General features: G+C 30.6%; 4 protein-coding genes and 1 long non-coding RNA gene across 6 annotated transcripts; all 5 read right to left on the bottom strand.

Moving 5' to 3' along the window:
• Window positions 1-1,046: 1,046 nt before the first annotated feature.
• On the bottom strand, window positions 1,047-41,700 carry CalpC (calpain C). The gene is made up of 11 exons (XM_088187723.1): window positions 41,381-41,700; window positions 31,966-32,113; window positions 16,591-16,660; window positions 6,180-6,432; window positions 5,677-5,860; window positions 3,629-3,703; window positions 3,180-3,519; window positions 2,244-2,803; window positions 1,651-1,915; window positions 1,513-1,571; window positions 1,047-1,199 (listed from the first exon to the last, which is right to left on the bottom strand). Exons 2-11 carry the CDS (start codon window positions 32,101-32,103, stop codon window positions 1,173-1,175), a joined length of 1,971 nt encoding a protein of 656 aa, XP_088043849.1. The 5' UTR covers window positions 32,104-32,113; window positions 41,381-41,700; the 3' UTR covers window positions 1,047-1,172.
• A 2,457-nt stretch (window positions 41,701-44,157) lies between these two features.
• On the bottom strand, window positions 44,158-50,469 carry LOC148234490 (luciferin 4-monooxygenase-like). Its single transcript, XM_088188405.1, has 11 exons — window positions 50,398-50,469; window positions 50,097-50,304; window positions 47,446-47,641; window positions 47,252-47,377; window positions 47,030-47,183; window positions 45,451-45,591; window positions 45,248-45,382; window positions 45,097-45,177; window positions 44,792-44,938; window positions 44,357-44,522; window positions 44,158-44,285 (listed from the first exon to the last, which is right to left on the bottom strand). Exons 1-11 carry the CDS (start codon window positions 50,467-50,469, stop codon window positions 44,158-44,160), a joined length of 1,554 nt encoding a protein of 517 aa, XP_088044531.1.
• Window positions 50,470-51,810: 1,341 nt separating this feature from the next.
• Window positions 51,811-53,586, bottom strand: LOC148234489 (uncharacterized). 2 transcript variants are annotated; one of them, XR_015810153.1, is made up of 2 exons: window positions 53,226-53,586; window positions 51,811-53,160 (listed from the first exon to the last, which is right to left on the bottom strand). It is a non-coding gene; the product is annotated as an uncharacterized LOC148234489 (long non-coding RNA). The 2 variants fall into 2 exon arrangements; XR_015810154.1 differs by having other exon boundaries at window positions 53,252-53,586.
• Window positions 53,587-55,657: 2,071 nt separating this feature from the next.
• LOC148234488 (luciferin 4-monooxygenase-like) lies at window positions 55,658-62,002 on the bottom strand. Its single transcript, XM_088188308.1, has 11 exons — window positions 61,869-62,002; window positions 61,545-61,752; window positions 59,557-59,752; window positions 59,364-59,489; window positions 59,142-59,295; window positions 57,772-57,912; window positions 57,569-57,703; window positions 57,418-57,498; window positions 57,129-57,275; window positions 56,106-56,271; window positions 55,658-56,034 (listed from the first exon to the last, which is right to left on the bottom strand). The coding sequence occupies exons 1-11, from the start codon at window positions 61,938-61,940 to the stop codon at window positions 55,907-55,909; spliced, it is 1,554 nt and encodes a 517-aa protein (XP_088044434.1). The 5' UTR covers window positions 61,941-62,002; the 3' UTR covers window positions 55,658-55,906.
• Window positions 62,003-70,403: 8,401 nt separating this feature from the next.
• fry (microtubule binding protein furry) lies at window positions 70,404-100,781 on the bottom strand. The gene is made up of 47 exons (XM_088187291.1): window positions 100,698-100,781; window positions 95,839-95,888; window positions 95,669-95,758; window positions 95,140-95,534; window positions 94,867-95,066; window positions 94,585-94,800; window positions 94,396-94,519; window positions 93,225-93,446; window positions 92,918-93,152; window positions 92,032-92,837; window positions 91,017-91,228; window positions 90,753-90,949; window positions 90,112-90,313; window positions 89,870-90,046; window positions 87,002-87,166; window positions 85,818-85,988; window positions 85,597-85,746; window positions 85,370-85,533; window positions 85,006-85,283; window positions 84,787-84,941; window positions 83,887-84,050; window positions 83,692-83,814; window positions 83,393-83,622; window positions 83,190-83,324; window positions 81,925-82,344; window positions 80,560-80,741; window positions 79,617-79,733; window positions 79,362-79,531; window positions 79,215-79,289; window positions 78,494-78,790; window positions 78,208-78,374; window positions 77,762-78,011; window positions 77,574-77,687; window positions 77,410-77,510; window positions 77,136-77,351; window positions 76,878-77,075; window positions 76,006-76,314; window positions 75,439-75,939; window positions 74,278-74,352; window positions 73,108-73,290; window positions 72,804-73,028; window positions 72,439-72,744; window positions 72,133-72,369; window positions 71,916-72,056; window positions 71,642-71,853; window positions 71,412-71,542; window positions 70,404-71,032 (listed from the first exon to the last, which is right to left on the bottom strand). The coding sequence occupies exons 3-47, from the start codon at window positions 95,748-95,750 to the stop codon at window positions 70,908-70,910; spliced, it is 9,555 nt and encodes a 3,184-aa protein (XP_088043417.1). The 5' UTR covers window positions 95,751-95,758; window positions 95,839-95,888; window positions 100,698-100,781; the 3' UTR covers window positions 70,404-70,907.
• Between the last annotated feature and the right edge of the window lie 4,891 nt (window positions 100,782-105,672).

Raw genomic sequence — 105,672 nt, 5'->3', positions numbered from 1 at the left:
CTTTTTTTTGTATTAAAATATAATATAAGGCTATTTTAATCGTAGTCACCAACACACGAGTGATTTCGCATTTTTTTTATATTTTCCGGTATGAAGATGAATGTTCTTAAATTGTTGGTATTTTATATATGATTATTATAAACAATAAATTTATTGCATAGAAATTGACTGAAAGATTAAAGTGAAACATATTGATTTATAGTTGTCCTGATAAATCGCTAATGGTTATGTACCTATGTGAGATATAATGATTTAATTATAAAGATTAAAAGATAGATGGCAAAAAAATATTTTATTGTGATCATCTTTTGGTTCTGAGTGATGCTAAATCGAGTGAGGTTTCTATTTTTATATATTTATATGATTTATTAATTTCTTTATATATATATATATGATTTATTATTATTTTTCAAAACTTTGTACAATATATATTATGAGTTGAGCATGTAACGAAAAGAGAAAAAATCTCTTATATTTATATAATATTATAATATTTAATTATTACAAATTATTTATATGATTTTAACATTTGTATACAATTTTACAAAGAATATAAAAAAAACATACAGTAATGATACATACAATTTTTATAATGATACCATTTATATACATATAGATATTATATAGGTACGTGAGCGCAACTTAATATAAATATTATTAAAATATTTATATAAATAATGTTCTTAAAATTCATATATGTATATAGAAAGTTTTCAAGTAAATATTTGATATATTTTATAATTTAATAAAATAAAATATTTTTGCTGCTGTAATAGTACATATATATAAAACTATTGTGACGAGGTCGATTTGGTTATCAAAAAACGTTCAATAAATTAACCTATGTTTATATTATTTAGTGTTCTAAGATATTAAAATCTACTTAATGTATGTACATATTTACATGTAGCAAATAAATTTATGGAATTTCATCTAAGCTAAATATATATATATATATATAATAATGAATGAATTTCATTGATCCAAAAACATAAATAAAACTAAAGCACCAGTAATGTCTAAAGTAAATAATAAAACTTCAAAAATAAATATTGAACATACAACTAAGATTTATTTGACTTAGAAAAATGTCGAGTATAATCAAAAATTCGTTTCGTTGATTTGTACTAGTTTTTTTATGAATTTATTTATTTAACTTCTTGAAACCATATTTAACACATTAACGCCGATTTCAGCCACTGAAACATAAATATTATAAGCATTAGAATTTTTCAATTTATGTTGAAATGTAGACTTAGATTCAATAGTATAATACTTCTCATATTATTTGTCTTCAAAACAGATATTAATTTAAATTTAAATTTAATAAGAAAAGACTTTTAATTTAATTTACAATAATTTACAACAGACTTATTTGCTGTAAAAGTTTTCAAAAATAATTAACTGTATCTTGTTGACAGAATAACTTTACAGCGAATAGATTATATTTTGACTTCAAAAGTATAAGAGAGTTTAAATAATAAATATACAGATGAAATACTCAATACTTACATCTGAAAGACTCAGTTTTATCGTTCCATTTTGTAGAGAATCCTTCGCTTCAAATAAAGCTGAAAATAATATAAGTATTAATTAAATTCGATAAGTCTTTGGTTATACGCCACACATAATTAATAAACACAAACTTACCAAATGCTAGATGAAGGTGCAAAATTGCTGATACAAAATCACCAAACCTAAGCGTTCCATCTTTTCGCATGTATTTCAATATCAGTGTTGATAATACATCATTGTTTATCTGATAACCAAGTTCCAGTATAGCGTCTCTTAACCTTTCGGCTTTCAATATTCCAGTCTTCTCCTTCGTGTGATTTTTGAAGGCAGTCTGCCAGTGCTTCAAACTGCACATCAGATCTTTGAAGTCGACAAACTTCAATCTGCCGCTTCCTGTGCTCTATATTTATATAAAAAAATACTTAAGGAAAAATATTAATTGATTAGATTACAATCTCATATTTTCCGTCGTCGAACGACGACGATAGTTGTCACGTATAAACAAAAACGACTCTTCATAACTCTCACACATTCGTTGTGAATACATTTAAATTTATTATCTATGTATTTAATATATAATCATTGACTGCTTATATTTAAAGTATAGTTTATGTTATAATAAAATTATAGTTCTGATTATATAAGATAAAACTTTCATCAGCATTGAAAAAATCGTTCAATTTGTTATGCTACATTATACAGAGTTACATATTTTTATAAAAGGATACGTCAAGAGCTAGCACAACTTGTCTGCACACTTCCATGGAAGCACAGCTCTTTATATAGTCATTTGGCAAACACGCATCGAGCAACTCTTGCAGCTCGAATGCGTTCACCGTCTTGTGCTCATCTGCCAATTGCAAGAATACAGCTTCATACTGCACAAAACTCATGGCGTCCACTTGAGACGGAGCCTTAATCACAGCCGATTTAAGAATGGCTGGGGCGATGTCCAAGAACTTGAATTTGATAGACTTGGTCGTGAAGACTCTCAGTGTGAACCCAGACTCGTCACCGGGCTCAAAACTGGTCGGCAGTATCACATAGTCTCCTTGTTCAAACTGACACCTATGGCTCACTTGCCTACTGTTCGTATACTGCGAGTTCACTAACGATTTATTCTTCTTAAAGAAACCTTTTTGGATTGTTTCCGTACAAGTTTTCGTCAACGAGTAAGCGCTAAACCCTATGACTTTTGGCTCCATTATGCTGTGCTGGTTCAGGGATATAACTATCTCTTCCGTGTCTTGGATCACAACATGAATTTGTGGATTCATGTGGAACGTATCTGAAAAGTCAAATAAAATCAATTAGATATATTAATGATTATGAGATAGCGAGTTATTTGAATAGCACTATTGTGCCCATAGCCCGACCTCCTACCTAGGCTATCGTGAGCGAAAGCCGCGGTTGAGTTAATAACGCGACACTATTATTTCTACTCAATATAGAGATACTGATGTTTAGAGTTAGGGATAGAAACGCTCAGTTGAGTTCTACTTTTTCCAAAACAAAATCAACATATATTGAATAGACTCAAATTATCATTTATAATAAAGCTAATTTATGTTCATAAAATTATAATTAAACAAATGTTTTGTAGAAGTATGTGTGCAGTTAATATATATGTATATAAATGACACTAGAGCGTATCGAGTACAAACCAGGATTGTTCCGACAACCGCCAGCTGAAACACCCTTCCTCCATGCTCCTTGATGTATCTTCATCTGCCAAGTGCTCTTGTTCTGCAGCGACGGTTCGTCTTTACTCGTCTCTTTATCCAAGTGCACAACTTCTAAATGTGTAAACGTTTTTATGAAATCAGAGTATGATATCCAAAAATCTCCGTCTTCCATTGTCTTGCACAGCCTGTTCCGCTCCTCTTGAGATACTTCATCCCAATCGTTCGAGTCGCACCCCCATGACCCTACATACTCAGTCCCAGATCCAATGGGATTTCTTAATTTAACTAATTGAACTAAATCACCGTTAAACGTTTCCACCTGAAAATCATAAAATGATTGATTAAATATTATATAGATAATTTTCAAAGTCAAGTAAGCAAAATGTATTGAGATCTAAATAGCTTAAGAATTGCTATCCAATATATACCTTTTCCATTGCGTATAGTCGATAGTTGCAGCTAATTTGTATACCATTTGCTAATTTTTCTGCTTGTGTTCGAACCTAAAAAATTGAAAATTGTTAAGATATGATTAAGGATTGAAACTCAGTTATTGAAACACTGTTTAAATATTCATATATCTTTGGTAGAACAATGGCCAATCAATTTTTGTAAGGATGGACTAGGATTGCTGCAACATACAAACTTTTATAAGAGTTGCGATTTTTCTTTAGATTTATATTTCTTATGTTTTGAAAAGATGAACCTGAATTTTTCTTATCAAATAGACCTCATAATAATTCTTAAAAACGAATTCATGTCAATTTTTTGCAAAATGGTAGCAAATTTAATAAAACATAAACCTACATAAAAATATACTTAATAAAAAATATTTAGGAGCTAAACCTGCATCAAAATAAATTTAAAAAAAATAGTTTAATAAAATGTAATTATTGAAATAAAATTTAAAAAAATTAAAAAAACTTAAAAAAAAAACTAATTTAATTTTTTTTTAAATTAAATCGAAATATTATTAAAAAAAAATTTTGTTGCTATTATGAATTATTATATATAAGAAATTGTTCGACAAACAAGTTTATCGAACCGCCATGCAAACTTTTATAAATGTACAGTTTTTAATTCAATCTACATATTTTTTGCAAAAAAATTATTGGCCCATGATGTCTGCAACATCATGGTTTGGCAGTAATGTCAATAAAAAATAAAATTGCCCATGTTCTCAATATTGATGTTTTGCAAACAAATTTCGCTAAAGTAAAAGCCAGACGAATAATTTTACCAAAAGATAAGCTTTTGTAATTTTTATTTTTTTTTAGTTACAAATTCACAATTTTTTGTTATTTCTACTTTTTTTTGTATTGCATTGTGTGTTTTTATTGTGTATTGTTTTTTGTATTAGAATATTGTTTTAGTTCGTTATTTTTTTAGCCGCCGTAATTTCAGCGGACGACAAAAGTTGGCCCGTCCAAAGTCATTTTTTAATATTTATATTTCATTAAATGAAATGCATTTTTCTTGCTTTTGACGTGAATTTTTGCCTTCTGAGAAGTGATAATTGTTTTTGCACTCTTTTATTGACCGAATAAAGTTAATCTAAACCGAATTTTGCCCAATATGAGAGCGCAAAAAACAATTCTCACTTCTCAGAAGCCAAAAATTCACGTCAAAAGCAATAAAATTGTGTCGGTGCCATCGCAGTGGGAACGCTCGTTGCCGAGCGTTCCCACTGCGACGGCACCGACACAATTTTATTGCTTTTGACGTGAATTTTTGACTTCTGAGAAGTGATAATTGTTTTTGCGCTCTCCTATTGATCAAAATTCGGTTTGAATATACTTTGATCAGTCCTCTTATATTATAAATCTGTATTAATATCGGTAAGAATAGCTATCATATTTTTAAGGCATAGTATAATGTCAAAATGCAGACAAACTATGGAGCAATATGTGAGATGCGATGTCTATCTTTACTTCTTCTTTCGCTTATTTTCCCTGAGAGTTGAGTTGAATTAGTTTGTATTTTGACACTTGACCTAATGAATGTACAAAAACTATAATTAGTTTTAGAACTTTCATTAGATTAGGTTTGGGTTTGAACAGCAAATGGACGTTCCGCAACTGTCAAATTGAGATTCATAGACATTTTATTGCAGCATATTAGCACATATCATTTAAATTATATTTTCGCTAGTAGAAATATATATCTACTAGGTAAAATGTAAAATGTATGTATTTATTACTACGTATAGAAAAGTTGAAATCATATCATTTGACTAGCACCTGCCAGATAAATTATATTTTCACTAATAAAAATATATATCTACCGGTGAAAATGTATTCCGATATGATTTCACTGAAATGACATATTTTCGGTATAGATTTTTTTTAAGAATACCTCATTAAATGACATATTTTTTTCTGGACAAATTCAAGGAGTGGCAAGTGCCTCCAATTACGTCTCTGGCGCCTTGCACACAGATGCAAAAATCCACGAGCCGGCTCTGATTATGACTCACCGATTGGTTCGCACTGTGGACAGTACACGTAATTATGCTGGTCATCTCCAGCAGCTTATTTAACAGCTTTCCACTTGTTGTCGAGTCATGTTTCACGGCTATGCTTTCAGTGATGCCACCAGTTAAATCGGCCAATCCGTCGAGTAGAGTTCCATACTTGAGTGCTTCGTATGATCCGTGCAATCTGTCAAGAATCACAAAAAAATATTATTAAAATACTATACAGTTGCAGCTTATTTATTTTATTTAAATTAAATAACAGGAAGGTCATTTAGATGTATCTAGTTCATTTTCATTAGTGCAGTGATTTTTAGATATTTTTTACAGTAGCTTTTAATAGCTATCAGCATGAAAGACAAGTGGTTAAGTCTCTGACTATTGACTTGAAAGACCTGGGTTTGAATCAGATATAGGACTTTTCATTGATTATTTTCTAATGAAATTGCGTATCTAAATTAAATATTTGTATAGGGTTTTCATGGGTGATATTGGTATATAATTACTTTGCATAAGCTTTTTCCAAAAGTCCCGGCCAGAACTGGTCCGAATGTGCCGAGTGCAAAAAAGCCAACTTTCCAGAGACAGTTGGTAGTCGATCGTCCACCAAAACTTCCACCCATTCTCCACACCACCAGAGCCGGAACCTAAACACTCCCGCGTGTTTGTCTCCGAAGCCTTGGTCTGCAGGAACCACCCTGTAGAATAGTCCTTTGCTGAGATACAAGATCCCCAGACAGGACACAAACCAGCGGTCTCCTGAAATACACGAAAAAGAAAACGAAATAACTGTAACCTCATTATTTATAAGTATGTACATGAGTTGAAAACAATAATTTCTTTAAAAATAACATATATGGTTAAAAATCGCGCAATATTTACATATCTTAGAAAAATGGCACTTTCCGAAAAGAGCTTAAAATCGCTTAGCTAATTTATTTAGACAAAAATTGTATTAAAGCAACTGAAAAGTCAATGGTGCATATAAAAAAATATATTTTAAACAGAAATTTATCTTTGAAGCTTATTATATGTAAGTAATAACATTTTGTGTCATAGCAAAATATATTGCAATACAAATAAATGTTTTTATCAAACATAATTATTTATGTCTAATGTATAGTATGTTCTAAAGTCAACAAACGGAATTATGGCAGTCAAATTGCTTAAATAAATCTATCTATCCCAATATTCCACAATTCAAATATTTTTTACAAGGAGTTCTATTAAAACTCAACTTAAAATCTATATAATCACCCCACATATTTATTTTACGACAAATTAATTTGCACTTCAAATTTCCAATGATGTTACACTCAAGGAATAAAATGAGAGAGACAATTGATAATATTCGTCATGCTGATGACACGACAATATTTGATGAGACCGTTGAAAAATGCAAAGAAATAGAAAATTTACAATAAAAATAAAGCAAATATAATTGCCATAAAAAAATAAAAGACTAAATATTAAAAAATGTGTTTAGCTTGAGATAAAAAATAATGCATAAAGTTTATAAAATCATTATTTGGGGACCAGTGCGGAATGCTAAAATTATTAAGAAATATTTTAGTATAACATTGGTTTCAAGAAATACTTTCAATGTTATTTTTTCTGCAACCATTATGCAGAAAACTTCTGTTGTTGTTGAAAAACCACTTTTTAATGGGCCTGCTTTGGCTCCCGATTTCAATTTGAAGGGTTGTAAAGTCACTATGGCTTAGGGTTTTTAATCAAATATTATATTATTCGAATTATATGAATATTCAAATAATTTATCTAATACTCGTTTATATTATCTCGAATTTTATTTAAAAATATCTTAAGTCTTAAAGAATTAGACAATTTGTATACTTGAGTTTTTTCTCTCAATATACACGAGTGACTAGTGCTGCTCCAAAATCTGCCTTTATTTTGTCGTACGCTTCCCAAAAAAAAAAAAATATTAAACGCCTTCGAAAAAACCTTTGTGAATAGAAATATTATCGGCTGTATCTACTATGACCGAAATTCACAGAATTCGTTCTTTGAACGAAACAAAATGTCCGAAAGGCCCACGCTTTATTATCGTTTAACGCTTATCTCAAAAATAGGCGTGCGTCTCAATTTTTTGTGTGCGTCTTAAAGATTTTATTTTAGTGAAATTAATACTTTAATTGCGTTTAATTTATTTCTAGTGATTTATATTATATGTAAATCCACAAAAAAAACGATAATATACATATATCCAATTCGATAAAATTATGTATATAATAATAAATTATGCATTACTGTGTATAAGTATTACGTTCGCCTGTTTCTATGTCAATTTTTTTTGTGGGTGAAAAATTAATAATAAAATTTTAACAAATATATAGCAATGAAACCACAAATAATGGACATGTCGCACTTTGGTTTTATACGACGCTTCTATCTTTATTATACCTACATGATTCAAAACGCCAGTAATTATTAAAAAGACTTATTGATTGTATTAATGTACTTTTAATAATCTAAGATACATATTAAAAATCTGCAGTCGTATTATATTAATAAATTAATAAAAAAATATATGTTTAACCATTTGAGCGGTATCGCCGTACATGTACGGTGGTCGATCTTTCACTGTTTTAAAGTACCTCAGATAGTTAAATATAAAAATATTAAATAAAAAAGATATTATTTTTTAATTTGATTTACTGTAAATTATTTTTATTAAAAATAATATTAATAAATTCAAGGGTATGCAATAAATAAATATAAAATAATTTAAAAAAAATATTGAGTGCCTCTGAATTGATATGAAAAAATCTATAAAAGTTGAATAATATGTAAAATAAATTAATGATCTTTAACCCTTTGAATAGTGTGTTAATTTATACAAATGGGTGTGAATTAATTTCACTTAATATTTTATATTGCATTTATAGAAAACTATAAAAAATATTGGTTCTCAACGTTTTATTGCTATGATTTATTTAAATTATGTTAATAATTTATTTTAACACTTTTCTATTATTAAATTTCGTTAATTTATTTTACATATTTTTTCAAATATTATTAGGCTTTTGTGGATTATTTTATATCAATTCAGAGGCTCTCAATATTTTTTATTAAAATATTATAAAATTTTATTTGTTGTGCTCATTTTTTCGTATTTTTTCTATTAAAAAACATTGATAGTGTTGTCTATTAAATTCATTTACTTAAATATTTTCTTAATATTATTTCTTCGATTTTATATGGTAATATATGACTATCTGGGGTAATTTAAAACAGAAATATCGACCGCCGTACAGGTACGGCGACACAGCTAAAAAGGTTAATAATAGAAAAATATTAAAATAAATCGCTCTCATATGTATAATAGCAAATTAATAAATGTATTTAAATTAACTAACTACTCAAAAGGTTAAGAAACCAGGAAAATGGATATATTAGGTAATCCCGGAATTAATGTCGTTTTTTATTAAAACTCAAACTTATTTTTTTTTTAAATTATTTAATATTTTTTTAATACAAAGTAATTTCTTGTGTTATCTACGACTCTTTGCCATCTTGTTACTAAATCTAAAATTCCTTTCTCATAAAAGGCTTTTGGTTTAGATTCGAAGAACTCCGAAAGACCCGATTTCAGTTTTTGTCGAATTGTCGATTTTTTTGTTCCCTAATTGCGTTTCTAAAAAGCGAAATAAGTGAAAGTTGATCGGTACCAAGTCCAGAGAATAGGGTGGATGCAATAAAACATCCCAGCTAAGGTCCTGGATTTTTTTACGGGTAATATCGGCAACATGCGGCTGAGCGTTATCATGTTGAAGAATGACATTACTTTTATTCACAAGAGCAGGTCTAATTTTTTGTAACGTCGTATTTAATTTGTCCATCTGTTCACAATAGAGGGCTGCAGTAACAGTTTGCCCTTGTTTTAAAACATCATAATAAATTACACCTTTCGAATCTCACCACACACACAATAATGCTTTCCGAGGATGTAGTCCTGGTTTTGGTGTTGGAATTAGGGTTTGACCTCGATTTAACCATTGTTTCTATTTTTTTATATCATGATAAAGAACCCATTTTTCGTCTCTGGTGATAAGGTCATGGAGAAACGGGGTGAAATGTTGCTTTTCTTGCAGTATTTTGCATGTGTTGAGGCGTTGAGCTTTGTTGCGTCGGTGAGCGCGTGAGGAACCGAGATACCTTATTTTTTAACTTTTCGCAGTTTCTCAAGATAACGATGGATGTTCGACCGTGATGTGCCGACTTTCTTCGATAATTCATTAATGGTCATAATCGGATTTGCTTCGATTTCCGCCTTTAGAGCTGGACTATCCACTAGACTGGGCCGTCCACTTCGAAGATCGTCCTTCAAATCGAGATTGCTCGTTGGAAATTTTTTGAACCCACTTTGGCACTTTCTTTTGTCCAGTATATCATCGTAAATGTCATAAATGCATTCTGTTGCTTCTGTCGCAGTTTTTTTTGAATGAAACGAAAACAGCATAAAGCTTCTTAAATGTGTTTCCGAAGGACACGTCTCTGCCATTGTTTGTAAATGGGGTAGAAAAGATTTTTTTTGTTTAAAAGAAAGGCAAAGGATCACAGAGAAGAAGAAAAATTACAACGCACGTCTTCACTGGTCATCGGACCCAAAAATACTAAGCCAAAGCTGCCTATTAAAAAAACGACATTAATTCCGGGATTACCTAATATGTTATTTTGATTATAGACGTCACACTTCGACGGCCTTAAGTGTACAAACAATGAAATCAAGTATTAATAAAATCTTGCAATATTCTCTACTGTTATTTTTAACGGCAGTTGCTATACACACTTTCTTTTCTGACAAGTCCGCTATCAAAGATAATGATTTGAAAGATCAGAACAGAGGGAATTAATTTATATATTTTGTCCATAGATATTACAAATTAGTGCATTGGTGTGAATATTTATTACTACACTGGCTAACCATCTTTAAAACAACTTCTTAACCAATCACTCGTTTCGTAGCGACTGTTAACCTTGAGCCGCATTAATTTCGCATTTCTCTGTCGACAATCGATTATTCGGTCGTCTTTAAAAGCGGTCGAGAGACACGAGACGTGCCTCAGAACTAGTTTCCGTGGAGAAAGTTGCTCTCGTGCCTTATTCAATCATCGCTCAGCCTGCATGGTCAAGCACAATTTCCTTTGACACGGTTACAATTCGCTGATTCCACGTGGATATATACATATAATCCACTTTTGAACGATGCGAAAATATTGGCAAACATCATAGATCCAGACAAAAGTTGCTATCGAATGCTCTGGAAGCCGTTTCGAAATCTTTCAAGTCCACTTTCTAAAAAAATATCACCGGATTCCTAATATGAAAGCAACATTAAAACGATGGAAACCAAATATGAATAAAAATATTTCTATCATTATTATATTTTGGCGTTTACTTTGAAATATTTTTTAAGATTCATAGAAGTCTCACGTCTGCTCTATTTTTTTTAAATTTGAAGTTTGGCACAATTATTTAAAATATATTGCATTTTAGCAAAATTAACTAGGAATAATTTCAAAGAAATAAAAAAATATATTTTTATAGAATTCATGCAACTTTAATCAAATAAAATTAAATTAATAAATAATACATATTTTTATTTAACATGCTACTTATTTTTCTTATTCGTTATTTTAAAATTTAATAATAAATATTTAAAGTGTATTTATTATATTTTTCTAATTGTACACAAAAAATGAGTTATTTCTTACTCATGCGAAATTACGTTAATAAATAAATTAATGAACTTCAATAACAGTTACAAAACAAAAAAAATAATAAACAAATTACTTGCCGCGTCACGCGTGCCCTAGCAAAAACGGCAGTGTTGTCAACCGAATGAATTTTTTCTATCCTTGTATCCTTACTTTAAAAATATACCAGGCACATTGATATATTTTATTATGTATTTTTATGATCTTGATTGATTTTTGGCCATGAAAAAAATAGTTTAAGGTTATCAACAAATTTCTAGTCTCAAAAAATACGATATTTAAATTGTGCACTTATTAACATAAGTCGAATAGTTCCACAACACATGTGGCGAAATCTGCTCTATAAAATCGAGGAACTTGTCTGGAAGATTTTATCTTATTTACCTTATTCTCCAGACCTTCCAACTACCATTTATTTCGATTGATGCAACACTATCTAGATAAGAAAAAATTATATCAAAGGAACAGTTCATACTAATGGAATTGAGGTTATGTATTTATAAGAAAATTATATTTTAAATAATTTAAATTAAAATAATTTATTTTTGGATTACCTAATATACATGGGCTTATTTAAATGTCACTCTTTCATAGTATTAGTTAGCAACAGAAGCTACATAATTATTTTTATACGGAAATATGATATGACGCGTCTTTGATTTTAACACATAAAAATTAGCATAATGTTATAAATAGAGGAGAATTCTTTGTTCTAAGAACATAATCATATTAAAAAACACTGTCGCAGCTAGCTAATAGATAATAAAGGCTTATTTAAAATATCTTAAACCTTCCTCGAACCTACCGCAATAAATCTGGATACTGAGATGTATCCGTATATATTTTAATAATACAGTTTCACATCAACAGACTATGGTGAGCTTCTTTAAGATCGGTCATTTTATTGCACTACTAAAACATGACTATAAAATATCAAATTATATTGTAGAGAAGTAATTAATTATTTAATAAATATGCTTATATTGCAGCTATATGTGAATATATTCGTTTATTTTTAAACTGCATTTTATGTAAAAAATATGTTAAATCTGCAAATGTCAGCGTTCGTATCACACAAAATAAATTCACAATGATACAAGAGTGGAAGAGAAGAAAGTGGGCGTACAAGTCGCCGAAACAACTTTCGATAAGTAAAATGTAAACACGACACCCATACGTATATATATATCCCTAGAAATGACATCACCGTTGTGGTATTCGCTGCTAAACCACGACCAGATAATAAAAGAGACTGAGCCGGTTTAGTTATTTTCAGTAGTAATTTCCTATTGTTCAGCCTCTCTCATTCGAGATTATGCTACACGAATCAGAATTATTAAATTTGCATGTGTGTTACTAAAACACTGCACTGATTCAAATGTGTATCTCAAAATTAAAATATCATAATAAAAAAATAAAATAATATATAACGGTTAGACAAATGACTTGGAACAGAAAATTCTTATAAAAGCATTGCATTTATTTATAACCCATATAAAATTTTTCATTAATTAAAGCTGCTCATTTTTTACTGTATATATTATTAACATTAATAATATATACAATTATAAATTCAGACGCGTATTATCTCTTCTCAGAAGTCAAGAATTCACGTCTAAAGCAATAAAATCGTGTCGTGTGGAACGCTTGGTAACGAGCGTTAATTAAATGCTCTCCAAAATCTGATTTTGCTACTTTGGCGATAATTTCCAGATCCGACGTCATCATTAAAGTAAGAAGCAAATATATTTTTAATGGACTGTAGGATATTTTATACTAAAGGTAATAATTTTTTCCGAACATATATTTTTTATAGTGACATTGTTATTTAGGTAGTAATAAAGGGTTCAGAAAAGTTATGTATCCATCGAGTTTTTCTGTCTTAATCATGATAATAATAAACGAATATATTATTCAATTTTTTTATATATATATATATATATATTAACAGCTTACTACCATGAATTTTTTTGCCGAACTTTGCTTAGTGGCAAGCAGAATAATGGCAAACAATTATATTTTTTAGTAAATTTCCTATAACTTGTAAACTAATTAATATATTTTATTGAAATTTAATCTGTAGCTTCCTTATGATTTTTCGCATAAATAAATTGAGACAAACCTTTTCAAAATTTCTCTATTAGAGTATTCGGAAATTCCATACAGATAAAAAAATGTATTTTATAATCGAAGGAATGTATATATTTAATCTCATCTAAACTAAAGAAAAACGTATTGCGAAAATTGCTCTTCTCTCAGTGATCTTTTGTGATTGTGATTTTTATTAAAAAAATATTTTCAATCACCCCAAAATGGACGAAAGATATGAACCTTTTTGAAAAAATATATGAAAGGTTTTGATGGCGCCGATCAATAATATTTTGAAAAACAATTGAATAAATAAAATATGTTGTTTTTTATTTATTTCAATGCGTATTGTTTTATTCGTTCAGTGTCTATCAAAATTTGAATCGTAACAGCAAAATTCAAAGATTTTCTTTTGAGTAAGGCTATGCAGAATTCAGTGGAATAAATCGATTCTAAAGACAGAAAGGCTTTTGCATAACCTTAAAAATCATCTGCCAATAAAAATAAAAAGTGTTTGTTCTGCACATGGATAAGAAAAGATACAGCATACATGTGCGGAAGTTGTGAAATTCCTCTTCATATTGACGAGTGTTTTTATACGTATCAAAAAATATTAAAATAGATAAAAAAGTGTAAATAAAAAAAATAAATACAAATAGTGATACAGTGTGGTTTAAAAGTGTAGTGATAAAAATAAATGTGTCCGTGACAGTTGTAAGCAGAAAAAGGACGCCGAAAAATTTGGTGAGTGCAAATTATATTATATTATAAACGGATATTTTTTATAAATCGTTGATACAAAAATTTATTGAAGCATTTAAACATGCATATTATTAAATTATAAATAGCTGGTTTGTAAATATTGCAACCATTTTCAATTTACACAAAATAATAGAAATGAAAAATATTTTTCATTTTCCATTCATGATTTAATTCCTCAGAGATTCTTTTAAGTGCAATAATATTATATTTTTATTAAAATAATACGGCGATAATTTATCTGAATTGTAGCTTTTTCCCCCCTGGTTTTTTAATCTGTGAATCATTACGGTTAGTGAGGAAATTTAAAAATAACAAACACCTTGTAAAATGTTCGTAAATTAATGGATGATATTTTTTTAAAGTTCTTTGATTACTGTGTTATCTAATTTATCTACATATACTGTAACGATTTTACCTCTTAATTTTGCAATAACATACAGAATCTTAGGTTTAAAAAACTTGATGTACTATTAACCGGGATGTTTCGATTTCTTTTGATTGGATTGGTTTTATGTTTACTTAGCCAAACAGTTTTGATCTTGAAATTTATTTATGTTCAAGGAGTGTAACATAAAATATTATATTTTATATGAAATAAATATTTATGATTCATATATTTCATAAAAACATATAATATAGTGGATTACTTCGGTCGAGTTCGGTCTAAAATCTCTCGGAAGTTGTCCGAAGTTACTGAGACCGGGAGATAAAGTGGGGGTAATTTAGTCGACTTGGCCAGCTTCGAGCGCTTCCGAACATTGTCGGCAAACGGACCGAAGTCGGAGCTGCTCTTTCAAGCGCGAGCGGTGAGATACTTCCCCTTTCGCTCTCTCGCGTGTTAAGTGACGAGAGTGAGAGAGATAATGATAAAGTTTTTCGCAAACTGAGATAGAACGAGTAACTCAATTCAATTTCAGTATACGCGTAGGTGTCCTATGATTAACACGCACGTCGAGCGCTGCATCGTGGTCACGTGGTCAAGTTATAATACAACATGCTTATCGGGGACTACAACAGATTCTTTGAATATTTTAGGGCACCATAGGGGATTAATTATATTTTTGATAGTATATTCTTCCAACAGATATCGTTATTATATTTTTTTCATATAAAATTAAATAATTAGTGGTACTTGATTTTGGTAAAAAAATCGTTTCAAATATCCTTATGTATTTTCCTAGATTGGTTTATATAAATGTCACACCATAACGAATTCTTATTTAGAATCGCTGGCAACAAATTCTAGGATAGTCACAGATGTGGTGTTTGTATTCTGAAGTATCATTTTTATGCCTTATGGCATTTTGCAAAAGCCGACAAAGATTTTGCGTAAATTGAATATTTACGACCGAAAAGTTTTCACTGATTTTGTATTGGTGAGTGCCCACACAAACTTTTATGATCATCAGTAGCGTAATTTTATTATTATGACAATTTAAAAATTGCGATTGTTTTGCACATTTTTGGATCGCGCGCAAATATGCCAGCTGTAATTGACAGCAGCCGCCGTGCGAACGTCATTCACGCCCGCCGTTCGGACGGCATATGAAATTTGTGGCAATGTGTCCACTACTCGGAAGTCGGCGACCTCGGCCGACTTCAGTTGAACTATGTATGTAATTATAAAAATATTTTTTTGGTGTTGCATATAAATGTGAATTAAAAACGTCACAATAATGTACATAATGATCTATGATTTTTTAAATATATCTCTCCTAGCAAATCAATATATATTTGCGTTAATCGTTTCATTGTATTTATTAAAATAGTATGCTTTAAATGATTACTCAAAAAGAGTACGACAAATACAATAGAGGTTTGCGCTATAATATAGATCCCTGATTTTGGCATATATAGATGTCGTAAATATGCAAAGAAATGTGCAGATATTAATACTATGGCCTGAAAAAAAAACATAAAGCAATAAATCTATAATTTTTCGGTTATGGTTATAATAAATAAAATATTATTTTCTTATAGAAAATATTTACACGTTATCTTTTAAAAAAATATTCTGAAAATCTTGAAATATGTTATTATCATGTTACCACATTTTACAGTTGTTCAGCGACTTACTTATAACGCTATATAAATGCAATAATGTAACAATACCGCAAACGATATTTATAAAATGTACAAAATAGTGAATAGAACATAAGCAATATGAAAAATAACGTTAATGCAACTGCGATTGCAACGCTTTGCTTTTAGAAGTACATACATATTTTATTATAGTGTACACATTTATTTTAATTATTAAAGCACAATAATTAAATTCACTAATATCTATAAAGAGCGATTAGCAATAGTTAACATTAATTATTACCCATTTTTCCTGTCGTCACGTCGAATTGTGATGAAGTGTCGCTTACGAACAGTGGTCTGTTGCATAATTCCTGAAAATAAAATAAAATATAAATTAATGGATTAAATATTTAATTCATCAAAAACTTAACACTTCTTTACTCCAACTATTCTGATATCTTCTTCTTGTGATATCATGTTCGATACAACCAAGAACCCCTTTCGGGGTTCATCAAAACATATTTTTACGTTCAATTTTTTCATGATAAAGTATATGAAGAAGCTCACATTTATGACCTCGAATCATGTGTTCATGGTACTCCATCTTCTTTATTTGATGGTTAAAAAAGGAGTTCTTAATTGCATCCTATCAGTAAGAGGAATTTTAATCCATGGAATTTTCTGTATACGCATACGAAGCCACGTTTCAAACGCTTCCAGTCTATTTATACTGGTTAATATTTATTATTGCGAGTTCTTAAAATATTAAAAATATACAATAAGTATAAATAAAAAAGAAAGTGACATAGAATGTGATCGTAAAAATTAACATATCCTAACTTTCATCAACTAATGACGATCTTATACTTGTACATATTTTACGCGTTCATGTTCTACATTTTTAAGAGTAATATTTCTTAAGAATTTATGAACATTTTATAAATTAAAACTGCCAGCGAAATTTTCCTCAAAATACTTTTATATTCATGAATATATTTAGTTCATGATAATTATAGGCAAATTAACGTATGGTTTTCAAATAGTTAGTTTGTAGTAGATAGAACCTTAATTCCACAATACTTGTGGATTAAAAAATAATTATATCCACATCCCATTACTCAAAATTTAACATAGAATAAGTAATAAAGAACTTTGCGCTTCATATGGATTACTTTTTTAAATGATATTTTAATATTAATAAATTTGGATCACATCCTCCGTTCTCAAAATAATATATGAACGACTTATGTTCAAAATCTATGTGAAACTCTGTGCTTTTTAAATTCTATCATGACTGAGAGATTCATGATTATTATTATTATATATTTATTTGTGAAAAAAATATTGAATTAAAATTTTTTGCTGATCTTATTGTGAAATTGTTTTAATGATAAATGTCAGCTTATCAAGTATGAAAATACATTTTCAAATCAATATAATATGTCTGTTAGAGTACAGCAGTCGTATAACGTGGGTCCAATGCTGTTTCTTTTGCTCATTAATTATTTTAATATATAATTAAAAACGATAAGCTACATATAAATATATATATATAAATCAGTTAAGCAGATTTTAGCAGCAATAAACCGTTTGGTAAAAATTATTAGGCATATGATTATTTTGAATAAAAAAATATTAAAAACAGTTACCCGTGACTGATTACAGTATTATTTTAAAAAATGATGGATTTCTTTCCGGTACCACTAATAGTATACACATGTAAATAGACATTATACATACACTCTCACGTTCTTTTAGTACACAATGCAATGAGATTGCTGTGAAGTTCGCATTAAATAGGTCATCAGAGTTGCCAACTAATTGGAATAACGGTAATCTGCTCGCCATTTCATACTGATCAATCTTTGTTTCATGTGTATTATATTATTATATTGTAATATATTTACACATTACACAAATTGTATGATTAAAAAAAACGCAGAGAATCTATCTATTTACTTCGCAATTACCTCAATGTTAGTTAATTAAATAAAATGCTAGCTTCGGTACTTCACTGTCGTGAGGTACCGAAGCTAGCGAGTGTGTGAATACCGGACTCTCAACTTTTTGGGTTTTAAATATTATTTTTGCTTCGATCTTATTTTTTTATTATATTTTTAAATTTAATGGTTGCAATTAGACGTTATAAGCATTGTGTAACTGTGCGACTTACAATATATGCGGTTGATCTTAGTGCATTTTTTACTGTAACCGCGTTACTGCGTTAATCTGCACACTACATAGACGAATATTTAGGATTTATAATGATAGGCAAAATGCTTCAATCTATAAAAAACTACTTACCATTTTTAATTCATTTCATAACACAGCTAAATATTTTATATTGTCCTAGACCCTAATTTTGTCGCTTTATTTTAAGTTTTATTTGCCAGTTAAAATGACAAACATAGAAATGAAATACGTTAACTATCTTTTCATTGTTTTTAATGAATAAATCATCGGCGATCAATTGTAGAATCGGTGAATTTTCCATTCGGCAAATTTACTGGTTAATGTACTTAAGCAAATGAAAATGCAAGGTGTTTAAAGCCTCTAATTTTTCACTGTACTTTATGGAATACATCTCAATATGTCATGTGTTACTGAATCAGTTGTATTAGCGTTGAGCTTTATTTGCTCTTGTGAATCTTTACGTACTCAGTTCCATGATATATTTTTATTTCAAATTAAAGCCGAATATTTAGTATTGCGCACTCTTTATGATGCTCTGATCCACAGCATACTAAAAACTAGCTCTATTATTTGGCGTAATGAGTCAATGTAATGAATTGAAGCTGGAAATTTGCAGCGTAAATTCCTTCGATATTTACACTTGCAGGTTACGTTTCTTTGTCAAGTCGCAGAAGTGTTTATATAATTAAACACTTATGGAAATTGCTCAAAGGCATCATAGACAATCTTTCTGTGGTTATAGTGCTCTGTCGCGTCCTCTGTTCTTGCCTGCAAAGTCTAGAACTGGAGCACTTGCCAACTCTACTCTGGCAAAAGCCGTTCGTCTGCTTAATACTGTGAATAGAGATATTGAATTTGGTCATTTGGTTTTCGTGTTTTTACTTATATGTGTGTGTGCGTATATGAATTTGTATGCATGTAAAATTGTAATATATTTTATACTTTTGGCAATCGTGGCGCATTATGTTAACCTGTCAGATCACGGTGATCATAATTTTAGTAAATAAATAAAACTTGACTCACTCTACCATATAGCAGTTCGATGGCTTAGTAATAGTGAAAAATTTTAACTCAGAGGTGTGATTGAAATTTTTTAACCGTAAAATCCGCCTTTGGCCATTATTATCGATTAATAAAATTACAAGGGAAAATATTGGTAATATATAGAGCTTATTTTAATTTTGGCTGTGTGGTCACACACTTTATTTTACAAATAAATATATTTCACAGTCACAAATGTAATTCAAAAATTTTTCACATTGTTAATATAATTCGAAGCAAATTAATATGCATACGGTCTAGCATTGCAAATTCAAGAATTAGAGTAATTTAAAGTGTAATAGATGTGCAGAGTATAATATTTATTATACTAGATTATGTACAAAGGTGTTAATTTGTATAATCATTTACAAAGAGAGGTCTGGGAATTAAAATACCTGGCAATTTACTTTGTAAGTGTACAAACAACACCTTTCTACAGACAATTTAAAGTTATTATATATAAATATAATTTAAAGTAAAAGGGATTTAATTTATATATTCGATACTAATTAATTAGTTTAAAAAATCTATTCTTGAAGCTTTCTACTATCCAAATCTGTTTCTTGCAAACTTAGTAAGTAAATTAAAGGTCAAATACAAGGGCGTTTCATCGTATGGTAATATTTACGTTCCACTCGAGGCGCTTCCGACTTCGTGTGTGCTCTCCGTTAAAAAACGAAATTCCTGATTCGGTGATGTTGAACTAGAACCGGTATTAAATAACTGGCGTGTAATGAACGTGCTAAATTTTTGGAACGATCTAGAAACAAGATTCGATCTCAAGCCACATTTAGAATCTATCATCGTATGATAACGATGAACCGATTTTGCTCCACTGTATCACATGGAACTTTAACAGAGCAAATACATATTCGGATTTATATCTATATCGTGCATTGAAATTCACAAATTAAAGCGCATCAAAAATAACATTAAAACAGTTAAATCTAACACGATTTAGGTAATTTATAGTGTATGAAATGGTATTTTAGCGTGAAATTGGCTAACAGTACTCCATTTAGTTGAGTATAAGAATCTAAGGTCACAAATAGATTTACTTTTTATTGTATTTTTTATAACAAAGCTGACTTGACAAGTTTCCCCAATTCGTCATGACGGCCATTATGCAATTAACCTTTTCGCTGCGACGCTTGTTTGGCACGAGTGTTTCTTAAGTGCAGCTGATACTTACAGCTAGTCGAATTGTTTTTATAAACTTTAAACTAAATTTATCTAATTTTATTAAAAAAACATGCGATTTTATTGATCAAAAATCAGGGGTCAAAATCCTTTGGCCCTTCTGAAAAAAATCACAGCAAAAATATATTTATAAAAAACGACATCAAATAATGAATCTGAACTGAATTAGTTTGAGATGTATGTACTGATGTATTTCAGGTATAAGTTCCTTTAGCCCATTTATATATACAAAAAATAAAAGGAGCGGAACATTGCCTTCAAAAGCATCCATTTTCTAGGAAGTACTCATAGGGACAGATTATATTTTTTTGACGTGGCTCTGTTGTGTTAAGATTCTACTTTATTGCTTTTTGAACCTTAAAAAATATTAAATATGGGAGGAAATATTCAATGAATGTAAATTAGTAGCAATAAATTTAGGAATTTAATTTGAAAATTCAGATCGAATACCAAAACAGTAGAAAGGTTTAAAAAATGTTTAACTGACGTCCCTGATTCTAAACCAGTAATTCATATGTTATCCCTAAAAAAATCTATCTAAATAACCGCAAAAATATTTTGTTTAAATATGGCATTATAGTAAAGTCATATTGAAATACATTTTCACCGACAGATATATATTTTTACTAGTGAAAATATAATTTATCTGGCAGGTGCTTGTAAAATTATATGATTTCAACTTTATATTATGTAGTACTAAATCTATACATGAACATTCTTATTATTATCTATTTACATGCAATGTATAAATGTTACATTGAATGTGTATTTTTTGGTAAAGTTATATTTTCCAAATACAATTTCTCCAGTAGATATATATGTCTATTAGCGAAAGTATAATTCAACTGATAGGCGCTAGTGAACATATAATCTGCTCTAAAATGTCTAAACAAATAAAACGTCTGTTTGTGTTAAAGCCCAAACCTAATGTAATTTCTAAAACTAATTACAGTCTTAGAACTTACATAAGGTCAAGTCAAAAATATTTCTCTCAGGTTTTTTTTTCTCTGTTTTAAAAATATGATAGCTATCCTTACCGATATTACTACGAATTTCTAATATGGAAGTATTGGTTAAAGTATGTTCAAACCGAATTTTGGTCAAGGAGAGTGAAAAAACATTTATCACTTCGCAAAACTCAAAAAGTCACGGCAATAGCAATAACATAAATATACATTTTTTTCTCACAACACTTTTATTTATATATAATTATTGAAATTAACATATTACTAACATTAAACACCATTGCTTAGTAAAGCATATTTCGTAGACTATTTCGGTAAAAATATGTCTGAATGCAGATCAAAAAGTCCGAATAGAAAAAGGAATTTCGTATATGCAATATCTGCTTTTGTTTTCACTTCGCCAGCCATTCCTATCTTAACAAAGGGCGCGGTTATATCTCTGTTATATAACAGAACTGATAAGTATCGTTAGATTTGTCCGAAATTAAGCAAATGTATTTATTGGGGACCCGACAAAGCCGCGCCGGACAATCCCACGCAATACAACCCCAACATTGCCGCGACGATAAAGCCGCGCCGACATTACCGCGCAAATCAAAATTATAAAATTGAATAAAATGAAAGAAAATGATTTTTTTAATTCTAATTATTTTGTTTTGTGGACAGCTCTATCACTAGTGATTCGCTTTTTGAACAGTTAGTCATAGATTGGATGATGCTGGACAGTTTCAAAATATACCGAAATGAAAATAAATCAATACAATATCATTAAAAAAAGGTTAGGTTGTTTGGTTTAAGAGAAAGTCGGCGCGAGCGGTAGCGAGACGCCTCCCTTTTCCTATATATATTTGTAATTATTAATAAATAAAAACCATGTTATAAAATGAATTTTGTTTTGACTTTGCGCGGCTATGCCGGCGCGGGATTGTCCTGCGTGGCTTTGTCGGGGTGCCGTATTTATTTTATGTTGACACCACGCGCATTTAAAAAATATCGATCATCTTAAATTAATTTTTAAAAATTTTCGTTGAAATTACAGCAGGTAATTTTTTACTATAAGTGAAAATATTACTCTACTCTGATATCTTAAAATAAAGCCATAGTAATAATTCTATCTATTAATTTAATTTATAAAACTACAATGAGTATTATTTTATTTCGTTTTTGTAGTTCTAAGTCATTGAGATATCGTTTTTAAGAAATAAGATGTACGTATTAAAAAAAATATTATCGGTACTACTTATATCATATTTCATTTTGTAATACCGGTATTACTGAAGGTCAATTTTTGCAATCCCTAGTCACGGTGGTCTTAATTTTAATAAAAAAATAAGTAAATCATGATTATAATTTAATCATTTTTAAAGCCCGAATAACATTTATAATATTTTATTAAAAAATTATCTAAAATAAATGTAGCATTGAAATTAATACAAACAAATTATATTAGTTTTATAGCAAAAAAAATATTATATATCACTCACAAAATACTGAGAAAATAAATTGCAACATCAGATAATAATTCTGTGTAAATAATAAATTTACTACTAGTAAATATTAGATTTAAAGAAAATATTTTTATGTTTATTAAATAAATATTGGTATAGTTAATTTAACTTTCTTTGTTTTAGATAATATTAGAAAGGTTAAGAAAAAAATATATTTGCTGACCACTCGATAATTTTTTGTGTCATTTATAAGTACAGTCCAAAAAAATTATGCCATTGATCTTATGCTTAAAAAAAATACAATTAAAAATGCATCTCTATGCTTCACAAATTATCAATGCATGAGCATTCTTCGTTCCAGCATTATAATATTATGGCATTCTCTTCACGTTCAACGTAAAAATAAAATAAAAATATCAATTAAACCAAACCAGTCGCCAAAATTCATCGCTCTAAAAATGCAAAGCTTAGAAACCGTTCCTCAATAATATTTAAATTAGCTGTTTTTCTACGGCGTCAGTCCGAAACGTGCCTTACCGGTTCCGAGCGGTACCAGTGTGTAAATTTTCTCGCTAAGCGGCGGCGATAAGTGGCCGTGGCCTTGAAAAGAAATTCACTTGTTCGTTTTCACACACTTTCACTGCTTGTTTTATGGTCGGTTGGTACACGGAGCAATTATTCTCGTTAGGTGATGTACCGTGACCGTATCAAAATCGAAGCATATAACCGAGACTACATACAACTGTATGGTTTCGTCCAACTCCAACAAATAATGGTCATTTGTCGTTTATATTTAGGGCCATTGATCGTTTATGCTCAAGCTTACATATTGCAAATGTACCAAACGAAAAAACAACATGTGATTGACGAAACCTAATACAAACATGTGACTCGGAACAATAAATTTGTATACATATGGTTCAAAACAATACGCATTGTATACGAGATTGACGCAACTTTACATTCGCCGTACGTCATTCAAAATTTGGATCATACTTCTTATATCATTGCTATGATGGCAATTTCAGATTATATATTGATACACAAAGTCAAGGGGCCTGATACATTTAAAAAAATAGCGAAAAAAATAATTTCAAGTGAACTAAAAAAAAATATATATATTTCACGAATCACGTCAGTGATACTTATATTTAATTCACTCTATAATGTATGTTTTATTCGTAATATTCGACATAAATAATCACTGCATCTTTACTTTTCTGGATCTCTAAGATTAATTCCATTATCTCAACATGCAAGATTTATTATTTTTTTTAGCAATTTCTAATGCAACTATAAACAATATAATGCTTGCACTAATGCTAAATTAGATCAACTCTCAGACTCTCAGATTAATATCAATTCTTACCAATAAATCTGTCGCTTTTAATGAATAGTATAATTATATATATATCTTGGAAAATAAATAAAAGGTTTATTAAAAAATCTAGTGATACAGTTAAAAGCGACGTGAAATTTAATTGAATTGTTTTATTTACATTACTAAGGCGACAATTAAATATCATAAATACCAAAATAATAAGATCTGATTTATTGTGAACCATTTTAAATTAGATGTAATAGTCTTTATCACAAGATAAAGTAACATGACATTAACTACCCTATAATTACTATTAAAATCATCATTGCAGCTTTTATTTTTCATGCATTTAAATCTGGTAAGCATTGTTATAAATTATACTAAAAAGTCAGTTTATTTCTATCTAATCTATTCCTTAATTAATAATAAACATGAAATAGTATAGTTTAAAATCGAAGATATCTAAAAAGCTTTTATAGAGAAACTTCTACCGATTATAGAAACTTTTCAAGCAAGTTTAACTGCTTGCAGATTATAGATAGCTTTTCTTGCCACGATAAAACTTTTTACTAAAATTGCATTATTCATTGCTGCTTCAGTTTAAAGCTGCACAGTGCAATAACGACACTTCTGCTCTCAATCGACAAGATTTTACAACCGCATGGACATTCTACACCAGAGGTGTCAAACTTTTTGTATTTTCTGAGCATCTTTCTGAGCAATTTTATAATAATTTGCAACGACATTCATTCACATTAATCATTAAATCACTCATCAGAAATTAATTAATACAACTACACTTATAAATTATTATTTTTTATATTTAATATTTCAGTTAATCTCTCCGTAATCAATTTATTGGGATGTTTTTAATGTATTTCTGTCTTGTAATTTCCACTTTTTCGTTGACAATTTTTATTTTAAAATCTTTGTGAATAAAAAAGTTTGGGGCATATCGTGTAGGATTTGATATTACTGAATTATTTCTATTATATGTTAGAGATGCTTGTTGATCCCCAGAGTTAAATACCATACATCTAAATTGGTTTAAAGATGGATTTGTACACAAAAAGCTTATTCTTTATTGATATTTGGGAGGCTTAGCCCATTTAGTCCTAGTTTTCTTGTTAAGTTTTCTCTCGAGGTGCATTCCTAAATACTTTGCATTATCCAATACTAGATTTATTGAGCTATTTAATCGGAAGAGATGACATGTTTCTGTTTTAATGGTAAACTTAACATGGACATACTTTGTTTGCCTTTATTCTCTAAAGACGCAGCGATTCTTGTATTGTATTTAGGTTTTCATTGAGATAAATAGACACTATGCAATAAGAAATGTGCTGTCAGCAAACATTAAGTACAGTATTGACCTTAGTACACAACTCTGAGGTACTCCAGATTTTATTGGACAGACTTAAATGATAGTTTCTTAAGTTTTCTTGTCACTAAATGCGCTTAAAAATAAAAATCTTTCAACCCAAGATATCTTAAAATAAAAAGTATTATTGTTTACACAGTGTTGAAAAGTGAATAAGGTTATTTTTATTAGCTTAACGTAAGAGACACATATTCAGTTTATTTATTTCAATCATTTTAAAATTACCTACATTACTAAAGTAAATTATAAATGTCTTCATCGATAGTGAATCATAAAATTAGTGGTGATTTAATTCAATAATGACTTTTATAATATTGTTATTATGCAAAAATGAGCTCATATATAGCATCTTTACATATAAGTTTCATTGTTCCTATCTTATTTCCATTTATAACAAAAATCCGTCAGTGATTATTTAATATATTTCAACTGCTAGCTTTAGTGCAAATTTAGAAAATAGTTCCAACAGTATTTTTTTTGTTTAGTTCATTAAAACAATAATCGGTCAGCGCAGAATTACCATCAAATTTTTTGACCATATTTTTTTTTAGTTTCTGATATTCTCATACATACATCCGAAGGGTTTCAATTCTTTCCAATGAAAAATATCTAATAATATATGAATCTCAAGGAAAGTATTATTTCTCGTCTGCAGATTGCAATAAAGTCTATATAGAACAATAAAATAGACATTAAAAAAAAATGCGGTCAAAAAGTTTGATGCCGATTATGACACTTTCCCTTGAACTTATTTCAGCACTCTTTAGCGTCGTCGTGATTGATTTGATCTTGTTTTTTTTTTTTAATTAATTTTCTGCTTTAGTGAAATGTTGACAGAGCTGATCATCAATGTCTTGCAAAATGTCTAGTCGTCTTAAATTGTTTGATGCCTTCATCACTAATCATTATGCCAACAAATCTCGGTAAAAGCTCGGTAGCAAAACGTGATTTTTTTCTTCTTTGCCAAAAGCTGGGCAATCTAGTAACTAACGACTTGAGCTTTCTCGGGCATCGAGTAAATTTCTTTAGCAGTTTTGATTGAAATTTTAATTTATTTTTTAGCATTTTTTTGAATTTTTAATTTATTTTTTAGCATTCAAAGTATTCTTTTGGTTTGTTGCGGATTTTGCGAATTATTTGTTATCAAATAACATGGAAGTTTACTGTGAACCATTGCTATAAAACCATATTGGTTGTCTTTTTCATTATATTTTTGATTTTCTGCTTCTTTTAACTAGTGAAGGGTGATGTTCAAATTATTCAGTTTTGGGTTCCGAAAAGTTTCGCGAATCACGATCACGTCATCTTCAGCAAAAAAAATATAATCCATGTGCTCGAAAATTTCTTTGTTGTGAAATGTGTCGTGATGTAGCCGACGTGCGTTATAATGTAATTTCTAGTTAGCAATTGTTACAGTGTTATTTTGCAGAAATCGGCGTCGCTCTTTAGCGGTGCATTAAAGCGTTAACTTCCCAGGTGACACAGTTAAAGTTAATCGCCGGTTTGTGCGATTATATATGAATTCACAACACGTGTCGGAGCCGACGTGTGCCTGTGATAACAATGAGCCAGAGACTTCCGCGAGCCGCAAGAAAAATAACAGTAAACAGACCAAGAAGAGTAGAACTGCTGCTACTGTCGAGGATCTAACGGCACCGAATGCCGCATCGTTCGCTCCGACTACCTTCTATCGTTGCAAAAGTATATAATGATATAATGGTAATGGTCCAGATTATAAAACTCGTTGAACGGAATCTAAAAATATGCCTGCTCCTGGTGTCATCGACACTATGATTCTCAAACAATGTACTACCTCTCGCCTCACTGTAGGGTATTTGCCCGATCTGGGCGGCCAAAATTATTTCTCAAGTTGAATCCATAAGTGCTCTTAGTCAAATATATAATTTTATAAGTTTAAAAAAATACATTATAGCAATGCAATTTTATTTTAATAAGTATTTAAAGTATTTCTTAAATTGTAGGCCCGAGGAAGAGGAATTCCGTTTTGAACGGTCGTGCGAATTTCGCCGCGTCAAGTGTTAAAAATAAAAAATAAATTGTATATGTCTCAAAGTTTGATATTTGCTGTTTTTTTAACAAGAAAAAGTATTTGGCTAGTATTTTATCATACTCGGTATCGTTTTCATTTTTAAATATGTGTATATTTGGCGATTCTAAACAAATTTTTATTTTATTTTATTAGTACGCGATCCACAATTTGAGGTTTACTGATTTTACCATAGTGATCATGTTATTAAAAAATAACAATCATTATAAAACTGTATTTTAAATTTGACGTTAACACGTCACCTAATTAAAAAGTTATAATAGTTTAAAACGTTTAAGTCCTAACTTTCGCGACTAAGCCCCGTCCCATTTTTAAGAATAATGGTATGTAATGTGTTAAAAACCGCAAAAATCCGCAGCCAATTTTACATGTATCATAAAGATAAAGACCTAAGCTTTATATTGTATATAAAATCTACATTAAAAAGTAGTGGGAAATATAACTAATGAGCTCAAAATTAGAAAAAAAAATATAAAAAAGTACTAAAAATGGTACTTATTCAAAACAATATTGCGTGTTTAATATGACAGCAACTGCAATAAAGAGCTATGAAACGTAAAAACACTTACCTGCCCTTATCATAATCAATGGTTTGGATTTTTAACTGTACTCAAATGAAATAATAATAATTGTCCAATGTACGAGTATGCAATCGACGCCGAGAAAACGATGCGAGCACTCGAAGGGATGACTGACTTCCGACCGATCGTGGGGGCGCTAGCGTTATGCAAGGAGTGGGGGAATTGTTGATTATTATGCGCAAAATTATCAGATGTACAGAGCAACTCTTTTTTTTTCACCTGCGCTTAAATTTTCATAATCGACTTTTGGCAGCCCAGATCGAGCAAATACCCCACCGTGCGCTTGTAGCTCGCACAAACGTTAAGGTTTCGGTCTTCTGTATCAAAATCTTTGAATGGTTATTTATTTATTAGTAGATAACGAAAACATTTAATTTTGTCTTAAATTAAAAATGTTAGATTTATATTTTACATTATTTAAGTAAATTATATATTTGCTTCCAATATATAAAAAATATTTTTTATTAAAATAATTTCAATATCTGTAATGCTACAGAAATTTTATAATTTTTACTATGTTACTCTTAGAGGTTTATATAATATAATAATATTGCGTTAAAGTAAAAGTCCAATTTTATTTTGCCGCATTCCTTGTAAGAAAACTTCAGTGCACTTTTACGACTTACAACTACACAATTGTTATTTAATTATTGTTGAAATGAATTACGAGACTCGCACAAAACAATTCAATTTTACATTGCAATTAAGTTGGAGTTTACAACACAGCTATCGATTGGAGAGTGCCATAAAATTGACAGTGGTACAGCATTGTATTTTGAAATGATGCATACTAAATATATTTACGATTTAAGAGCAATTTACATCAAGGCAAAAGCAATTTCAAAGATTGCCTTTCCATTCAAACATTAAAAAAGCTTCTTAAACTTTCGCCACTTTAATTTTATGCATTTCAAATCAAAATATAAGGGCAATTCATAAATGATTTTATCAGTACATATATATATTTAACGATATGCAGGTGACTGCTTTTATTTATGTATTATTACTTTTCGTTTTCTGCAAATGCTGAGAATGGAACTGAATAATTTAATTTAATTTTATAACTTTGTATTTGTAATAAAAGTATCGTACCGTATTTTTAAACATAATCCCAAAACATGTATTTAGTGAAGTTTGTGATAAGTTTTCAACTTCATTTTTCTTTAAAACGTTCAATCAATTATTCTCATTTTATTTATTCTCAGTTAATAAACTTTATTTTATAATTGCGTTATGTAACCAACTACGTTCCAGTAAGTTCAGTTGCTCTCCCAGATATTTTTTTGAACAGAAGTTTTTACCCCAGTTATCAATTGAATAAAAAGTTAATTCAAAGTACTATATAAGGTTTCTTACCAATTTTCAATGGACTTTTTTATAATGGTTAATTTAAAGCAATGGACCTCTTCTGTTATAAAAAATACAAAGCAAACAATACGAAATAAAGTTAGCAAAATTTGAAAGGAATATTGTATCATGTAATTTTTTTACTTGTTTAATGTGAATTATGCTGTCATGATTTAGAAGTCATTTTTTAGTTTCTGAAAATCCTATTAAATTATCTTAAATAAAATTAAAATTATAGCACGCTTTAAAGTGATCTAAAAACTATTTTTCTTAAATACCTCTAAATTGGAAAAAAAATAGTACGTTCTCATATTTACAGTGTATGTAAATTTATTTTTTAGAAAAATCATATTGGTATACATTTTCACCGGATTCATCTAACATTTAATTCTACAAAAAACGTCAATTATAAATCATGCACAACGCGAAATTTAATTTAAAAAAATAGTTGTAGGGCGACACGTCACTTGCAATAGGCAAAAATTTTCGAAACATACGTGTACCATATCATCTGCACAGTAAAAAAATAAAGTTTGACTGAAATTGACTTTTAAATAATTTTTTTGTAAAAATATAGATTCACTGAAAAATACATAAATAAAATGTCTATATGCTGTTCAAACCCAAGCCTGATCTAAACGAATAAACCAAATCGAAATAAGCTGTAGTTTTTCAACATTCGTTTGGGGTTAAACAGCATTCGCAAATTTAATATTATAAATATTTTACATCAGTTCATTTATTTAGATTTTTCTAATTAATATTACGATTTTCCGGCGGACCTTATTCGAATATGATTTACCTGAAACTTGTCAAATTGTATTTCTAATAGTAAAAATATAATTTCATTGCATTTCTTACATTTAGCATAAATACTAATAAAATCGAGCATGGATAAAAAAATTTTAGACCCCACACCAAAATTTGTGATTAAATTTCGAGGATGCTCGGTTTCGTTATATGGAGCGCGTGTTACTTAAAATAATTTATAGGTGGCTTGCATTCTGTACGATATACTTTTTAAATATGGCTTCATTATCTGGAAGTCAAGTAAAGCGAAGTATATATTGTCCTTATATATGATACAATTTATTACATTTTTGGCGTAGCATCTACTCGATTAAGCACTTTTTAAATTTTCTAAGGGGTGGTGTCGACAATCTTGCTTTATGGATGTTATATATTATTTAATTATGAATCTATGATATGATATTTTTATGCAATTATGAAGCGAATTTTATTTCGTAGCGTAAATTAAAAAAATACTTATTTTACAAATTAATTTCAATATTAGTTGAACCGCGCGGCGTGAAATTTCGCAAACCAATTTAGGCCAGAAGACATATTCTCCTCTCTTACTTCATTGCTTTCATAGTTATTTAATTTCATTTAAAAATAGGAGCAAATTTTAAAATAATATAGACTTAAAATAGTAGGAAATGGATCATAAATAATTCCAAATTACGATCTCCTTTTTTTATAAAATATTATTGCAACATCATAATAATATAAATAACCGTGGTTTACTGTACGAAAATAAGAGTGTGTCAATAATGGCTTACATGTTTAATAATATTTTTTGTCGACGTTCCGTGTTAATTAAGAAATTTAATCCACAAACGCGGAATGCATGACGTTTATATCCAATCAAAGCGTCCCAGTTAATTTTAACTATCCGCTTAACTGACTAACGCTCTATAAAAACGTGAGATTGAGGTTCTTAATTATTATGTAATACAAATATTTGACAAATAAAATATAACCTAAAACATTGATTTTAGGGACAAATTGAATCGGGAATATTTAATTAGACTGTGACTGATACCGCATGTTACTGAACGAATAAATCGCATGACTTAGTTCAATATTAAGATTCACCATAAACGCACACATACATATAATAAGCTTGTCACATCGATTCCCCTTCATCATACCTTTAGTATCCCCAAACATTTTTTTAGTTATTCTAGAATTAGGACTGCAAATAGTTGAGGATATTTTTAATACTAATTTAAGACAAAAGGTACAATTACCTATTAAATATTTTTTGTATCTGACACGGTTGTTTACAAAAAAATGATGATTAAAAAAATAATTATCTAAGCCTAAAAATAAATATATTTATGCATACCTTTGGCCTCTTCCAGACGAACTGGAATGGTGGCGTTTGGTGGTAGAAGACAGATGACTGGGTAGCCGGAAAATCTGGATCTTCCCATGGTTCGCAGCGCTTCAAGCAGGAGCGCTGTATGCGCTCGTAGTCAGTCATGGCTCATGACCTGAACAATAAAAATAAATACAATAATTTCATATTTTAACATATAAATACCTTTAAAATTCAATTTTATTTGTAACATTAAGTAATGTTTTTAAAATATACGAGCTACTCTTATTACAACCAAACACTCCAATTCATTCAATCAGTGATGCAGCTGATGTTTCATCTTATTTACATTTAGTTAATTATAATTTGAAATTCGAGTGTAATTTTTTAATTTAAAATGACGCAAGAATAGCAAGTTTTGCAGACGATACAACTATCACGGCATCAGAGCATAAAGCCGAAAGTAACAGCAAAGAGATTACAATATCATTTAATCAAGATACAAGCATAGTTCTGGAGATGGTGGATCAAAGCCAATTATAACAAATCACTTTATGTTATCTTCAAGCTAAGCAAAAACACTTTTTCCGGTCTTCTTTAATGGTAAAGCAATCCCAATATCAAGCTGTGAAAAATATTTAGAGATTGAACTTGAAAGATGTTTGACTTAGAGAACTCATATTTGGAACAAAAATGCGCAACAGCTTCGTAAATTGTATTGCTTAACAGAAATTAGAAAATAAAATACTATGGAGTCCCTCAGACCAACATAGCTCAGATCTGAGGAGTTATTCGGATATTTTTAAACCAGATTCAAGAATGCTACAAACTTAAGTGTCATATTTAATAACTTATAACTAATAAAAATATCATCAAAGTGAAACGCTCATAACAAATTTGATTTATTGTAGACGTTGTGTACGCATAGAGAAAACCTTCACTTGCTTCGAAAAGAGATTTAGAGATTTATAGTGGAAGTTTCTCTAGCCAAAATGTTTCTACTGAGATCGTAGGAATAATTTGATGGCAAACAGGATTGAAAAAAGGATACAATATGACACTTTTCGACACAAAAGAACAGACGATCGAAGGAAGCACGTGTCCAAAGAAATCTAAATCAATTTGTAGAGATCGTATGCATTTAAATGATTTAAATCATCTGTATAGAAAATAATACTTGTAACTGCAGTATTATTGTCATTATTAAATAACGTAAAGAACAGATTGGACACTTGAGGAACACCCAAAGGGAAATACACTCTTTCGACAATCGACCGCCATCGCTTAAACCGAGTTAAATCATCCGATTTTTTTATTAAAAACTTATGAGAAACTTTGTCTAAATAAAAAAATCTATATATACGACATCTACTTGAATTTTTGCACTGAAATATTTTGTCAATGTTTTTGTTGAAAATAAAATATGTCACCTTTTTATTTTTTTGAATATTATTTCGCTATAAAAAATTAAATTTAAATTAAAAATATCGTTTTAAAATAATACTACAATAAATGTATATAAATCATCACACTATTTCTAAAAAACAAATTTATAGTGAATATTAAAAAAATGTATTATCAAAATGTAGGGTTCTCAATAATGTATTCCAATATTCGTTAGATTTTCGACTCGAATGATATTTTTTAAAATCTCTACAAAAGTTGAGAATCAAATGAAGCATATCTAAACCGAATTTTGACCAATAGGAGAGCGCAAAAAACAATTATCCCTTCTCAGAAGTCAAAAATCCACGTCAAAAGCAATAAAATCGTGCCGTCGCCGTCGCAGTGGGAACGCTCGTTACCGAGCGTTCCCACTGCGACGACACCGACACGATTTTATTACTTTTGACGTGAATTTTTGCCTTCTGAGAAGGGATAATTGTTTTTTGCACTCTCCTATTGACCAAAATTCGGTTTGAATACATTTTGATCAGCCCTCTTATATTAGAAGTCCATAATAATCGGCAAGGACAGCTAACATATAATATCTATGACACAATTAGCGATATGCTACGTCCGTCTATACTTCTTCTTCTGATTATTTACCCCTGTGAAATTGGTTTAATTTGTATTTTGGACTTCAACACTATAATTAGTTTTAGAACGTTTATTAGGTTTGGTTTGCGTGTGAACCTCAAATAGACGTTTCGCAACTTTCGATTATTCTCTCAATATATCTGAGTGACTAGTGCCGCTACAAAATCCATCGTATTTATGCGCTTTTATTTTGTTTCAAAATGCAAGACATGAGACACTTCTTCTCAACAAAAAAAATACTTTAAGTACAACATTTGTGAATAGAATATTTATCGGCCGTATCTACTATGACCGAAATTCGCAGAATTCGTTCGTTAAATAAAGCAAAATGTTGGAAAGGCTCGCCTTTTATTATCGTTTAACGCTTGTGCTTAGCTTTTTGCTTGGCTTTTTGACGTCCTTAAGCAAAAATTATGTAAAATAATAAATTTAGAATTTAACTTTTGCCCTCTTCATTGCTCAGTAATTTGCAAGGAATTATGTTAGGCATATTTTATAAGATTCTGAAAGCTTAAAAAATAGAAACATATAATTATTTTTTAATTAAATAATACTTTACAGGCAGTTAATAGTTTTTTTTGTGCTAATTGACTAAATAAATTAGTATAGATAAAAACCAAGAAAAAACTACGAATATATTCGAACTTTATTAAATATTCGAATAGTTAAAAACTACGAATAGTTGAAGACTAGTATGATAAAAAAACATACGTGAAAACTATATAAAAATAGTAATAGTTTAGGAACTAATCTGTCAATAATCGTAAAAAAACATATACCTAATATATTTTAACAAGGTTTACTAATTAACTAGCAACATTAACTGTATTTAAAATATTTTTGTTCTTTTTTCTTGTAGTAAATAGCTATGGGAAAGACATGAAATAGTTATCAAATCACTCATTGTCAAAAAATAGAGAGTGAAATAAAGCAAAAAATAAAATAAAAAAATTATAGATAGTACAGAAATATATCTCAGATTGGCAAAAAAATAATTTTAATTTCTTTATAATGATGACATATATTAATATTTTTGATCGGTGATTATTGCGCAAAAATAATTGCTCACAGCAAAAATTCTGATCTAAGATTATCTTTATACACATATATGTATATTTAATAATAGTCAATATATAAAAAAAAACAAATATGATTTTAATTTAAAAATATTTTACAATTACATTAGTAATTTACATTTATATGATACACTTATATTTCTTATCATAACACAATTTTTTTTATAAAAATATAAAGCAGTTGGAATTAAAAGCAAAATGTATTTGACAATCAAATAATTACCTATGTATTATATATACATATGTTCAGAATTTTCGTCTGCAATATTTGTTTTCGCAATAATCTGGTCACCGAATGTTTTAGTTAAAATCTGAGTATATTATTAATTGAACTGATTTTATTAAATGACAGTATTCATACTATATATGATAAAATTCTATCGCAAAAATAGATCTTTATAAGATATCGAGTGCATTGAATTGTATTTTTTATTTTTTTCACCTACTATTGATAGATGTAACAAATAAGGACAATTATCAATCTGATATAAAAATGTTAAATTGCACAAATATCACAATAAGCATATTTTTTTTATGGAAGGGTTGCTCACATTATTTTAAGAAACCAATTTTTATGCACCAAAACATATAACTTGAAAACAATTAATCAAATTATTTTTACAGTAATCATAAATATGGGAATAATTTATGTTCCTAATAAAAAATCTTTTTAGTTACGAGCTTTCATTCCAAAATTTATTTTTTGGTAAAATATTTTATTTCCTATAATGTTAATTTTTTAGGTATTTCAATTACAATTTATGTTCAATATCAGATCCCTATAAATATTTAAGAACATGAAACTTTAAGGTGATTGTTTCAAAAAGTAACACACTTTTTTTTTTTTAATAGTTAGTTAAATAAATGTATAACGTACACTTTAAAGAATTATCATAATTTTACTTGTATTATATTACATATAATTATTGTTAATTTTAAAAATACTTTTGAAGTGCAAGGGTTAAAAATGTGCATATGTGCATTCTGTATTTATGTTATTTATGTATTTAAATTAAAGTAAGATCACTAAGATCTAGTAAGATATCTCAATGCATCACGATAGTTAAAAATAGTTAAAAAATCATACAATATTAAAATTTAATAATATTAAATAATTTATTAAATAAAACAATATGCAGTGCTTTAAGTAGTGAGCTATTTATACGCATTTTTTAATTTGGGAGTGATGTAATTTCCATAAGTATTTTTGTTGTTATTTATTTAGTATTATTTATATTGCATTTATAGTAAATAATATAAAAAATGAGTCTTTCTCAATGAGTAACTGCATTGATTTATTTTATTACTATATTGTGTTTTAATAATTTTTTATTAATAAATTTCGTTAATTAATGGTACATATATTTTATATATTATTCGACTTTTCTGGATTTTTATATCAAATCAGAGGCTCTCAATATTTTTTTATAAAATTTAAAAAAAATTTTAATGTTTATTTATTTTGCACTTGGTTTTATTTTCTATAGAAATAAAAAATATTATGTAAATATAACGTAATAATAACTTATGAGCAACTGTCGAACGCCTTCTCAAAATCCATATATAACAACATCTACTTGAATTCTTGCTCCTAAATATTTTGCCCCATTTTATTTTTTTGAATACATTTTCGCCATACAAAAAATAAATTTAAATCAAAATTAACGTTGTAAAATAATACTACAATAAATGTATTAACCATTACACTCTTTCTAAAATGCAAAAGCCAAATAAATATACATTTTAATTTTTTTATACAATATTATTGCATCTTCTTATCTTATGTTTATGAGATACATACACATGTAACAAAAAAGGGAGGCGTTACATTATATTTGCTCAATTTCGATTTCGATTCGCTCAGCACATATTTGGACATTCGAGAAGTTGGATAATCTGTGTTGGCGAAACGCGTGGGCTTCTTCAGAAATTTTACCGAGGTCGTTGTCGTTCTTAGCTAACCTTAACATTTATGTTATAAATACATATATACCTGAATCCACATATGCAATAAACCTTTTAAGTGCTAAGAGCAAGAGTCCTTAAAATACAAATATACTTCAATACACCAAAACAAATATGCAAGGTTCTTAAAAATAAAAACGATGTTTTTTATTCATTCGCTAATACTCTTATTTGGTTTGGCTTTTTACTAAATTTATTACGAACTTATAAAAATGACGTTAATTAAATTTAAGGAATGGATAAATTATGTGCTTTATAAGGAACATATTAAACAACAATCCATTTTAATTGCAAAATATTACGTATAATAATTAATAACTTAAAAAATAACAATCGTTAAAATCAAGAAACTCGATTTTAGGATTATTAATTAAAAAAAAATAAAGGTGCTATTCAAATAAAGCTTCAACTAAAATTATTGCAAAATATTCTATTTACTTACGTAATTAAAATTGCGGATTATTTTACGTAAATTATTCTTAATGATTTGCTTATGTAAATCAAATGTTAAATGTGTATAAGAGCTACCATAATATGTTTTTATAAAATATTCAAGGATGGTATTTTTATGTGTATAATCTAATAATGATAAAACGTCTGTTCGCACAGATTGTAGAATCGCATAAACTAAATATAATTTTTGCAAAGTGGTAGATAGAGGCAAAATAATAATAATATGAATTTAGAATAAAGTTTATAATTTTATAAAATATAATTAAGATATCAATAACAACTTATACTTGTAACTTATAAACTGTGATAATTTATTAGATTAAGTTGTGTATGATACATTTATGTTGGAGCGAAGCCGTTCCAAGGGGAGGTGAAGGAGAGGGAGGTAAATCCTATATTTTTTGGAAAAATGAAACGAAAATTTCCGAATCAATGTGTATATGAAGCTTTTGATGAATATTGCAATTTAAATAAAGCTGAGAAATTTCGTAATACATACACAGACGCTGTTGACACAATAATCAAGCAACTAAAGTGGAAATTCGAAAGACTTTAGAAAGTGTCACAATATTTTAGATTTCATAATGGTTCTAATACAATATCGCTAGATAAATCTGAATTGAGTATCTTACAATTAAATATTACATACGAATTTTTAAGTGGGATTGTTAGTGCAAAAAAATGTTCCGTCCTTTATATGAGAATTTTCAAAAGATGAACCATTTAAAAATCCATCAATTAATTTAACATATATAGAGGAAGCATATGCAATTTTATAAGTATACCAGTAACCGCCATTTTAATTGAAAAATTATTCAATAAACATAAACTAACTCATATCAGACTAAAGAATTTGGGTATACTTTTGAAAATTTAAATCGGAAAATTCATATTCAAATTCAGTTTCTTACTTTATATTATTCTATATTTTTATACATAAAACACAACATTTATCAGTACTATTTTTAAGGTTTTGCCCTGGGCGCAACTTTTTCTTCGCGCGGTTTGTATTTGAGTTTTAGTGATCTCATATATGCAAGGTATTGCTTTTTTTGTATTTGTGAATGGCAGTGTTTTTTTTAGTTAATTTTTACTATTTATTTTACATAACTTTTGTAAATATTTTGTTGTTAAAATAATACTTGACATAAGACGTATAAAAGCGTTTATTTAAGTTAAGATAATATATGTTTTTTCTATAAATTAAATCAGGAGTTTCTTGTATATTTGTACAGAAGAGTCTAATTTTTCCGTGTGTATATTTTATATCTGTAATACTAGTTTTTATATGATTCAGTTTTAGAGTCATTGATTTTAATTTTCCTTTTATAGATGACCTTAAAAATACTATTTGTAAAAAAGTCTAGAAAATCAATGATGTAAATTAGAAATATAAAAATACTTCAAAGAATGCCAGCGGGTATTAGCCTCATTGTAGATTTAGCCTTTCGTGTTTATAAAATAACTCTATTCCTTTTATTAGATTTAGTTTTGCCCTCAAATTATTACAGAATTCATTTTTGGTCAACTGTTAAGGTTGCTAGTTTCGATATTTCACAGTATATTGTACCAAAAATTGATTGCATTCGAAGCTTTTGGATTCGCTACGCTTCATCGCCATGGCAACGTATTAGGTTTTTCTAAGATGGTAAAAAATCGGCACAGATCAACAGCCTCCGATTTGGTCCAGACCGCGATCGATTCAACAGCCAATTATTATTGACTATATAGTAGTCACGTTCGCTGAGTGGCCAGATTGAGAACGACAGTAATTATTATAAAATTTCAATCATCTTATATAAATGAGTTACTGTTTTATAACTTAAAGGTTTACTTTTTAAGACTTGTAATTATTGATAATATAGTTAACAAAAATATTTGTTTATTCAATTGTAAAATGATAATTACATAAGCATTGATTTTATTATCTATTCTGATTTTGATTGACATTATATGATATTTTTAATCACTGCTGAAAACACAAAATTAATTTAGTGATTGAATTATTGCGCAAATAAAAATGCGCACACAGCGAAATTTCTAAATATACATCATTTAATTGTCACTTATACTTTATTTTTAATTCCAACTGCTTTATATTTTTCTTTATTTTAAAGTAAAAATTTGTGTAATTTTAGGAAATGAAAGAAATTAAAATCATATTGCCATATTTGATATAAACAGACATTATTCTTTTATATATATTGACGTATTCTTAAATATACATATATGTGTATATTGATTATCTATGATAAATGTAATTTTCGTTTGCGCAATAATCACTGAATCATTAAAACTGTAATTTTTTGAATTGTAATTTTTTGTTGAATATAAATTTTAATATTTATTCAAACATACATCAAAACTGGATAAGTATATATAAACAAAACATTTAATAAGAATTACGGGATCATACAGTCGTATTATTTGCGGAGCATCATTACGCACACGAAAATATTATACAGCGAAAATTATGAATATATATATTGTCAAATATATTTTATTTTAATTCCAACTGCTTTACATTATTCTTATGCATTAAAATTACAGGAAACGTAAGTGTATCATATCAATTTAAATTACTAATATATCTGTGAATTATTTTTAAAACAGGATTTAAATTTAAAATCATATTGACATGTGATAAAAACAGACATTATTTTTTTATATATATTGCCGTATATTGCATATTGATCAGAATTTTTGCTGTGCGCAATTTTTGTTTGCGTAATAATCGTCGAACCAAAATATTAATATATTAGTCATCATCATCACTAAACTCGAATTATTTTTTGATAATTTGAGATATTTTTCTGGATTATATTTTTTTTTATTTATATATTTCAGTATCTGTCTTTTGACAGTGCGTAATTTTATAACTATCTTCCGCATGGTTATTTAGAACAAGGAAAAGAGTTTTTGATTCTTTAATTCTTATTGATTTTTAATATAATTTTAAAGTGATGTATTCTTAGATATACATAGATAATTAATATGTGCATATTGATCATCTATAATCAGAATTTTCGTTTGTGCAATAATCACCGAACCATTAAAACGCTATATAATAAAAATAAAAGTGCAAAAAAAATCACGGATCTTTTATGAATTATATTTTCAGTAAATCTGTATATTATTTTTTAAGTAGTATACGATTATAAGTTGCATTTGAGAGCTTAAAAATTGAATGGTAGAGCAATTAGAAGGGTACTCTCACTCTTATAATGGAGCCATTTTAGTTCTTTAACGCGTAGTTCAAGTGTCTTTTCAACTGCTGCTTTGATTCTGCTCAAAACAGTTAAGCATAAAAAATGAAAATTAAATCTAGCAGTGAAGATGTGAATGCAAATCGCATTTATGTGTGTGTTTGTTAGATGTTCGGACATCTAGTAGGGAGTGACTGACTATGGGTATTGTAAACGGTATTGGATATCTCAAATTTAACCCTTATTTCTTAATATTATAAAGTTGAAAATTATTCCATGGTTGGCTCACGGTCACGATTTTTTAGGTGACGAAACCACAAGAAGAAAATTATGCGATGAGAAATGGCAAAATGGCGGTGAATGATGGCATATAGCCTTCAAATGGGCCCACGGGTTCGACGACTCTCAATGACATCATGGTGACAAATAGACGTTTTATATTCACAATATCACTTTAATAAAATATATTTACGTGGTATTAAATCGGTCTAGACGTGTCAGTATATATCTATATATATATTTTAAAAAATCAGGATCATTAATATTAATATTTGTTTGAGTATCGTAAATTGTATGTTTTAATGTCACCCGAAAGCGTAAAAAATATGGTGTATTATTTTAATTATTTTTAAAAGTTTTATCGCTTTTGCAAAATTAAATAAAATAAAAAAATATGTTGCACAAATAAATTTAATTACTTACCAAAATACTATGATTTTTTCTCAATTCAGAACTGTGGAATTTTCCACATGTTATTTTTGCACGCCGCAACTAAAGACTTTTCACAAAATTTTGCACAGTGGCGCGAAACTGCGTCGCGACCTTGACTTGAAATTTTCTTCCAAATAAGTAAAATGGCACCAGCGGTTCGGCGCTAGACGGCGAAGTCGGCCATGGTGTTGTTTTTTTCTTTGCCCCTTTCTTTAGCTTTCACCGTAGGGAATGCGTTGCTAGGAGGGGCTGTCGCGCGCGAGCTGCACGCGCAGCGCCTGCCGCGGCGGGGCGAAGACTGACACCGAATCGCTGGATTCGGTTTTACCGCTACAAGAACGTTGCCCTGTCAAAGCGGTTACTGTTACTTGCGCCTCCGCCGAAGCGGGCCGTGTCTTTCGGGACGTCGCACACTGGGCGATTTACTCGCTTCGCGTGTGACTATTGTTTTTAGCCGTGTTAATTGAACATATAGTACATCCACATTCACGATTAGGAAGTAAGAGTACTACGGATATTACCACCCGCTCCATATGATCGAGCATAGCCCCTTACCTACCGGCCCATTAGCGACTCACAGCTACAACATCCTGTAAGCTTCCGGGAATTTCAAAAAAATAACCCGGGATTTAATTTTTTTATTTTTTTAAAATAATATTTGCATAGTTGAAAACAACCCAAGCCCGGTTTATTACATACAAGCGAGGATCAGCAAAATGACTCGGTTGTCCTTGTTATGTCGCGTCGCACGGTGGGGTATTTGCTCGATCTGGGCGACAAAAATTTGATTATAAAAATTGAAGAGCAGGTAAAAAAAAAGTTGCTCTGTAAAGCTGATAATTTTGCGCAAAATAATCAACAATTTCCCCACTCCTTGCATAACGCTAGCGCCCCCACGATCGGTCGGAAGTCAGTCATCCCTTCGAGTGCACGCATCGATTGCATACGCGTATATTATTTTATTTGAGTACAGTTAAAAATCCAAACTATTGATTGTGATAAAGCAGGTAAGTGTCTCTACCTTTCATAGCTCTTTGTTGCAGTTTCTGTCATATTAAACACACAATATTGTTTTGAATAAGTACCATTTTTAGTACTTTTTCCTATTTTTTTTTTTCCAATTTTGAGTTCATTAGTTATATTTTCCGCCACTTTTTAATGTAGATTTTATATACAATTTAAAGCTTAGGTCTTTCTCTTTATGATACATGTAAAATTGGCTGCGGATTTTTGCGGTTTTTAATACATTGCATACCATTATTCTTAAAAATGGGACGGGGCTTAGTCGCGAAAGTTAGGACCTAAACGTTTTAAACTATTATAACTTTTTAATTAGGTGACGTGTTAACGTCAAATTTAAAATACAGTTTTATAATGATTGTTATTTTTTTATAATATGATCACGGTGGTAAAATCAGTAAACCTCAAATTGTGGGTCGCGTACTAATAAAATAAAATAAAAATTTGTTTAGAATCACCAAATTTTCACATATTTAAAAATGAAAACGATACCGAGTATGATAAAATACTAGCCAAATACTTTTTCTTGTTAAAAACACAGCAAATATCAAACTTTGTGACATATACAATTTATTTTTTATTTTTAACACTTGACGCGGCGAAATTCGCACGACTGTTCAACACGGAATTCCTCTTCCTCGGGCCTACAATTTAATAAATACTAATTAAAATAAAATTGCATGAATTATTTCATGAAAAAAAAAAGGTTTTTTTTTTAAAAAAAAACTTTTTTTTTTTAATTTTTTTTTTCTATAATGTATTTTTTAACACTTATAATTTTATATATTTGACTAAGAGCACTTATGGAATCAACTAAAGTGAAATAATTTTGGCCGCCCAGATCAGACAAATACCCCACAGTGCGTCGGCAGAGAAAGAAAAATTTACCGATCAATGTAAAATATTGTGTAGGAAACAGATAATGATTTATCATTAGACTATGTCGTGTTTGCAATAAAATCTTATTAAAATGTTATTTGGAAAATACCACTTAAACGAAAAAATAAATATTTTGAAGTATTTACTCTCGATACTTTTCGGAATGTAAATACAAATACGATTCACGTGTTATTTGAATTTATTTGCTGAAAGTATCAGCTTGTCTTTTGACTTCAGCCAAATACGTTATTCTCATACTTACTGTTTCCGTCGCTTTAAATTCTGAACTGCGGATTTCTGATTTGTATATTTCGAACTAAAATTACAAAGGTTACTATTTATTTACCTTACTAACATTTTTCGTTTACAGTACGTAACTAAAATCGTGCCGTCGCTGTTTATATACTATATGTTTAATATAAGACATAAAAATTATATTTTAAAGTTTTAAATTTATACAAACATTGTTTAGTCAGTTTAATGTAAAGAACCACAAATGTTAAGGACGTGATATTTTTTTGTGAGAATGATGGTTTTTCAAAAATTTTTCCTTAATGGAGCTTGAAAAGTGGACATTGACATTTTTTCATATAAGGTCTACAATTTAAATTAAAAGTCAATCCATATTCAAAATAATTGCAGCAAAACTTTCAAAAATATTATGTGAATGGCCCTGATATGTCATCGAATCGGTTGTAAAATTTGAAGGTAAAATCAGTTCTATTACCAACAATTTAAAGAAAGCCTTCGGTACTACACTACTAAATTTATTAAAATAAAATAATAACATACATATTATATTATTTGCTAATTTAAATATGTAAAATTAAATAACATTTGCATAATTACAAAATTAAGTTAAAATATGATTAATTATTAAATTTCGTCTTGGCCAATTCCCTCATTTTATTTCGGCTGATTTTTCCGGAATGAGTTTTCTCCAAGTTGTCCACGAAGAAAATTCCACCCTTCAATTGATAATAAGGTGCCAGATTTTCTGTAAAATAAAGTATTTCAAGCTACACTCGTGGTCATGAAACTAAATTATATTTTATGAAACTTAGTTACCTTTTATTAAATTGTGTATTTCATCTTCACAAATTTTAGAACCCTCTTTCTTTACTATGAAAGCCACCGGCAAACAACCATCGTCTTTATCTTCGACGCTCACGATCACACAGTCTTTCACCCCTGGATAAGTATTGATCAAATTTTCCATTACCACTGGAGCAATCTAAGAAACAGTATAATTTTAATGTCAATATTCCACACATTTTTCACGAGAACTAGGTTATGATAATCATGCAATTCGAATATATTTTTACTGTGAAATTAATCTTTTAACAAAATTTATTTAATTTGTTTTATGTTATAAAAAACATTCTGATCAGTCGTACTTTAGTGTATTTAAAAATTTACCATGTTTCATTTCAAGATTACCTAATACAAAAAAATGTTTCTTCTTTTCACACACAGATGAAATTGATTTTATTTAATACTCACACTAAATGCTCTGACTTTAAATATGTCCTTAATCCTATCTACTATGTACAGATAGCCATCTTCGTCAATTTTTCCCATATCTCCAGTTTTTAACCATCCATCTTCGCTTAGGACTTCTTTAGTAGCTTCCGGATTGTTGTAATATCCCTGAACAATAAATTTATATTTACTCGTATATAGATCTTTAAGATATGGTTATAAACAACTACATATTCGTTAAATATGCTTAATACTTATGAGTGTGAGTCAAAAATAAAAATAAACTCATATCAAAACATCACATTTCATTGCTAAAGTCACTCTACCTTCGTCATACACGGTGATTTAAGGTACAGCTCGCCCACTTTATTGGCTGTCAATGTTTCTTTGGTGAATCGGTCGACAATCTAAAACAAATTTATAATTCAGCACCGTTTAAAGACTATGGAGCGTATGTATTTAAATATATAATCTTACTTTAGCTTGAATGTGTGGTATTATTCTACCACAAGATCCAGCTCTGACTGTTTCGTCACTCAAGGTATAAGTCACAGGACCTCCGACTTCAGTCATACCAAAAGAATTTACAACTTTACCATTGGGGCAGCATTTCTGTAAAAGCATTTGAAATAAGCATAATGAATTCAATATTATATTCGTTAAATAAGAAGATACAATACCTGCATCTGTTTAATGTCTTCATTGTCAACGGTAGCACCAGTCAACATGATCTGTTTTAGAGAGGATAAATCAGCATTTTCAATTCCTGGATGTTGTATTATCATTCGCATGGTCGATGGAGGCATGATGCACATGTCAATCTGCAGAATGCAATTTAATAATTTTACTAATATTCTTACTTTTTTATATTTATTAATTTCGGCGTTTAGTATCATATTTTTTTTATTGATATCAATATTAATTTTATTATCAGAGATGGCATGTGTTAATAAAACATACTAAAGGGTCTTCCCAAAAAAACATATTAAAAAAACTCGTTGGTCCAGACGAATAGACTCACTTAAACTGTTAAAATGCCAACAAATAACTGAAGCAATAGAAAGTTTTTTAATTATAGATAACCAATCAATCGAAACCGCAACAATTGCGGAAAATAAATCGGAAGCACAAATCTTACTCAAGAGCATTTTAAATTTTATGTTTGCTTGTTCTGTAATTATTTGTTAAGATATATATAGCAATACAATGAGAAAAAATAAATTTAGATAAAGCTATATCTCATATTTCCTCCTCAATTAAATTTCTTACTGATTATAGAAGTGATTTAAAGTTTAAAAATATTTTGCTAGAGACCGAAAAGATTGCAAAAAATTTTTATCTCGAACTCGAACATTAAAACTAATATTTCCTTATGAAAACATGATGATATTATTTTAAAATATTTTTTTAAACATTTTAGACAACGCCATCGCTACTTTAAAAAATGGTTTTGATTTATTACAAAACACCATAGCAATTTTCACATGCTGTGGGGAATTAAATGTTTCATAAGCAATATTTCACAAATTCTATTATTAAAATTTATTCTTTCTTTAAAGCTTGTTCTATTGTATTTTTTATGATCAAGTGCATCTGTGGTAATGCCTCCTCAATTGCACGTTAGCCTCGGTTATGTAAAGACAAACCCAAAATCATAGAGAGATCTAATCAAATGTCGAACATATTAAAATAAAAAATAATAGCGTATCTCAAAGAAAATGTGACCTGAACCCAATTGAAAATTTATAGGCAATTATAAAACAACAATTAAAAAAAAACGATTTAATGTGTCAAAAATTATAGTATTTTTTGCCATTCGATTTAATGTGTCAACAATATACATACTTCTGGGAATAACAAAAAAAATTGTTTACACTTTTTTAATACTCAAATACTCAAATTTTGTAATAAAAAAGACACTCGGATAAGAAACCTTTCCGAATGTGTTCGTGCCAGTTATTTAAAAATATGTATACTTTCTCGGAAGATTGAAAGTATTTGAATGACTATTAAATGTTTGCGATTTTCTATTACTCTAACCGGCCGGCGGTTTTATCTTTGCGTTGGTGATCTAAGGACCTGCTTTGATAAGAATAAATTACGCATATGTAGAATGCAAAACGATTTAGGGTTATTTTTATTTTTTATTTTTTTAAAAAATGTCATTAATCAGCAACATAAATAAATTGCGATTTGACTTTCTATTAAAGCACCTTTATTAATATAATCTATAATGGCTACAATATTATATCAACTCACTTTATACTTTTCTACCACGTCGATAAAGTGCTCAGGGGTGAATGGTCTAGGGTTGATCTTTTTGTTAGGTGCCATTAGATTGAGCACTGTCATTAGCAATCCAGATATCCAATACAGAGAGGAGAAATGCATCATGTTATAATTAATGTAAGATCTGAAATACAAACAAACATAGAAGCAACATGCAAATTAAATATGTTTAAATTTTAAAAATACTCTTACCCACAAATTCCCTTCATGTTTATTGCACAAGTTGCGTGAGTATGAATAACGCCTTTTGGTAAACCTGTAGAACCACTAGAGTACAGTATGTAAGCAATCGTTTCCGTAGGATCTATTTCTGTCACTCTAAAATATTTTATTAGTAAACATTGCTTTGCTATTTTTTAAATTAAATTTATTTGCAAAAAACTCACTTAAAATCTTCTGTAGTATAATCATTGTCGTAGAATTCTTTCACGGAAAGGAATCTGGAATCACCAGAATCACCGAACGTCACTATTTTAGTATCGAAGCCCATTTTGTTCGACAGCTCCAAGAGCAACTCTGCCTTTTCTATTTCACAGAAGATCATCTTTGGTTTAGTGAAATGAAGTAGATTTTCAAATTCCACTAGAAAAAATATGTTCTTTATTGCAAAACAGCTCAATTAGTAACTTTGTTTATAGACAACTACATGTTTTATGTAACAATCATGTAGAGATCACCGTTAGTTGTCAACAAAGTAATGATTCATGTAGCTTAAAGTCATTTGACCAAACAATAATACGTCCACGACAAAAGATCAAGCAAACTTATGCTACATATTGCAATATTATATTTTTTTTTAAGAGAGAGCGTACAATAAATTTTTAATATTAATGTAATGGAAATATGCATATTGTTTTTTCACGCGTTTCACTTCGCCAGCCATCCCTATCATAAAAAGGGGACAGCAGGCCGCATTGAGCGATTTTGTCACCACTTTGATGAAAGACAAGATTACAGTGGAACAAGCGTGACGAAACTTATGCTAAAGTGATTGAATACGTATCTATGGATAAGTATTTCGAATAATTTATAAGGAGCTGACAGTGACTGTTGTGAAATTCCAAAGATCAAGAAATGATCTTGATAATTAGATTAAAAATACATTTTGATAGAACAATGAAACTCACTATAAATATTTTTATTGTTAAGCTACTGTGCTAATTATAGTAAAATTTGATTAAATAAATATTTCGATTCAAAAACCTTAATAGATACATATTATCTAGTTAGGTTAATTTAAGTAGTGTAGCTCAGGTTAACTCAATGTCTGCTTCTGAAGAATTTATATTCAGCAAAATTATGTTGTTAATGAAATGGACTGACCCATTTTTAAGATTGATAACTATACTCCGCGTTTATTGATAACTTGATAATCTCTCAATATAACAGAAATTTACCTAAAATCCTTATCTCACGGTCAATTTGATGTAAAAATATTAGAAAAAACAAAGCTATCAATGAAATCTATATATTTATTATCTAGATAATAATGAACACGTGCTCATATTAGTTCATAAATTTTATAGCATTGATAAAGAAAAAATAAACTATTTTAGTTCTTGCGCAGAAAAACGTGGTAGAAAATATCATATAACGTATGCAATTTTTAATAGATTTAGAATCTCCAATGTATGCAATAATTAAATCTTATCAAATAAGCCAAACTAACGAAAATTTAAAAATACACAAATTATATAGCTCAAGAGAGATATAATCTGATTGAAAATTAAACATTATCTCTATTATAACAATACTTATTAATCAGACGATCCTTCTTTATTGTTTATTGTATACTATCGTTAAGAGTTAATATGGTGATAAATTGTTTTTATCGTTTTTCCTAATCAATATTATTAACAATATCCGGTAAAAGCATTGAACATATATATTCGAATTTATGTTTTACAATAACTATGTATATATATATATATATATATATATTCATAAATATAGGATAATAAATTGCGATTGTCTTATTTTTGTTGAAAACACAACATATATCCATTTAAGTGGCGTTAATTGTGATTGGCATATTTTTAATTAAAATAAATTAGATACAACCAGAGTCTATCATGGAAGGGGAGCTAGAGGAGCAATTGCCCCGGGACTTAATAATTCAATATATTGAGAAAAAAATATAAAAGATGAAATTCGATCAAAATTATTTATACCATATCACGAATATTCTCTTTCCATAAAACATAATTATTTTTATGTTTTATGTAAAAAAATATTTTAAAGAACTTTAACTGATAAAAAATAAAAGAAAGAAAAATGTTATTGGATTAATTTAATTTTATCCAATATTGGCAAAGCATGTCTTAAAATTTCGAGCAGCACAAAAAGACAATATTTTTCAAAAATAATACAAAATAGTTTGCTCATTTTTTTTATTAAACGGGTCAACCTAGACTTCTACTAAATTTGTTACAGATACTAAAATTAAATTTTAAAAATTGTTTCAAAAATTAAATTTAAAAAATAAAAAAATTATTTTAATAAAAAAATAATTTTCCTAAAAATTATATATTTAAAATTTAAAAAAAAATTAAATTACGATTTTATTAAAAATTAAATTTAAAAAAATATTAAAAAAGACAAAGTGTAGCCATTTTTTTAATAATAACGGAGCCAATATGGCATGAAAGTATAAGAGTGGGTAATCAGTTATATGTATGTGTGTGTGTAATTTTAGCATAATGAAATAACGATTGAGTAAATATGTTAAAATTAAATATAAATAGCAGACATAACATATCATACATATTTAAATCTTATATGTCAATCTAAAAACACGTATTTTACTGCTGTTTAAAATATGAAAATGACATCTCAAACCTCAAATTGTTAATAATTTAGTGATATGCATGAATTCTATTAAAACTATGTTTGTTTATAATGATGTTTTTTTCGCAATAGAACTATTACAAATAATCGCTCTGTATTTTAATGTAAAAGTATAATATAATCCAAAAAAATATTTGAGAACCTAAAGCATGCAAATAAGTATACATATATCGAATAGCTTTAAACTCACGTTTCAACATGTTCATATCCAATCCATTAACAGCGAAGCCTTTATAGAATGAAGCAGCTAGAGGCAGACAAGTATAGTTTCGGATGTAAGCGCATACTGCTACAACATCACCCTTTTTCAATCCCAAATTTGTCATGTGTTTGGCCATTTTAATGGATCTGGTCCAGATGGTTCTTCTAGTCACCGTTTCTCCAGTCAAATCATCGATCTAAGATATTATTTTATAAAAAGACATATAAAATTAAAAATATTTAAAAAAAATCGCCATTGCAAATCAGTTAAAAATATTTATTATATTTACCTGACATATTTCATCTGGATTAGTTTGCAAATTATCGAAAACTAATTGCCCTATATGACTTGAGCTCGCCATTTTTATGGATCAAATAATAAGTTAATAAACCAGCGATTACCCGACAGCCAGAAAAAATCTGTTAGGAGCGTTCACCAATGTTGCGTTTATATACCATAGTGGGATTTTTTTTTGAATATCAATTGAGATAATCAGTATAAGTTTATCGATATATTATTTTGATTGTTTTAATGCGTTAGATTGTAGATTCGCATAAACTAAATATAGTATTTGAAAAGTGATAGATAGAGGCGAAATAATATGGAAAATTCAAAATTGTTAACTAATCTATAAATTCAGACCAAAGTTTACAATATTATTAAATATAAACTTAATACTAAACTAAATATATATAATATTCGATGACTCTGAAATTGGTGTGAAAATTGTTTTAAATTTTAATAATAACAGATCTTCAAAGAGTTTTTTGTCAACTTTTCCTATATAAATAATTCATCTAATTGCTGTGAGCCTTTTTTTAAATAAGCTCACAACCAATGGGGTTTATAATAATGCAAACCTATTTTTAAAATATTTTTCATAAATATAACTAAATTTTAAATTAAAACAATCATTATATTTTAATGGTTTAAAACCAAACCAATCAGTAAATAGCAATAAAGATGCAAGAATAAAAAAAAAATTTATAACCCAGAATTCATACACTCACTAGCTGCGGTACCTCATGCTAGTGAGGTACTGACAATATGCTTAAAGTTGAATTTTTGTGACAGTATAGAATTCTTGAACATCCTGTATATGTTCGTTAGAAAAATCCAATGTGTCAATTTTTTGCAAAATGGCGACAAGTATAAAAATTTAAACACTCGTAACTCAGTAGGTTTAAATTTTAACGAAAAAATCGCTGTACATGAAACGTTTAAAAGCCTAAACTACATCCAAATAAAATATTAAAAAAATAGTTTTTTGCTTCAAAACAAGCGATGTATAAGTTCGATCGGACCCCATACGAGCCATTTTGAGATTTTCAGAAGAGTTAACGCTCTTAACTGCTTGGTTTTAAAGATTAAAAATTAAATTTTTAGTATCGTATAGAACCCCCTATACGTTTCGTATGAAAAAAATATATAATTTTTTTTTAAAATGGCGGCCAATGTAAAAATTTAAAGTGTCATAACTTTGCAAAATGAAATCCTACTGAAAAATGTCGTATGCAAAAAGTGTTTAGAAACTTAATTTGCATTTAAAAACAATTTTTAATTATTTTTTTTTAATAAAAACCGAGTCTTACGACATACCGTCTTTTTCCGAAAATAAGACACTGTCTTACTTTCTTTTTTGGTCCAAAATACGCGCTAGGGCTTATTTTCGGGGGAGGGCAAAAATAAAAGTATATTTATATATTTTTATTTAATATTTATTTATTTTACACAGAATACAGAAATTTAAATTTATTTAATTACAGTCATGTCATCTTCTTCTGGAACATCGTCATAAATGATCAAATTCTGAATTCTGTTCTGATTTTCTTCCAAATTCATTTCCTGTTAAATCATTGGTCCGAATCTCTCATGTCTTGCAATATAGCTATCGTTAAATGAATACTTCTTGTCTAAGTAGCCTGTTCGTAGTGCATTGGAAACACAAACAATTTTGTCCCATGAATTTTTTACCCAATTCACAACTTCTTGTAAGCCTGGTTTTACAAAATTACCTCGATGATTTCTCACCATTCTGTTTTCAATATATTCATTGATTTCCATCCTCAAATGATCCTTGAATGGCTTGTTTATTGCAATGTCAAGTGTCTGGAGGTAAGCAGTCATTCCTGCCGGAATCATTATTTGATCAATCTTCCTCTCAGCAAGAAAGTTTTTCATGTCTTTAGCGCGGTGAGTACTGGCTGAATCCCAAACTAGTAAACCTCTATTTTGACCCCTCAACAGTGGTGGCAGCATATAATCAACCCACTTTCTTATAACTGCTTGGGTGCACCAGGCTTTTTCACTTTCAATGACATAAATTCCTGAAATGCGTTTAATCTGGTCTTTTTTACCTTTAGTGATTAAAAATGGCGATACTTTCTTGCCATCTAGACGAATCGCCAAAATACAGGTAACACGTGCACTATCGTAACCGGTAGAAGGAACGTAAATTGACGAGAAAGCCTTGTGGTGAACCGTCGTTTGAACTCCTTGGCCTAGGAATACCGCGGTCTCATCCATAGTAAGCATGTTGGAGAGTTGGTATTTCGAAAAATCGATGCCATCAACAAAAAGCTTAAGCGCAAGTGCACGTTTAACAACTTCATTGTCTTCCAGCTTGAACATTGTTGTTGATCTCCTTAGAGACAGTTCATGTCGTTGAAGGAAGTTGTCCATCCAGTGTGACGATGCTTTAAATTCTTCTGTGGATATATTAAATTCAATTGCTGTTTCAAGAGCAAACTTTTGAATATCAGCCCTGCGCACAACCAAAGCCATTGCTCTCTGTCGGCAATCCATTCCCAGATGCATTCTTCCAACTCAGAAAATAACGGCTGCCGACCTGATCCAACTCTGCGTTTTTTCTCATTTCCTTGGCGCACCAGTTGACACAGGTTATCGTAGTCTGCACGCCATTTGCGAACCATACAGAGATCCAGCATCTTCTCTTTACAGAAGGTTACAAGATTTACACCCCTGGACCTTTCTTCCACGATTCCCTTTTTGTACTCGACGGAATAGCTCTTTCGTTTTGTACTCATTTTAACTGAGGATAAAAATTATTCACTTTATAAAAAATAAAATTACGTATGAGGAAATAATCAGACTTACAAGACTGAAATGAACAAGTGTTATACCTGCACTGTCGCACAATGCATACTGCTGCCTTAGTTGTATTTTTAAGATAAATTCCTAGAATTAATTTTGACAGGTGCTGGTGCATTGCTTAAAATGAACTGTAGAGGTAAACAATGAATTTCTCGGAATATTTTGTTTCAAACATTTCTCTGAAATACGAGTAGGTATTAGGGCAGCTAAACATACTTAATAAATCAACAGCATTTTTTAACGATTTTTTTTTTCACATTATTTTAACTAGGGCTTATTTTCGGGGGAGGGCTTATATTCCAAAAACTCCTGAAAATCACGCTAGGGCTTATTTTCGGAGGATGTCTTATTTTCGGAAAAAGACGGTATTGACCGAGACCCAGAACGAGCTTTTATGCGACTCGGCATATAGTTAACGCTCGTATTTGGTTCCTATTAAAGATATAGACTTAAATTTTTGATACGAAATAGAGCTTTCGAATATACTTACGATGCCGATTAAAAAAAATTAAAATTAAAAAAAAAGTTTTTTTTTCCAAAACACGTTTAGTGTTATGAGTCGATCGACCCACCATACATACGCTCATAAGACTTGCAATATAGTTAAGGTCAGTGTGAGCTTATTTATACATATTTAACTGCATTAAATTAAATATGTGCGTAGATATTTTATGTTTGTATTTGAGTTTAAGTTTAGTTAGGTCGTATTCCCTGATTCTTGATATTGATGAACTAAAAAAAAAAATTTTCTTAGTATTTTTCAGTAAGATAAAAGCAATGTTCTTTAATTGTAGGAATTTAATATCTGGTATGTAGTTTCAAATTTGGTATAAAACAGTATATTATGTATTAAAATTAGTATGACTCGCTTTGCTTCACACTGACAAGCGTAATTTTGAACAGGTCTTAATAATTGTTTTTTCTTTAAAATATTGTTTCAGAGACACAATTGCGTCAAGCCCTTTTAACCGGAGTTCAGTTATATGTTTGTTGAATTAAAATGTGGAATTCTAGTATAAATCTATAGTTAGTTTCATTTAAAAAAAAAACACTTTCAAGTTTATCTCGTATTTGACAACATAAAAAAATATAGTTACATTTCTAATTTCTCAAAATTTGTTTCAAAAATGTATTATTTAGCGAAAAAACATAGCTCCAATTCTTCATGTTTGACTGTAAAATGTGGATAATATAATAAGGTGCTCTGTATTTTAAAAGTTTATAGATTAAACCGTCATGCCATTCTGTATCAAATGCCTTTTCTATATCTAACAATAAAAGACCAGAACTTTTTTATATTAAAATTGGCGGATATGTGCTCTGTCAAACTGTTAAATTGATACATAGTCGAATGATGTTCTTGAAAATAAAATTGTTCATGATTGAGTTTGCTATTAAGAGATTCATTTAACTATGATAATTCAATCTTAGCAAGTTATTTCCTGTTATTTTCCGATAGTAAATTGATATGTTATCTAATTTGCCAAGTATTTTATCTGATGTATTTTCACCGTTTTCCAGATAATTCGGAAATATACAAGAGATAAGCATGAATTACATGATTTAAGTACTTAAAACTTTTAAAAAGAAGGTTCTTATTAAATGTATTATCAAATTTATCTATTCCTGGAGCCTTTCTATTTGATAATTGTTTAACAATGCTGAGAGAGTTGTAGATAAATATGGTTAAAAAATAATGTACTTAAACTAAATGTATGTTTATTAATTATAAAAATATGTTAGATATTAATATCAAAATAGTATAGATAACTATATTATAGAGATAGTTGATAATATAAAATATTTAGGAGTTATTATAAATAAAAAATTTAATTTTAGTTATATATTAAAAAAAAAAATGGAAAAATATGTATAAAAAATAGTGATATATTGCACCATTTTAATTATTGTGCAACATAATTAGATATGTTTAATAAATTAGATAAACAAATGTTTTAAAAACTACAAAATAGGGCAATGAGAGTATTCTTAAATAAAAAGAGATTTACTAGATGTAGAAGTATGATTGATACATTGGAATGGTTAAATGTTCAAGAAATAATGAAGATTAATGTTTTAGTATTTATATATAAGTTAGAAAATAATATGTTATCAGAGTATTATAAGTTTTTAATAAGAAATAAAGATGTATTATACATAGAATTAATACTAAAAATAAAAAAAAATTAAGGACAGTTAGGTGTAAGAAAATAATTATGTACGGAGGTGTGATTTCGTGTAATAATATTACGCAAAAATAAAACTGTAACCGGTTTCCTAAGTGGAATAAAAAAACACATTCGTTTATTAAGAAATAAATTACATAAAGCCTATTTTTATTTTCTGTTCATGTTATATATTATATGTATATTTAATTAAAATTTGTTTGATGTAAATTTGGCTATTAAGCTAAATAAATTAATAAATATTATTGGTTGCAATGGTATAACCTGGTTAAGTTACGAAGGTCTTTCTGTGGTGACTTAATGTGTGATTTAAAATAATCTATGGGATAATTTCAAAATAAAATATAATATATAGTATATCGTTTATAATTATTTAAAAATGTTTTAATATTCAACAACACTAAATAATAATAAAATACAATGTCATAATTGTGTAACAAAAAATGAGTAAATTCATTAAAATTAAAATTAAAAATAAAATAACATTTATATAAATAATTATTTTTCAAATTTTGTCTTGGCCAATTGTCTCATTTTATTTCTGCTGACTTTTCCGGAGGGAGTTTTCTCGAAGTTATCCACGAAGATAATTCCACCCTTCAGTTCGTAATAAGATGCCAGATTATCTGTAAAATAAAATATTTAATGCTATACTCTAAGTCACGAAACCGAATTTTTTTATATGAAGCTTGGTTACCTTTTATGAAATTGTGTATCTCATCTTCACAAATTTTAGAATCCTCTTGCCTTACTATATAAGCCATTGCCAAACAACCCTCGTCTTTATCTTCGACGCTCACGACCACACAGTCTTTCACCCCTGGATAAGTATTTACCAAATTTTCCAAAACCACTGGAGCAATCTAAAAACGACATAATTTTAATAACACTTCTCACATTCAAAACAGATTTTTTTTTAAATATGTGTGTAACACAACCAAATCATTCAATTTGTTAAAAAAAATAGCTTCTTTTTGTAGTACAAAAAAAAAAAATATTTAATACATTGTATAAAGTTAAAAATTGTCATGTAATTAAATATTAAGTCATTCCAAATTGACGATTTTTTAATTTAAATCAGTTGTGCCAAGTGAACAATTTATACAAAATTGGATGTTGTATAAATTTATTTTAAAAAATTGCCAACTACAGTCACTGAAAACATTTGTGAAGTGGTAGATAATTCATAAGATATCCATAAATATCAATTCGGTTTAGATGCACATTATTCGATTTTTACTTGTAATATTGTTATAAAAAGTCTTAGTATAAATGATTTTATTGCTTTTGACCTGAACTTGAAACTCACTATATGGCAACACTGAGCAGCAAAAAATAAAACACGACTAATTATCATATAAAAATGAGGAGTAGATATTTTTAATCATTTTTAATGCCTAATTTAAATATTTCGCATAAAATATGATTTCAGAAAATATGTCGCAACGGTGGCTAATTTTTGTATTTATTTGTTAAAAATACATAAAATGCGATTTTTGTAATGAGGTCCGGAATCATTGTTTTCCAGGGCCCCGGGTTCGCTCTCAAAGAAAATTATATTTTAGAAAAAAAAAATTTTAAATCATCAAAATAAAAATACACATTTTTAAGTGATTTTAATGTTTCATTACAAACGACATTTATTTCGGAATAACCTACTATAAGAAACTTCTTTTCACATTCTTACGGCCAATCCCACGTGTTTTTATTTAATACTCACACTGAATCCTCTGACTTTGAACATGTCCTTAATCCTATCTACTATGTACAGATAGCCATCTTCGTCAAATTTGCCCAAATCTCCAGTTATTATCCATCCATCTTCGTTTAAGACTTCTCTGGTAGCTTCAGGATTGTTGTAGTAACCCTGAACAATAAATTTATATTTACTCGAATAGATCTTTAAGATGTGGTTATAAAAAACTACATATTCGTTAAATATTTTTAATATTTATGGGTGTGAGTCAGATTGATAAGAACATCACATTTCATTGCTAAAGTCACTCTACCTTCATTATACATGGTGATTTAATATATAGCTCGCCCACTTTATTGGCTGGCAATGTTTCTTTGGTGGTTCGATCGACAACCTAAAGCAAATTTATAACTCAGCACCGTTTAAATTCCATGAAACGTATGTATGTAAATATATAATCTTACTTTAGCTTGAATGTATGGTAATACTCTACCACAAGATCCGACTCTGAGTGTTTCGTCATTCAAGGTATAAGTCACAGGACCTCCGACTTCGGTCATACCAAAAGAATTTATAACTTTACCATTGGGGCAGTATTTCTGTAAAAGCATTTGAAATAAGATTAATGAATTCAATATGATATTTGTTAAGTAAGAAGATATAATACCTGCATCTGTTTAATGTCTTCAAAGTCAATGGTAGAACCAGTCAACATGAACTGTTTTACAGAGGATAAATCAGCCTTTTCAATTCCCGGATGTTGAATTATCATTCGCATACTCGATGGTGGAAAGACGCATATGTTACCCTGAAACATGCCATTATTTGTATTCATACTTTTAGTATTCATTAATTATGTTATTTATATCTTAATTTCGTATTAAAATTCGTAGATTAAAAATAAAATATTTAAGGAATTTTTTGACACGTGAAACGGCTCACTCGTCCCAATATATTGTTGACAGAAATAATCTAGTTTGAGTCAAAACATTAACGGAATTATCAACTCTTGCGGATTATAAAATTAAAAGAAAAATTTGCTCTTTTTATATTTGCAAAAATTAAGGGTAAATATTTTTTAATACTTCTTAAGCGATAATAAATATTAATGTATTAAAATTGCATTGGAATAGTTAAAAAACAAATTGCTAGCGGTGCTAACCATCAACCGATGGATAACGATCATAAATATCTGATGATATATCAAGTTTAATGTAGAAAAACACCCGTCAGCATGTCTAGAAAACAAAATTTTAATAAAAAATTTTTTGAAACACATTTCACACAATTTTTATTTTAACCATTTAAACTGATTATTTTTTTAAAACAAGTTAATGAATTATTTACAATTATTTTTTAAATTAATAAAAATTATTGTACTAGCTTCATTTATTAGTAAACCAAGTATTTTATATTTCATTTTAAAATAAGATATAACAGATGACTCATTAAAAAGTCGCTGGCGTTTAAAGAGTTAAAAAAAACCTTGCATTATTTTTCAATCAAAAAATTTCTTATTGATTTATTATTATTTAATATTGCATTTATAGTAAATACAATAATAATAAAAACATCAGTGATTCTGTTAGTTGTATTGCTTTGATCTATTTTACTACTTTTTTGTATTAGTATGTTTTAACAAAATATTTTAACACTTTTCTATTTTTAAATTTTGTTAATTTATGTTACGTATTTATTATATTTCGTTCTGCTTCTGTGGATTGTTTTTATATCAATACAGAGGCTTTCAATTTTTTTGTAAAATTAATATAAAATATTTTTTTATGTTAATTTATTTCGTACTCTTATAAATTAATTTGTAATATTTTATAGAAAAATTTAAATTATAAATAAATATTATATAATTACAATATTTTTTATTTCTTCAGTTACATATGTAAATATATAACTAACTGGGGTACCTCAAAACAGTGAAAGATCGACCGCCGTACATGTACGGCGATACAGTTAATTTGTGATTTGTCTTTTTTGGCATATTTCGAACTTAAAGCAGATGGCTAAATTATATTAACTCACTTTATACTTTTCTACCATGTCAATAAAGTGCTGAGGGGTGAACGGTCTTGCATTGATCTTTTTGGTAGGTGCTATTAGATTGAACACTGTCATTACAATTCCTGAAATCCAATACAGAGAGGAGAACTGCAGCAGTGTATGGTTGTTGTAAGTTCTGGAATACATACGATCGTAGAAGCGATATGCAAATAAATTTTGTTTAAATATTAAATATACTCTTACCCACGAATAGCCTTCATGTGCATTGCAGACGTCGCGTGAGTATGAATGACGCCTTTTGGTAAACCTGTGGAACCGCTGGAGCAGAGTATGTAAGCAATCGTTGTCGTAGGATCTATATCTGTTACTCTAAAATATTATGATCAGTCAAAACATACGAGCAATTTATTTTTGTTAAATTATATACAAAACTTACTTAAAATCTTCTGTAGTGTAATCATTATCGTAGAATTCTTGCACGGCAAGGAATCTGGAATCGCCAGAATCACCGAACGTCACTATTTTAGTCTCGAAATCTAATTTTTTCGATAGCTCAAGGAACAGCTCTGCCTTTTCAATTTCACTGAAGATCATCTTTGGCTTAGTGTAATGAAGTAGATTTTCAAATTCCACTAGGAAAAAATATTTTATTCATTAAAAAACAGCTCAATTGTTATATTTTATATGCAGACATATTTTGTGCATGTTTTAAAGTCAATTATCGCAGTGAACGCCATGGCTTCCAATTTTTTCATACATACAAGTCATAAATGTCGCACGAACATACGATTGTGTGATGTTTATGTTTCTACAATTACATGTATGATATAAAATTTAAAAAATGTAATTAAAAACATTTCAAAATTATTGAAATATTTTTTTTATATAGTGATACAAATTATTTAAAAAAAAAAAACATTTTAGATCCTCATGAAATTTACCATCATATATATATATTTGACAAAAAATAGTATATATGTAATATCACAGTAACTGGTTGTCAACTTATACATTATGATGGTATTAGTCCAGCGTGCGTGTGATTTGGATAAAAGTGGAAGGTGTGACGTTCACTGAATTATCGTAAATTCTCTGAACCCAAGTTAATTATCATAGCTTAGGTTAACCCATAATGAAGTAAGATACACCGAAACGTTATAAAACGCATTAAATTTTGTGAATAAAAAATAGTCTAACCGCTCATTTAAAATCGTGAACTTTATTCCCCATTTAATGGTGACTGCATAAGCTCTCAACGTAACAGGAGCTTACCTGAAAGTCAAATGCTTATCTTACGGGCAATTTAATTTAAAATAACAGTATCTGCAAGCAGATAAAATTTATTAATGTCGAAAACTATTATTGAAACGAAAACTATTATTGAAAACTAGTTATTTTAATGTTTAGGTTAGATCATAATACTTTTTTTGCTATGTAAATTAGCGTGCTATTTTTAATATTAGTATTTAGTAATTAAATCTGATCAAAAATAAGCGACAGCGTCAAAATAGTAAATTATTAATATGTAATATCTGATGATATTGAATTCATAAGATATAGATTAAAAATTACATAATCAACGTAGTAGCTCATGAAAAATAAAATCTGATTGAAAATCGTGATTATCTTTATTATAAAAATACTTATTTATCAGACCATCCTTCGTTATTGTTTATTGTACACCATTAAATTACGCACGAGTTAATGAAGTGGTAAATGATAAGAGATTATGAGTATAGAAAAATATTTTCAAAGACTAATTGTTACGTTTGAGATTTTTATGATTGTGATTATGAAATTTTTATCGACTTCCTTATCAAGATAATTAACAACTTCAATATCCGGTAAACAAAACAACTAAAGCTTTGAACACAGATATCAATTAAATTTCAATTTAAGTTCATGCAAAAATAATACGCAAATTTGCTAATGGAAAAACGCAAATCTCAAAATATTAGTTGAGCCGGGCCTCACATTTTCTCTGAAAGGCACAGTATACAAACTCGAAAAAAATATATAGATATATACATATGTACATACGTCAGAACTTTTTAATTATCTATGTGAAAAATCAATATTTTATATTACAAATGTGTATTAAATTTATACATTTAGATACATTTTTTTGCAATTTTAACAAAATGTAAAAATGCGATTGAATCAATAAAATAAAATATAATATAAATAGCTAACATTTAATATATCACATGTTAGATGCTGTTTAAAATATAAATATAAAATCTTAAATCCCAAATTGTTAATTGATAATAATATAATGATATGCATGACTTGTATTAAAATTATATTTTCTCGCAATAGAACTCGCATAAAAATCGCTCAGTATTTTAACGTAAAAGTATAATATAATCGCAAAAAATAATTGAGAACCTAAAGCATGCAAATTAGTATATATGTTAAACTCACTTTTCGACATCTTCATATCCAATCCGTTAACAATGAAGCCTTTATAGAATGAAGCAGCTACAGGTAGACAAGTATCGTTTTGATTGTAAGCGCATACTGTTACAACATCATCCTTTTTCAGCCCCAACTTGGTCATATGTTTGGCCATTTTAATGGATCTGGACCATACTGATTTTCGCGTCTCTGTTTCTCCAGTCGAGCCATCGATCTAAAATATTTTTTTAGAAAAATGCATTCAAAATTGGACATATTTTGAAAAAAATCGCCATAGCAGCATATAGAAAATATCATCGCAAATCAATAAAAAATATTTAATAAATTTACCTGACATATTTCTTCCGGATCAGTTTGCAAATGATCGAAAACTAATTGCCCTATATGACTTGAACTTGCCATTTTTTTTTAAAGAAATAAAATAGTGAATAAATATACTAGCGTTCACTCGACAACTGGAGAAAATCTGTTTGAGCGTACACCAATTCTGAATTTATATATCAAAATGAGATAAGTCTTTGAGTATCAATTGAGATAATCAGTATAAATGTATTGGTGTATGGTTTTAATTTATTTTTAAGCATCATTATCACAATAATTACAAGCAAATATTTGAATGAGTAATTTAAAAAAAAATATAACGGATCAATTTTGAATATTCTTTCATCTGCCGTGTGGTGTGATTTTATAAACAAGTAAGATACATTTGTTATTATGCATACTGATTATATCAGGTTTTAGTATCGGGCGGCAGTGTTGAATGCCGAAGAGTTCAAGTCAATAAAAAAATCAACTAATTGCATGTAAAATATTATTTAATTAAAAAACAATTATTGGTTAAAAAATATATTTTAACTATCACTTAATTTCATAATCATTGAACTTTCTGAATTTATTAAATATTTTGTCAAAAAAATTGAGATAATTTAAAAATATTTAATTTGAATTTTGTATTTACATATAAATTAAATAACAATCGATCAAATTATCGTCTTGAAACAATAAGTATAAAAACGTAACGCGAACATCAAAAATATTTGCAACGCACACCTGTTTTTGAGATAAGCATTAAACGATAATAAATAGTGGGCCTATTCAACATTTTGTTTCAATAACGAATTCTGCAAATTTCGGTCATAGTAGAAACGCCTGTAAACATTCTATTCACAAATATTTTTCAAAGCTTTTTCAAATCACCAATATTATGATCAGCTGCAATTGAGTTAATTTAGAAAAAAAATCAAACATTTTAATACATAATTTTATCATAATTTTTGTACATACAATAGCTAATTATGATTGGGACAAATTTGGTATTGTATTTAATTTGAGTTTGGTATTTTCATATAAATTAACTAACTAATATGAATCTAGCCGCGATCGAATTTTTGAACTGATTGAAATAAAATCATTACGTCTTGAAACAATAAATATTAAAACGTAGCACAAACTTTGCGACGCACACCTATTTTTGAGATAAACGATAATAAATAGTGGTCCTATTCAACATTTTTATTTCATTTAATGAACGAATTCTACGAATTTCGGTCATAGTAGATACCCCAATAAACTTTTTATTCAAAAATATTTTTTGAAAGAGTAATTTTTTCCGCCAAGAAGAAGCATCTAATATTTTCTAATTTCGAAACAAAATAAAAGCGAACAAAGTAGGTATATTGATAGAAAAAAACGACTACCTGTTTGCTCACGTATACAAATTGTTTCATTCTAAGATTTTTTTCAATTTTCATTCGAGATAGTATATACGAATATTCGATAAATTAATAAAATGTTCATATAATTTACCAGGAATTTTGGAGCACAATATATAACACATTTCATCAACAATTACAAAATCAGCCTCGCTATTCTACTAAAACGTATTTTTTATATGCTTCCCAAATTGTGCATAATAAACAACAGACCAGTCGCAGTGTTGTCAGCTCCTTCTAAATAAGTATCCATAGATACGTTCTCTTCTGATGACGTCTGCACTAGCCAAGTCGTCTATGGCTGTCGCCATCCGGCTCCTTAATACCCTAACACTGCACATTGATCTATTTAATCTCGGCTACGGGAAGCTGGTCCGGTTCGTATAATTTAATTTTATTATTTTATATTTATTTGTTTTTTCTTCTTTGTTTATTTTTTACCATCGTAACCAAATGAATCTTCTAGGTTATAATGGTCTTAATTTAATTTAAATAAATAATTATTGTTCATGTAGGACCCCTAAAATTCATATATAAAAACTTATTCTTTACCCAGATCTTTTTAATGTACATTATTAGCCATTATAATAAGGCACCCCAATAAATGTGTTATATCTTAAAAAAATCTAAGGTTGCTTAAAGTGTTGCAACTCTTTTTGGCATACTGTCAATTAATGACTTGCGGATGGACTGCTCCTTAGATCTTAGATCTGGTGACTGTGTATGTCATTCTAAAATTGTCAAATCCTTTGAGGCAAAATTAATATTTTCCAGTTGGAATCAATTAAAGTGGATTACAACATTGAAATATAAATATCACTTGACTACACTCGCAAGTGTACATGTTACCTAACTCTGCTGCTGCCACGCAACCCCAGAACATAACGCTTCCGCCACAATATTTGACTTTGGGTACTACGCAATCAGTAAGATATTTTTCTCCTGCTCTTCGACACACGTGGGGCTACAAAATTTTTTAAATAAATTAAGTTTTCGCATTTTTAAAATGTTTCTATAATATTAAAAAAAAATAAAAAATATGCAACTGAATATAAAGGTCACTTAAGCGAGACTGGATAATTTAACCTGCAATATTTTTTTAAAACTCAAGTGAGCAATTAAAAACGACAAATTCCTCCGTATAGTTTTTAAAAATACGGCTAAAACAATCTGCTAAAATATTTAGGTCAGACTATGCACTTGTAAAGAGTCGCACATCATTTTATGGGGTGCCCCATTATTGTGGCCAAGGCTGTATGTATGTAATAAGCTCTTTTTGTACTATACATATGTCAACATTTTAATCGTAAATATTCAATAATGATATTATGATTATTGGTAGACAAAAATAAAACCGCATACGTTAATAATATGCAAAAATCAGCTGTTCCACGTAAATCTTTTTTTTATCATGAGATTTTAACAAAATGAATCTTAGTATAAATCAATCATAAATATACATTAAAAAATATTTTATCGTATATATTTTTAATCAAAATGCTCAGTGGGAAAAAAAATGATATTGACTAAAATTCAGAGCTTATTGGGAACAAAACTAAAACGAGGACGAATAATTATTTTTATTATATATTTGACATTGAAATTTAGCTATCTTTATCTAAGTATAATCTAAAATTGTAAAATATCTATTATAATAATAGCGGCAAAGACCTTTTGAGGTCAGCTTATCGACTATAATTTTTTTTAATTACTCACATCGATTTCAATTAAATTAAGCACAACTGTTACAATTATAAATGTAAATATTACGCAATTATTAAATATGTTGATTTATATCAATCATTACACATTAATTTCATAATTTATACTTACATTTAAATTGTCTGATTTTGAAACTATTTAAATATTTCCATATTCTCTCTTTATTCCAGTAGATAAAATTTACATTTTTATTATTGATTATAATACATATTTAAATTATTATCTTAAATTAATTTTAGCAATACAAAAAATTCGTATTTAAAATTGAATCATAATAATATTGCGAGATAAATTAACATATTATCTTATGTTGATGCCATATTTTTGGAAAACCCTCAGGCTTAATATACTAGTCACAAAAATACCTAAAATCGGTGATCTCTTTTTTCTGTAGATAATATTTGCATTTTTATTATTGATTATTATACATATTAAAATTTTTATCTCATATATATTTTTGCAATTAAAAATTACTAAGTCGTATTAAAAATTAAATCATAATAATATTGGAAAATAAATGAACGGCTTATCTTATGTTTATGCTATGATTTTGGAAAACCCTCGTGTTTAATAGACTAAAGTCACAAAAATACCTAAAACCGATGCTATCAGTGATAAGTATCACAATAGTACAGATTAATTGTTGGTAATGATAATTAAATAAACCCGATACATCTTGTCGCGTCGTCAATAGCGCGACACTATCGCAAAATCTATGTTTTGCTAATTGTCAGATACCAATTCAATACAGTAGAGCTAAACGACAGTGTATATCTAGCAACATCTAAAAAATGCTAATAATTTAAATTATTACTTTGAATGCCTTGAAACTTGTTTATAACATTGCAACAAGTTTTTTTATTGTAAGAAACATTATGTAATATTGGTGATTTAGTTTTTTTGTAGCACTTTTTCGGTTCTAAAATATTTAGTAATTGTATTTTTACTCTATAATACATGTACTTATTAAGTACATAATGCGCTGAACTAAAGCAGAATCACTGATGCTAGAGTACAGCTATGAATAAAAAATAAAAAAAATTTTCAATGTAGAGTGAAAAACACTCTACATTGTAGTAAATATTTATATAAAAAAAAACGTATTTATTTTTTTATTTAGCTTTATAGCTAATTTTTACATCAACAAATTTAACTAAAAATATAAAAGAAAAGACTTAATATTGTAATTTATTTCTTAATGCACGTAGGTGTTTTTCTATTCCATCTATGAAACCCGTTATAGTTTTATTTTTATTGTTTAATAAGAAATAAAAACGTATATAAATTTAATACTAGAAATAAAGACAATTTAATGATAGTTGGGTATAATAAAATGAGTACGGCCAAGGGAATAATGTACGAAGGTATGAATTTGCATAATAATATTCTTAGGACAATCCGCAAAAATAAAAATGTAGCTGGTTTTCATAATGGAATTAAGAAGCATCTTCGTGCATTAGGAAATAAATTATAAAATAAAGTTTTTTTTTTTTTATTTATGTTTATATTTTGTATTATTATATGTATGTTTAGTTTAAAAGTTAGCTATATCAGCTAAATAAATTAATAAAATAATATAAAAATATTTACTAAAATATTATTGTATAATTACAAAAAATATTTTATATTAATGGTATAAAGAAATATTAAGAGCCTCTGAATCGATATAAAAAAAATCCACAAATGCCAAATAATATACAAAAAAATGTGCCAAAAAAATTAACAAAATTTAATAATAGAAAATTGTTAAAATAAATTAAAAAAAGTAGTAAAATAAATCAAAGCAAGAATCGTTGTTTTTTATATAATTTACTATAAATGCAACATAAATTAATAATAAATAAGTAACAAAAAAAAAACATTTGGAAAAACAAATTAAGGAAGTATATTACAATGGTGGTTTTTATACCGGTAGACGCATTGTCTATTCCATATTTTATGCACAAAATGGTAGTTTTTTTCTGTTTAATTAGTGTGTTAATGAAAGACTGTTTAGTTACGCATTGTGTTATTTAAAATTATCATTGATGTTATTTCTTTTTGTCACGTTCAAAAGTATCATTTTAATGATCTTGGTGTTAACTGCGCAGCTGGACTGACTCCCTACCAAACTACAATATAGTTTGTAACCGCACCTAATAAATTTACGCTACAAATTCTTATAGTTTAATTAATTAATTGATTACCTAAGCAAATGCATGTTTAGTGATATTCAAGAAACAAAAACACAAATAGGTATAGTCCCGTCAATTAAAGTCATAATATTTAGTAGTACATGTGATTTGTTATTTTGTCGCAAAACTCGGGAAATACCAAAATAGATTAACTCATTTGAAAAACCAATCGAGATTTGAGATTTCAAATCAAATAATATAATTAATCTCAGTATTGATATTAATAATCGCGCACTACTACAAAAATATATGTACATATACATATATATAATAATAAAAAATCTGTATTTATTTATTTTTAAATTATGAAATTCTCTTGATTGACGTACTTTACAAAATATAAAATCAATTTTTAATTAACAATACTGATTATAATGATTCTCATAAAAATAATCTGACATTCAAAATTATGACGATGGAGAATTTAAGAGATTACATCTAGTTTGAAATCTAAGTTTGACGATGATTTAACAAAAACTTTAGAAATAGTTTATTAAATACATGTATGTATAAGAGAAAGATTTATTATAACACTTAATTAAATCTAGTGTCTGATGTACCATAGAATTCGACGATTTATTAATTACTTAGTCATTGATTACCAATGAGATATAAAACTGATGCAGAATTTCAGATATGTCGCTTAATGCTTCACTTTGATTAAAGTTGTATTTTGCTGCACTTCATATATTATATATAATAAACCAATTTTTTTTCTTCATAATACTCCAATGTTAGGTTAATGTTAGATCGGAATAGTGCAGTCCGTAACGTCTCAGACTTATAGCGCTGAGGTTGCGGGTTCGAGCCCCGGCAGTACTACACTAGAATTTTATTTATAAAAATATGCTATTATTAAAACTGGCGTCAGCAAAATTTATCTATTAATTATTAATTATATTACACATAATAATTAATAATATAGATGTCAAAGACTCTCAGATTTTTTTGTAGGTATTCATTATGACTGATTATAATTCATTAAGAGAAGCAAACGATATATTTATAAATTAACAAACTCTTCTTTAGATTCATGAAGCAGAACGATTTTAGAATTACCTACTCTTGAAGAAATTTTCGATAAAAAAAATATGTTTTAACCCAGTGGTGAGCAAACCATAAGATCTCCTCAACGTCGAACCTAAAAAATCAAAAATGTTTCTCCTTTTCTGAGGTGGCAAAATTAAAAGAAATTTATTCGAAAAAAGTACCAATAAAATAATGACATGAAAATAAATGAATTTATTAATTTATGTGACGGTAGTCCGAGTGAGCAGGAGACAGCTCCAATAGCCGCTAGTTTCATTGGAGGGGGAAGGGGTGAGGGGGAGAATTCCCTCCCTTGAATTTGGCCAGAAAAATGAATGGCATTTAATAATATGTAAATATTAAAAATAACGATTAACTTTTGCCCCCCTGGAAAAATCTGAAATAACGTCCCTGACCAGATGAGTGCCAAGCTTCACGGCGTAAATCACGTACTCTCTCGTTATAAGTGTCCAGAGCATAACTCACCCAATACATACTCGTACATAAAATAAATCATGATTTTTTTGCAAGTGCATATCTCACATTAAATACGTATAGTTTTCTTAAAAGTATTTCACAATAAATATATTTATATATACCCACATGCATAAAAAAACATTGTTTCGGTAAATTATGTGCTTTATTCAGACCTCTAAATAAGTCAGAAGCATTAGCGCAACTCTCACAAATAATTTCACTTCAACTTCATTGAAAATTTACAAAATGTACTAAAACTAAACTAGTTTTCGCACCACTGCTTTAATCAATAGCGTTAAATTTATTGCAAAAATATATTAAGAGTAGAACATATATTTTCACAAAAAAAAATGTACTGGTACAATAACAAACGACATCTAACGGATAATGTGCAAACAACTATTATAGGAATTGCTTAAAGTGCTTAATACTAGATGAGACTTATTTTTTTATTTAAGTAAGAGTAAGATACGCCAGATTCGCATGCCTTGTTTGTTTGCTAACGCCATTTTATAGCAAGGCATACAGACAGCGAAATATAATATTTGGCGTGAGTCGGACTTTTAATCTTTTATCTTATCTTATCTTCCTAAAACTGTACGGGTTTTTTTTTATAAAAGTGGCGTGTACGTGCTTTCGACCACGTGTTGCAAAGATGGCATTAGATTAGGTAAAAGAGTTCGATTACGGAATAAAACGCCAACCACCATTTTCCCCAGACATCGTAATTTTTGCTGCTTTATTACTACAATGTTGTTTAAATGAAAACGTATTTCAATTCCAAGATTTTATACTTAAGCAATCGCTTTTACTTTCTACTAAGACTGTAAATAATTAACTGTATCTTATTGCACCATTTTTTAATCAATTTTGACACTGTTTTGTGGCGTTGATTAATCAAGGGGCGATACACTACGTAATAATAAACTATATGTGTACATATTTAGCTATATTTATATAATTACATATATTTAAAAAACGTGCTATCGTGATAAATCTGTTGATTTCAATTTACTCTACTTATCAATTTACTCTCACGCTTAAGCAGTAATATATCTCGTTTGATTACTAACTGTAAATGTAAGTATATATAATATATATAATTTATTTGATGGCATATACCAGTGAACGTCAGAGCTTCCACATTTTATCCAAAACACACGCACGCTGGACTTATACAATCACACGTTAGGAGTTGACAACCAGTTAATGTGATTAAATAGATATGATTTTTTTTATTTAATTTGTGCGAAATATTTATTTTTATATCGACGAGTCACTTAATATATCTAATGGTGCTGTGTTGATAGGCTTTGTCAAATATACATATACATCAGTGGCGTGCGGTCCATACAAACGAAATCGCTTAGAAAATCGGCTATACAACCACGACAAAGTCAGGATTGAAGAGTTACATAGAGAAAGAAATCACGATGATAATATAGAAGGTCAGAAATTGAGGTAATTGTTGATTTTCATAGCTTATAACTTTCACTACTTCAACATAAATAAAATATAGAAACATTTTTAATTTCGCTAAATTTGTTTAAATAATAGAAAGGAGTATATTGGACGTATATCAGCATCTTGTACTTAAGAGCAAAAACCCAAAGTTATCATCATTTTTTCACTTCTGAATAATGATGAAATGGATAGTCCTCAAAGTGACTGTTAAAAGAAACAGAAACAGGTTTACTATTTGACCAAAATACAAAAAAATATAGGATAGTAGTGAATAAAATAAAACACCATTAAAATTTGTTCAATTTATTTGTTTCATATATGCAATAAAATAAATATATATTTGAGGTTTCTCAACAACAACAAAAAATATAGGTTAAGACTAGTCACGTTTTATAATCATTAGCAAAAAAAAATATTTCGTTATATACTAAAATAATTATTAATAATAAAAACTAATTGCACATTGCAATCAAAAATAAAACTGACAGCGGAATCTTCAGTCTTGCTTGCGCTCATCGCAATCGCAAGCTTTCAAATATATCACATTAAAAATTATACATATACATACATATTGTAGGTACACAAATTAAGCGACAAAAGTGGTGGGAGTAATAATTACAAGAAAAAAGAAAAAAATAATCTTGATATGTCTTTTAGGAAAATCAACATCATTCGGGATAAATGCTATTATGTATAATAAAATACATCACAAATTAATTTTGAATTAGGTAAATAGCTTTTGAGATTCGAGTAGATCGATTGGTCATTTCGAAAATCAAATTTTAAACAACTCAGATACTGTGTATTCTGTCAGCGTGCGGCGCCTTCAGCGCCATTGACACCTTGAATAAATTTTCCATCAAAATGGAGAGACTTTGCGAGAGGTAACCGACTGGACGAGTTATCATCACCATATCTGTAAAATAAATTATATAAGTTTCTGTTTAATAAAAAATTACAAAAGCCCTCAATCAAATACAGACCAACGTTATTTTATTGATTTAAAAAAAAACAGTTTACTTTTTATGATATATTTACAATCAGTATCAAACTAATTAAATTTACTTAATATATACTCGTATTTTTCATTATTTTTGTAAAATACGTACATCGTTTATATTGTTTTTTTTTTTAATAAAATAAGACGTCTAGAATGGCAACAAAATAACCGTTAGTAACTCTGTCAGAAGTTTTTTAATTAAAGGTAGTGTAATATAAATATTTTATGTTAGCATCTTAGCCAAAATGTGCAAAATTTTATATGCAAGCGTACATTGGAAGAAATATATAAATACCTGGTTGATTTGTTAATAGTGCTTTGCTGTATATATGCAATAAAGAATTAACATCGTCTTCAGCCATCTCATCCTTGGTTAAAATCTTCACCATGTTTCTTTCCCGAAGCAAATTTAAGGCAGTTCCCCATCTAAATGTTTTAACATGCATTAGAAATAAAAATAATGCAAATTTAATTTATGTAAAAAATAATAAGACACAGACCGTCCGTATGATAAACAATCTATACCTATGCTCGTGTAGCAATTGCACCAAAGTGTTATCATCGCACACCGAGCCAGAATTGGCAGGTTGATGAGGAGAAGGCGAAGGACACGGACTCGGACAGGTGCTGGGCGTTGGAGTGTTTTCGCTCTCGCTGCCCCAGCAACCGTCCGTACCTCGAATGCAGCTGATTAAAGCGTTTCCCACTGTCATAACTGCCTCGCTGTTGTCCAATGCCTGAAAACGCGACACAAATCGTGAATTTGACACAAAAACAAAATAGCAAAGGGAATACTCACGTTCTTAGCGATGGCCGAATGATAAATTGCAGACACTAGCTTCACGTTCGTCTCCAGTAGAAGATGCAGTTGGAATATCAATTTATAAAGACTGCGGCCTACTTCATCGCAAACCACCGACCCCCTAGCACTTTCGATGCACTGAAAGATTAAATAAAATTATTTCGAAAATATTTTAAATTGTTTATTATTAGCTTCATTAAACATTTTATTGTACCTCATGAGCATGATCCTTTCTATCGAAGAACGTTTCCAAATGCTCATCCATCTCTAAAGCGGCGAACCTAACCAAATCAAGCAGTTGATGACAATCGACCATATCGGCGCCGGTCCAAATCAACGGAGGATCTTCCGCGTTCAACAAATCGACGACGGTGGCGAATTCAATACCGACACCTCTGCTCAAGTATCCGCTCCCTTCTTCACACAACAAAATAGTCTTATTGATAACTTCCTATAAAAATTAAACACATGTATAAATAAATAGAGAACTATCACTGTCTTAAATGATTCAATATAAAACCTTCAACATGATGTTGGATCTGTAGACTAGTTGAAGCGGTTGCGTGTGAGGGGTGCACCTCAACATGGACAGAATGGACGACCTCCAAGCGTCTTCTATGGCATTTCTGAAGGATAGGGGTCGAACTACTAATCCGGGTGAGACTGCATTACAAGGTGTGACATCTCCTAAGTCACCGCCACTGGAGCCACTCGACAGCGAATGAGCTCTGCTTCTGTTCGGATGAGACGCCTCGTGTATGTATCTATCATATAAACGCGATTCAGATTCTACTTCGTCATCGGACGATTCTTCCAATGGGTGAACCTAAGAACAATCATTATCTTTAATGTGCTGCCACTATGCTACATTCAAATATCACATACCTCAGCTTTCAGAGCAGTCTGTAGCGGTATACTGACTAAATTAGCAGTGGTGGGCATTGTCAACTCTGGACTCAAATCCACCGGAATAATAGATGTTGGCAAATCGGCTCCGATTAGATTCGCACCCATGACTCGAGTATTAGTCTGACTGCCCAAGTCGACTTCCACTTCTCCACTGAGCGGATGCCGTCTCACTCCCCAATTAAAGTTATCTGAACTTTCACCCTAAAATTATTAAAAAATAAATTAAGTTTGATAACAAAAATATAGAAATACACAAACAATTTTTATATTTAATATTAACCTCAATGCTTTCGCTTTCGTACTCCAAAAAGTCAAAGTCTTTGAATACGGCAAAGTGATCTGGCGGAGCATCGTGAGATCTAGAGCCACCGCTGTAATCTCCGTGAGCACCGGAAACCTCTTCTAAACTGGAAGTCATCGACGATTCGCGTTCAATCAGTTCAGAGCTTTGACTGAATATAACCTATAAACAAGTCGAAAAACATCTAAGATTATATGATCATATTGAACCATCATCAGAGAAATAGAAAACATGTTTCATTTGAATATATGAGCCACAAAATTTGTATATAGAAAAAGAAAAGTATGGAACAATTGCTGAAAAATATCTTTAATTTGTATTAGCCCTCAACTATAATCAAGAGATACAATTGAATTAAAATTAAAACAATATGGAATACGTTTCTTTGATCTTGAACTAATTTATATTTTTAGGCTTTCACTAAAATTATGTTTTCTACATATTAAAAAAAATCAAAATTTTATGTTTTTATTGCTATACATCCCTTACGGCTCTAATAATCATATCAAAACATCAAAAAAAAGATCCACAATTCAATACCCAAAACTGTGCCCAAATAGTGTATTTTTTATATATATATGTATATTTATATACTATATAAATATATATATTATTTGAAACGGCGCACCTTTACACAAAATCTGTGATTTAAGCTCAGTACTTGTGCATGGTGTGACTTGTGCATTGTCTTTGTGCATATTCAATCCGAAAGAACGAATAACCGTCCTTCACTTCTATTATAAATGTATGTATCACTTACACATATTGCTATCGTATACTAAAGTCAGCTTCAGACAATGGTGGATTTGCCACATAAAGTAAAAACAATGCATCATCGTTTGAAACTGGCTTAAAATGAAAACAAAACTAACAAAGTATGCGTTTCTTTTAAATCAACGTGTGTTTTTGAGAAAGCAACATCGAAAAGCTGATCGTTTTTTTTTAATCAACCATACAAGCCAGATGATCACCTGATGATACTAATTTACCTTAGAATATATAGTGGAAATTAGATCGTCCTAAAGGCAGCGACAAATGTAAACAAAAAGTCAATAAAAATATAAATCAAGGTTAAACTCGTGATAAAACGATATGTAATCCCAGACCACATCCGAGTTGTATAAAATAAAAGTACCCAAAAATACTTACAGATGGACTCTTTGGAAGTCCGACTCTTTGGCCGCAAGTCGTTAGCAGATTTATCAGGCAGTCGCGAACTCGAGCCTGAAATTTAAGATAAACACGAATTAAAAAATGTCATAAAATAATATATTCGCGTATAGAAGGGTTCTTAAAATACTTCTCATTTCAATATAATCTTTATGAATAAAGTATATATACGCAGAATCGATATTAGACGCGGCAATTTTTACGGTTTTTATAAATATTTTTTTATTTATCAATTAATTTTATTTTTGAAACTCGCATTAATGACTGTGACCAAAAATGATCATTCAACAATAAGGATAAACTAGACAATAATGTAAAGGATGGGACCACACAAAGACCCACGTTACAACTAGAGTAAAGGGTTTCACATACATAACACACAAGGATTCTACGATGTATTAAATGAATATTTCTTTGTTCAAAACGGTCACGGGAAACAGTATATCACCGGAAGACAAAATGCGCGGTAAGGCCAAAATATTACCGTTGCACAATTCGACCTCTGAGATGTCCATTAAGCAAATGTCACTTTTTACAGGCGTATACATATTTCGAGTGCAAAGATTGGCTGGATGATCGCTGCATGATTGTGATTGGTCAGCAATCTTTGCAGCCCTGAATACATAAGGCTGATCTCCAATTAGAATACATAAGGCAGACATTATCAGATTCGGCCCGCCCCCAGACAATAGTCTGTCACAATATGTAATATAAACTAATAAAATTCTTACTAGTTTCCACCTGCGTCTTACTGGCTGCGTAGTTACACCCTTTAGGGTTACTAAACATTAAAATATGTATATATTTTTTTACAAAATGCTATTATTCTTTTTTACTTCTTCTAATAGCTATGTGACAATCCTAAATTAACTTATAATGACAAACCTAAAAAACTTTAAGTAACTTCAAACTTTTTTTTTCGAAATAATAAAATATTTTATTATTATTTTACTTTTATATTTTGTAATGTGACAACCCTGGCTTGGAAGGAAAAATATTGTCTTTATCTGAATGTCGATTGGAACTCTCAAGTATTTACTCGGTTAAATTATAACATCTTCCCATTCACTGGATCTGCTATATTATCATACAGCAGATTCACTGAATGGAGAAACATTCAAGATAGAAAATTTACTTTACCTGTGAATTCCACGGTCTCTTCCAGCCGCTGATGTGAGCTGCGTCTGCCGGCGACAAGGACATGGACCGCCTTGGCGACTCACACGACACATTTTCAGGGGGAATGGAGTCACTCTTTTCATTCTTCTCAGTTAATTGTATTGTTCCAAGTGAGGATTCGTCAGTGACGCCAACGTTAGAAGTGATGCCGCTAACTGAACTGGGTCCGCTGCCAGCATTGGACTTGTCGCCGGTCTTCTCCGGCGTCAAGTTCAGGACGATACTGTTGAACGAGTTCGGACCGGTGCTGCCCTTTGGCAAGTATCGACGGCCGATAACGGGAGTCTGCGACAAGTCAAACACAAAGTCCATAGTACGACCAGGCAGCTCTTTTTTGATTTGCAGCTCGGTGTCGATTATCGACGTCGAATTAGTGTCCCAGTGCGGAGGCACCACGAGCGTGGAGCATCTCGTGACGACCAATCTCAGGATTTTCATGGCTTCTTTATAGTTTGTACCACCCTGAAATCAAATCCATTCAATTGTAAAGAGATGTAAAAAAGTCGACAGAAAAATTTAAATACATACATCTATGAACTTGGAGATGACACGGAGCAGATCTGAATTGATCGGCTGTGGAGAGTTAGTGTTCAGATCGATGTAATGAAGCATGCAATGCAGCACTGACAAAACTGGGGGCTGTAAGCACGGCGCTCCTTTATCAAGGATCTCGACAAGGAAAGCGAACATTTGCATGGACAGATGCGAGTAAGTATCCCACAGATATTTAACCACACATTTAGTCCATTGAAAGCTCTCCTTGCTAAAAGTGCGACGGCTGTACAGCGTCATTACTGTTCCCAGATTTTCCAACTTCTTACTCTTTTCGACGGAAACCTGAAATATCAATTAAATTGATTTGATTTTAGTTTTTAACTGGTTCCAGGGCGCTTACGCATATGTGCATGACATTTGACAAACGAATAGGGCTGACACATTTGTAATTTCTTAATTTATATTTTTCTTTATTAATTTACTTTTATCACCAATTATTATTATATAATTACAGACATTTTGTTATTCATTTACCCACCACTGTTGAGGTAGAATAAATGGCGCTTTTTTTTACACGGTATCTCCAGTAGACCTAGTCCACGTTTGTTTTGTATATGACAGGAAAATATGGAAGTCAAATCAAAATTAAATAACTAATAACCTTTAAAATGAATTAGCTTATTTAGTAACTGCTGAGTAAATAGAAAACACAATTAATGTGTTATTTCTTACATTAAAATTTAATTCTTTGACGAATTGTATTTTGATTCGCCTTAAATAATATCAACGGCACAGATGACAAAAATGTTCTTTGGTTATTCACTATATGTTTTTTGTTAGCTGTGATGCTGTACCTCTTAAAATTGTGATCCCATCATATTGTCCTATAATACATTATACAGTACCTGAGCGATATGATGAGCTGCCCAAATACATGTTTCGTTAGCGTCTTCATAATGCAATAGCATATAAGGCAACAAAGCTATGACGTTCATGGGGAAAGCTAACGATTGCGTGGGATCGATAACGCTCAACTCCAAAAGAGGCGTTAACTCAGTCAGTAGTCCGACGACGCTCTCGTAGGTAGCTGGATGTGTACAACCCTAAAAAAATAACATTGAATCAGCACAAAATTAAAAATCATATTATTGTCATTATTGTACCTTCAAAAGTAGTGCGTGAACTCCGGGAAAATTCTGCCATCGGAGTTGTGACTGCAGCCTGTCGACTCTGTCTCTAGCGTCAGGTCTGTCGAGCGGAAGGCGGTGCATAATACGACCGAGTAATCTGACTCCCAGTAAGAACTCATGTTCATAGTCCGATTCCAAAAGAGATACAGCCAACCAGAAAAGAGTCGCCAATATTGTCAGCTTGTCATCCTGGATTGAACATTAAAATATTATGGTATTCGATGGGCTAAGATCTAATAAGCATTACCTGTGTAGCCGAATCGCCCAGCATCTTCAGCGATTGAGCAGAACGGGATCGACACAGATTGGTGCACATCTTCGACATTTCAGAGCCGCCCCGGCTCCTCTCTAAACAAACGTTAATTTAAATTCTTCCATGTAAAAATATAAATCCATAATAACGGTAAAAACCTTTCTCGTTGGCCGGAGAAGATGTGTTTTTCCTCATGCAATACGAAACCGAATAACTCGTGCTCCTTGTATGGTTCGTCATACAACCACCGCAACTACCGGGCGAGTGTTTACCTAATTGATCAAAAATTAAAATAGTATCAGCATATTATGAAATAATATACAAACTTGAATCATAGCATCTTTACCTCCAGCTGAATTTATGTGACCCTGAGCATCTTTGTTGTTCAAATTTGGTGTCGATTTGAAGATCTCCTTCTTGAAGTCTAAAGATCTGAAATTGGACTCGAGCGAGTCTACGGCTGCTTCGAGAGTCAGTAGCAATTCGGTGACATAGCCTTGCATATCTTCGCCTTGCTCGGCCACGGTCTCCACTAGCCGCGACAAAATGTCCGATACCATTCTGCCGGTCATGGCAACGCCGATAAACCGGAACACCTGAAATATAAACGATTGCTTTAAGATCGGCAATTTGATTATTTTCATTTAGAACATTTAAGTAATATGAACCTACTCAAGTTTAAATTAACCTCAGATGTGCGTAATATATATGTAACGGCGAACTCACAGCTTTTGTTTATGAAAGTTTATGAGCGGTTTATTATTTTACATGAAATGAAGAAAATTATTTTACCTGAAGTGATCTTCCGGCGTAATGTCGTGACGAGCATGACAGACCCAACTGCAATGCGGTCTGCGCCCATCTTTCGCTAATGTGGGCGTGCGGCAAAGATTCGCGAAACACCTTTAGAACGTACTGCAGCAAAGTGTTCAGTTGACAGCAACTCCTGACACTCCACACTGAAACAATAAACCATTGAATTCAGTAAATCAACAATTATGTTGAACAAACGCAATATGCAAATACAAAAACACAAATAACGCATAGACGCAGAGCAAAATATGGTCTTGATGTTTACCTTTCGCTGTTATGTCCTCGTAATTCCACAAAGGAGTGTTTGGCGGTCGGTTAGCTAGAAAGTGTATCAGAGATTTTATTATGTCGGACGTGGACATGTCCGGCCCCGGCTGAGGCATCGAATTCGGCATGAAGTTGACACTGGAGATAGATATCTTCGGAATGGGTTCGATGGTGTTGTCGCTCGCCCCCGACATACTCCTCTTATCGGCGTCTTCGTTGATTGCTTCTTCGGCGACGTCAGTTTCGTTGGTGACGATGACGGGAGGATTACACGGCTGTTCGATGACTTCGCCGGCTGCAAATGAAAATTGCACTGACTTTGAAAAGGCTATTAATCATACTACTCTCATCATTATAAATTATACAAAATGTTACTTACTTCATTACAAAAATATAGAAGTTTACTTATAAACTTCTCATATTACTAAATACACTTATTTTAGTTTGTTAACCTTTTCACCGCGGCCGATATTTTTGCACGCTATTTTAAAATTTGTCAATATGTATTCATGCCATATTTTTAAAAATATAGTTTAATAAATTCAAGTTATCTACAGCTTTAAATTATACTAAATACACATATTATTAGGCTCAAAGATTTATGGCACCTTTAAGTGCCCAATGAGTAATAACAATGATTTCTATAGAAGTCATCCACGGTGAAAAGGTTAATGAATATTTGTGGTGTGACTAATTAAATTAAATATAAAGAAAAATACCATCAAAGTGAACGTGCGGATTTTGCACCACGCTGACGTTTCCTTGCAATGTTGAATCAAAATCAGAGTCTGGTTCTGATAACCAAAAATACAATTTAGAATATTTCATATTATTTTACATCAATGTCTTATCATTTAATTTTATACCTGTGAATGTGTGTTTCACTACGGGCAACTGAGGAATAGGTAGACCCAAACCTAATCGAGCCGTTTGACTGTAGAGTAAAGTTTTCGCTACGGTTAAATGATCATTGTGGGCAGCGACGGCTATCAGGAGATTGAGCAGTAGTTGGCGGCAATGATCGTGCACCAACGATCTAAAGAAACAAAAATGATTAGTAGTATCTTGGAAAGTGTATTAAATTTAAGAGTAATATCCTTATATTTATAAATAAAACTTACCTCGTGTGATCCAAGCCCAAGAATACAATGTGAAGCATCAGAGGGACGTGAATCGACCAATCCAACTGAACACCATCCAATACGACATCACACAAGAGCATAACGGCGACGTTACATCTAAAAAATAATCAATGCTATAAATAAATACATTTAAAATTTTATTATTTTACAATATAAATTCATTGCGTTGTTACGACTTTTTACATGAGAGATGTTTTAATATGTGTAAATAAATCTGCAAATGAGCCCATAATTATGAAAGTGGAAAGTCATGTTTCTTTTCTTTCGAGATATTTATAGGTTTGCGTTTGAATTGATTAAAAAAAAATTATATTATGCAACACAATGTCTTCAAAATTTATTAAATCTGCTAGATTAATAATTTATTGACATATAAATTTTGCATGTAGCTTATAAGGAAACATAAAAATTTAATACAGATAAACCGGCGGTATTTTTGGTTCTTCTTGTCTAACTAGTTAGTTGAAATAAAATCTATTTGCATCATTCTTTCAACCGATAAGAAGACGATAACTGTATTATTTGATCCATTTTTTTGACATGTTATTTAAATTTAGCGGTCGTATGTTTATAAACCACATCAAAAATAAGTTTATTAATATAAACACGCGATAAACATTAATTACCTGAGTCACTATCTGATGACATAATGGAAAATCAAATTCATGTATAACAGAGGTAAAAACAGCGATACGTCACGGACATAGTCCACTATCAAAATAAACATAGCGGAATACCGTTAAACATTGTAACAATACACTGAGTATAACGCTTCAGATTTTTAACAATCTTAAATTTTGCATCATATTATATTAATTTAAAACAGCGTGACACGAAATAATTAATAGCAATTTTTTCGATTTCTTGATTATGGGCGCAAATGTGGCAGATGTAACATAAATTTATACATAGATCAACTTGCCTATGGAACCCTGAAATTGGTTGACTGTTATCAGGCAAATATTCTTTTAACGGCGCAAAATAACCTCCATATTCAGGCATTGGCAACGGATGCGGTTGAGGAACATCAAATTTATCATCGCCGATTGTCGAATGATGACCGCTAGAAGACATTCTTTGATTTCCGAACATTTCCTCAGTTTGCTAAAAAAATACAAATAAAGATTGTCATACAAGATCTTTAGCACCAGAATTATCACTGTATAACTAATTTTAGATTTTTGCAACAAATACATAATAGCTTGATTTATATGTAAATTTACAAGCTGGTTCAGGCGATTTTTTAGATATCGACAATTTAATTTTTAACAATAATATATTTTGACATTTTTGTTTGATTACAATAAACAATACTAAGCTGGATGTGCATCTCATACAGCCATTAGATATAAATTCAAAAGTATCAAGCATCTCCAATATGGACCCGACATTGCTCATATTGATTTCTATCAAATTACATATTCGAAGGAGTACATATTTAACAATGACAATATATAAAAGTCACCTCTTAGTTTTAATAGAAGGCAAAATAATAGCGGGAAGTTGATGCTGATTTTTCAATGAAAATCTTCTTCTCTGACGAGGCACATTTCTACCTCTCCGGGTATATTAATAAACAAAATTGCCACATTTGGGGCGAGGAAAATCCTCATGTGATTCATGAGAGACCATTGCATGCCCAAAAAGTGACTGTTTGGTGCATATTATGGTCAGGCAGCGTCATTGGGCCCTACTTTTTTTGAAAACAATGAAGGTCGGACTAACAATTAACGGTGAGTGCTATAGGCGAATGATAACTGATTATTTTTAGCACGAAATAGAAGATATTGACATGGAAGACATGTGGGTACTACAAGACGACCCAACTAACCACACATCAGGTGCAACGATGGATGTTTTGCGTGAAAAATTACCGTTTTGGTAACGCCAACTGGCCACCAAGATCGTGCGATTTAACGCTGTTGGATTTTTTTGTGGAGCTAGACTAAGAATCATGTCTACCTCGACCAACTCGAAACGTTGGAATACATAAAAACCAACATCTGCCAAGTTATAGCCGAGATATCGCTCGTAATGTACCAAAAAATCATTGAAAGAATCGGCCGTTACAAAAGGTCCAGAGGCGTCATTTAATTGATACTACGATTAATAAAAAAGTCCGAAGATATCCTTGTATTTGTTTTTTTTTAAAGTTCGGAAACTGAAGTTGAATTCCCTTTTATAGAATCAATCATAAAAATGAAATAATTTTACATTTAAATCAAGTTATATCATCTTTGTGGCTAAAATCTTATTGTACAGTGTTATTCAAACGTATATAGTTCACCATATTGTCTTGTTCGTTGTTGGACGATTGATCATCTGCCGACCTTGTCTGTGGAGACGGTGCTTGAACCCTTGGCATCTTTTCAATGACAGTGTATGTCTCACCACTTCTGGTCGAAAGTTTCTCGGCTTTGCCGGCGGATTTAATCGGATCTTCTCCACTATGCCTCTTGGTATGGATCGTGCCCTTTTCAACAGTTAGATCGCAGCGTCCCGTATTATCTGGGGCGCCACTGGCTGCAGGTCCACCTTCAGAATGACTACTCGACGCCTTCCTCATGCTTGTCAACCGATAAAATGGCGGTGTTTCGGTACGCTCTATCAAGCAGTTTAATGTTTCTACAGTTTGCAATTCCATCAGCATCTCATCCAGTAATCTTTCAGGCAAGGCTCTCGCCAAATACAAAACGACGCGTTTAGCCTAAAAAATATTAATCGAGTTAAACAAAAAAATACAATACAGTTATATTATTAAAATAGCTTACATATAGGGATTGTAATACCGGTATATTGTCAAAAATTGACCTTCGGTATTACAAAATAAAATACCGGTAGTACCGAAAAAATGTTTTTATTTTTTAAATTTAAGTAGTTTTATCGGGGTAGGATATCAAAGTAGAATAATAGTATCCATTTTAGTCTCAGAAGGCAGAAATATCGGCCCACCTTACCTTAAATTCTTAAAATTGAATATAACATATTCGATATTTTTGTATATGCGCCACATGTCAACATAAAAGGAATATAATTACTTTATCTCAGGCAAATTTAGCGATACCTAACAGTTCCTAGTAATCTGTTATGTAAAAGAGAAATGAACGCGCCCTTTTTTATGATATTTTTTTATGGGATCTATAATAGATAAAATAGAAAAAGCTCGCATTATTAAAAGAATAAAATAATTACAAGCCAGTCGAAACACAGTTAGAGATTGTAGATTAGCTTTGAACGAAGATACTTCGACTCAATTAATTTGTGATTTAAGCAGCGCCGAAATGTACTCGATTTCTTTTGACCAGAGTACAGATATAACAGGTCAAACACATCTTGCAGTTATTATTAGATTTAAATCTGGAAATATTATAAAGGAAGAATTGATCAAATTGATGAATTTGACAGGAAGAACTACCGGTGCTGAAATTATGGAGGAGTTTACGTTAAACCTACTGAAGCCAAAAATTGAACATCCTTTAATTGAACAAAAAAAATTTCAACTTGTCTGTTCTTTCTTTCGGTAATACCAGTATTATTGCAATCTCTACTTACATATACAAGCAATTCATTCGGAGCCATTCCCGAAATTATGATCAGATATCTCATTATGACTTTTAGATTATTCGGCCAGCAAGAGCAGAGTTTTGACCAGAGCTCTTCGATTTCTTTCGGATGATCGTCTGAAAACTACATAAAAAAATATATTAAATATAATCTGAAGCAATTATAATATTAATAAAAAATAAAGATGATACCTTCGCCGTAATGTAAAATAGATTGTTTAGCACCATTTCAGTGGCTTCGGCTGAACCCATACCCTCGCGCCGACTACCGGGATGCTTCGATTCGTACTGAAAATATGATAATGGATTCCACGGAGGCATGTTCGGATCGACCAGCTCTATGTTCACAAGCCACGGTAGCAAATACTGGGGCAAAAGCTGACGGACTTCCGGACGGGCCGTTTGGAAGCGATACGTAATTTCTGTAAAATTATTTTTCTTGGTGATTGAGGATTAAATTATTAAAATAAAATCAAACACTAATAAGTTACCGGAAAACATGGGCATCGTTAGCTCGGGATGCAACTGAGACAACTGTTGAGATAGATACAGCTGAGAACGACAATAGGTCCTCGATAGTAAAACGTCGAGGGTACCTCCGCTGCGATCGTTGGCTATGAGAGAAAAAATAAATATGATAAATGTATTTGATTATTGACTCGTATAAGCTGTGATTAAAATAATACCTGATGTATCACCATCGCTGGGTAATAAATTCACGCTTCCGAAAAAACGCTTATCTAAAAGCTGCAGCAGCTGGAGCGCAGCTTCGTATATGTAAGCTCGCGGACAACCGGTGCACATGAGCGTGACGTTGATCACAGCCGTATAATGATCACATGGATATTCCCTAAAGAATTTTTATTATTAAAATTACATCCTGATCATCGATGACATTTCAATAGCATTTTAAATTTATGATGACTTCAAAATGATGTACAGTAGACCCCCAAATAAAACGGTAAATTGGGAACATGCTATTTGGGTGCGTGTAGTTGGGGGACTAGAAAATATTCATACAATTTTTTTCAATACGCATGTACGAATCAAGCACATGTTGTGATATACTCCCTCACACATAAAGTAACAGGCGTGTTATTGGGGAGGGGGGGTCTGCTGTATATGGTTTTAGGTAAAAATCTAATTAGACCATATATTCTACATGTAATTGTATAGTATGGTTATTACAATTTTTTAACGTGACGCAATAAAATCTGGACTTTGATTTTAAGTAATTTCAATAGAAAGTCTGCTTATTACAGATAAATTAAATTAGCATATTTTAGTAAAGTTTCTCAATTTTTCAAGTTATAATTTTTTTTAACAGACACCATTTTGAAACAAAATGACGGATCAGTTTGGCTAACGAACTTAGCTAAGATATTTACAAGGTCTATTTTTAAAAAAGAAGTAATGCATAAACATTAAATCAACTATAATAAAAATTTACACATGCACAATTACAGCAGAAGAAAACATGCTCTTTAATCAAGACAATGACTATTTTGAGTGTTTTTTTAATTTTTGGACATCTTGGTGGCTAAAAAGATCGATTATAAAACTCTTATAAGGTTAAAATGACATACCTTGTACTGAAAATCATAGCTAACGCTAAGAAGGCACCGTCGGCAACTCTAGGTTCGCCCGTATAACATTTATCTATGACCCAGTCCAGCAGTGGACCTATATCATGATTCATGTCCAGTAAAAGAACCACAGTTTCTCTTGCAAGTTGATAAATCTAAAAATAAAATTCACATATTAATTCACAAAAAATTGCATAAATGATTTTTTGAAAAAAATACCCTATCATTGCTGGAAGAGAGCAGTTCTTGGAGCCATGGATAAAAGAATCCATCTTCGGACAAAGCACCTGGAGCGAAGCACGACCCGCAATAAGCGATGGCGCTCATCGCTTGGAGAGCTGCATATTGCAAATCTTCATCACTGTCGTTCGCCTGCAATGTTTGCATCGGAGGCGAAAACGGGCCCAAGAACTTGGAATACGAGCCCGCCCAACTCGTGAACAATTGGAACAGATTCTTGCGAAGATCTTTCTTCAAAAGAGTAGTGTAAGTTTCGACTAAAATAATTAATAATAAAATCAACCACATTTCATACAACACTAATAAAAACAATGCTCATTAAATATATGGTATTTACACGTACGTGGAAAGCTTTTTATGATTTTCGTCACGAAATTGCAGAATATTAACTTGACTTCTTGAAGGGTCGGCGAATCCTTCTCTGCCTCTAATTCTAAGCACAGCCTAGCTCCGTCTATGTACTCGACGTACGTCGAATGTAAACACCCATTTTCAAGAACAGATGAGCTAAAATAAATAAGATAAATATTATTAAAAAAGCTCATACTAGTGGGTGGATTATTTATTCACCTATTTGCAAATGTTCCATTTTCAGAAATGAGTTGTAGAACGCGTCCGAGATGAAGTCTTAAAGCATCGCGTCTTCGCCTCCTTCTCATGTTCTCTTGCTTACGATCGACGGCTTCTCTTATCAAGCCCACCAACTCTTCCATAAGATCTCTATTAAAATATTAAAAGTATAAAAAACACCATTAGAACCATAGCGAATTCGTCAAGAGAAGTGATATTACTTAAGTGCGTCTGAATTGATGTGTCCTATGGCATGAACAGCGACATCTCGGACGTCCGACAGCTCACACTTGAGCAGCGGAACAACCAACTTGTACAGATTGCACGGAGACGCATTGCCGCCTGGTGATTTACTGTCGCTCCTCTCGCCGCTTAGGCTATCCGGTGATGAGCTGTAATCCGCACGAAAGTGAACAAAAAATTAAAGAAGGACACAATAGTTTATCAAATAAAAACATTATCTATACTATTTTTCAAAAAATATAGCATTATTTCTATAATTTGGTAAAACTGCAGCAATACAAAATTTCAGAATATAATGAGTATATAAACACATTTTTTATATAATTTTCCAAATACTCCGAATCTCCTACACCTCTTAAAAACACATCCTAATTACAATTATTCATATAGACTTCAATGTTAATTTTTTTACTATATATTTTGAAACATTGTTTAGTTGTTTTGAGATCTAATGCTGAGGTTTGTAAGAAGTCTGCCAGATTTTAATCAGAAAATATTTCGTTAACCGGTTTGACGAAGACCTGAATTGCTATATGACACTGCAATAATTGATTTAGACAAATTCAATCTATTGATGCAATAGTATAAAATGTTTCAATAATGTATCGAACTTTTTCTAGTGATTCAAATGCAGTGTCAGTGTTATCTTAATTTTTTTTAAATAAGACAAGAAGTGATATATTTAGATGAAGAATATATAATTGATCGTGATTTGTTTTATTACTTCCTGTGGATTATAAATTAACGATAGATAAAAACACTGGTTTTTAAATACTCTATAGATAATGCTCTACTATTATTTGTTCATTTTTGGCAGTCTATTAAGGTTCATCCTATAGACTCCCAACAATATGTCAATAAAATTCCAAAAATCTAGAGGTGAGGAAGCGTAGAGTATTTTTAAAATATCTAACCGTAACAGATATTATATTTGACACAGTTCAACCATATTACCGAAGATGTTTAAACATTCGTTTCATAAAAATATAAACATATTATGCACATTATCACAAGCAACTATGTATTAATTCAAAAGCATCTAATTAATCAATTGAAAAAGACAAAAATAAACAATATTAGTAAAAATAGTAGAAAGAGAAGAGCATCATGCGATATTATTAGGAAAAGGAAGCATAAAATAATAACTTTTTAATTTTGTTACCTGATCCTTTTGTGTTGTTTCTCCTTACGGCCGTACGCCAACGGTATAGTGAATCGACCAGGTGACTGGCCCTGGTTGTATAGGTTTTCCAATGACGTATTTAACGACGGGTCATTGAAAAGTTTGTTAGAAGCGATCTCCAGCCATGTATAAGTAGCATCCACACTACCGATTATTAAAAGTCATGCAAAATAACACTACTTGTTAAACGATTTTTATTTTAAATATTAGAATGTCTCACAAGTCCTTGCATTTTTTATTACTTGTATTTAATAAAAAAAATAACCTAAGATTGAAACATGAATACTGGAAATAATCTTCATTTGTAACTCTAAAATGTTTTACTACAATTTGATCAAAATTTAGAAAACCATTAAAAATACGTTTATTGATCATACTTTTATTTACATTCATACATCGAAAACTGATTCTTCAGAAAGAGTACACAAATATAACCTTACTTAACGGCAAAGCGATTTAAATTTCCAAGCTTACTAAACTATTTATTTTAAAAGCAAACTTCTAATAGTCAATGGTAAATAACAAAGCAATTTTATGAAATTATATACTCTGTAATTAATGCATTTAGTTACTGAGGGTCATTTAGATTAAAACTATAATTGGAACATGTAGCATTCAATATAATAAATATTAATATCAGGGAAACGGATTGTATGGTTAATAAAAAATGAAAACGTACTTGTATTTTGAGCAGGTTCCTAAAGAGTAACTATGTAAAATTTTATTTATTTCAATCAAAGTGTGTATAGCATTTTCAATTTATAACAACTGCTTTTCCATGTACTTTATAATGTAGAAAGTAAGTGAGTGTGTTTTGACATGTTTCATCATAAAATATAAATATTATGATTTAGCATTTAACATATTTTCTATGGCCTCTAATCTAGCAAATTAAATTAAGAAGTAAAACAATACAAAGCGACATAACTAACTGTTGGTTTATTTTAAAAACCAGATCATATATTTGAAACAGTCATGTTTCTAATGTACGGTTTTACACTCACTGTGCAATGTATAGTAACTATTTTTTTTTCATTGTCATGTTGGTCTTTTTTAAGGTTGTAAGGTTTTCATTCGAATATATGATTATTCGCCCGATTTTTAACTATACGAATATTCGTAAAAAAATCGTAAATGAAATTTGAAAAAATCTTGGAATGAAACAATTTGTATACTTGAGCAACACAAGTAGTTGTATATTTTATCAATATACCCGAGTGACTAGTGCCACTCTAAAATTCATAGTACTGTGTGCACCTTTATTTTGTTTCGAAATGCGAAACAATGAGTTAAAAAATATTTTACACCTTCAGCAAAAAATATTTTACACCTTCGAAAAACAATTGTGAATAGAATATTTACCGGCAGTATCAACTATGGCCGAAATTCGCAGAATTCTTACAGTAAATGAAACAAAAATGTTGAATAGGCCCACTATTTATTTATGAAAAAACGCCGATACGGATCCGATCTTATAAATATGTCATTATAAAATTATGGATTTACAATGTTTCATCAATTTCCCTGAATTAATTCTAAAGATTTTAATTTTTTTTTTTTGATTTTGATTAAAAAATTGCAGAGAAAAATTACGAATAAATTCGAGTATTTATTTTTTATTTAATATTCGAATAGTTCAAAGCTACAAATAATTAAGAACCCTAGATGTAGACGATGGTATACAATATTTACTTTAAACCTTTTTTACTGTTTATGCTTATTTTACTTCCAGTATTCGTATTTGAATTATGGCTATTTACGTCCATTTTATGCTTAAATTTGTAATTTTTAAATTGAATTTGTAGAATATTATCGAAATATACCAAGACTCATGAGACAGCGTTATATTTCTAAACACGAACAATCCTTATTTAAGACATTGACTGTACGCTCTTAACAAATGTTACATAGTTGTATTGTTTAGTATTTATTCTACCAATTTTATTCGCTAAATCATATTGTTAGTAATGATAACATATATTATTATCGACCAGCATGCAGCAGTGATTGAATGTAAAAATAAATAAAGTACGTGTTATGGGTTTTATAGCAAAACTCTTTCAACCACTCAAGAGCCGCAGACTGAAAAAATAATACCGGTGATTTTTCTAGTTGATATATATTATGCTAAGATAACTCAAGTTGATAAAGATTTAATTCAAAAATTAAAATATATTATCAGTCCGTTGAATGAAAATGTTAAATACTGAAAAAAATGGTCATTAAATTTCTTTAATTATTCATGAAGTTTCACTGTAACGAATGACCTATTAATCTCTGAAATTATGTATATTATTAGTTTATAATTTGTGTTTTAACATTATTTATAATAAAAATCTTATAAAGTATTTTAAGCATTATTTAATTAGGCATATACTGGGTCTGTAAAAACCAAGCAGATTCATATAATTTGGGTGTGTGTCAATAGCTGTAACGTTTTATGTGTGACAATTATATTAAAGTTTGTATTTTAAAGAAAATATTAACTATATATTGCATACTCCAATATATAAATATGTATGTATGTACATACATGATAATTTAAAGCCTTCTCGATGTTCACGATTGTGTAATTTACATATACAACTTATATTTGTTCATCCTTAATTATTTTCATTATAAAACTATTTAGATCATATAGGATATTCACTCATAATTAATTATAATTAAAGTATTGGTCAGATATAAAGAATTTTGAAAGGAAATCATCACAAGCCAAAAGTTTTAGTAAGTAGAAATCATAAAAATAAAATAAAATTCATGCGAATTACTAATTATGAGATACGATCGCAAAATATATAATGAGATTAATGCATGCAATGGTGAAAACATAGTAACAAAACCTACCTTAAGCTTATATCAGGGCTGCCGCACCGCACCACGGGACTAGGGATGGGCGGCACGACCCTGAACGCCAGGGTCAAATAATTCTTCCAAACGTGAATGTACACGTCCCGCTCGTTGGCAGGTTTGCGTGGCGCAGTCGCGCTGCGCAACAATGATGCCCGATTATCGTTCACGGGTCTGGAATGTAACAAATCAAGTCAAGTCTGACGCTTCCCTATTGCAGGAAACAAACGGATACGTACATCGGATCGATGACGACGTACAACGCGTTGATCCTAGCGTGCAGTATCGGCCAGGAGTGATGTACGGCTGTCGGACACTTTAATGGAATCTTGTCTCTCTCCATGAAGCCAATCAGGAACTTAGCCCACGGATCGTCAACGACATTTACACTGGACGAAATGCTGATGTTGGCCTTACTGTTGCTCTCATCGTTTTGGGTACCTGAAATGAAATTATAATTCCAATAACTAAGAAATACGCATGTTACACTAAAAACACTATTCTAAAAAACTTCAACACGTCATCATTCTTATGCTCACATAAGATAACTATGAAACCACTAAATATAATCTATTCCTTAATTATGCTCTAAATATGTTTATTAGATTACATTTAGTGGTCTAATGAAATATATTTCTGTATGAATTCCATCTAAATGTTGATTAATGAAATTTTAGTATGGTGATGCATGTCTGTCAATTCAGCAAGTGTACAAATGGACTAGAAAGTTGCTCAATGGTGCGAGATGATATCAGATTTAATTGCAACAGTTGAAGGCTTAAGAAAAATAGAGAATGAAATCACTTGTGTAAATGTTATTTTCTATAAAACGGCTACAGTGCACATTGATTAGTATTTTAGTTAATAGTTAATTAATCACCAGGAGTCCATATTGGATGTGTCCGGTCGCAGAACCATTGAAAATCTAAATTAGGAACGGAGAGCAACGCCTGCTTTTCGATTGCCGGTAACAAAGACAAACATTGTTCTGCTATTTCACTACAACACGCATCCATTGCGTCGATCACTGGTGTCTCGTCTTGAGATCCAAGCTTCTCCAGCAACAACTTAGCTTCCCTGTAAATGATTGTAATTAATAACGACTAATTATATCTCAAAGCAACGTAATTAAAAACAAGTAAACCTCAAAATATGGGCTGCGATTCTTCTTGGACACAATCGACACTGGCAAAGCATGACCAAAGCGAGAGCTTCAACTCCGCGTATCACAGATATCGCCGGTTCTTGTTTGATCACAGTATTATTCGGTAAGCTTGTCAACACATTATTTTTCCAGCTGCTTACCAATTGGAGAAGCATACGTAGACCATTGTCAACCAAAATCGGAGATGTATCCTGATAATATATAATGAAAATGTTACATATAATACACATATTTAAAAAAAATACAAATTATTATGTATTCTTATTCAAAAATTTACACATATTTCAAGAAACTCTTCATTGATGGTAACAGCTCTTTTTTCTGCCGTCTAATAAATTTTCTGCCCCATTGTAGCGTGAGATTTTATTTTAACACCCGCAAAACCAATGCACGTAAACAGTTCAATAGTAATAAGTTCAATAAGAAGAAACTAAATGTAAAAAAGGATCAAAAATTCTCCAGATTGTGATTTGTATAGTTTCGAATGCACATATTATAAATGAATTGTGCATAGAAAAAAATAGATTTAACAGCTGGACCAGATTAGTCACGCTTGTGCCTTTTATGGCCCTTTGTGTAGAATATGTGGAGTCTAAAAAAAAACATATGCCATAATATTACTATGGCAAATACAGAAAATAGTTTAATTCTTTAATTGGGTAACAGTATTTTTAATAGTTAAAATAAATAGGGGTGGATAAGAACATTGTCTCAAATTCTCAGTGGTCTAATGGCATGGGGCAAATTAAAAAAAATACTACAATACTATCGACAAAAATCTTAGAATTTTATTTATTATATTAATTTAATCAAATTGTCAGTAACAATGGTTTTAATAAAAAGATTAATCTTTGGACCAATGATACCAAAATTATGTATCGGATAATGTTTCAATGTGGTGATTGAGGGTTGAATATTAGGTACATGTATTAGCAGAATAATCATGAACATTATTGGGTAAACAGATATTATAAAATAGTCCATATCATCTCACCTGAATTTCCTTGGCAAGGAACTGCGTGAATCCGGCTAGGACCTCTTGCCTCCAATCAGGAAAGTCAACCACTAACGTCTGTAAGCTCTGATAAGCCAAACCCCTTAATTCTTCGTCGACATGCACCGTCAGCCTTGAGAGCATTTCAACCAACTCGCTGCTACTCATTCCATCCGGTATTAGCCTCGGTACGGCAGCAATGCACGTTCTAAAAAGATCGATTTTTGGTTTACGATCTCCAGTGTTGATCTCCAATTCCTTGGTTATGTTTTGAGTGTTGGTCAATGACAAAGGACGTCCGTAGTGCAAATCCAACGCCCGTAATATATCCACCAGTATCCTTCTGATGTACGGAAAGTAGGCGCTCATGCCTATTGAGCGAGCAGTCTCATCTGTGAGGACTTTGTTCAGGAAAGTCTTCTTAACTCTTAAAGTGTTGCCTGACGGCATCGTTCCTGTCGTTCTCGGCATTGGAGGTTCGCCTTCTTTTTGTTGCAGACTATCAGCAACCACTAGAAATGCTCTCAATCCAATCGACATTCGTTCTGGAGTCAGTATCATTTTTATTGGCCTTCCAACCATCAGTAGTTCGAATACGATCTCGCGCATAGCAAAATCCAGACGCTCTTGTGCTATGAACTGTATAATCTTGACGAATATATTCAAAGGAGTGTCTCGAGGAACGACGCCCTTCGACCCTTTCGGAAACAGCGAATTTACGATGCTTTGTAAGCGTGATTGTGTAGCTGAGTTACTTTCGCACTTGATCCTTATCATATACACCCACAATAAGCGATACAACGATTCTGGAATAGAAATAGTTCAAATTGAGTACCAGGTATTCAAAATCAACCGCTTGTTTAAAATATAAAATTTATAATTGTACCTAATGCAACTCTGCACATCTTCGGATCTCGATTCTTCAAATGAGATAGGCACATGGCTAAAAAGTAATGCCAGTTTGCCAAAAAGAAAGTCTTTTGCGAAACGCACAACAGACACGTAACAAGCGGAAATAGAGCCATCCTGTGCTTCGACTTTGTACTCGCGTCTAACGTCTGAGTATATAACATCTCGACGAAGTTCTTCAAGCAAGGCACATTCACCTCGTTCTTCACCGACTGAAATATATATAATTGCAATTATTATGAAATTTAACGCATAACTAGTCAACAATTGCCGAATAGGCTCACCGCAGCCACAGGGACCAATATCTCCACAAATAATCCGGCAAGCGCATGCTTGATGTCTTTGTCTTTAACCTCTAAAAAGTACTGGGCGCACTCTTGCAGAAACTGAAATGAAGCTTCGAATTCTTCAATCGGCACCATCTTTACACGAAAGAACTTCATCCCCATTAATAGCGATATGATGCTTTGCGTTGTATGCGGCGACAACTCTTTACTTTTCAATTCCTGAAAAAATACAATAATTAATGATGAATCAAGTTGTTCCATACGTCTTTGCATTTATTAAGGTGCGGGTTAAATGAGTTAAAAATTAAACGCCTAAAATTAAATGGTCAGAATTTAAATCAGCTTTGGGTCAGAATTTTATTAGCACCATGGTCAGAATAGATATTAAATGGTCAGAATAAAAATTTAAAATGGTCAGAATAAAAATTAAAAACGGTCAGAATAAAAATAATAAATGGTCAGAATAAAAATAATAATGGTCAGAATACAAATAATAGATGGTCAGAAATAAAAATAACAGATGGTCATAATAAAGTAAAGTGCTGCCACAGTCACATATTTTACGCAGGAAACTTGAATTTAACCTATTTTATTATATTATTCTAATCGTGGTACTTATATACGCGTTTTTGCCTTTTGAACAATTGTTTAATGAAATTAAGTAGTATTAAAAAAAAAGAAAAACCATAATTAATATTACGGTTTTTAATATGAATTCTGACATCTTTCTGTTCTAGAATCATTAATTATTGATATTCGCTGCGTGAGATTTTCCTCAGACAATTTATGATACCCATATTATGCAAATTAGCACATCTGTGAACTGATGTAGGCGACACGTTGAGCTATTGTGCTAGATTCTGTATCATTAATCTCAGACCTACTTTGATGACAGCCCTAATATACTCACTAACAACCCGCCCTTACGTAGATATCCAATGTCAAAATCCCCAGAACGAAAGTTTTATAACCACCTTTGAAACCTTCTAAATTTAATGGCATCCCTGTCCAATGCAATACAGATTTTTATAATAAAAAAACGCAACAACTAATAGGACGTAATATTTTTTTTTATGATATGCAAAAATATATTGTAAGTAACTAGTTTGCTATTTAACTAACGAATGATAGATGGCCGAAAGACATAGTGTATAAGTATAAAACTCACCTTCAATTCATCAGTGAACCTTTTACGGACGCTCATAAATCTACTCTGAGCTAAAACTCCCAACACCTCTGCATACAAGTCAGCTATCATATGAATGTTGGCTGCATTTTGACTCGATTGTATACTGAAATTAGTAATATTGTAAATTGCATTTACTTTATTTTAAAAAACTACTATTGCAATTCTCACCCTTCTTTGTAGTTAAAACGCTTGAAGGCTAAATTTTCTATATATTGCACTAGATCTTCATGTCCCGGATGAAATGGCAATTGTTTTAATATCTCGATCAGAGCTAAGCAGAACAAAAATTCGACGGCAAGATCGCGGCGTTCCAATTGCAACTCTTCACTGCTTCGTTCAATGGCTTCGGGTATCGGCACAGTGCCCGACACAATGTATATTATGCTAAAATTAATAATAATACATGTTAACTTGTTAGAAGATTAGCTAATCAACACCACAAACAAGCACCTTTTGTTCTTTTGATCCTGCTGGGGACGCTTTGCCTGATCGGTAACATGACAAGAATACTGCATTTGACGCTCTAACCAACCAAATAGCGCCCTGAGCAAAGACGGCAAGCAGTACTCAGCTACGGTCCCGAAAGCTGAAAGGATCTGATCCAATTGAGTGTCTTCGTTCCTTTGCAACGATTTGGCTATTTGTTTATCCTGAAAAATTATTTCAATGTCAATATCTATCTGTATTTATTTACACAGTAATGAAAATTGTATAAATACTAACCAGCGGCTCAGACATGACAAATTCTATCTTCTTCTCGGCCTGAACGGTGAACTCGATGAACAGAGAGCACATGACGAACTCGCCGGGCCTCATATCGGTGTCCAGAGTCAAATTAGGACGCTCTTTGTGAGCGCCCCACGGCAGCATGGTGCCTCTCGATGGAAAGGAAGAGAATGAGACCGTACTGTTGGTGCCGGCGGCGCTGTCGGGCTGATCGAAAACCTTCGATTCTTGCAGCAGCACATAGTTCTGACTATTCTGTGCGTCAGCTATGTTGCTCAATGACTCGTTGACAACATCCACCAGAGAACCTCCTTCAGGGGTGTACTGCTGCTGATTGGGTTGGCTCAACAGTTCAGATTCATTATTTAATTCAACGCTCAACTCATCAGATCCTAAAAACATTGAATTACTTGAGTGAATTGTTAAATTATATCGTTAATGTTATCAAATCAGTGGACTTATGGCAAAGTATTAGACATTTAAAGAGAATATAACACGTCCGATTGAGCAACATAAATAAGATTACCTTCTTCGGTGCTGTTAAATGATAGATTATAATTATCCGTCTTTTCGGACGGCACACCGTCCTCTCCTTTACTCATCAGCATTGTTGTGACTGAAAAAACATAATATATTAGATCGTCAAAAAGTATGATTCGAAAATGTTCATTGTCTAGTGTTAGTGATATAACTTACGTTGACGAATCCCACTATGACGATACCATGCTCATGATGCGTCTCAGCTTCTGAAAAAGTATAAAGATCATTACATTGCGATGGAAAAATATAGTTATTTTTTTAATAATATGTGGCAACCGCGAAGACGTCCGCCCATCGTAGGGCGGACACGAACAAACAATTTCAATTGCTCCTTAGATTATTAGCACAACTCTCTTTTTCGTAAAGCATAGGTACAACTACACTTAACCTCGCGCGTCAACAATGTAAATTAATCTTACACAGTCAACAGTTCATCTGTTATCTTTAATAACGTCATTGACTTTAATTACGACTTTCAATTACATCTTTAATCTTTACTAGCGTCACATATATTTAAATTAACTTATGTAATTGCAATTAACAGGCACAACTGGACACGCAGCTCGCCAACAACCCTTTATATATTCTAAAATTAATAACTAATTTAATTTAATAACAACATGTTCGATTGGACGTGTCAATGACTAATAATTTTTAATATTTCTAACTTTTTAGCCTCAGAGTCTTAAACTGCACATTTACAGGCGACACTTTCTGACTGAACACGATGACTCATCAGGATACGAAAGAAGCACATCGTAATAAAACGACATTATTAATGCAATTTATAGATTTTAAACGGAATTCTGGTGTCGAATATATATAAATAAGTTCACTTTTCAACCTCATAAAATTTAAAAAAATTATATTAGATAATAAATAAAATGATACAAAATATGGTACAAAATTAATTTTTAATTAAATTTCCAAAGTATGGTCACCTACACTCAAAACAGCTCTGCGTTAGTATTGGTAATGTTCCCATATCATTGTAAACAATTCTCGGAAAACTGTATATGTGAGAATGAATATGTATACGCACACGTATTCCCTATGCATAGACGATGTGAGTTAACATATTGGATTGTCTATACATATAATATTTATGACAACGTAATTCGCATCCAATAGAAATTATATATACATGTTTCTATTGCTTTACAGCGAATCGCTTAGGTGAGCGCATCTTAACAATAACGCAGTATTCTTAACAATATTTTTATTTGGTATCACGGCGCCTCACAAGATCTAGCGCCCCAAGTAATCGCCTGTACCGCCTGCCCCTCGGGCCAGCTATGCGAAGACACTCACTACATTGATTAATTTTTACAGGAATATGTATCACAATACGAAATCCATATAACATCTGATCAGTCTAAAAACAAAATGACTAAAAGAGTTGATATTTCAAGTGAAAGCTTTTTTAACGAAAAAATTGTGAATAACTGTTGATTGTACTATCACAGTGATATTTCATTTTCGATAACATTTAGTTGCAAAATTTGTTAATGATAACCGCCATGCCTCATTACAAATGATAATTAAAACCAGGACTGTGGAGTCGCCGAGTTCTGATATTTTAAGAGGAGTCAGGGTCTCTTTTAAATAATTTTCTTTAACACGTTGAGTGCGTTAAAAACCATTTATTTTCTGCACTTAAAATAATCAAATTTAATATAACCCATTTATGCACGGTGTTCCAATATCGGAACGTTTTGGTTTTTTATCCCCACTCCAATATAAATCGAGATTGCATCAATCGAGTGGGAGTGTCTGGTGCAGTATTTTTTCAGGTTTGAACTTGTCGGAGTGAGCAGTGGTTTTTTATAAGCATAATTTATGTTCAATAAGAAATGTTTTTATATGGCATACAAAATATGTTTTATTGTGGATATATATTTATTTATTTTTTATTTGTTCACTGTCCGACTTGCAAAAGTTTAATTAATTTAGTATTAGATCAGATTAAGTCAACATGGCAAAATAAAACTATCAAAACAAGATTCCTCCTCCCTCCCCTTCTCCCGAGTATAATTATTCAATATAATATCTATTTTTGTTTTAGAATACACCCATACCTCGCTATACGGCCGCTGTTTATACGGCCTTTCGCTATAACGGCCCTCTTCAGTTAAGGCACGTTTTCGATTTACGGCCTAAAATGTTTCGCTATAACGGCAAAAAAAACTTTTTTTCGATGTCGATTTTTTAAAAACTTCAATAATAGATTTAATTTGCATAATTTTAAAATGAAAGGTGAAGCAGCTAGCGCCGATGAGGCCGCATCTAAGGAATATCCCAACATTTTAAAGGGAATTATTGAAAGAGGTGGTCATACACCTGAACAAGTGTTTAACGTAGACGAAACAGGGCTTTATTGGAAGCGAATGTCTGATTGCACGTACATTTCAAAAACCAAAAAATCTGCGCCTGGTTATAAGGTGTCTAAAGAACGATTAACTTTCAATTACCCGTCATATGGAGATCCAACAAGAAAGCTTGGATGACTAAAGCTACTTTAGAGAATTGGTTCAAAAATCCCTTTTGCACAGAAGTGAAAAAATATTTGCGAGACAATAACTTAAGCAACAAGGCTTTGCTAATTTTGAATAATGCACCAGGGCATCCTACTAATTTATCCGAACTATCTGAAGATGTCATGATTGAATACCTTCCGAAAAATACAACAGCTCTGATCCAACCAATGGATCAGGGTGCAGTAGCCACTTTTAAGGCATAGTACCTATGCCGAACTTTCCGACAACTTATAAGGGAAACCGATGGTAAATCTTCAATTAAAACATTTTGGAAAAACTATAACATCAAGGATGCTGTTGACAGCATCAGTGAATCATGGAAGGAATTAAAATTAACAACAATGAACCATGTTTGGAAAAAAATATGGCCAGAACGTGTAAAAAGTACTGATGCAGAAGTTAATTGCCTTCCTGAAATTAGGCAAAACATTTTGGATCTAGCACATGATCTCGTCTTTGAAGGTTTAAACGAACGTGATGTGCTTGATCTACTTGAAGCTGATAGGGAACCCCTTTCATATAAGGAACTCATTCAATTGCAAGCAGAACCGGCATTTGATGAAGAGACAGAGCCTGTTGTATTCAAACAGCTAACATCAAAAAAATTGTCAAAAGCCTTTTCCTATTTCGAGGAATAAACATCTTCCTTGAAAACGATCCTGACGTCGAACGTAGCGCTAAAGTTTCTCGAGGAATTAACTCAGCCATTAGCTGTTATTAATCACTGAAGAACGAAAGAGACAAAAAGGCAAGACAAACAACCTTGGACAATTTTTTTAAGCCAGGCCCATCCTTACCAGCGAAAAATGAGAACGACAGTGATCTGCAGGTTACCATTTCTTCATCGTCTTCAGATTAAAGCCATTTTAAAAAAAATTATGTATGTATTCATACACATGTTTTATGTAACATGAAGTTGTTTCATTTTTGTTAATGGATTATTGTTGGTTTTTGGAGTCTGTTATTATTTTATGTACAAATGTATGTACTTGTTATGTATGTATTTTTGATTTAAATGAAATAAAAAGATAAAATGCATTTTAAATGATAAACCATGTTACATATTTAACAAATTTGGAACCGATCCCATTAAATTTGTGTGAATTTGTATTAGAATTATTGATTCGTTATACGGCTTTTCGCTTTGCGGCCACGTTTCGTGGAACGTATCTAGGCCGTAAAGCGAGGTATGGGTGTATTGTTATATTTAATATAAATATTTTATTTTACTTTAGGTATATTATGTATATTTTTATATACAATTTATTTTTTGTACTTATTTTTTTAAATATATCATTATAAATAATCAATAAAGGTGAATTTGGTAGATGTGGCTTTTTTTACTTAGCACATTACTGTCCACTATTTTCGCGGTATTGTAACATGTTTTAACAAAAATTACTTTTTTTAAGTTACCATAATATATGTATATATTGTCATTACTTGATTAACATTTGAATATTTTTATAAACATAAGTTCAAATATTTTTAATGGACGAAAATCAATAAACGGACTGACTGCAAAATTTTACTATTATGCAAAAACACGAGAACAAAAAAGTATTATTGATTTTTTGAAATTCTTGTATTTTTTTATATTTTGAAAATCTTTTACATTTTTTTATTGCTATTAATTATACGCTGGCAAAAAATAATCTTATTAAAATTGTTAAAATCGGAGTCGGACCATAAGATAAAGCCTTAAGCGACTCCACAGCTATGATTAGAACGGTTAACAAAATCAAAAACCATACATTTAATGGTTGATTGTTTAGATAGCTTTCATTGAACATGTTTGCTTCTTAATTAACATAAGTATGTTGGCTGTCAAGGGTTTCGTGTTTACATCGATTTTATAATCCAATTGATTTTTTTAAATGTATTATTACATACATATCAGGATAAACGAGCTAGTTGTTTAAAACTAGTATTCATCAAGTCAAAATTTCTGCAGGAAGCTATTAAAAAGATGTGTCCGTTAAAATTGTATTTATGTTTCTTAGTACCTATCAGAGAACTCTACGATGAATAGGACGTCATCATATATGTAAAAATACAAGGGTATGAGATCTCACATGCCTAAACGAGACCGAAGAAAAGCTGAAAGCAGAGATGAGAATATTGAGACCGTTGGATAAGATCCTGGAAACTCGAAAGTGATAAAGATATGCCATTTGGCATCGAATTGTTACGGGCGGAAGAGTATTTTTAAAGATGATCGATTGATTGCTATATGAGAGTTTTCACATAGAAGTTTTACAGCGCGTTTACGTGTGACATGATCGAATGGAGTTTATGTGATCGGCGGCGATTGGAGTATGTCTCGGAGACGCAGTCTCATAGCGTCAAGGGGGCGTATCGTATTTTGCGAATAACTGTAAACGTATTCCAAGTGACGCGACCGAACGCGGCTTCGGCGCAATTTGCTTCTTTGGAGCGATTGCAAAAATAAATGGTCTAAAATAAGAGTATACGAACGAAACGGCAGCGGCGAGCTGGAGCCGCACCGGACACCACAACAAAGTAGACGGCTGGAGGTGAACCGGTGTTGCCAGTGTGAATAACCTTTTGACAGTCACTTGTCAAAAGCTGAAATAAGAATCGTTAAAAATTCACTGAAATAATAATTATACACTTTAATATAGAAACGAAACATGGCACAAAAATCAAATTTTACAGAAAAACATAAAACTTGTTTTTTTTGTAATTTTCAGAATACATAATATTTTATATATTTAGATACATAGACATATAACAAATTAGAAATATAATATAAAAATAAAAAACTATCAAAATTATTATTTAAATAAATTACAATTATTGGCAATAACAGACAAATGTGCCCATAATTATTTGTGGACCGAAACAGAAAGTTTGGGATATGGAAACGCCTTTTCTTAATTAAATGAAAATCCAAAATATTCTTCAGGGTTTTTTTCTTTTTGCTGATCATCTGTTAAACATTTCCTTGCTTGTTCGGCGTTTTTTAAATGTAAATCATGTATTCGTGTAAGATCAAATTTCTTTTTTTGCTGGATGTATCAATTTTTAATTTCAGTGAATCACATTTTTGACACGTATCTTCAAGAGGAGTATGAAAACTTAAGTTGAACTCAGTATTATCTTCTGTAAATCCACTCATTAACGTACGATTTATAAATTTCCCTACATGTCTTTACACAAAGGCCATACATTTTTTTAATATCTAAATTAGAGTTAAAATATTATCGACCTTAAGTGTGATGAGATCTGTTATAGTGACTTTCATTTGCTGGGAAACATAGAAGGTGTTCTTTTATAACAGTAATTTTATCCTCACAGGTTTTCCGATATGATCCGGGCATTTTCCTGCGACCATCTATTCTACCCGTTTCGGTATTCAAAGCCCGAGATGTTGAAAGTATCTAAAAAAAAATTACAAACAGCAACTATTGAATTTATAGTGTTTAAAAAATTCGCTTTTCTCTTCAGTCTTTCACCAGTTCTGGGACGTCTTTATTTTATCGTTTGTTTAGGAACTGTACATTTAAAAAAAAAATTTTGCTTTGAAAAAATTTTCAGTTCCTTTCTTTTTTGCCAAACATTTTTTGAGCAGAAGCAATTCTTATTTTTTAAAACTTTAGCTTTAACAATTTTGGAAGTTTTTGTAGTGTATTCTTTGCCGCTATTTCTCTTTAACTTTTTGGCGTTTTGTGTTGATTTCTTGCCCTCTTTCTTATTTTCATTTTCTGTGGCTCCATGTCTGGGGTTTTTGGATTTTCATAAAAAATGCTTACAGAGAAATCTTTGTGAGATTCATCAGAAGACGAAAACACTCTTATTCGTTTTCATTTTTTTGACCTGATATCTAAATTTAGCGGTCGTATATCTATAAATCACATAAACAATAAGTTTATTAATATGAACACGTGAATCACTATCTGATGACATAATGGAAGATCAAATTCAGGTTTGCAATTACAACAGAGGAAAAAACAACGATACAAGCACTGCGTCACAGAAGCTGACACCCTGACATAGACAAAATAAACATTAGCGGAATACCGTCAAACGTTGTAACAATACACTGCGTACAACGCTTCAAATTTTTCACAATCTTAAATTTTGCATCATATTATATTAATATAAAACAGTGTTACACGAAATAATTAATAAACTCATTTTTTCGATAATAATTATGGGCTAAAAATATTAACAGTTATTGTCTTTTATAGCTTTTTCCAGGGATACAGAAATTGGCCATTATATTTTTTTCAGAAATGCATTGCCGTATATATTGAATTATTAAAGGACGTACTAAAACAGGAAACATATAAATATGCTTAAAGAGATTTGTGCTTGGAAATGAGGAATTTAAACATAAAACCATGTTTTTATAAAGTTAAAAAAAGAAATATATTTTTTTAGAATATACAGAAATTATTTTAGTACCACAAATATCTCGCCATTTACTTCATAAAAGTGTGAGTAGTCAACTACCTCATATTGTAGGATTTCTTCCTCTACCGGATCTATAAAAGTAGTTATATATATTTAAAAGAACCATTAATAATTAATTATTTGTCAACCGTAACATGCATTCATAATTACCATATTCCAATAAGTTGTTTACCCATATATCATGGGCCATTTCGTCGAACAATACTTGGAACGGGTTTACTCCAACACGCTCAGTCACAGGCAATACATATCTTCCACATCCTGTTCTGATACTACTCATATACTCAAGTTCATTCATTACAAGAGACTGGACATATTCCCCATGATATCTGCAATTATAAAATAAGATTAAACTTTTAGAAGTATAATAAACCAAAACCAAGAAGAATCATCAAGGAAGAAAGTGATGCAATTACTGCTCGTATTGAAAAACATCATTCGTTTATCAAGTCAAAATTCTAGTAATTGTTTTAATTGTATTGTGAAACACTCGTAAACCAAGTTACTCGCAATCTGAGGTTCCACTGTATTATGTTTTACAATCTATATTTTAATGGTTAAAACGTACTTTGTTAATTTGCAATTTAAATAATTATATTTTATCAAATAGAACAAAAATACATTCAAAGTCATATGATAATTATTTTGCAAGCCGCCATTTTTATATTTTAATTATTTCGGAAACATAGTCGGAAACGCTCCAAACCAAAATTTCGTATGTTATCATTCAGTATATTCGATAGTTGTATTAGTAAACCACGATTTCACGAGAAATTAGCCAGGATTATTTATCTAACGTAAATATAACACAATATATACCGCTTCGGCAGACCGACTGGGTTTACGCATCCGAAAGCAGATTAGGATAATTATATAAATATATAAGATTCCAAGATTCTTTACTTTTGTCTGAAACTTTGCACATTTGAACCAGCCGCCTCATTGCGCCAAATATGTTCCGATTACGCGAAAATACTGAGCAAAAAAATATTTGTATACTTACGTGCTCTGATAGTCATATGGATATGTATAGTTATATGGATACATCATGAATATTTTTCTTTCACCGACTTCAAAATCCTGACTGCACACCTGCAGCTTGGACGAAGACGACAACAAAAATGTAATTATCACCACTGAATGCATTATTATTTACAATTCTATAAATCTGCAAAGCAATGTTTTTCTTGGAAAAAATCAAATTCACAATCAAAATAGCAAAATTGTATTGATGACTAACTGACATACAAACCAAAGCAATTTTACTTTGTTCAGCAAAAATGCACATACATATAATTTACAATTCATCGGCCTCATTTCGACATATTTTCCCATATTTTTGCCTGCATCAGCTATCTAAGGACTCTTCTGCATTCGTAAACACCGTTTGATTTTTCTTCTTTTTCTGGTGTCATGTTCGATTCCAGACGTTGGTTACCATCTCCCCTCCAATTTCCCCTCCGGTCCTTGGCTGCTCACAGGCCTACCGGAAGAGGGGACAAATTCCCGGGGCCCGTTCTCCTCGAAGGGCCCGACTCTGGAAAAATCATAGCAAGAATATATGTATAAAATAAGTGAAAACCGACTACAAATAATGAATCTCACCTAAACTAGAGTTGTCTAAAATATACCTATATACTGATGTATTTCAGGTATAAGTTCCTTTAGCCCTTTGTATACATACAAGAAATAAAATGAGCGGAACATTGCCTTCAAAAGCACCCACTTTCTAAGTAGTACTTTCACAATAAACATTATTATTCAAAGGAACAGATTGTAGTATTTTGACGCGGCTCCGTTTGTGTTAAAATTTGTTCGCAATTATTGTAACGCTTTATAAGTGCATTGTCTAAACAAAATATTTTAGCAGATAGTTTTCACCGTGATTCTGAGAACTATACAAAGGAATTTATCGTATTAAAATTGAATGATACGAACCGTCCCATTTCTCGGGAAGAGGGTGCTCTCACCCGATTCCTCAGGTCGTGTGTAAGCCGAATTTGGCTCATAAGTCTGTACTTAGGTCGTTCCGATGGATCACCGCAGTTGGTTTCCTGGTCCGGAGCTACTTATGGTCTCCCGGCAGCACTATGTTTTGTTGGAGACGGAGGAAGGATAGAACTGGGTAGGGGAAGCCAGTGGGCAAGTCGCGCTCCGCTGTGTGTGTCGGTGTTGTCGTTGTGTGTGGAATAATCGCTGCTGAAGTGTAGTGTAATGGGCGAGGGCTCGTTCTTTTCAGCGCGAGCCCTTCTCTGTCCTCGTATTAATACGAAATGCGCCATTCGTGTTCTGATGTGTCTGACGCGTTTGAGTGTGCAAAGTTTGAGACTCAGAAGCTGAAATAAGATAAGCTAAATTAGTAGATCGTCGACACGTCCAGTCGAACCTGTTGTTTTGAATTAATAATAAAGATAAATTTATTTGGAATTAAAACTATGATTTAAAACTGAAATATAAAAATAAAAACAAAAGCATACAAAAAAACAAAATTCAAAATTAATAAAAAGTGTCGGCGTCCAGTTGTGCCTGTTGAAAACATAACATGTAAATATTACGTTATTGTGACGGTTATAAACAAATAGGCTATTAACTCAAGATCGAAAATTACTGGTGTGCGAGCTATGTATAGATGTACCTATGCTTTATGAGAGAAAAAAGAAAACCACCATCAGAAGCCCTAAACCGAAACTATGAGGCGGAGACTGCAGAGAAAAACTGTAAGTAGTGATCACCTCCCTGTTTGCTATAGGATTTAAGGAAATTTATTGATGAACGTTCGCCTACGGAGGGCGCACGTCTTTGCGGTCTTTGTCGACACTATGTATTTATGGGTTGCCGTCCAGTTTGAGGGCCACGAACACGTGTTCAGAGTCCTGCGTTTCACTGCCTTGTTTCATCCCTTGTCGCGGCTAAAATCGACGCGATTTTGGTACGCCTGGAAGGCTCCGTATCGAAATCTTCTCGAGTCTCTCGATGATGCGCGGAAAAAATTGTACGTAAGCCAGCGAGTTTC

The sequence above is a fragment of the Plectrocnemia conspersa genome, unplaced genomic scaffold (genome assembly GCF_051122295.1).
Source record: "Plectrocnemia conspersa isolate PC_06_02 unplaced genomic scaffold, ASM5112229v1 ptg000006l, whole genome shotgun sequence".
Lineage (NCBI taxonomy): Eukaryota > Metazoa > Arthropoda > Insecta > Trichoptera > Polycentropodidae > Plectrocnemia > Plectrocnemia conspersa.
Note: the sequence above shows the minus strand (reverse complement) of the source record. Positions and strands in the feature narration are given on the sequence as shown.

What these genes read in the sequence shown, in the direction of transcription:
- CalpC (XM_088187723.1), bottom strand. Translation starts at nt 32,103, where the DNA reads ATGACTGACTACGAGCGCATACAGCGCTCCTGCTTGAAGCGCTGCGAA. An exon ending in CGTGACGACAGGAAAAATGG is followed by an intron (nt 6,433 to 16,590) that starts GTAATAATTAAT and finishes CGTGTATTTCAG; the next exon opens with GAGACCGCTGGTTTGTGTCC. An exon ending in TAAAACTGAGTCTTTCAGAT is followed by an intron (nt 1,200 to 1,512) that starts GTAAGTATTGAG and finishes TTTATGTTTCAG; the next exon opens with TGGCTGAAATCGGCGTTAAT.
- LOC148234490 (XM_088188405.1), bottom strand. Translation starts at nt 50,469, where the DNA reads ATGGCGAGCTCAAGTCATATAGGGCAATTAGTTTTCGATAATTTGCAA. An exon ending in ATCCAGATGAAATATGTCAG is followed by an intron (nt 50,305 to 50,397) that starts GTAAATATAATA and finishes ATAATATCTTAG; the next exon opens with ATCGATGATTTGACTGGAGA. An exon ending in GGATATGAACATGTTGAAAC is followed by an intron (nt 47,642 to 50,096) that starts GTGAGTTTAAAG and finishes TATTTTTTCTAG; the next exon opens with TGGAATTTGAAAATCTACTT.
- LOC148234488 (XM_088188308.1), bottom strand. Translation starts at nt 61,940, where the DNA reads ATGGCAAGTTCAAGTCATATAGGGCAATTAGTTTTCGATCATTTGCAA. An exon ending in GGATATGAAGATGTCGAAAA is followed by an intron (nt 59,753 to 61,544) that starts GTGAGTTTAACA and finishes ATTTTTTCCTAG; the next exon opens with TGGAATTTGAAAATCTACTT. An exon ending in AATCACCATGTATAATGAAG is followed by an intron (nt 57,276 to 57,417) that starts GTAGAGTGACTT and finishes TTTATTGTTCAG; the next exon opens with GGTTACTACAACAATCCTGA.
- fry (XM_088187291.1), bottom strand. Translation starts at nt 95,750, where the DNA reads ATGCTGATGAGTAAAGGAGAGGACGGTGTGCCGTCCGAAAAGACGGAT. An exon ending in GGTTCACTGATGAATTGAAG is followed by an intron (nt 93,447 to 94,395) that starts GTGAGTTTTATA and finishes GTATTTTTTCAG; the next exon opens with GAATTGAAAAGTAAAGAGTT. An exon ending in TGGGCGATTCGGCTACACAG is followed by an intron (nt 77,352 to 77,409) that starts GTAATGCTTATT and finishes TGTTCAATCCAG; the next exon opens with GATGACAAGCTGACAATATT.